Raw genomic sequence first — 144,179 nt, forward strand, 5'->3', positions numbered from 1 at the left:
TGTGAAGCTCGCTCTACCATTTAATACTCTTCAACAATCCGGGCTGTGTAAGTTGTGTTAGCTATAAAGCTTTTCCTCTGATGATCCCACTCTCATTGTATAACACTACCCGTGAAAGGAGGAGGAGTTTCTCTCGAGGCTGTGGGTGGAGACTAATCAGTTATTTAAATGCTACACATAACTTGCAAGCAACATTTATCTCCCTCACTAGGTTAACTATTAAACACAAGGCATTGCGATATTTATCCGATACGATTTGAGTACTGTTAAATCGGGAATAATAATCACATAGTATTTTAAAAGTGTCAGAGTTGCGGCCAAGTCAGCTCAGTAGCCTGATTTACATATCGGTATATAATCTGCATTATTCTTTACACATCATTTGTTTGTCGTTTTGCCGATGATGATAAACGATTTATGATTGCTAGATCGACCCAAAATCAGAGTAGGGCCGCAATACTTTAATCTGGTTTGAAAAAACAATGAATAATATTTTGTTTTGCTATTTAAATCCCCATGGCCTTCAAGTGACCATTAAACGAACTTCACTCGAACTAACATTTAGCGATAATTCAATTCAGTTTTATTTGTATAGTGCTTTTCCCAATGGACATTGTCACAAAGCAGCTTTACGTAAATATATGCGTTTCAGATTTCAATTTTAAATTGATGAATTTGTCCTGAATGAGCAAGCCGGAGACGACGGTGGCGAGGAAAAACTCCCTGAGATGATATTAGGAAGAAACCTTGAGAGGAACCAGACTCCGAAAGGGAGCCCATTGTCATCTGGGTGACAACGAATAGTGTAGTTATAAATAAATCTCTTCCATACCTGTGTGCTGTAATATTAAACAAAGAGTGCAACTGTGTAATCAGGAAATTCACCACGGTCTCAACATGAAGTCTGTTCCACCGAAATCATGAACTGTCCATCGATGGAGACGTGCCCACAACCACAGTCCCAAAACATTGTACCAAAACTGCCCGCATCAACCGTAGTCCAATGTCACCTCCACAGCTTCCAAGTGTCCCCAGGATGAACATATAGGGCCAACTTCAGCAAAAGTGACTGGGCTCCAAGTGACGAGAACTCCAGAAGCAGGACACCAGGATGGTCCAGGTCAGCCCAGAGAGCAGAACGTATCAGGCCCGCTGCTATCCCAGGAGCAACACGTGTATAGCTTGTGAGTGTGATGATTAGACGTTGGAATCATCTGGAATCTTCGCAGAGTCTGGTTCTGAGCTGGAGCTGGCACGTTCACTGATTACCTCAGGATGGGAATCCCGGGGTAGGAACAGGAAACAAACAGAGAAGGATTAGTGTGGCTGCTGTTCATTGAATTTCAGGCAGAGATGTCCATTTGTTATCGTTTTATCAAAGATGACTGGAGTACCAGTTTATGAGATGCGTTATGTGAATGCTAGGCTAAAGAAATGTGTTTTTATTCTGGATTTAAACTTAGAGAGTGTGTCTGAACCCCAAACATTATCAGGAAGGCTATTCCAGAGTTTAGAAGTCATGAAGTCATTACAGCTAAACTGTGTTGGACTATTCAGTTTGGGTATTGTATTGGATAAAAACCTAGGATTGTTTTGGTTACTTTCTGTGAGTTTACGTAGATACTCTGCCCTAGCAGCTTTTAGAGCCTGTCTATAGCTAGACATACTGTCCTTCCACGCAATTCGAAAAACCTCTAGATTAGATTTTTTCCATTTGCACTCAAGATTACGAGTTGCTGTCTTGAGAGCATGAGTATGACTGTTCTACCACGGTGAAGGATGTTTCTCTCTAACCTTTTTTAATTTGATTAGGGCAATATTATCCGGGGATAATGTTCTGGAACAGTTCTGAACTTGGCGAACAAACAAGCATGTGTTTTTAAAAAATAAATACTGGAACGTAAACTAGAGCCCTGTATCTCTTCTAATAATAATAATTTTCAAAAATGCTTTATTGAATATAACGTTCACTCTCTGGTTAAATGCATCCAGGAAGTCAATTTATCTAAATGATAACTTTGAAGGAAAAAAAACCCCTTCAACTCGTCTGTTCTTGCCTATACAATGGCATCTTCAGTTAAAGGAAATCATATGGGCAACTCCCACTTCCAAGCAGGAAAGAAAGCAGATTGTTTTTCTGCTTTATTTGATAAAGGAAGTGCTGTTGTTAGCACATGGTGCATATGTGAAGCATTAAAAAAAAAAGCTTTATTTGTAGAGGAATGCAAACTGACACCACCCCTCAGTACAAAGAAATAAATCAATTCAAAGCATTTTTACTTTCGGATTGCAACATTTACAAAGCACGAGATTTGGGATTCTGAATGTATTTTAATATGTTTTAATTCTTTAAAAAAATACGTTTCAGCTCTAGTAAGCAATGGCTTATAAGGTTTTATAAAGAAATGTATAGTATCATAATGGCACAGAAAGGCACGGTGGCTTAGAGGTTGGCACGTTCGCCTCACACCTCCAGGGTTGGGGTTTCGATTCCCATCGTGGCCCTGTGTGTGAGGAGTTTGTTTGTTCTCCCCGTGCTGCGGGGGTTTCCTCCGCGTACTCGCGTTTCTTCCCCCAGTCCAGAGACATGCATGGTAGGCTGATTGGCGTGTCCAAAGTGTCCATAGTGTATGAATGGATGTGAGAATGTGTGTGTGATTGTGCCCAGCGATGGATTGGCACCCTGTCCAGGGTGTACCCCGCCTTGCGCCTTGTTCCTGGGATGCGCTCCAGGTTTCCCTGTGACCCTGAAAAAGGATTAAGCAGTATAGAAGATGGATGATGGCACAGATAACAGACATATGGAGCACGAAACACAAGATTTTTTTGGTGAAGTGGGCGGAGCTTAAAGCCTTCTTCAAAGTTGCTAAGTTTCCAGCTGAGGTTGCTGAGGCTGTAAAAAATAGAGAGTAAACATAATTCTGCTGAGTTCTCACATTTTTATTACTGCAGTGTAAGAGATAATATAGATTCAATTCATCAAAAAATTGTAAACATTTTTTTACCAAAATCGTCATTTTTGCTGTACCCGTAGTGTCTCGTCATGCTCACTGCTGGTGTGTATATATATATATATATATATATATATATATATATATATATATATATATATATATATATATATATATATATATGTTGTATAAATGTATCAATCTATATAAATGTTAATTGTAAGCAATCTCGCGTTTGTAAGCTTTATAAATATGCATCCTTATTGTGGGCATGACCGAATTGAATTATCCACGTTTGTTCGGAAATAAAAGATCCTCACTATTATCACTTCCCTATTATAATGGGAGTGTTACTGTAGATTTGAGCAGATCACCATGAAGTTCAAGATCATAATAATCTCCATTCTTTGGAATTTGTATTGGTTACTTGGTATAATAAATCAGGATCTAAAGGCCTAAAAATCCAAACACTTGACTGCATGACTCAGATATGGCTCTATTCTAGGAAAAAGTGAGATCATGAGAAAACCCTAGAAGTGGCATTCTGTGAAGGAGAAAATTTAAAGAGAAGAAGATACTTGAAGACAGGGCTTGTGTAGTTCTTTAAAGGTCAGTTTTCCCACCACAGCACAGTTATATGTGGTGTCTTGGGTTCCATTTATGGTTCTTTAACAGTTCTAGTTCTAATTAGAAGGTTTTTTAAAATTATTTTTTTTGGAAAGGGAAGCCCTTTATAGTATGTAGAAGGTCGACAAAACAGGTTAGATCCTGTTCTCACTTACGTTTTAGCAGCTATAAGCAGTCGTTCCTTCATACTTTTTCCTTTCTCTCGAATAAGAATAAGGTGTAAAAAAAAAAAAAAACCCGCAACTTGTCATGTTACTGAGAAACCGAAAAGTGTCCTAAAGAAGTCAGAAAAGTTAAATCACCAGTTACAGTTACAGTTACTCCTTCCGAAAATGCTAAATAAACATCTCCTCATGGATCAGCCATGTGATTGTGATTGACTGAGCTATAGAAATGATAATGTACTAGAACAAGCTCATTAATATAAACCTGTGATTTGCAGTTGCACTACTGATAGGAAATTAATCAACACCTTCTGACCAATCAGAATCCATGACAGCATTTCATCATTAAATTGTGAGTTTAAAAAAGAAGGCTCACTGTGAAGTGCATTCCTGCTTGTATTATGGGAACGTGAAATCAATGACATTCCCATAAACCTCCTTCTTCGTGGTGAGATTTTATCTTTTCTACATACACAAACAACATGAGATGTTGACAGAATGTCTATCGTACAGTTTATGCGGTGACTGCAGGCTGATAAGAGGTCAGTGGTGTCATTTTCTGACGAACCCTCAGAATCTACGTCTTTTCTTTCCTTGTAATCGTCATGTTTTGCGACACGGATGTGTGACGTTCATTTCTGGTATGGAGCAAAACCTAAGAGAAATGAGAAACGTTCACGCAGAAACATCTTGTAACAAAATTATGTCCGTCACCACGTTGCACCAATTGTTTTTCTTAAATACATCATAAATTTTGAGTCTTGAAAGCAGATTCTGTAAATCTGCAAATTACAGAAATACATATGTAAGCTGAGCCTTTATTCTCACCTCAGTATTCTTTAGTAGGACTGGAGTCATAACCCACTTTGACAATTCTCATTGTATTAGAATGTTAGGGAACTTTCAAATCTATATATTAAAACTGGCGTCCTGTTCAGGGTGTATCCAGATTCACTGCCACCCTGACCAGGATTAAGCTCTTTCCTGAAGAAGAACTAACGCAAAAACTTTAACAGTACATCATAAATCAGACAAACAGTCAGGTTTTTATCTAGAAGAATCCAGACACTCATTAACTGCTGGACAATTGGATTGAGCAAAAAGTTAGACACTACAGCAAACACTTGATCCTCTGTGAAACAGGGCCTATTAATTAAGTTGATATACTTGAATAAAACCACAGGGGAAAATAGAATATTATATATATATATATATATATATATATATATAGTACGTTCAGGGCAAGATTTTAATTGTCATACAGTTGTGAGAACATTTATGGTTGTAATTATAAAAAAGTGGACTATTCATCATCATCATCCATGTCACAGTTATAATCTAACATGCAAACAGTAGTACTTTTCAAGTCTTTACTGAGCACACTAAGTGATCATTTACATTGCAGGCTGGAAAAAGTAAGTGAATTTAGGAGCAACACCCTCCACCAAACGTTCCCTGCAGCTTCTTATAAGTCTGGAACGAAGATGAGGAGGAATTTTTTGAACCATTCCTCTGTAAAAAAAAAACAAAAAACAAAACAACAACAACAACAAAAAAAACTGGCCTATCTGACCACAGCATATCAATTGGGTTAAGGTCGGGACTCTGACTTGGCCAATCCAAACCAAACATTCCTCTTTTTCAGTCATTCTTTATTTGCTTTCCTGTCGTTGCATCACCCGACCTCTATTAAGCTTGAGGTCATGGACTGACATTCTTCTGTAAAATGCCTTGATGCATTTTTGAAATCACTGTTCCCTCAAGACATCCAGGCCCTGAGCCTGGCTTGACAGTTGAGATCAGGTTTTAGTGTTTGTGTGCAGTGATTCCTGGTGTTCAAAACGGCTGCCTTTGTAACATTCACGCATGGTTTAGTTAGTGTTTATAGATAACAAGACGTCCCACTGACTCCTAATAAAACCAAATCGACATCTGTGTGACATCACTGAAGAAATAAAGTGGAGATCAAAAAGCCAACATCAGACACTCAGCAAGATTGGGTGATTTGAGGTCAATTTCACACGTTGGACTCTTTTTTTTTTTTTGTGGCTGAACTCTTAATTTCCTGTAGCAGATGTTTAACCCCTGCATGTCGTCGCTGTGTTTGTGTATGCGTTGTCAGAAAAAGAGTTCTTGCCACTTCCTGTCTCAGGCCTCATGCTCAAATCTAAGGGTTAAATATGATACCAGTGCATCATGTTTGCTAAAATGTGTGAAAAGTCTGAAAACCAGGTGCAGAGAAGACATGTCTGGGCATCGTCTGTAGCGCCGTCATCTTTTAAAAAATGACGTAACTGCATCCAGTCCCATCAGCGCATGGTCGTGAACATGCAGTGTCTTAGAGCCTACCGAGCCTACCGAGCCTACCTTCTGAAATCTTATTGTAGCTCCATTATTACTTTAATAAGAATGAAACCTGGTTGGTGAATGAAACAGAAGGGTGGTGGTATGTGTTGCCTTCCTGGCATTCACTCGTATGGTCTGAAATATAGTAGGGTGAAAAGTACTAATCCCGGAGGGGCTTCAGTTGTGGTTAGCACAAGTGGAGAAAAGAGGTTACAGTGTCGAAGTGTGAGTCAACTGGTGCAGTTTTGCATTTGTTCTGTGTGTGTGTATCTGTGTATGTATGTGTGGAAAATAAAGCTATTTAAATTTCAACTGGGTGTGAACTGACTGTTAAAAAGTTCCTTTAGAGCACAGAAATCATTCCGTAGAAGTGCTATAGGAACATCTTGTTTATTTTCTGAGTATTTACAGTAGAATTACGCAGGGGTGTGTATACAAGTTTTCAGTATGCACAAGGTGGCATGATGTATAGTAAAGTAAATAAGCTTGGGTTAAAGATCTTAACAAACTCTGCTTTGTTTGTGAGTGAAGCATCAAAGCTGGGCTATAAATGGCCTAAACGTTGGTGTAGTGCTCCTAAATGACTTTACAGATGTTAGGAGATCGGCGAAAAGGAAACGAAATGCACAGTAAAGTCACGTATAAATCCGAATTTGTGCGTTATATATGCTTCATGTGAACCTTCATGTCACATTCATAAGCATTGAGTAAATGTTTTATTAAGGAACATGCCAACGTTAAAGGAAATTCATAAGCGACACAGGGGTAGAGTTACTGCTGTCGCACCATTACCAAGGCGATGTGTTTTGTACGCAATTATAATTGTTTTATTTATTAACAGGATGTCATAGGGTTTATCCATTTCTAATTACATTTCATTTTGTTTAATGTTCTGAGAAACTAGTTAGTTAACGTAAGGTCGTTACGTTATGTTACAGCGGCGGTAAGCAGTCATTCCCTCCTCGGACTCTGTTTTTTCTCTCTGGATGTCAGCAAACAAACTCTTCCTTAAACATCTTTTCTTTGCTCCTCTGTCCTGAAGATGTGGGAAAACTTTGTTCTGTTATAAAGTGCTGACACTGGATACTTCTTCCATATGTGTTACATAAAGTCTCCTTCTTGGGAAAATAACTTCACTACATAAATGTTGATTAATCTTTTTAAAAAAATTTTTATTATTATTATTATTATTTTTTTTATCAGTGTTGCGTCCGTGAAATGACTTCCTGTGAACTGGCTGTTAGTATAGAAATGATAATGATAATATAAACCCAGTGATTTACAGCTGTCACAGCTGCTTTTATAGAGAATTAATCAACACCTTCTGACCAATCAGTGTCCGGAATAGCACTGTGGTATAACTAGTGATGACAGGTTTGTTAGATAGTGTATATATTTTAACTTCTTCACACCCACACTCAGCAAGAGATGGTGTGTGTGTGTGTGTGTGTGTGTGTGTGTGTGTGTGTAAGAGGTTCTTCAGGGAAACACAGAAGTCTCTTTTCCTGGAAGTGATTTTGCACTTTCATGTGTGTTCCTCATACTGAGCAGGTAGAGTGAAGCCTCGATCACACACACACACACACACACACACACACACACACCCCTACAAAGTGTATCTTGGGACTAAAGAAAAGCTATAAATTAATTTATGTATTAATCTAATGATTGTGATTTCATGTTTCTGCTTTACAAACTGAATAAAAACGTAGATTTTTTTAAAAATATATATATATATTTGCATTCATATTCAAACAGGTAGCTTGTTTCTCAGAAGGCCTCAGTTCCTTGAAGCAAAATCAGATTATATGTGGAAATAACATTAACCAGTGGAGTTCGCCAGAAATCATTTTTCCACTTACATAAAATGTGCCAGTGTGTTTAAAAGCATTTCTATAAAACACAAAACAAGCGGTGCTGTTGTGTAATATAATAATCTCAAACATTCTTCATTTTATTTCGTTAATTCTACTTTGACCTGACTTGCTTTTTTTTTTTGTCAACTGTGAAAAGCTTGCTGGTATCTGGAACTCGACACAGACTCCCATTCCACCTCCTTATCTGATTACACTCAGAAATAAAATCCAACCAGTGTTAAATTAAACACCAGTCACACAGCCTTTCATCTGAAGTCTCTCTTCGCCTGAAATCTTTCACCAGAACTCTCACATTCAGTCGAGTTCTTCGGAAGATACCCATCCAGGCCCTGAAAGATTCGAAAAAGATAACACACATCTGCTTTGTTCTCGAGCTGATTTCCGTCATGGGCCACCACACTCAGTTTCACCCCGGGGTGCTTCTCAGTAAGCACTTACGCTTTCAAGACAGTGTGGTGATTCAAAAAAAAGAAAAAAAAAGAAGAAGAACAAGCAGGAAGCTTTCAAGAACTCATTCATGAGTCACAAGAAATTCATAACACCGTCATTATGTGCAGAACCTGTAACTGAGACTGTCTCAGAGTGATATTACAGGGGGGAAAAATCAGGAAAGTATGCTGGATCCAACTTTATGATCTATTCTATAACTATTAAAAAAATTCTACAGCTATATATCAAAAATACAATTATGTACCTCTACAAATAAATTCTACATCTATAAAATGTATATATTTTAACACTTTAACCATTCAAACTTTAAACAATGGTGAAAAAAATCTGGCAAAGCAATCGTACGACTTCAAATATATTTCAAGAAAATCTTATATAAAAAGATTTCTACAACTTCAAATAAAATGATACGTTCTACAACCATTTAAAAATAATAACCTATTATTATTGTTATTAAAACTTCATAATCTATAACTACAGCTTCCCTTTCCTTTTTCTCTTCCAACCCCGGAAACACATTCAAGCTCCACGGACAAACCAAACATATCTCGGTAAAAGAAATCACTTCCTCCTGCGTCAAACACTATTACCATCGATAATCTACAGTTTACGGTACGGCAACACCCAAGACACAAGGCTTTATCTCGATCTTACTCACTTTCTGAGTAAAGCAATTTATTGGCACTGTGTGTGTGTATGTGTGTGTGTGTGTGTGTTTGTGTTCCTCAACAGGCTCCGCCCGCCCTCTGTTTCTTGTAAATGTGTCTATGAGCCATGAAGAGATTACGGTCACTGTAGCTCCGCCCCTCAACCTTGTATCTACCCAAATGAGTCAGTCTAGCACGTGTGTCATTTCAGGAATGCAGGTACATCAAGAGACGTAATCTGGATGACAAGGTTGATTTAAAAAAAAAAAAAAAAGCCACAAAGAACAAGGTAACAATGACATAGTGAGAACATTTCCCTGTTCTTGATCCACTTTCAGTTGAGTGACAAAATTATTAGGAAGGGCTTTAAATATAGACACAATACACTGGAAAGTTACTCAAAAGGAATTTTATAATTCCAGTTGAATTACTTCTCTGATTGAATCGGCGTACTGTGAGTGAGTAAGCAGCGTTGGACGGCCTCAGAGTGTCGAAATTTCTTTTACTTAATGAAATCCAACACTATAGGACTTATAATAGCTTAATAACTCGTAATATCTTTAAGAATCTATAAAAAGGTTACAGTTTCTTTTAGGAAGCTTCCTGAAATTCCTGACGGCACTCCTAGAAGATCTCCCAGAATACCTCTGTTTTCACAAAGTGAAAGTAAGACGTTCTGAAACACACTCTGTTTAAAACCACACAAATCTGAAGCGTGTTCTTTGTGTGCGCTTTGGCCGTGAGGCGAAATCGAACATTACAACCTCTTTTCTTTTTCTTTGTCTTTTCCCCTCCCAGTGTAGACAAGTGATGGAATAAAACAAGCAAAATAAAAAGCCAGATGTGTTTTTTCAAAGGTTTAAAAATACATTTTATTATTATTATTATTATTATTATAAAAATACTGATGGAGAAATATAGCTTTTTGCATAGCAAAAATATAATCACAGGAAGCAGTGTGACTCCCTGCATGATAGTGTAAACATTCAAAGATGACGTAAACTTCCAACTGTTCAAGTCTTTCCAAAATGTGCTACAAAGTGCGTGTTTGGTGCCGGCAAGTATGGCAAGCATATTTCCTTAGCGGTGTGTTAATGCGTCCGAGTCTTCAGAGCCGATACGGAAAAGAGCGGAGGAAGTCTTTGACGATGGGATTGACCGGAAGTTCTTCGATAGACTGCGCTCCAGACACTTCTATAATCCGTTTGCGGCACAGTTCCTGGAGCGAGCGTACCGGCTGCTTCCTGCATGGCCGCAGCAGGATCTTCTTAGCAGGGCTGGTGTAGTGTTCCAACAGCTGGAAGAGCGTCTCGAACGACACCTTGCTCCCCATGAGACTGAAGCGCAAGCCCTGGAAGTGTATGCGAACGCTGGCGGGACCTGAAGACGCCCTGTAGCTCAGTGTAAAGTAAAAGTTTGTCTGTTGACTGTCCCGGATCAGGAAAGTTCCCACGGGTTCATTCTTGAGCTTGTGATGGGCCTCCTCGACTTTCATGGCCCCCCAGTAGAATCCACTCTCCTCTAGCATAGATTTGGTCTCGTTGATGATCTTGTATTCGCTCTCATTCCTGAACAAGCGGAAGTGCGTGCGGTTTTCGGGGTGCAAGACCGGGGCTTGGTGATCCGCTGACGTGCCTGACGTGTCTTCCACGGCGCCGTGCGCTACCATCCTACAGGGAAGACCAGCTCCTGGCGCTGTCTTCCATAGCGTAGCGTCAGAAAGGTCATCTAGGCGAGGATCATGAGGTCTGATAGGAGGGAAAGAGAAAATATATATATATATATTATAGTTTGCACTACAAAAGTCAGAAGCACAAAACTCTGATTTCAGACACTAAACAGCGGTGTACCGGCGTGTTTTATATTCAAATATCCAGATGCAAATAACTCTACAGATCAGTTTCTGTTTCCCTGAGTTTCATATCAGGAGAAGGGGCTGTGCTGACACTGCTGTAGTTCCCATTACACTGGAAATGGAAAGGGTTTGATTCTGATTCGTAACTGATTTGAATTTTTATGACGGTTTGAACCTTTTGAATAAGTTCATCAGGAATTCGATATCTGACAGCTCTCTGGGGTTTGGATGCTAGCTGGAGGCCAATAACTATAATTAATCTGTCTGAGAAACTCTCAAATCCTCAACTCCCACCAGATGGTTGCCGTAACACTCATAAACTTGTTTGGAAACACTGAAAAATAGGGGGATTTTTTTTCGTTTTTTTTTTTTTTTTTTTATATACTAATTTAAACCGAGTTGAATTACTTTTATTAACAGAACAGAACAAAAACTGTAAGGGAAATAAAGCATTTGGTGCACAATTGACCTCACATTCTGGTACGGTTTCAAACACACCAGCCTGAATTTCCATAAAAGTTGGTGTTGGAACATCTCACTGTCTGAAATTTCATCTCCAGTGTTTACAGTCCAACCCTGTGGGAGCGGACAGGACTTAGTCCCTAGACGCATGTAAAGAAAGCTTAGCAACAATACTGTTTCTTTTCAGAAGTGAAGTTTCTGAGGTTCAGGTTTCACGTAATTCCAGGAGGCATCCTCACAGATTTTTCCAGGAACTTGCAGCAGAACATTGTGTTCACGCACTCTGCGTGAGAAATCCTCTGCAGTCAAACTTTAACTACTGAGTGTACTACTCGGTCACTACTAACTCTGACAGGAGCTCATTAAGGAATACAGTCAGAGATTAAGTTCAGACGCTGAAGTTGTGCTCAATCTTAGCTCTCTCTCTCTCTCTCTCACACACACACACACACAAACACACACACACACAAACACACACACAGCGGATATCTGGCTTTAATTGGCTCTGTATGCGCGGTTTGAAAATCCGGGTTTTGGTGTGAAAAAGTAGCACAGCGGTCTTACCGTTCAGCACAGCCTGTAACAGAGAGCAGGAGACCGGGGAAACATGGCGTCTGTTCGGGCTGTGTATGAACTCCACACCGCGCTGAGTTAAGTCCATTGGCCTAAAGCCTGAGCTCTGGTCTGCATTAGTTTCCACGCGAGCTCGCTAACTGCAGTGCGTTTTATTAAGCAGCCTAAAGCTCCACCCCCTCTCTCTCTCTCTCCCCCTCTCTCTCTCTCTCTCTCTCACACACACACACAGCGTTTCCCGGAAAGTTTGCTTTCGCTTTAGCTTCAAGCTCTTCTCTGAAATCGAGAGGTTGTACTTCAAACCACAGCCACACACAGTGTCAACACGCGAGCCATGGTTACCATGACGACCATATATATATATATATATATATATATATATATATATATATATATATATATATATAATATCTCTCTCTCATGTATGTATATATATATATATATATAAACACACACACCACACACACCACACACACACACGTACCCATAATAAAGAAAAGCTGCAGATGCATGTTGGAGGAAAAGATAAATAGGTTCCATGTTGCATGCGTGTGGATGGTTCCACTATGGCAGAAAAGAACCATAGAGGAATTGTATTTTATTTGTGCGTTTGTTTGTTTGTTTGTTTGTTTGTTTGCTTATTAGTTGTTGTTGTTTTTTTTTTTGCACATAGTTTTGAGCCTCTTATCATTTAGTTTTTATGTGCAAAGATGATCATCTATGCTATTTATTTATTTGTTTGTTTGGCTGTTTATTTATGCGTGCATGCATGTTGATATGTACATGCTCTATATGGCCAAAAGTATGTGGACACCCGATGATAACACCCATACAGACACCATAGAGCAGAGAGCCCGTGGACACGTTCATGCACACTTATGGAAAATGAATTAAAAGCTGCTTCCTTGCAGCACGTCTGTGGTGTATGTTTTATTTTTAAACCCCCCCCCCCCCCCCCACCTCCAAGATCAGCTGAATGATGCACCACCCCTAAACTGCAGCAAGAATATTGCTATATTTTGTTCCAAAATAATATTTCCTTATCACTGTGCACCTTAATGTTTTTTTTTTTTTCTCTTATTTATAAATACATTGGAATGTTATTTTTAGTTTTGGTGTAACATTTTATCCTAATCTGTTGACATAATAAAATACACTTTACTTTTAAAGTATGTGGACACCTGACCATCATTCATCCATATGTTGTTCTTCTTCAAAGTGTGACCACAATGTTGGGAAAACACACCGAGCGTATAGGACGTTTCTGTACACTGTATCATTAAAAATTCCCTTCACTGGAACTAAGAGGCCCAAACCTGTTCCAGCATGAAAGTGCACAGAGCGAGCTCCATGAACACATGCTGTGTTAAGGTTGGAAGAAGGTGGAAGAACTCGAGTGTCCTGCACAGCCTTGTTCAACAAGCACATATGGGTGTGATGGTCAGGTGTGCACAAACTTGTCGCTATATATGTGTGTATGTGTCTCTGTATATATGCATATCTATGATCCCATAGTTATTCATAATGGTAACAGTCTACAAAGCCAACATGCTGTTAAAAATAATCTAATGATATTAAAATATGAGACTTAATATGTAGAGCCTAATCTTCACAGTAAGTAGTCTTATATGCTTATTAGAAATCTTTACCATGGTTTATTATTCTTTCATTTCAACTTCTGTGTGACTGCAGGAGATTATAACACGTCACTGAATCGATTTCGAGTTTATTAGAGCAGATATTTTATGAGGAAGTCCTGTTCAGTTCACACTGTGTCATGTCGCCAGACTGTTGCGTTATAACACCTAAAAGTTCTGCAATGAGAACAGAGCTGCTGTTAGTTTTATTTCTGAACAGCAAAGATGTTTAGTGTTTATGTTCTCCTGTGTTGATGGACGTGCATTCAAACCTCTACCCAACACAGGTTAATTATGGACTTGGTGGGGCATGCAACAAGACAAGCCTTGAGGTATTCACTGGGACATGTAACTACGTGTAGTTAGTTCTCTTTAACAGCTGCTTCTAACAATGATTTCATTCTGAAACTGAAATGCCTTATACACACATGCGTGCACGCACAGTCAGTTTGAGTCAAGTTGCCTTTATGCATATGGCTGCTTTCATTTCTCTAGCGTTTCTCAGAAATGCTCATGTTTACCGCACGGTGGCATGGACGTTTTTTTTCCTCTTTCACATATGGCAGATTAGATAATATCATAGCATGCATCGCATGAGTAACTGCAGTTCCTCTGAGTATGTGGTTCACTTCTAAGCAACTGGGTTCTTTTGGGGAAATTGGGATTTTTGTTATTTATTGCATTATATTTTGTAATTTTTTTCTGAATAGATTGATGCAGATAGATTTAGACAACTGTGTGTTTTATTTATTCTGCATTTAAGCTAAAGATATTAAAGTCAGTATAGGATATTTTTTTCAGGTATTTTTGCTTAGCTGATTACACTAAGACAGGGCTTGTGCATGTTTGCTCTGACATACGATTAGTGTAAAGTTAACGTAATGTTGGAGTAAGGTTAATGTAATTTCTTTGTCCCCAAAGTACACATCCCTACTGAAAAAAGCAATAGAAGCCATCACAGAAATTCTAATGGTTCCTTCTACAAATACCATTACAAATCATCAGTTAGCCATTAAAACCATTACTATTACAATTATTGGTCCTTAATGGTATCCACTAGACATAATATGCCACCAATAGAAGGCAACAAATTACCAGTAGAGATCCAGGGGGACCATTGCAATTTCCATTAAAACCATTACAAATTCTATGAGGCTTACTATTGGTTTTTTTTTCAGCAGGGATGTAAAGTCTGTTTGATTTTCTTTTTATTTTGATTTGTTTCAAATGTTCTTTTTAGTAACACTTACTTTTCCAGCCTTTTATTGCCCCGTCCCAACTTTTTTGAGACATGCTGCAGCCATCAAATTGAAACTTATCTAGTTCTTTCCTTGATATGGCACGTGTCCTCAGTTTAAACATTTGATATGTTTTCTGTATTCTATGGGTTTATGATATTTGCAAATCATTGCATTCTGTTTTTATTTACATTTTACACAGCATCCCAACTTTTTTGGAATTGGGGTTTTAAAAAAGTGCAGCATAAATTATTGAAACAGTACATTTGTAGTCATAAACGTTTCTCATTCGTCCCTTTTACAGTCCCCTTAAACCTGATATGCCACAGTTGTGCCAAATATATGCAATAAACAATGCAAAATAAAAAATAGTTCATTTGACTCATTATAATAATAATTATTATTCTGCATGCATGCTTGACCCTGAACAGGTAATTAAACGAGGTTACTAGGTCACAGTGGGAAACACAGTTTGTGTGCGTACTTGAGTATGTGTATATAAAGCTATGTGTGGTCTCTGTTTCTCATATCATTTCACAGTGCTTTTACAGGAAAGTGAAAGTGAAAGTGCAGCTGGTGTTCGTCATCCTACCAGCAGATGCCACTGTTTCCTAAAACTAAAATTGCAGACATTTCTCAGGCTCTCTCTCTCTCTCTCTCTCTCTCTCTCTCTCTCTCTCTCTCTCTCGCTCTCTCTCTCGCTCTCTCTCTCGCTCTCTTTTTTATTTTTTTTTTTAAAAAAGAGATAAAAAAAAAGAATCACTGCAATTAAAAAAAAGAATCACTGCAATTAGTTGAAGGAGCTCATAGCATTTAGTTGTATCTTTTTAATGAGTCTTTATTGGTCACATATACATTACAGCACAGTGAAATTCTTTTCTTCACATATATTCTCCAGCATGTTAGGGTCAGAGTGCAGGGTCAGCCATGATACAGCCCCCCTGGAGCAGAGGGGGTTAGGGGCCTTGACAGTGGTAGCTTGGTAGTGCTGGGGCTTGAACCCCTGGCGCTTGAACCCCTTGAACCCCTTCTGATCAGTAACCCAGAGCCTTAACCACTAAGCCACCACTGCTCCAATGTTTATACAGTAATGTTATTAGTGCTTGTTAATATTTCTTGGAATTTCTTATCATTTTATGTAGATATGGTGCATGAAGTACACACAGTTATGTGCAGCTCATACCGTGCCATGTCACCAGACTGTGACACCAGAAAGTGCTGCCATGAGAACAGAACCGCTGTTAGTTTCATTTCTGGACAGCAGAGACGTTTAGTAAACACTCCTTTGTACTCTGCTTTTGTGGATGGACGTGCATTCAAACCTCTAGCCTAACCCCATTCAAACCACTAACCCTAACCCTACCCAAACGGAACTTTAATTATCATTACATGACTTTATTCTCAATAACAAATAACAAATCAGCGATTAAGATCTTACCCCACTATTCATTCTGGTTATCTGCCCTGCTGGATTCACTCCCGAGAGCAATCTTTATCAATATGTTTTCTTTTGAGTGAAAATTGGTCTAAAATCCAAGCTTTGAGGAGAGTATTTCTTTTATATCACACAGTCCATCAGGGAATTGCATCGAAGAATAAAGCTTTACTGTAAAAGCAAATTGAATGCAAGTGATAAAAGTTTATTTAATCCAGGTTTAAGCTTTTCTTTTGTTGGTGCAACCCAGAACTACAGCTTGAGCAAAACATCACTGTTAAAAGTGTTTAAACATAATTACTGTCTAGGTTTCCAAGAAATTCCGTGCAGACTTTCTGGGAGTTTCATTAAAGCAACACAAAAGGATGCTTCAGTTAGAATGCAGTGCTAAGAATTGGATTCAGTTCTTTGTTTCTGCTTTCGGTCACTTTCACATTCAACACAATTCCCACAAGTCACATGATCTACCTTCAACTCTTATACCATAAAAACCACGTCAACCCTCTCCCTGGTTATTTATCATAAACTCCTCCCTACTGTAAGTCTAGCGCATTACATAGGGACAATAAATTATTGCTAGGGGACATTTGTTATCTGACCTTAGTCTGCTCTTGTGCTGTGTTTCTTTGAACTTGACTCAATGTCTGTGAATTCATTTCCTAAGAATTCACTCCTGAGAGTGTCCTTATTTCACATCATGCCACATCTTAATGTGATGAGCTGCTTTTAGTTTTTATTTCTTTATATTCCAGATTTTAATCAAGGAGGAGCTATAGCACTTTTGTTCAGCTTAACAACAACTCGTGTGCAGCAGTATATAGTCTTGAAAAGTCCCACCAAAGCAACGAGCCCTTATGGGCTCCAGTTCTAAAGAGTATACACTTTTAAAAAGAATAACATAGAACATTTATTGGTTCCCCAGAGTAATACCCTTTAGAAAACATTTACGAGTTCTATTTTTTTATTTACAATCTTAGAAAATCTGATGATTAAAGAGCTTTTCACTTCCAATAACGGTTCTACTTAGAACCCTTTCTTATAGGATTTGTTTTACAATTTGTTCTAGGGTTTTACACAGAACCATTAATGGTTCCCCGGAGTAACAACCCTTAAGAACCCCTTAAGGGTTCTAATTTTGTATTTACAATCTTAGAAAAAAGTTTCTTTAAGGGCTCATTAATGATCAAAGCTGGTTTAACTTCCAAAAAGGGTTCTATTTACAACCTATTATGATAGGTAAGACTTTATTACATAGAATTCTTAAGGGCCTTTAAAGATTTCTCTCTCTCTCTCTCTCTCTCTCTCTCTCTCTCTCTCTCTCTCTCTCTCTCTCTCTCTCTCTCTCTCTCTCTTTTATTTTATTTATTTATTTTTTGCTATTTGGAACCCTTTCTGACAGTAAAACACTTTTTTTGTTGGCTTTTACATAGAACTCTCTACAGTTATTCCAAAGGGACTCATTTTTAAAGATTATAAACTCTAATGGTTCTTTAACTTACATTTACATTTATTCATTTAGCAGAAGCTTTTATCCAAAGCGACTTACAAATGAGAAAAATACAAGCAAAGCGATATATCAAGCGGAGAACAATACAAGTAGTGCTACCATACAGGATCTGTTAATTGAGTTCCAGAGGAAGCAAAGTGCACAGAGTAGAGGAGTAAGTGCAAAATTTATATATATATATATATATTATGGGATGGTTAGGTGTTCACGTAAGAGGTGGGTCTTTAGCTGTTTTTTGAAGATGGTGAGAGATTCTGTAGTCCGGATTGAGATTGGAAGTGCATTCCACCACTGAGGAACAGTTAGTGTGAAGGTTCTGGAAAGGGACCCTGCGCCACACTGAGTGGGAACTACTAAACGTTGGACGCTAATCGATCGCAGATTGTGTGAGGGAACGTAGGGCTTCAGGAGAGAGTTGTGGTAGGGGGGTGTTGTTCCTGACAAGGTCTTGTAGGTGAGCATCAAGGCCTTGAACTTGATGCGGGCAGCTACAGGAAGCCAGTGGAGGGAGATGAAGAGGGGTGTGACATGGGTTCTCTTGGGCTGGTTGAAGTAGAGGCATGCTGCAGCATTCTGAATCATTTGAAGGGGTTTGATGGAGCTGGCTGGGAGGCTTGAAAGCAGTGAGTTGCAGTAGTCCAGTTTAGAGATAACAAGAGCCTGGACTAGTATCTGTGTAGCCTGTTCGGTGATGTAGGGTCGGATTTTCTTGATGTTGTAAAGGATGAACCTACAGGACCTTGCAGTTGTTGAGATGTGGTCTGTAAAGGTCAAGCTGTCATCAAGAATCACCCCAAGGTTCCTGGCCGTCCTGGTTGGCTTGAGTGTGGTTGAGCTGAGCTGTACAGTGAGGTTGTGGTTGATTGAGGGATAGGCTGGGATGACGAGAAGCTCAGATTTTGCCAGGTTGAGCTTAAGATGGTGTTCCCTCATCCAGACCGAGATGTCCGAAAGGCAAACAGAGATGCGTGCAGAGACGGATGGATCGTCAGGCTGGAAGGACAAATGGAGCTGGGTGTCATCAGCATAGCAATGATATGAGAAGCCATGAGACACAATCACCTGCCCTAGAGATGTAGTGTAGATAGAAAAGAGGAGTGGACCGAGAACTAACCCCTGTGGAACACCAGTTGTGAGTTGCTGAGTTTCAGAAATACCTCCCCTCCAGGATACCTTGAAGGATCTGTCAGAGAGATAGGGATTCCACCCAGCGCAGAACCGTTCCAGTGATGCCCAGGCTGGAGAGAGTTGACAGGAGGATCTGATGGTTCACAGTGTCGAAAGCAGCAGACAGGTCAAGTAGGATGAGGACAGATGATCTAGAGGTTGCTCTTGCTAGTCGTAAGGCTTCAGTGATGGAAAGCAGAGCAGTCTCCGTGGAGTGATTGCTCTTGAATGCAGACTGTTTGGTGTTTAGGATGTTGTTCTGTGTGAGAAAATTGGAGAGTTGATTAAAAACGGCTCTTTCGAGAGTTATGGAAAGAAAAGGGAGGAAGAAAACAGGTCTGTAGTCAACTACAGCAGGGTTAAGTGATGTTTTTTTAAGCAGTGGGGTAGCCCGGGCCTGCTTAAATGAGGTTGGGTATGTGCTAGTAGAGAGGGACGTGTTAAAGATGTGTGTGAGTGCAGGTAATAGTGTGGGAGAGATGGCCTGAAGAAGGTGAAAAGGTCAAGAGGACAGGTTGTGGGACGGCTAGAGAGGAGGAGTTTAGAGACATCAGTCTCTGAGAGGGGAGAGAAGGAAGTCAGTTGGGAGTTACATGGAGGAGGAGTCGGTCTATGCATGTCTGGGGTTGAGAACTGGTTCCTGATTGATGTAATCTTGTTGGAAAAGAAAGTGGCAAAGTCATCTGCAGTGAGAGGGGTAGGGGAAGAGGGAGGAGGGGGCAGAGAAGAGAGGAAAAAACTTGATAATTACAGATTATTGGAATCCTTTCTGACATCAAAAAAACTTTGTCGTAGGGTTCTTTAAAGGGGACAACTGAAGAACTTAAGCGTCCTAAATTATAAGTGGTCTATTGTTCAAACTGCAGAAGTTAGAAAAATACAGAACGTCATATGCAAAGGCATGTGTATGCAAATGTGCAAACACTGAGAAGACCACCTTTGTTAGAGAAGATGCATCAATGGTCAAGGATGTGTGTGTGTGTGTGTGTGTGTGTGTGTGTGTGTGTGTGTGTGTGTTAGTTTGCAAAAAGACCTCCTTTATGCTCTTATCAGAACAGTTGGATGAGCTGTAGAGAGTCTTTCTTTTGGAGCGGTATAAAATAGTGTATCAAGATGGATTACGTAAGTCGCTTTGCAAACCGACTCGGCTCTTGTTGCTATGGTAATAAAAGTCTAATCTCTTTTTGCCACCAAAAACCTCGAGACTCAGAAGTTTTTTATTTTTGCTGAAGAAGATTCCATGACAAGAGTAGAAGAGAGGAGACTGAGTTTGTTCAGTGGTATATGATCATTTTATTTTACTATTTCTCCATCATTTTGGTTATTACATGTGAAAATACATTCTTAGAAAAAAAGATTTCCTTGGGGGTTTTTTGGAATAGCATTTAAGAGTTCTGTCCTTGAGAGGGAAACACTGTTGTAGAGTTACATTTGTAGAACCTTTAAGGACTCCCCTAGAGGTACAAATCAAAGAGGGTTTTTTTTTTTCACTCTGCTTTTCAGAGTGCTACAGGAAGTTCAGAGAAATACAGGTGTGTACAAATAAGTGCCTTTCCAGGAATGTAAACAGTTGAGGCCATTCTGCTGAAGGACAGTTACAGGAACTACAGGAAGTGCCTCAAAACCACATGACCATTTCTGCTAGTCACACAGAACACACCAAACTTCAAACTTAATCATGACATGACACACTGACCTTAGTGTGAGTTCTCTGACACTTTGTATATACAATGGAAGACAGGAAGCTGTGATGATTATGCTATTTTAATTTTTACAGAGAATCTGTTGTTTGCATGATGGCCCTTTAGTTCATTGTCATGGAATTATGACAGGGATGAGTCAGGGATAAACCCCTTGTGATGTGCTTTAATAGGTGGTGTGATGAAGCGTGATGCGTGTGATGAACTATTTACTAGTTAATTATTTATCTATAACAGCATGTCTGTGAGTGGTTTAGTCCTCTTTCACCACAGCAGTCTGCCAACAATTAAAATTTTTTATTTGTGATTGACACATCATAGTTTTTATCTGTTTATAGTTACATTTCAAATTCAAATTTTTATATGTCACACACACAACCGTACACTAATAGTAGTGAAAAGCTTTTAAGGACTGTCCATGACATAAAATAGAATTTACATAGAGTTAGAAAAAGTATTTTAAAAAAGTATGAAAATATAATGTGAGGATATAAAGATGGGTGGCAGCAACAGTCTGACTATAAATGGTATAAAGTGCAGCTATGTGCAGTTGTTTTGCTGTGCAACATTAAGCTGAGGTAAGTCCAAGCTCTAGTCCTTGGTGTTGTCCTGGTTCCGGGCCCGAATGGCTTGTGGGAAGAAGCTCATCCTGATTCTCTCTGTATTGGCCGTTCTCTGACCGCAACAGAAAGAAGAGTCCATTGTTCAGATGGCTGAGGTCCTTCACTATCTTCCTGGCCTTGGTCCTTGGCCTTGGTGTTTGCTGTAGCTGGATTGCGGATGGTGCACTCAGCTGATTGCACCACCCTCTGGAAATCCCACTTATCCTGCTTGGTTCTGTTCCCAAACCCAGGCTGTGATGCTTCCCGTCAGGATGCTCTTGATAATGTAGCTGTCAAACTTCCTTAGCACCTTAGAGTTCAGTTTACTGGGCCTTCTTCACCAGAGTGTTGACGTGACAGGACCTTGACAGGTCCTGCATGATGTGAACACTAAGGTACAGAAAACTGTCCACTGTTGATTATAATGTTGTGCTGGCTCCTCTCCTGCTTCATGCTGAAGTCCAGTATCAGTTACTGAAACACTTACATTATAGCGGCTATAAACAGTTGTTCCCTCACCAGCATCTCTTTTTTTCCTCTTTGTTGAAGATAGCAAGACAAAAATAAACATAGCTTGTCATTTTTTTGTTACTGAGAAACCATGAAGTATAAACTCCTCTGTCCTGAAGATTTCTGAAAACATAACCTTTCCCTCTGACACTGGAGACTCCTTCCAGGAACATTAAATTACCATCTCTGTACAGATTATTATCTGTGAATGAGCTGTTATTTTAGAAACTATGACGTTTTAGAATGAGTGCATTCATATAAACCTGTGATTTTTAGCTGTACTACTGCAGAGCTGCTGTTATAGAGAATTTACTCAATACCTTCTGACCAATCAGGATCCAGAATTCTACAGCACGTGGCGTAATGATCTACTGAAATCTTATTTTTACGCTCATTTATAAAATTATTTCTATGCTCTCAAAAAGAACCTTTGGGAACATAAAAAAATCTAGCCATTATTTTGTTGTTCCCATAATAAATGAAATATTTTCCATCATGACTTTTTCTTCAACATACTTCTGCAAAAATGGTTCCAGTCAAAAGGTTCCTGAGTGGGTTTTCTGTGGAATTACTCTGAAGAACTCTCTTTGGGCACTGTTGTTATTAACTTTCTCTAAATCACTTGGTCATCATCTTCCTGATTTCTAGTATATACAACAGTGTATTACAGAATATACCAATCATCATGACTTCTGGATTCTTTCTGCTTTTCCTGTTTTGAATGATCATTAATGAGAATAAACACACACACACATTGAGTGTGTACATTGAGTAAACACACACACACACACACACACACACACACACACACACACACCCATGTTCACACAGAGGACACAATGATGTGCTCATTTAGTGCTTTTATTGTGCAAGACATACCGCTTCTACCGCTTACTCCTTCTTCAGGGTCGCGGGGGAACCTGGAGCCAATCCCAGGGAGCATCAGGCACAAGACAGGGTGCCAGTCCATTGCAGGGCACAATCACATACACACTCACACACCCATTCACACACCCATTCACTCACAACATTCATACACTACGGACACTTTAGACACGCCAATCAGCCTACCATGCATGTCTTTGGACTGGGGGAGGAAACCAGAGTACCCGGAGGAAACCCCCGCACACACATGTGTGAGTGGGATTCCACATGTGGGAATCAAACCCCGGACCCTGAACCACTAAGCCACCATAAGATACGGTTAATAAGATAAGATAAGATAAACTTTATTGATGCCAGACTGGGGAAATTCATTAAGGATTTCTTAACAAGTCACTGAATTTTTTATGTTTTTTCTTCCTAAAAATGTGCTCATTGGAATATTTTCTCCAGAGGGACAAATGAAGAACCATTGAGGCTCTAAATAAAAACTGCACTTCAACAATTATTAGTATGGATACTTTATTTTTTAAAATACTTTTATCCCCTATCCATTAACTAGACATAACACACATTTGTAAATTGTGTATATATTTGGAAAGCACATTTCCTAAAAATTCAATGTTCTGTACATTCCCTAAGAAGGGAAATGCCTTTCGACATTTCCGCCATTTTCTGAGATTCTGTGGTTTTGTTCTATTGCAACTCTCCAAAGAAACTTTTTATTTATTTATTTAATTATTTATTTATTTATTTATTTATTAGATATTCCTCTTTCTAAAGACCTCTCTGGAAAGGTAACAGTTCTAGCTTTGTTAAGAACGAAAGAGATCACCATTAGAACACTTTACACTGTGATATCAACCCAAAATACCATTATGGACCACTGGAATCCATTACAACTCCATCAAGAATCCTGAAAAAGCCTGAAATAGCAGGGAGAGTTATGTTTTTGCTATGTTTTGTACAGTATCTGCCATCTTGATTAATTAGCAGTTAGTTTAATTTAAAGATTATCATCCTTAACATTTGCAGATGAACCCAACTGACACATCGCCATCTGCTGGTCACGTGGAGGTCTTTCCCCGAAATCCTGCAAAGTCAAGTACAAACGTTTAGATCCACATAGATTCTTGATGGAAATGGGAAAACTTTCCACTGTTTTATTTAGTTTACAGACCAATCGTTAGAATTCCATGGTGTTAAAAATGACATGTGGATGCATCCTTCAACGCAACAACAATACAAATACACAATACAAGTACAATAAGAACAAAGACAAGCCATCAAACACACACACACACACACACACACACATGGCTTAAAACATATTCCTAATCCTACATTTAATCCTACCTGCTTAACATTATACCTTCTATTTGGAGTGCCGTCATCAGTGTCATGATTATTTGATTACTTTATTTTTTTATCTTGTGTTCTTTTTTCAAAATATCTACATTTTTATTGGAAATTTGCATTTTACACATTATAACACCACACCCAACAACCCCAACAAAACAACCACAGCCAAAACCAAAAGAAAGGGGGAAACAAAAGACAATAACAAACAAACATTCAAAGAAAAACACACAAAAAACAACAAAACAAAAACAAACAAAAAAAACCCCACAAAACAAAACAAAACAAAAAACAAGAAAAAAAAGGTAAGATGATTAGTGTTTACCATCTACCGCTCCTCAATCCACCTCCAGGGTGCATACATCATTGACTAAATTTATTAATAAAGGAACACCAATGCTTATCTTAATTTCAAATGGATTGTAATTAAAAAAAATTAAACTGATATTTTTTCAGTTACACAAAATTATTTTCTATACATTCTTTAATGTATAATGTATATAACTGATACAAATCGTTGGCATGTTTGCCTCAAACCTCCAGGGTTGAGGGTTCGATTCTCCTCTTGCTTTGGGGGTTTCCTCCGGGTACTCCAGTTTCCTCCCCCAGTCATGTACGGTAGGCTGATTGGCATGACCAAAACTGTCTGTAGTGTATGAATGGGTGTGTGAATGTGTGTGTGATTGTGCCCTGTGATGGACTGGCACCCTGTCCAGGGTGTACCCTGCCTTGTGCCCCATTCTCCCTGGGATAGGCTCCAGATTCCCTGTGACCCAGTAGGATAAGTGGTATAGAAAATGGATGAATAGATGTATAGTGTAATCCATATATTTCTTAGGAGTGGTTCCATAATACTTGAAGTTTAATGAAGTAAAGAAATATCTTTATTGTTTTTTCTGAACCTCCACAGGAAGAGCTCTCTAACCCCCCAAAACAAAGTTCTACATTATAGGCTGCATGTGTCTTTAGTTCCCTCCCAAACTTCACTCTTATCTCCTGAAGGTTGTTATCACTGAAAGTAAGCTGGTTTTCAAAAAACGCGCTTTTTTCTTGCAGTATCATTTAGCTTTCTTTCACCAGTGTGACTGTTAGGGACTTGACTGGACTCACAGTAAGTAACTACTTCTAAAATACCAAAATATCCTTATTATAGTTTATACTACTACTACTGCTAATAACAACAACAACAACAACAACAACAACAACAACAATAATAATAATAATAATAATAATAATAATAATAATAATAATAATTATTATTATTATTATTATTATTATTATTATTATTAATCAGAGAGTGCAGTATTTTAGTGCAAGTATAACCTGATATACTGTACTGTCATGGTGAGGCTGTGTACTTTACTTTTTTCTAAAAACTTATATGGATTTACTTATGAACTCAAAACTAAGAAATTTGAAATTCTGAAATTTGTCTAAAATTAGATGAATAAATTTAAAGCTGAGGTGGTGGTGTATTAAAAAAGAGAGCGGAAAATATTTTAATTGAAAACTTTATTCGAGTTTTAGCTCACATTTATATTATTTATTTGCACATTTATACACTTTTATTTCACATTGTATTCAGTTAAAACTCTCGCCGGAACTGGAGTTTTGCAATCTTTTGTTTCATCCGGCGGCTTTTTTTAGAGGCACCCTTTAACAAAATGGTTGCGGGTTGTATCAAAAATGTCTTGTGTGTCCTCAGTAGGTGTACTATAAAGCGTAGAAGTAATATTTCTTACCGCGCTAGCTCTAGTGCACTCTATGTTGAATTTGGGATGCAGCCTAGCTAGCTTTTCTGAGCGTACACTCTGCACTGTGTTTTAAATTGTACCTTAGGTAGCATTTAAAGCTAATTCCTACTGAAAAGTTAGAAAGTTAGCTAACTAGTTAGCATGCCAGAGAGATACATTAGCGGTCTTAGCGTGAATGCGTATAATCTTCTCACCTTTTTATTGCGATGTATTTGTACTTAAGTGCAGATAACATTAGATAGTTAGCTCCACAGTTAGGACACAATCGATGACAGCTTTGCCGGAGGCTTGTGGTTTCTATAGAAACGGCTGCAGGATCCAATATGTGAAGGACAAAAAGAGGACATTTCTGTAAGCAAACTTTTTGCTTTTTATCTAGAAAAACAAAAAACACAATAAAGTGTTTTATTTTATTTGTTTGATTGCAAGTCAATAATCTCTCTTTAATTAGTGTTGTAATTATGTGACTCTTGTTACGTTACGTGAACAAATATCGCAGTATTAACAACTCGCTTAATTCATAGGTATAATAATTAATGTTAATGAATCCCTTGAACTGATATCTGATTATTCATACGTAGGTGTGAGGGTGAAACGTGGATTTAGTGTTAAATATTTCTCTTGGTTTGGAAATCTCATCTCAGTTGTACAGTATATCTGGAAAACTAATCCTTTCTGATTAATACTTCAGAAACTTTAAATCAGGTGATGGGGAAAAATAAACATGTGTAAATGATAATTCATGACAATCATTCACCATGACTCACTCTTGTAGCTTTTTGTGTGTGTGTGTTTCCTTGACAGGGTTTTGGTCAGTTTGAGATTTTAAAAATTATTTTAAAGCGCAATCATGGTGCTGAAGATTTTCTTCCCACGATGCTGCAACATGGCCGACAGCGGTCTGCTCGTGGGGCGCTGGATCCCGGGCCATGACTCGGCCGTGGTGCTCGCCGTCATTCACTACCCCTTCATACCTGGCCATGTGAAGAAGTACCTGAGCGAGCTGCGCAGCCAGATTCAGGTGGATCTGACCGTTCTGGGGTCATGGAGCTTATCCAAGGACGGCCAGAAGGAAATGGACGGCTTCTTGAAGGACCTCAGCACCATCTTCCCTCACTCGCGCTGGCTGCAGCTGAGCCGTGAACCCGGCAAGAAAGGCTTTGCTTGTGAGGTGGTGCGCAAAAACGGACACGCACCACCAAGCGGTGAGGAAGACAAAATCATCTTCGTTCATTACGATCAGAGGAAGGTCATGCTTTCACAGCTTCATCCTATCCATGAAAACGGTGCTGATGTGGAGTCTTCAGAGCTACGTGCGGTTTTCCACACGGTTTCCCAGAGCGAGCCGCTGTTCCTCCTCGACAAGTATGATGACGGGCCACTGAAGCTGACCCACTGGCAGTCGGACGGCAGGGAGGCGAGCATCATCGTGGAATTGATCAAGCAAGTCTCTGTCCCTGTCTGCATTCTCCTTACCTCGCTGGTGTGTTGGTGGAAATGGCTGTGGAGCTTCAGGTGAGCCGGGATTAGTGAACCTACACCGTGTGTGTGTGTGTGGCGCGCAAAGAGGTTCAGTCAAGTGTAGATGTTGTAAATAAAAAAATATATTCGAATACAACACACCATTTTAACAATATGTCTATACAATATTTAAAATTAACCTGTTTCTTCAAATGCAGTCTTAAAGCAGTAGTTTGTCATTTTAGAGCCCTCTGGTGTCTGTGAGTCGAACTGCCATAACAATAAAAATGTTGACAAACCTCCCTTTTTTTTTTTTTTTTTTTTTTTTTTTTTTTTTTAAATAAACACACCTCCAACTGACCCCAACGCTCTTTTTTTAAGTAATAATGTCTAGTTTGTGTTCCAGCTGGGGGTGGAGCTAATTTATGGACCATTACATTTTTTATAATGTTCTGAGATGAGAAAACTAGGCAGATCCTTTGCATGGAAATTTTTATACCTCTCAGATGTGATCTGTATCATTGAAGTGATTTGATTATTGTGGGTCTAGATATACTCTCAGAAGTTACAGACTACACCTTTAATTTGACAGGGTGAACAAAAGAAAGAAGTTTATCAAAACATCTGGCTAAAACTGGTAATGTCCAAAAGGACTAAGATCCAAATCACTTATTTGTTCATGAGCTGTTTTTGAGGAGTGGTTTGTAATTTTAGTGCCCTTTGCTGGCTGAGAGTTAAATTACACTTGCAATGAAAACACTCCCTTTTTTTTACTTCATCTATTTACTAACTATGTATTGTGTGTTGTTGTTATTATTATTATTATTATTATTATTATTATTATTATTATTATTTTGCTGAGTATCTCTCTTCCAGCTTGGAAAACCCTGAAATAGGAAAACTAGGCAGATTTTTTTTTGCATGGCAAATTTGCAGGTTTTTGTGGTGTCTTTGTAATTATATGATTAATTCAAGTCTAGTAGCACTTAGAAAAATTACAGACTGCACCTTTAATCTTATGTGTCTTACAGACAAATGTGAACTCCATTTTTTTCCCCCTTTTTTTCTTTTGCAGGGTCCTGAATATTTGGCCGGTTCCCTTCATTTCGAGCAAGTTGTCCACCTGTGTTCAGGCAGGATACAGGACGGATCATTTTCAAACCGTCTTCTCGACCAGGAAAGCCACGACTCACATGGACTTCATGAAGTACCAGATTTAAGCACTTTATTTTTTTAGTTTGTATATTTTTTTAATGTATTTTACACATGGTATAAACCGACCCTGGCGTGTTTGCAGTAGTGTGTTGTGCTTTTCTCTCTGTAGGAAGGCGAACATGTTTGTGTCCTTCTTTGTGGACATAGCTCTGGGACTGCTGCTGATCTCGTGGCTCTACAGAGAGAACCGTATCAGCCAGCTTGCTAACACCTTAGTGCCAGCTGCTGATGTGAGTACTGTTTACACTCGCAACACAAAAATAGTAGACCTCTTGTTGACACAGCCTTACACCTGATTGTTGTGTTTAACGGCTTGTTTTCTTGAATCAGAAACAGGTGGCTTGAATCATCAGACATGTAGAACTCTACCAATCAGAAATCCTGCCTTTATGATACACAACCGATTGTATGACTGGTGTCATAATGTGTCATATCACCTGTCAGTCATAGTCAAGAAGGCATGGTCTCTCACTGTATTTCAGTCTCAGTAAAGGAGGCGTGCCTCAGAGAAGTAGGCCTGGTCTGAATACTTATTACTCACAGTAAAGGATGTGTAGCCTCTCTAACTTTCACTCCTAGTGAAGGAGAGGCTGTGCTTGTACCTGTCAGTCACTGTAAAAGAGGTGTGGACTCACTACCTGTCTCTCACAATGAAGGGGGTGTGGCCCCTCAACACTGTTAGCCCTCTACTTGTAGCTAACAGTGAAAGAGGTGTGGCCTGTATTTGTCACTCAGAGTGAAGGTGTGGTTTCTATAGCTGTTATTCATGGCAGAGGAGGCATACCCATCACTGACATGTATATAAGTTACATTAAATTTATATGTACGTTAACGTCCCACACACTAATCTTCATGTGTCAGATTTTACTACGATCAAAATGTACAGGAGCAGAGTTGGGCTCTCCTGGAGATCTGAATGAACTCTGTAGATGATATAAACATGACTGTTTACAGTAGAAACAGTATGTTTTAGGTATTAAGCTGTATGCTGTATGTAATATAAACAGATAAAGTTGTTTGGTTTGTTTTCCAGCACGTAGCAAAGGAGCTGCAGGAGCTGCTGGAGTGGCTCATGGGCGCCCCCGCAGGACTGAAGATGAATCGTGCTCTAGATGAGGTTCTGGGGAGATTCTTCCTCTACCACATCCATCTGTGGATCAGTGAGTGATGGCTGTTATTTCACAGAGACTAGCTGACTTAAAGTAAACAGATTCTGTTTTACTATTACTGGCTCCATATTCAAACAGATACTGGGCACTGGAGCTGGAAAGATTGTCTTAAATTGATTTCATTTATTCAAATTTTTAAATAAAGTCAATCCTGTTCAGTCATCATATCTTATGTGCTTTTTTTCTTTGCACCCTCAGGCTACATCCGTCTGATGTCTCCCTTTATTGAAATGATCCTGTGGTACGTTGGACTATCCGCCTGCCTGGGCTTGACCTTTGCACTTTCCGTGCTGTCGGACATTGTGGCGCTTCTGACCTTCCACATCTACTGCTTTTATGTGTATGGAGCCAGGTAAGGCACAGCACGATGACGTCTGCATAATCGATCTGCATTACAGAAACAATATCAGTGGAGAATGTACAGGATGTCCCGTCTTGAAGGTCGAAAAACAAAAACCTCTCAGAAAATAATTAGGATTTGGTCTACGTTCTCTAAAAGCTTATTAACCACAGGTCTAATGATCATCATTACTATAGAAACTGCAGTAAGGACTGTTGATATCCTCGAACCTTTGTGCTTCCTTAGTAAGGATCATGAACATGAGTAGTAACATGAAAATCTGTTAGTGTTATTTTAGCAATAAATTAGTGGAAAATTCAAGACTTTTTATCATGTCAGATTAGAATTTAGACTGTGTTCCTGTTTCAAGAAGATTAAAGCCTGATTGCTAGCCTATTGCTAGAAATAAGTGTTTGTGGGCTTGACCAAAATATCGGGGGAAATATCGGGATTATTGGTCAATCTCTAGTATTTACATTAGGATTGAAGAAATTAAGTGAATCAAAATGATCACTATTTGATATCATGAGCATGATCACTAGGTTGTATTCCAGTTGATTTCTAGTTTTATAATATGGCATATAAAAGACATAGACTTTTGTAACAGGTCTGAAACATCAGAATCTGAATTCCTAATCTTCTCCAGATTATACTTCACACTATTGCTGGTGTTTATCATGCATGTTAAATGTTGAGGACGGTTATCTGACGTTTTATACCAGTGTTATAATCTCTCGGTCTATCTTGTAACCTATGTGTGAAAACTTTTGGAAATGTTTAATTCTGGTATTCCACCAGCAGAGGGCAGCGTCTGTTCTTTCCTTTCAAGCTACTTTGAAAATAATCTTAAATATTAAACATAGGGAATACTGTTTACCCAAAAGATAGTTTAGATGGTATTCCTGGTGGATGCTTAAAAAATGATTTTGGCAGGTGAGGAAATATTCTAATTAAAATTCACCACATGATCTGTATAATTATAATGTTAAGAGTGACGTGCTCATGCATTTTGGGTGGATGTCAGACAGCCGTAGGAGTGGTGGTGACACTAATTTTCTGTTTAATCATTTAAGGCATGATCGACCATCAGCCAGTCGTGGAATATTAATAATAAAAGACTTTTCTGATGGTTTTACTGAAATGATTACGATAAGATGCTAATGATAGAAGGGAAATGACATTTAAAAAAAAAAAAAAAACCCCAGATCTCTGCTTGTTTTTCTCCTCCTGCGATAAACTTCCAGTGCTTCACCGGTTGTCACGTCGATATCCCTGAGCTCAGTGTGTAAAACAGAAATGTGGTAAATGCATGATTCTGTTTGGTTAATCCTGTTTCTTGCCTTAGCAGCTGGTAGCCAATAAAAATATAATTAAACAGGTGGTTAAATACAGAATCATAACAACGTCATTGACCACTTATGAACCTCATTCAATAACAAAGAACTTTGTGCTATAATAACATTTTTGTGCAGTAATTCCTCTGTAATGATGTTCGTAAAAGGAATATATAATGAGCTGCGCAGTTTGATATGCCATGAATAAGTATTTGAAGCTGGAAAATATTTAAGGGGGTTCAAACCCAAAATCCACCCCCAAGTACGCCACTGAGAGAACCTACATTAATGTCAAAGGTTCTACTTGTAATGCAAAGCTTCTGTATGAATCAATACAGCCCTATTATAATATAACATTATTAACAGTTATTACCTCTGCTGCAGGAAAAATGAAAGATTTTATTTAGGTCTATTATTAACTGGATTAATTAAAATCATAATGTCTGGCTAAATACTGTGCTCACAAGCCATGCTGTAATCCTACACAGATTAATCTTTATATATGATCTTTAATGCTTTATTGTGATTATTATTGATCATTAATCTTAATTCATCATAATCGTAGTGATCATTAGCATTCTATCAAGTTTCAATTTATAAACACTTTGGAGTATTGTTTTTAATTTAGGTATAATGTTTTATCCTAATCCATTGACAGTAAAACACTATATGGCCAAAAGTATGTGCACCCCTGACCACCCTCTTCCCCAAACTGTTACAGCAAAATCTGAAGCACACGATTATAAAGAACGTCTCTGTACGCTGTAGCATTACAGTTTCCCTTCACTGGAACTAAGAAGCCCAAAGTGCACAGAGCGAGCTCCATGAAGGTCTGCTGTGTTAAGGTTGGAAGAAGGTGGAAGAACTCGAGAGTCCAGTACAGAACCCTGACCTCAACCCTACTGAACACCTTTGGGATGAACTGGAACTGGAGCCTCCTCGACACCCTGACATCAGTGTCTGATCTCAACCTCACTGATGCTCTTGTAGCTGAATGATCACAAATCCCCACAGCCACGCGCTAAAATCTAGTGGAAAGCCTTCCCAGAAGAGTGGAGCTTATTACAGTGTTTGTACAAGGTGCTTGAAATTTAAGTACTGGAAAACCTTGAAAATGGCCATTTTTTAAAATCTAGTGGTGCTTGAATGATAAAAAAAAAGTATAAATAGGAAATGTGTATTAACTTTAAAGTGTTTATTTTCGATAGAACACGAATACAACGAATACATCCTTTCACTCAAAATATGACTCCTCCTAATCCTCCCGCTATTCACTCTCTCATCGTGGCAGAGAGAGTTCTAGTCCACTTTTCACACCCCTTTAGCGACTCTTGTTTTTTGGTGTGTTTTTTTTTTTTTTCTTTCAAAAAAGCACATGTCGACAGATCTCTCAACTTTCTGGGCAAACCTTGACAACTTTCCATGGAAGAGAGTGGCCAGTACTGCCCCGTGATCATTTTACATATAAATATAGCGGACAGCACAGCTGTTGTCGTTAACTTACGTGCATTATAAATCAGGATTTTGTCAGTGCAGAGCAGCAGCTTGGAAGTGACTTCTGTTTAACAGGTAGCCTTAATGGCCCGCGTTTCAGTCGCCATTTCATACTCGTTCCGTGTGACACCAGAAAAATATGTAAATGAGAATCGCTTCATTGGGAATGCAAATACGACGCAATGGTGTAATGAACATGCTAATTAGCGCATGATATCAGCTAGTGACATTTAGAGACTTTCCACTGAAAGTTGTGGGCAACAGTGCTCCTGTGACTCACCTGGAGTATACTAACGTTATGGTGAAGACGAAGCAATGCCTGAGAAATGCACAATTAGTCCAGCGTGGCTGGAAAAGGCACCATATAAAAATTGGTTGTGTTTTATTATTATTATTATTATTGTTATTATAAATTTTTTCTGGAATTTAAAAATAATTCAAAATTCATAAATAAAGAATGTTTGAATGAGATCTCTTGTGTGGGGCACAGTGTCTTATTGGTTATCACGTTTGCCTCACACCTCCAGGATTGGGGGTTCGATTTCCGCTGCCGTCCTGTGTGTGCGGAGCTTGTCTGGTCTCCTCATGCTTCGGGGGTTTCCTCCGGGTACTCTGGTTTCCTTCCCCAGTCCAAAAACATGTCTTGTAGGCTGAGTGGCATCTCTAAATTGTCTGTAGTGTGTGAATGGGTATGTGATTGTGCTCTGTGGTGGGTTGGCACCCCATCCAGGGTGTCCCCCCACCTCCTGCCCTGAGTCCCCTGGGATAAGCTCCAGGCTCCCCATGATCCTGTGCAGGATAAGCGGTATAGAAAATGGATGGATGGATGGACACCTCTTGTATAGTCTTTCAAATAAAATAAAAATAATGCTTGAAAAGTCTTTGAATGTCCTGGAATTTCATTATGGAGAATCTGTATAAACCCTCTTGTTATAACAGCAAAGCAGGGAATAAATCTGGAATGAGATGTTCAACAAGCAGGTGTGGTTGTGATTGTCAGGTGTGCACATACTTTTGGGCTTACTGTATAGTGTAAGTGCTATGAAGAAGGATTTGAAGATATATATGCTGTGAGCTGTCTGTCTCTCTGCAGGCTCTACTGTCTGAAGATCTACGGCCTGTCGTCCCTCTGGAGGCTTTTCCGTGGAAAAAAGTGGAACGTCCTGAGACAACGTGTGGACTCTTGCTCCTATGACCTGGACCAGGTAACCTGCACCCAGTCCAAAAGAAGTGTAAGGGATAGACACTTTTCATGCACCATGGAAGAGAAAGGGACGGGGCTTGTAGTTTACTTCATGTAATATTTATGGAAGGAGTCTCCATTGTCAGTGGTACAGCTGTTACTTTTAATTTTTAATCTTCAGGACAGAGGAGTTTTTTTGTCTACTATAAAGTTTCATGGACATTCCACAGCAATAAATATAACTATAAATGTTACATGATGTTAGAAGAAAATAATCAACTTATAATAATGAATTGTTTGTCTTTTATTCTGTTTGTGATTGTGTAGTTGTTTCTCGGGACTCTGCTCTTCACCATCCTGTTGTTTCTGCTCCCCACCACTGCTCTGTATTACCTGGTCTTCACCCTGGTGAGTGAAACCGATCGATGCAGGATGAAACATATGTTTTATTTATAAAGTGCTGATGTGGATGGTGGAGTCAGTTGGCCTTATGAGCGCTGCTGTTGTTTTGATGTGCTTGTAGCTGCGGTTGGTGGTGGTGATGTTTCAAGGTCTGATCCACCTCAGTGTAGACTTCATCAACTCCTTCCCTCTGTTCGCCATGGGGCTGCGCATCTGCAGGCCATACAGACTGTCTGGTGGGTCTCACTACTGTCTACACACCTGCACAACATCACACAATTTAGTATCATGCAAAATATTTTTGTAAGTGACCATTGTTTACCCACAATAGTGCAATATTTACACTCATTTACACTCCTCAATCAGCTAGGATTTAAAAAAAGACATCTAACATACAGTACATATGCAAGTAAAGCTGTCTAGCAATTTGCAGTAGAGTTGCTAGCGACATAAAGCAGTGATTTAGCCAAAAATGGAATTTACAGTGTTTGCTTCATTAGTTTATTGCATTATTTCTGGTTACTGGAGCTTTGAGGCTAGTATTGTCATAGAATAATAATAATATTGTTATTAACAACAACAACAACAACAACAATAATAATAAATCTCACCAACTGTTTTTATATTTTATCATTAATATTCTTTATACACTCATTCATTTTGATTATAAATTTATTATCCTCACATTAATATTCTTCGCATACTTGCAAGTGTTCATTGTGGACTCATTAATATTCATTAGATGCTCGATAATATTAATTATACACTCATGATTATTGATTACACACTCGTTAATGTTCAATATACATATTAATATTCATTATAAACTACTTACATTTATAGATATTCATTATACATTGACTGTTATCCATTATACATCCATTAATGTTCAGTATACATTTATTAATATTCATTATACACTCATTAATATGCAATCCGATGCATTTGAATGCTAAATGTTTTAACTGGGATTTAGATTCAAATGCATCAGGTGCACTTTTTAAAAGTATCTGTTTTCTGAAACAGATGTGAACTATTGTACACTGCTGTGTGTGTGTGTGTGTGTTTCAGAGGGAGTGAAATTCTGCGTGCTGCATGAAGAACCCGGTGCTCCACTTCACCTACTGATGGAGGTAACACATTTATAGCATACACACTGATTTATATTTACCTGTGTGTGCTATCTGTATGTTCATCTTAGTTTGTCTCTATCTATCTATTTACAGTATCTATCTATTGGTAATGTGTGTGTGCAGATTAACCCTCTGCAGTGCAGTTCGGTGCTGCAGTGTTACCGCACCGAGACATCCGGCTGCTCGTCCAGAGACTCGTGGCTCGCTTTGTGTAAGAAGCTTTTTGTAGGAGAGCTCATTTACCCCTGGAGGCAGAAAACCACCAAGACTGACTGAAACACACCTGAAACTCTCATGAGGTCTACTACAACTCCCCACAACCCCACAACCCTATGACCAGCCTGATGACACATCAACTTCCTGCACTCGCTGTGTAAGATGGAATCGAAGGTGTCTCTGTTTTTTGTTTTTTTGTTTTTTTTTGTTTGGTTTACTGAACTGAATTAACTTTCTCTCATGGTCCGGGATTTCTCACTACTGGTTAATATTTTACAGGCACTACTGATTAGTATCTTAATCCTAGTCTTAATAAATACTAAGAAAAATCAAGAACTTGATTATTTTTATTAACTTATTGATTAGTTGTTGATTATACACAATTTTGTTACATTTCATGATGTTTTATTTTTCAGAATATTAAAGGTGCCATTTTTAGTGATCAGCAGTTCTGATAGACATTTTCACATCTACACCAAGAAATGAATAAAAATTCTCAGCCTCTTCATTGTACGGATCAAAATCTGAAATAATAAGGTAGTGATTTAGTGATTATGAGGCTTGTCTGTATCAGCTGAACAAAGAATAGACCTGTACTGATTCGTTCATTTTAGTGATTCATTCAAACAGAACGAATCATTTATAAATGAATCATTTATACTTCAGGTGCAGTTTACACTGAACATCGCACACTGCCATACATAAACATCCTCCTTTATAGTTCACGACTTGTGCCAAGTTGTTTAATTGTCTCTGTAGCTGTGTTAATCAGAGATGCATTAGCATATTAATTGAGCTGGATGAATCAGATTGTACATTTCTGTCGTCTCAAATTTAATTCCCTTGTGATTTATGTTTGCAATAAAAAAAAACTCTCTTTGTAAAGTGGTTACGCAACGAGAATGTGTTTATTTTACAGTTAGTGTTTTCCATTGGAGAGGGGTGTGTGTGTCTGTGTGTTCGTTTAACCATTCTGCATCTGTTAGAGATTTTAATTCCTGCAAGATTTTTGCTGTTTGTCCCATCTATCGGTCTGTCAAAACGCCTGTCTGTCTGTCTGTTTTTATCTATCTATCTATCTATCTATCTATCTATCTATCTATCTATCTATCTATCTATCTATCTATCTATTTATCTATCTATCTTTGTTTTTTTCTAGTTCTATTTGAGTTGCTGATTCCTTTCTTTCCCTTGTTCTTTCTTGCCTTCCACCCAGAACCCAAAGCACCCACTCTTATCTGTCTGTCTGTCTGTTGACCTATCTATCTATCTATCTATCTATCTATCTATCTATCTATTTCTATGTAGCTGTCTGTCTGTCTGTCTGTCTCTATCTATCTATTTGTCTGTCTCTCTGTATGTATACCTGTCAGTCTCTCCAGCTATATAAATGTGTGTGTGTTTATATGTCTGTCTGTCTGTATCTCTGTCTGAGTATTATTGAGTGATTTTCATTGGGGACACATTATTTGCCTCCCCTTTGTGTGTGTGCTGTGTCTGTTAGAGCTTTTTGTAATTCCTGCGTTGTATGGCTGTGATCCTTGGCTCAGCTAATGGCTCATAACTCACAGTTTCCACTCACATTATTGAATTATATAAAAACTCGTATTTCATAATAATGATGATTAGGAGGTGGTGAGACTCTTTTTAAATGCGTTTTTAAAGGAAGCCATTAGAGCCTCATTGCTTGGTGTGTGTGTGTGTGTGTGTGTGTGTGTGTGTGTGTGTGTGTGTGTGTGTGTGTGTGTGTGTGTGTGTGTGTGTGTGTGTGTGTGTGTTTCATTGCACTCCAGATGTCCTCCCGTGTCCCATGAGATGCTCACGTTTCTCTAATCCAGACACGTTCCATGCACAAAGACTTCATGCAGCAATTTGCATTTTTAATCACTTCTCTCGAAAGTGGGGGTGTGTTTGTGCTTTAATGTTCGCAGTGACCTTTAACCTCTCATTGGCCTCTTAACCCTCTCCAGCTGTCATGCAAAAAGTGCCCGGAGACCGACAGTAACGAACTCCTCTCTGTTTGTGATTTATTTTTTTTGTTTTTGTTTTTCTGTGTGCTTATCACAGAACAGTCTTACTATAATTATGAAATCTGTACTGGAAACTCGGACTTACTGTTCCTGTTCTTTTATTTATTTATTTAGGATTTAATTTTAATTGCTAACATTACTGGATCTGCGCTTTGTTTTTACGCTACTCTGTAATCTTCTAGCTCTAGTAGATGTAAATCTTCCTGTCTGTCTGTCTAATGCTGTGAATGTGGCAAATTTAATTTCAGGAATGTGTGTTTAGAGAATAAGAAGTACATGACATGGAAAAAAACAGAGGATGAGACTGAATGTGTGTCTGCTTCATTTTATTGTGTTTAATTTTTCAATACAAACAGTACATGTGTATACTAGCTCTATCTATCTATCTATCTATCTATCTATCTATCTAGTGGTTTCTCTGTCTTTATCTATCTATCTATCTATCTATCTGGCTGGCTGGCTGTCTTATCTATCTATGTATATATGTCTGTCTCTCAGTCTATCTGTCTGTATATCTATCTGATGATCTCTGTGTGTCTGTCTTGCTTCCCGTACCTAGCTATATGTGTCTGTCTCTATCAGTCTACCTGTGTGTGTATATATCTATCTATCAGGCTGTCTGTCTATGTCTGTTTCTATGAGTCTGTCTGTTTGCCAGCCTCTCTATGTCCGTCTAAATGAGATTTAATATACGTGTGTCTGCTTTGTTGGATTTTAATTTTATTTTTCAGGTTGTGATTGGAATGCCGACTCTTTTCATTAAGAGTCGACTCTTTAAGGTTCCAAATATTTTTCCGCCCAATCCTGACAGATTTATAGCCCTGTGATTATTTTTTTTTTAAATTATGGCTGTAAATGTTTCAGAAAATCTTTTTGATAAACCTTTTAATAAACAAGATAACAATATTGTGCGATGTAGACGGATCCTCCTTGATTCATACACACGGCTCCCCTCTCACGCATTCACAACTATGATTAGAAAACAGGTAGGTTGCCATGCAAACGTAAAAAAAAATCAATTAGACAGTAACTACACCATAACTACATAATTACATAATAACTACTGCATTAACTGCGTAATTCTACACACAGAAAAAAACGACTCATATGCGAGTCGGCTCTCACCGTAAAAGACTCGGCTCACAAAGTCGACTCTTGAGAATCGATACATAACAAACTGACAGTGCAGGCGAAGGGACAGACACGCAGAACAGAGCGATGGATGTTTTCGTTATTAAATCGGACATTTCAGAAATTTAATAACAGAAATATAAGTGCGGATATTTTGGAACGACTTGCGGGATTTTTTCCCCATATATTCCGAGGAGAAATGTGTGGACATATTCCTTGAAAAACACCGACTTTTCCATGTTTGTTCACTGATTTGTATCTTGTTCGCAGTGATTTCCATTAACGCTAGCAATATTAGCCGGCTAAGCTAGTTTATGCTAACCTTATATACCTTAATCCTCACAGGATGTGAATGAGCAAATGTAGCTAACTGTTCGCGTTGTCTTTCTTCGAATAATACTTCTTTTTTATATATATAAAAAAAATTCACGAGTTCGTCATCGACTGGACAGAGGTACGCTATAAATGTCTCGCGCATTTATTAATTTTGACAGTTAGTTAGCAAATTAATGCAAGCTTATCATCACCATAGTACACCAGTTAACTGAACATATATATATTTTTTTTAAATGTCATTTCTTGTCGTTGCTTACGGTTTGTTATATTTCGTTATTATCCGTGTAAAAATATAAACGAGCCATGGTTTTTGTGAAATGCGTTTGGGAGCTAGCTAACAATGCTTAACGAGTTATGCTAGCATATTAGCAAGTAAACAAATTGTTGGATTTTTAAGCGCTTAAACGTTAAAACCACCTGCATAATTTTGCATGCGTGTGTTGGTGGATTAAAAATATTGAATAATATTATTATAATACCGTAGCGTTATTTTGCTAGTCAGTTAGCTAGTATGTGTGCAGGCTAGCTAACGCTAATACACACCGCTAGCATAAAGGAGGTTGTAACGTTACTAATAAAACTTGCAGGGTTTTCTTTCTTCAGTTGGGTAAAGTGATTTTAACCTGCAGATATCATTCCGCGAACAAAGATTTATACGCGTTGTGCTTTGTTATTTCTCTAAACTTCAAAGTAATAAGTAAAGAAAAGACCGACAGGAAGAGCGAAGCTCATGTAAGCTAGCTCAAGTAGCTAGCTTGGACGCTGTTGGTCCTGGATGACTTTAGTCGGGTTTATGACACACGGTGAACACCTGGGCGCTCGCGGAGGTTTTCTGGACCTTGTGGCTCTGATGTGAGCAGGATGGGATCTCAGGGCAGCCCGGTGAAGAGCTACGACTACCTGCTGAAGTTCCTGCTGGTGGGAGACAGTGATGTGGGGAAAGGGGAGATCTTGGACAGCCTGCAGGACGGATCTGCCGAGAGTCCATACGCCTACAGCAGCGGTGAGTCCAGCACCACTCTCAGGGGTTATTCATACACCAAAAACATTCTCCACAAGGCTGTGGGTTCAAGTCCAGCACCACTCTCAGGGTTTATTTATACACAAAAAACATGCACAGGTGCTTTATTTCTCCACAAAGTTGTGGGTTCAACTCCTGCACCAATGTCGGGGTTTATACACAAAGTGCACACTGCAAGAGTCCAGCACCACCGTCCGGGTTTATTCATACATAAATAACGTTCTCGAAAAGGCTGTGGGTTCATGCCAAGCACCACTGTCAGGGTTTATTCATACACCAGAAACATTCTTCACAAGGTTGTGGGTTCACGTCCAGCACCACTATCAGGGTTTATGCACAAATCATTCTCTCCACATGGTTGTGGGTTCAAGTCCAGCTTCACAGTCAGGGTCTATTCACGTATGATGTTTTGTCAACGGGACTCCAGGTGAATGTGATTGGTCGGCAGGGAAGTGGTTGATTACACATATAAACAATTATTTTTAGACAAACATTGTTGTGTCTCATAAAACCCAGGGTTAGTCTTAGCAACTACAGCAAAATGCTGTTAAAAAAAAGCAAGTGGTTTTTATTGCTAGATTTTTTTTTCTGGAAACCAATAGAACTGAACCTCAACAAATGTTATGATTCACATGATATTATATTCCATTGTTCCTATCAGAGACAACTTGATTTTGCAAATGTTTTTTTTTATTAAGAAAAAGAAAAATAATTAAAATTCAACAACTTTAACAATTGTTTGTGTAATCACGTTTAAAAATGTATATCATTAATAATTAATAAAATATATGCTATAAAATCTATACTGTATTCATACTGTATCATAATACTGTAATATGTTAGATACCCCGTGAAGTACATGACTATAATCTTGGTAGAATCGTTCACAGTTGTCCAGGTCATGCAATTTTTAGGTGGTCCTTTATTGACTTTATTACTATAAAGTGCTGGTGAGCAGCGTTTCTGAGAGATTGGCATAAGGGGGATTTAATGGGAGAAAAAATAAAGATATATTCAGTTGCATTTGGTTCTTGCTTCACTCCAGAGTAAGACAATCCACTCATATTTCATGAGGAATAGAAAAGAGACTCTCGATTATGCAGTGAATCTCCGGTGACCGTGAGGCAGTCGAACATGCGGTCGACTGTGAGTGATGTCACTTCCAAACACAAACACGCCCTGTAGTATTCTCCCACCCCCAACACTGACTGGCAGGGTTCTGTACAAGGCATGGGGAATGCAAATGTAAAGAGATTTGCGATTCCATTTGAATATCGTCAGGCTCCAGACGCCACACTGAGGAAATGAAATATCAGACTATGTAACTGCTATTGCCATTTCAATATGGCTGGGTCATAACGCGTAAGACACCGGAAATGCAATTGCAAATGGGCTTTATGTTTCCATTAGAAATTTGGCAGACATGGTACGTTTGTGTAAATGAAAATGCAAACGATAATACACAATTTGCATTTTCATTTGAATTATGTCACAATTTATGCGCCCACAAATAGGAAATGCAAATACAGTTTGCAATTGCTTTTGAATATTGTCTGCTAAACACTCCCATACTTGGACATGCTCGCAAGTACGCAGTTAAAGCCGCGTAAAGAGACAACGCGGCGGTGCTTTAGTCTTTTAGTCTAGCCGAGTAGAGTCGACGCAGTAACTCATCGTGGACTAGCTGCATTCCATTCTGGGTCTCTTCAGAGTTTGCTCCAGCATCTCGACTGTTTCTACATTTGATTTCTCAGTGATATGACGATAGAAAAATGATGCGTGAACTGTGCTTCGCCACGAGAATCACTAAAAACTTCATAAATATTCCAGTATAAACATATTTATTGTGTTTCAGGGTGGAGTTTTATTCATTACGTTTATAATATCGCTTTAACTTCACAACTTTAACGGCTGTCCTTACACTTAGAAGTCAGTTTGGAGTAAATGTTTTGTTTTTATTTTTTTCCAATTCCAAATTTATGTCTGTGGTCATGTTGGAAAAATGCCGGATGGAGTTTTCTTTCAGACAGTGGTCACATTTTCCAAATCTCAGTCTGCAGAGCGGTGACGGAGAAAACGTTGTGGCTTTGACACTGATATTAAACCCAATGTGGTTATTTATTTTATTTATTTATTTATTTTAAATGTGTTGAGTCACTTCTCCGAGAAAACGTCCAGCCGCATGTTCTGAGCTCTGATTTCTCCACTGAGACTTTGTGTTCCTGTGAGAATAAAGAGTTTCACCTGCTCCGTAGAAGTCTTACTTATAAGAGTTAGTGTGCTTTAATGTTTTTGTGTGAAAGTGTTTTGGACGAATCTCAGGTTCAGGACGTCATCTGCTCGGGTAATGAGCAATGAGTTGAGCATTTCGGAGAGTTATCTAATCTGATGAGGGTTTGTTTTGAACGTGCCTGTGGCTGTGTTGCGTAACACACTTCAGTGCGCTGCCCTTTTGTGGGTTTCCTTCATATGCAAATGTTTTTTATTTAGCAATTAAAGGAAAACGAACTCAGAATTAGAGGAGGGTGATGTGACCAAAATATCATATCACGATACTTTCACGAAACATTATCATGAAACATTTCTACTGCACGTGATGGATGATGTGTATCACAAGATATAGGTTTGCCAGCAAAAAAAAAAAACACAAACATTTTATCTCTACAAAAATTAATTGGTTTAAAATAATTTTTTTTTTATAATTGTAAATAATAAATTGTAATAATAAATTTAAGGTTTAATATACATTTTTAATATCAAATTAGCTGCTGCTAATTGCAAAAAAAGAAAAAGGTTTCATGATATCTGTGATTTCTCAGAAAAGATCGCTGTGACAGAATTGATCACGATATCAGTCAGAATCCGTGTCTCTGCTTTAGGTCTGGGATCTGAACTTATAAATGAACTGTGTGTATTTTGCATTTTGACAACTCGAGAACTCAAATTCACGCGAACTTAAGACTAAAAATAAAGGAATGAAACATCTGGCTCGCAGGGCTCGGTGATACGATGATGTAATATCGATATTGTGATCAATTACATTACGATACACTTTTCTGAAATGTTTGAGGTACAGTGCCTTGTGAAAGTATTCACCTCTCTTGGCGTTTTTCCTATTTTGTTGCCTTAAAACCTGGAATTAAATTGGAGTTTTTTGGGTGTTTGTATCATTTGATTTATACAAGATGCCTACCAATTTGAAGATGCAAAATATTTTTTTGGTGGGCGGTCCTCTCTTGGCAGATTTGTTGGCAATCTTTCAATTTTTTAATAATTGATTTAATCTGACCTGCTTGGAGAGCTCCTTGGTCTTCATGGTGCTGCTTGCTTGGTGGTGTTACATCTTCAGAACAGGTGTGGGTGTGTGTGTGTGTGTGTGTGTGTGTGTTATATATATATATATATATATATATATATATATATATATATATACACACACACACACACACATACATACATACATACATTTGCATGTACCACTTTTCCTTTTTTATTTTTATTTTTTTTAGAATTTTTAAAAACATTTTTTTTTTCATTTCACTTCACCAATTTGGACTATTGTGTCCATTACACGAAATCCAAATAAAAATGAATTTAAATTACAGGTTGTAATGCAACAAAATAGGAAAAATGCAAAGGGGGTGAATACTTTTGCAATGAACTGTATAATAATCAGTCCGTACAGGTTTTCTTTCTTTTTGTTTTGGGTGAATGTTGTGGCTAAAGATGTTTGATTACGCAGCCTTTTTCCAAAATTGATGCAGCTTGTGGAGTTTTTTTGCGCAAAAGTACGTAAATTGGCGAAATCGCAGTTGCACAAAATAGTTTTGTTTGTTGGTAAATGAGACCTTTTGGCTGAATGTGCGTCGTGATGATGTCACATGACCCATCTTGGCCCAAATTTGAGATAATTATGAAAACTTACACGCTCTTCCAAGTGTAGTGGCGTTTGATTGATTTTGCATTAATTTCTGCCATGGCGAACTCCTGGAGAGACTGCTGTATAACTTGCCGTATTACATTAACATCCAGTTAATCTAATACGTCCAGAGAGGCAGAGTTCAGGTAACTCATACTAGAGCGAAAGTTAAATTGCATTAAACTCCGATGTGAAGCGCTCCTGTGCAAAATGCGTCAGTGACTACGTTTACATGGACAGAAGTAATCTAATTATTGACATTAGTCTGAGTAAGATAATAATGTGATTAAGGTGTTTACATGAGTCGCTTTTAGGATACTCCTTTCATGTACCCGTTTTACATGTTATAAAACATAATTAGACTAACGGCACGCGTCATTACGTCACCACGCCATCCGACGTCCCTCCAGAATTTCACATATTAACATACAGTTCGTCTTCGTTAATGTACTGTATACAGTTTTGGGTGTTTTTATTTATTTAATTTTTTTACGAACGCTTTAAGTGCGGTTAATTATTTGTCATGCTGTACGTGCAAATAGACGACTGCCTGAAGCTGTGGGCTGCCTCCCAACCCGCATACTTACCGTCTATATGGTAGCCGAGATACATGTATTTTTCCCCACTACAGGCCTATAGTAGGCAAGTACGTGGCTTGGGATGCAGCCGTACTCTCTTGTTCACCGTAAAACGGTTGAGCACTGCCGTGTGTGATTGTGTCCTGTCGCAAAATACAGTGAAAACTCTCACACGACGTTAATAATGTGATTAAGGTTTTCACATGTCTGTAATACACGTTGATAATGCGACTAAAACAGGAGTTATCCACATGTCTTAATTCAATTTGTGTTTACTTTGAGTATGATCTTAATCAGATTAAGGTAATTAAAAATTGCTGTTTACATGGTAGTTTCTTAATCACAGTATTGTCTTAATCGGGTTAATATTGGATTATTGTTGTCCATGTAAATGCACTGACTGTCACTGGATTAAATGTTTATTTCGGACAAGTCTATCCAGTCGTATAGAAAACCGTCCGGGAAAATATCAGTGGGAATTTGGACAGCACTATAAAATCTCGCCGGTATTGCGATGCAGGAGAAGCGTGGTACTTGCACAGGAAGTACCTGTGCACATTCACTTCCTCCAAAATCTCAGCACCGCACTCTGCCTCGTTTTTCAACGCTTCTGATTTTCAGCCTTTTGATAAAATGTTGGAAGAGGAAATGTACTGCATGTGGTTGTATTTACTAAATTCCCTCAGATGTTTTTAGGGAGTGGGATGTTAGAAAGTGTCTTTCTGATCCACCACGTCTGTTTCAAAACCAGAGAAAAACACACAGAGACAGAGAGAGAGAGAGAGAGAGAGAGAGAGAGAGAGAGATCTGATCCATACCCCAGAGTCTTCATTAAAATCTGCACCCAGTGGTGTATCGGTGGCATGTTTACACTCCGAGTCTTTCTCAGCACTGACCTGTGTTACTCTGTGGCTGAAAGAGCACGACTGTAAATATTTAAAGAGCTGAGCTTCTGTGGGGAACGTGGATATATTTTAGTCAGCTACCGACCGAGTGAAAGGTCATGCTGTGGAATTCTGGATTGTGATTGGTCAGATGTTGGTTAATTTTCTATAACTGCAGCTCGGACAGTAGCGCAGCTGCAAATCACAGGTTTACATTAATGCGCTCGTTCTAATGATCACACACTATCGTTTCTATAGTAACACCACGTTCACAGGGACTTACATTTGGTTTTCTGTAAGGAGACGTGTAGGTCACATTAGTGGAAGGAGTCTCTGGTGTCAGCATCAAAGCAGCAAAGTTTTTCGAGGTCTTCAGGACAGAGTTTGTGCTTTTGTGGTTTCTCTGTAATGTGACAAGCTGTGTCTTTTTTTTTTTTTTTTGGACTTATTAACTTCAGAATTAATTAATTAATTAACACCTTCTGACCAATCAGGATGCAGGATTCAGCTGGATTCAGTAGTATATATGGGTAGTATAAACATGGCTCAGATTTCTGCTGCTCGTTTTGTCTCGAGGCGTCTGGAGGAGCCGAGACTGAGCCGGTAATTATAGCGTGCCATCCTCACTTACTCCGTAGCAGGGAGGGGAGCTGAGACGAGCCAGAGTGACCCACAGCTCCAAACTAACCCTTGGTTTTCTTTAGGCCCCAAAACATAGAACAGCAAAAGTGGTTTCCATGACAACGGCCATCATACAAGCAATCGCTCTTGAGTAACCCTTTGTGTTAAAGCGTTATATATGTATAGTAAAATCTACTTGGTTCTACGTGGAACCCTTTCTGGGAGAGAAACATTCTGTTTAAGTTTCTACATGGAACCTTTGAGTTCCTGCAGATGGGGGAATGAACATGTCTATAGATTTACCCTCAATGTAGGAATAAACATGAATTTGCACATTTGGAAGTGCCTCCATCTCCTAATAAATTATCAATAACTTCATCTAGCTTAACTAAACGTTTAGTTTAATGAACTTCTAGCAAATCTGATCGTTTGCATATTTCACATAGATGTTCAGTGACATCATAAACTTTATTTTTATTGCTGTTATTTAGAATAAGAACAAGCACACGAAAAGTTCAGAGAGACCTTAAGTGTAAGTCTGAGCCACCGTGACTCGAGGGCGAGTAGAACACATCCAAGCTTTTTCAAAGTCCCTCAAGAACCATCTGATCTCTTTTTTTTTTTTTTTTTCTTTCTCAGACTGGTTCTGCTTTAAAGCATGACACTTCCTTGCTGGACATAAACAAATCCCAGCGCAGTCTGAGGGTACGTTTACACTACAATGGTGTTCCAAAAAACGGAGAAGTTTTTCCTTTGCGTTTTTTAAGTTTCAAGTACAGACGACAACGTCTTCAAAACGATCGCCATTCGCACGGATCCGTGAAAGCGACTAAAAGCGCTGTATTGTGCATGCCAGGCCTGTAGTTGGTGATGTCACTTTGTAAAGAAACACAATGCGCATGTGCACATAAGCATTCACAGCATTTGACACCTGAACTGAAGCTAGGAAACGCCAGGGGAAAAAATTGTATGTAGAATTTTATGTAGAACGTTCTGACAAGGTACATCAAGAGTTTCAGAATTTCTGGCATTTATGTTCAACTTTCATTATTTTAAAATGTAAAATTAACAGAAAAACAGTAGAATGGATATCATTAGCCATTCCAAACCTCTCATCAGACACTCTGCCTCACGATGTCAAGCTTTTCCTCAATCCAAAGAATCTGTCCGCCATATTGATCCGAGACTGATTGAGACTGCCCGATAAACAAATCCAAGTAAACTGGGAGCTGTGGTTTTTCTGGATGAAAAGCACAATAACGTTTACATTTCTCAAATGATTTCAATGGTTTATGATCTACATGGAGTACAAAAAAAAGTTCTGTCTCCAGTTACTTACAATCTCGATACGTAGACTTGGAAAATTATTCATAGTCCTAAGGAAATGTGAAAACACTTGTCAAGCATAGATTTGGCTTATTTTTCTTGGTTAATAAATGCTGAGACGTCTCTAATGTAATAGAATTTAATGTACGTGAAATGTGCATAAAGGTTTCTTCAAATGGATTTTTCTGTCTTCAACCCCCCTTTTTGAACTTTTCTTGTGCTCCAGGTCAGAATTCTGTTAACAAAGCTCGTTCATTTTAAAATACTGAAAAAAAACACAGACAGTCAGTCTGCTTTCTATATTCGTCGCTGTAGATGTGGGTTAATAATGTAGCGTATGTAACAAATGCGTCTCTGTTGGTCATAGTAGTGATGCAGTAAATCTAGACTTTGCTGGAGAAGTGTCAATAAACTCCAAATCTTGAGCAGCACAAACACAGTCCTGTAGTTGTGAAGTACTCGTGTGCATGCCTATAGACTGAACACGTAATACACGCGCTCATGACATTATCGTTTTCACAGATTCTCGTTTTTGTACGTTTACACTGAGACGATAACGGCATCGTTTCGAAAACTTGCAAACTTTGAAATCCGTTTTCAAATGTTTACATTTTCAGGCCCCAAAACGCCGAACAGACAAACCGCATCAAAAGTTTTCAGTTTTTAGTTGAAAACCTTGTCGTGTAAACGGACCCTGACTTGGGAGTATATAAACTCTGTAGATGTCAGCCAGGAGATGGGACATGGAGAACTCTGTGTGTGTGTGTGTGTGTGTGTGTGTGTGTGTGTGTGTGTGTGTGTGTGTGTGTGTGTGTGTGTGTGTGTGGTGGTCTGGAAATAAGATGCTGTTACAGTCCTGTTCTGTTTAAAAAATTAAATAAAAAAAAAGACGGAACATGGTGGTCCTTAGTGAGCAGCTGTTTGTTTCAAGTCCCGCTGTGTGACTGAGCGTCCTGTAAATCATTTTAATCCCTCGTATTTATAGCAAGTCCCATTAGTGTCATAAAAAGATTAGATTATACAGCAACTTCATCCAGATCCAAAATGGCCGATTTCGGCTCGAGTCACAGGAAGCATTTAAGACTTATAAAATTAGCAGTGAGTACTGGAGGAAGCGGAGGCTTTAGCATCACGCTCCCAGGACTCCACAGCACTTAACATCAATATTTAGTGACTCAGCTGAAAAAAATCCCTCCAAAAAAATTCTGACACTTCATTTTTTTTTCCTCATCTTTTTATTTTTGTCCAGGAATCGATTATAAGACCACCACAATCCTGCTGGACGGACGGAGAGTGAAGCTGGAGTTGTGGTAAGTATGTTAACGGAACACAGTGCTCTCAACACACACACACACACACACACACACACACACACACACACACACACACACACACACACACACACACACACACACAAAATCGCTCACTCACTCTCTCACTCAAAAACAGTAGTGTTCTACAGCAACAAGAGGCTACAAACTGTAGTGGGCGTGGCCGGTGAGGAAATGGTGTCACTTTGGAGAAGTATTTAGTACTTCTGTAAACGATAACAAGGTGTTCACTCGCAGTGAGAAGTCATTTGTTTCTCTGTGTGATGTGTTTTTTTAGCAACAGTCACTAAACCAGTTTAAATCCAATTGGAGGTGCTTCTCCAATAAACATTATTTAATTTTAGATTCAGAAATCAGCAGCAGCGAGCATTTTCTCACCTCAAGATGAATGTCAGAGAGGAACGGTAACAAAATGGACGAAGTTTCAAAATGGCCAAAAATGAAGCATCACAAATTCTAATTCCACTGATCATCCTCACGTCTCAACTATTGTGCATCACTCAGCCCCACCCACCATGCACCATGACCAGTCTCCACCCACCATGCTCAATCTCCACCCACCATGCACCATGCCCGGTTTCCACCCACCATGCTCAATCTCCACCCACCATGCACCATGCCCGGTTTCCACCCACCATGCACCACGCCTGGTCTCCACCCACCATGCTCAATCTCCACCCACCCTGCACCACGCCCAATGTACACCCACCATGCACCACGCCCGGTCTCCAACCCCCTTCCCTGCCCCCATGCACCACGCTCAGTCTTAACTCTCTGCACCCTGTCTCCACGCCCCATGTATCACCCCCAGTCTCCACCCACCCCATTTTCCAGTCACTGTGAATCAAAAGTTCTAATTAAAAATGACTTGGATGGGAACATAAAATAACTATTATTAAATTGTTAAATCAAGATTAATTTTTAGGTAAGTTTCAGTTTTAAGTTGGTAGTAATTTTAGTTCATTACTGAGAGGTCTGAAAGCCCACACAATAAATAGTTTGTCTCAAGTGTTGAAAGATGTATTAAATCTTAGGTGTGTGTACGTATGTGTGTGTATATATACGTTTGTGTGTGTGTGGTGTTTTTTTATATATATATATATATATATATCCACATACTCTTGTCAGAGCTCTGTAGCGTCTTTGCACATCTCCTCCTTTTCTTTTTTGCGCATGCTAAATGTCAGTTCAGGTAAAAGTCAAAATGTCAGCGCCTGCTAAATGTCTGTTCTTTAAAGAGATTCAGAGAGTGATGAGTGTAATATTTTCGAGCTTTTAGTTGTGATACAGAGACGATATGGACCTCCTGTCAGACTGCAGCTGGAATTAGACCTCCACATCATGGAGAGGAGGGGGTGGGGCTTCAGGACTGTGGCGGCTTTATAATACAAAACAGGATGATGAGTAAGGCTCTGTGGAAAAGCGATGATGAATCTCAGTCAGGAAGGCAGTGTGTGTGCGTGTAGTGCACTGTAAGTGTGTGTGTTGCACTGTAAGCCATTAGAGCTGTGCGTTACAGAGTCAGCGTTAGTGTTAATGTGCTGCAGAGACGCCATAACGTTAAATCTCCATCACTCAGCATCACCCTGGGGAACATATCAGAATCTGTTCATCAAAATTTTCTCTTTCTAAAGTTAGTAATGCAAAGGTTTGCAGGCCCATAGGACAAAGATTTATAAATTAAATTTATATCAGCCTTTAAAAAAAATATATGTAATTTTACAGAAATATACAAATGATATCCATGTCCACTCTTTTATATTCAGAACAGTCTAAAAACTCCAAATGTCCCTGATACCTGTTCTGTTGTAACTCACTGTTTACCTGTGTGTGTGTGTGTGTGTGTGTGTGAGCGAGTGAGAGAGAGACAGAGAGAGAAGACAAGCTCTCAGGTGTGTCAGGCCCTCAGTTTCACAGTCAACACAGCGAGAATTTTATGTGCACACAGTTCACATCAGTACTCTGTGTGTGTGTGTGATGAGTCCCAGCGTGATCTAGAAGGCCGTTAGACCGGTTTTTCCTGGCCATGTTGTGAGTCGCAGAGTCCCAAACAAACCTCTTCTTTCCCAAACAAACCTCACAGCTGTGTGCAGGATCCAGAACATTCTGTCAATATCATGAAGGTGAACAGAAGGAGAAAAGGTTGTGGGAGTATTTCATGCCCTAACGTGTGTGTGTGTGTGTGTGTGTTTTTTCAGGGACACTTCAGGCCAAGGCCGCTTCTGTACCATTTTCCGTTCCTACTCCAGAGGTGCACAGGTGAGTGTGATCCCGTCCGAAATGTCATAGTGGGGAAAAAACAACAAACCAAGTGCTTCTAAAATGCTTCTGAATGACATTAGATTTAGCAGAAGTAATCCATCTCTGTCTATACAAATGAACTGTATTCAGTAGAAAGGGCCAAAAATGTAGCGACTTCTCTCACTTACTGTGTTTAATTTGTTTACTAATGTATTTGTCAGACAGCGGCCATCGACCAAAAACCTATCAACAGCCAGAATGAAAACATTTATTTTGGTTTATTTTACTTCCATCCTTATAAAATTTAACTTGATATCATTTGACAAATGGGTAAAAATGGCACTTTTGTGATCAAAACCTGTTTCCATTTTTTAGGCTTGAATTGTACAATAAATCACCAGCGTCATGCTTTATTCATCATTCGATTTTCAGACATCCACAACGTGTTCACCGACTATGTTTACATGGACAGCAGTGAGCTAATTATTGACCTTATTCTGAATAAGACAATATTGTGATTAAGGTGTTTACATGAGTCGCTTTTAGAATACTCCTTTCATGTTCCTGTTTTACATGTATAGAACATATTTCCATTAACAGCACACGTCATTACGTCACCGCGCCACGCCATTCGACGTCCCTCCAGAATTTTACGTATCGACATACAGTTCCGGATGAAAAGTAGAAATGACTTCCGGTCTGAATATGTGCCGTTTTGAAACCTGTGATATGTGGAACACTATTCCAACTCAGATTACTGTTTGTTTGTTTGTTTGTTTTGGTCTGCTGCAGGGGATCCTGTTGGTGTATGATATCACTAACCGCTGGTCCTTTGACGGGATCGACCGCTGGATTCGAGAGATCGATGAGGTAAGAAACTGAAGGGGGGAGGGGCTTGCCGCATGTTTTCCCCAAATAAATGCACACAACAAAAACGTTGTGTTTTCCTGTTCCTTAAAGGGGCCATACTATGATTTTCAAAGTTCATTATTTTATTTATTAGGTGTAATAGAATAGGTTAACATGCTTTAATGTTCAAGAAGCACATTATTTTTCACTGTACATTATTGCAGTGCCTTGATTCCCAGTCTGTCTGAAACACTCTGAGTTTCGGTTTCTTCAAAGCCCCTCCTTCCGAAAACCCCAGAGTGCTGTGATTGGCCAGCTGACCCGTTAAGTTGTGATTTGAACAAAAACTTCAAGTGTGTGTCGGAAATGTAACGGCGAGTACCATAATCACGAGCATCAGCTTCCAAGGCTTCTAAAGCAATTATAAACACAGTTAATAATGTCGTGGGTTTTACCAAATCAGTTCGAGCCTGATGGATCGGAACCAACTTTATAAGCACAACTTGAGCAGAAGGTTTCACAGTGGTAAGTTTTTATTTGATAACTCTCTTACGTTCAGATGCGATGTCATAACGGTTTAATTTGTCTTCTTCGCTGTAACAACTTTATGTCCCGAAGTGACGACATAAAATTCAGTTTAAAAAAATGTTAAATTAATTAAAAATGTAAACATGATTGCGGCATTATGCTGGTATTTTAAATCGTGACGTAGACGTTTCCGGAAGTAATATCTGGACTTGGATGGAGACGTTTTGTTCAGGTCTGTAGCAGTGTCCTCTGTTTGATGGAATAAATCCCTTTGTGGGAGACTACAAGCTTTTAACTTTGCAGATCTTCTACATGCACAAACAGATCCACTGCACACTAAAGGAAAACATTAAAAAGCCTCACATGACCCCTCTAAAAGATTCGATTCACTGAAGATAGCTTGTGCTTCCACTGACCAGCGTTACTGAAGATTTGTTCCAGTTGTAGTTATGTTAGAAAAAGGTGGAGCATCATGGCCGAGTTTACACAAGCCGTTTCATGCATTAACTGATCTCTCTTAGACCTCAACTATTTTAATGTTGGCACCCTTTGTGTCACCCAAATTCGCTTTGTATCACGTCCAGGAAAACAAAAACAACTAGAGTAGAATTTTATTCATGTGCAGGTAATGAGTTCTCTGCTTACTCATGCCCATCACGTGTGTGTTTTTGCGCTGCTCCTAAGTAGAACTGATACCACACACGTACACATTCCTGATCTTTCACCCTTTCCTGTCACAGTATTGTGTGTATGTGTGAGTATTTCTCCACAGGGACACCACAGGGAGTTTCTCTTTCCTGCCCCACCTCACCAAAACACACACACACACACACACACACACACACACACACACACACACACACACACACACACACACACACACACACACACTTTCTTTCCTTCTTCCATTTCAGTGTAAGAGTTTTATTTGCATGACACGTTCTAACAGTTATGACCGTGAGTATGTGGTGCAGTGTGTTATTCTCTGTCCGTCTCTTGTGCATATGCAGCATGCTCCTGGGGTTCCTCGGATCCTGGTCGGGAACCGCCTGCACTTGGCGTTCAAACGTCAGGTTCCCACAGAGCAGGCTCGCTCCTACGCGGAGAAGAACGCTATGACCTTCTTCGAAGTGAGTCCGCTCTGTAACTTCAATGTCATCGAGTCGTTCACAGAGCTGTCTCGCATCGTGCTCATGAGACACGGCATGGAGAAGTTCTGGAGGCCCAACCGAGGTTAGTCACTGCTCGACTGTCTGTGTGTGTGTTAGAGAGGCACAGGTTTGTATTATGTCTCTCAAGGTCACGCCCCTAAAATTTAACAGCAATCTTATACACTCACTGCCCACTTTATTAGGACACCTGCACATTTATGCAGTTATCTAATCAGCCAATCACGTGGCAGCAGCACAATGCATAAAATTATGCATAGATAGGTCAAGAACTTCAGTTAATGTTTGCATCACACATCAGAATGGGGGAAAAGTCAGAGGTCTGTGACTTTAACTGTTGGTACCAGATGGGCTGGTGTGAGTCTTTCAGGAACTGCTGATCTCCTGGGATTTGCTAAACTTTCTGCTAAACTGTAGGGGGCATGAAGTCGAGGAACATAATACGAAACTGTGTAGCAAATGGAAGAAACTTACTTGCTCAAATTTTTTTCATTGCTACCCAAAAAAAAAAAAAGTTTGTGGTGCTGTTCTGCTGTTCTAGGTGGTGTGAAGTAGCTGAGTGACTGTTACCATACCGAAGTTGATCATGTTCCTGTAACAGCACCTTCCCAAGTGTTTTATTCCTCTTATACCACAGACATTTTCACCGCATCAACATCCCTGTGAATGAGCTGTTACTATAGAAACGATAACATGAGAATTGTCATTTCTGCAGCAACAGCTCATGCACAGGGATGTCCATACGATGAAGTTTTCTGTAAGGAGATTCTAAATTTATTTAGCATTTATAGAAAGGAGTCTCCAGTGTCGGCAGTTTGTAACAATCAGAGGTAAAGCTGTAACTTTTGGAAAAGTTTTCTGCCATCTTCAGGACAGGAGTTTACACTTTGCGATTTCTCACTAACAAATAATGCCAAGCTGCTTTTTTTTTTTTTTTTTTTTTTTTTTTTTTTTTTTTTTTTTTTTTTTTGTCTTATTAATTAATGTCGAGAGAGAATAAAGAGAGGCTGGTGAGGAAGGACTGTTTACAGCTGCTATAAAATAAGTGAGAACAGGAACTAACTTGTTCCACTGACGTTCCACAACTTTAATTGTAGCTATAAACAGTTTTAAAAAGGTATGAGGTGTTCTTTAAATAATACAAATTGTAGTTGTTTCTGTGGTATAAGAGGAATAAAATATGTGTGGACGGGCTGTCACAGGAACTTCGGTGTGGTAACAGTCACTCGACTACATCACACCACCCTGTCACTCAGTATTTTATTACTTACTTGTCTAAGACGTGAGGCCATTAATCTGTGAATCCTCAGAAATGATTTGTACAGTTGTACAAATTTGTTTCATGAGTACAGATTGTTTCCAGGAATTCACAGATTAACAGTGTTAAAATGGCCTCATAACTCAAGTTAGTAATAAAATGAATTATCCGCTTAGCTTCAGCTCCTGACTTCTTATGTGAAATCTTCATCGCTGCATCTGTGAAGACATTAAAATACAGAACAGCTGACCCTTAGCTAAGCCCCTCCCCTTTCTGACCTCCAGTGGAAATCAGAGACTTGTCATTTTTGACTAGTGTAATGGTAACAGTGGGCGGGGCTTGGTGAAGGGTTAGATATGTGTGTGTTTTGTTTGTTTTGTTAAAACCCGTGTTGCCACTAGCATGACTCTGTCCCTGTGTTTATCTTTCCAGTGTTCAGCCTGCAGGACCTGTGCTGTCGCGCCATTGTGTCGTGCACGCCGGTGCACCTGATCGACAAGCTGCCGCTCCCCGTCGCCATCAAGAGTCACCTGAAGTCCTTCTCCATGGCCAACGGGATGAACGCCGTCATGATGCACGGACGCTCCTACTCGCTGGCCAACAGTGGTGGCAGCAAAGGCAACAGCCTGAAACGCTCCAAATCCATCCGGCCGCCGCAGAGCCCGCCTCAGAACTGCACCCGCAACAACTGTAAGATCTCCTAGCCTGGACCAGGCGGGGGGGAAAGGATCCAAACCCCGCCCCTAAACGCTTCCTTAGAACTGTTAGGAGGATACGGATCACATCTGCTGCAGTCAGTCAGTCAGTCATACCTACTACAACACACACACCGTCCTCCGTCTGTCTGGTGGAGAATCTGCACAGAGCGATCAGACGACCCTGAGATGGTCTTCACTCAGTTCATTAAGCTTCGGTTAGTTAACAGCATGTGTTTTTTAGTTCATCCAAGTTCGGATAAACTCACCACAGATACCGCATCTCTCGGACCATGGACGGCTTTTAATAAACACGCGTGCTACACCGTGCCACAGCACACGACTGTTTAGAAGTGCTAGCATAGCGGTGAGGTGGTGGTTCGCGCACACACTATGATGAACGTCGATAGTGTGACTGCATTTCGTTTGACTTTCTTCTTCTTCTTCTTCCGTCAGTCATTTCTGGATCATTTCACGCATCACGTCGAGCGCCTCCTCAGGGGACTGTTTTTGCTTTGAGTCCAGTCGAGATCTCCTGCACTCATGGTTCATTTTGCCTAACTTCTTTTTGGTTTGTTTATTGAAAGAAGCAACGTCATCGCCCATCATCCCCCCCAACACCCCCTGAAGAACAGCCCTTGTGCCAAACCATCTAGAATCTAATCTGGGGTTGTTCAAATTTTTCGCTCGAGTTTAAAGAACTACTCTGGTCCTTTTGAGTCTAATCTGTGCACTGTATCCATCCACAGTGTTTGTGTGATTAGCACGCAGAACAAGTTTCAACATGTTCCCCTGTACTAAAACACTCGTTCACAATGGAAGGCAGTTCTGCATTCTTGCTGTTGAATAAACATTACCAGTACGCAATTATAGAACCGGAAACTCTTACCAGTGCTGCTGCTGTTAATCAGCTGCAACAATACAGTAAAAAGTAGTTCCAGTTATTTCACACTTCAGTCGTATCCATACGCCACCAGAGCGACGCACCTATTCTATTCGTAAATATCTCCTTCTGAAAAACAAGGAATAATTCCACAAAGTCAAAGCTTCGCTTACAAACATCTTTGTTTTGCTAGACTCCTAAATTAATTAAACTTTCCCCTCCCCTCAGTGCAGGGATCCTTATCTGTAATAATCACACACAATACAGATGTGGTAGAAAAAGCGCTGGAATATTTCCTTAAATGCACCGGATCAGTTCGACACATTTTCTCTACATGTCGTCGTCCTGTTATTTCAGTGTTTTTGTAGCAGTGTTGCTCTTAAAATCTTCACAAGGCATGGTTCGCGTTCGGATTCTGAACACGCGATTGCTCGGTTGATTTAAAAATCTCAGAGTGAAGAACCTATAAATATTAAGCACAAACCATATATCAATACCATTAGTAATATTTTTTTGTTTTTTTCCCCCCGAGAACCGGACCCCCATTCCGACCGTGCTCCTGATTATTTTGATGAATTATTTAGAACCCCAGTGAAAGGAGCAGCGACTTCTTTTTAATCCTGATGAATAATGAATTCCCCTTTTTGCAGATCTGCAGAGCATCTAGTCAGCCTTGAAAACGCCACATGGAGTGTCTGGTGTGCGCGCTCTCTCTCTCTCTCTATTTATCTATAATCTATCTCAGGGATTTTGCTCAAAACCCCCCCAATCGATAAACGTGCCACGCTATAAATAAAACCTCTGCTTCACCCTTAAGCTAAATGCACCTTCCTGTGCTTGTGTTCGGGGAACAACAAAGCACCTGCACGTGATCCGTCCGCTTTGGCCGTTTGGAGACGTAACTTCTGTTATCATTTAGTAAAGTTAAACTCCGTCTACAGTCAAGTTTTAGTCTGGAGGGCTGTGACTTAGTTAGGAAAAGTCCTCGGGTTTTGTATTGTAAGGTGGGTCTTTGTTTTGTTTTGATGCATCTCGTTTTAATCTGTCTTTTTCTGAACCTCTTTTACATGGTTGCTTTTAAAATTACAGGGATCATCTTCCAGAAGCAGATTAAACCTATTAATGAATAAATCCGTTCACAGTCGATACGTTTTGATTTATTTATCTCCAGGTTTAATCTGCGTGTGGAAAACGTGTCCTGCGGATTTGGATATAGAAAAGAAAAGGGAAGAACAATGTGAATGCGATTAGCACACAGTTGTAAACACTATTCTTTTTTTTCCTCCTTGGGTGTAAGCTAAAAGCTGCTGAGTAATTTAAGTAATCATCGAAATGTTCTTGGAACGATGAACCGAACCATTTTTAAATTATTGTCTGTACAGTGTATGAAAAAAATGATGACTTTTTCACAATAAAAATCAACAGTATCGTTTCACTGTTTTATTCCTTGGTTATTTTTCATACATGTGCTACAACGACTTGTAAACATTTTAATATTTCAAAACTAAAACTCTAACAGCTTTACATAAAGTGACATGATTAGGTGCATGAGCTGTGTAATGAAACACTGCCGTCTACTGAACTGAATTCTGTATTACGATACGAGTCTCCACCATGAACCACAGCCTGTTGTTGTTGTTGTTTTCTCTGTAGAAGAGTGGCATTAATGCAGAAAACATTAAGCCGAACAGTGTGTTGTCACTGGAATGCAGAAACCACTAATATCAGACTTCTGTTGGGCAGAAAAACAGTCCGAGCCCTGGTGCATGGGAACTTTGTAATTACTCGCCGGCAGGAGGCCAAAAGTCTTTAATAATGTGTCTCACATTTCCAACGGTAGCGTGTTCATCCAGTTTTGATTGAAGTATGTCCTCTCAGAGAATTCCTGAAGGAGGAAAAACAATCCCACCATCGCTTATGTGACCATATATACTCAACACTAATAACAGCCTGAAACATCTCTAGAATATATTAAAGATCTGCAATTACGATATTTAACGGTACCAATTCTACAAACCCCCAGAATATGATTCATATGTTAGTAAAAATATCAACATGATTCAATACTCAAGTGTATCAAAACAATCGGAATATTGTTAATGCTTGAGTGGATCAAACCTATCGTGGCAGCTGATTGGATGATAAATGTTATCTGTGCACCTGGACTCGAGAATATATTTAGGAGCTTTTCGAAGGAAAAAACATCAGTTCTTAAAATGTAAAATTCTCATTTTATAGCACTGTAACCCAATACAATTCAGTAATCCCTGTAAGATTGAACAGAACAGGAAAAAATATCTGTCGTAAGTAGGGCTGTGATGGTTGCCATGACAACTGTACCACCGCGGTGGTAGTTTGCTTTCTGTGGTGGTGTCACCTCACACGTGGCACTATGACGAGTGCAAAGTACAATGTTTTGTATACATGTGTAATAATAACTGGCCATATAAATTTGCATTTATAAACTAGCATATAGCGGGAGAATTTACATTAATACACGAATTATGTAATATGGTGGTGTCTGTTAGTTTGAGTGGTGAAATCCAGTCAGGCGAATTTCTGTGGTTTCACTCCGGGCTCTGCCACTGCGATGGATCTTATTAGGAAATCAGATGTTACATTGGCGATCTGGGAACAATTTGGATTTGTGCCTAACGAGAGAGAAACTCTATTTCATGCCATCTTTTTATTATCCACTTCTCTCCCCTTGCGGGTTAATCACAATACCGTATCCCACAGCGCCCTCAGGCGGTTTCTCATGGAAACTACATGACACAACAAGGCTGTATTGAGTTGTTTCACTGACTGATGTGCTAAAATAAAGCCACATCAAATTTTTGTATATTTAGGTTTGTATTTAATTTAAGCCTATTAAAAATATTTTTATAATGTAATATATTTTATTTTTATTATTATTAAATAATAATATATAGTGATATAAATTTCATTCCCCTGGCGGTGGTTTGGTCAAGGCTGCTTAGTCACAGTCCTAGTCATAAGTGTACACTTTTCTAACGCTCCATGTAACAGATGTGCGTTAATAACAAACGCTTCCCTGTCTCCTTCTCAGCAGGGCTGCGTGTCCTACGGCCCTCTCCGTATCACTGTGTATTATTCATGACCGACCCGTCTTTCTAATTTGCCCAGATTGTGTTGTGGGGATGCACACAAGGCCATCAGCGCCATCCACTGCAAAGTCTAGAACAGCACTGGAGGTGTGTGGTGGTGATGGAGGATAACAGTGTCTCACCTGGGGACCGAAGGCTGCGGCGGCTCTCCTCTGTTTCTGGATGCTCTGTAATCTGTTCAGCAGGAAGGTCTTGTCCTTACCCTCCTAATAAAAATGCAGAAGGTAAAGGTTTTACAAGGATAAGAGAAAGATCCTATCAGGAAATCAAAGTAGCTTTTTTGTGCTTGAGTTTTGTTTTTTAAAAAGAACTCACATTGACGATCTGCTCACGTAGAGTGCGGATGAGCTGCTTCCTGCCCTGAGTGATTTGCCACAGGAAGTACGTCAGAATGCTGGAACGGGGGAGGAAAACATCAGAGAGTAATGAGAAATGAGCGGCTGTGGTTTAGTTTTGGTTTTAGAGCAGGAATGTCTTTGGCTTTGAAACTCATCCTTGGCTAGTGTACGTTACAAATTCACATAATCAAACTGCTCTTAAGCATCATAAAGCCTCTTTCTTCAGGTTTCCATTAAGGAAGATTATTTTAACAGACTGGTGTGAAACATTAGATCGGCATCTGGTCAATCCGTTCCAGCTGTAACAGCAGCATGCTGTTAGCGTATGTGATGAATGTAAATGGTCAATTTGGAAGGAAAAAATAGCCAAGGTTTATATCTTCGAGCTGATCAATGGATTAAATGAAATAAGGTCAAAGCAGCAACTTTCAGCATGGTGAGCTTTGGATGTATATTTGGTGCTGAACAACACCCAAAGCACTGATTTACTTTAAACAGTAAGGAAGATACTGAAAAAAAACTATTTTAGACATTTGACCATGGCGTCATCACAGCACAGTAACCAGCAGGTGAACTGATTACATTCAGGAAACGATTCCATCCGGGTCAAGGCACAATTTCTTTAATTGATTTATAATTTCTTAAACTTGTGTAAAAAGGAGTCTCTAAATTTGTCCGAAACCCTATTTTTGTTTTCAATCTAGTTGTTTGATGCATTTCTGGGAAACAAAATCCAGTTACCGCACAGATCAATAGGTTTTTTTGGCTGAATAATTACCCATGATAATTATTCCGTAATTAACTGTGGGGACTCATATGACTGATGCTCATCTGAGAGTATTTAGAGTGAAATAAATAACACAGGAATGTTTTGGGTAATATTTTATAACATTCATGAACAAACTGTGGCTCATCCGTCGATCCAGGAGCCACTGTATTCGATCCCAATCCTAATATTTTCATTCATATTGTCTACAACGTACTTAGGGTTAGGGGTCTAGGACACCTGCTTCCTGCCAAGTTGCTCTTGAGGTACTTTGCAAGCTTTTGGGATTTCTTTCAGTTTGCAATTTGAACACACGTTCCTCTCTCAAACGTTGCCAGTTTATGTCTGAAGCTTTAGATTGTTATTAAAGATTGTACTCGCATCCTACATCCTGCTGAGTTTATGACACATACCAAACAAAACGTTTTTGTGTCTACACCAGTTCACAACACAAAGTAGCAACTAGACAAAACTCACAGTGATTTTCTTCTCCAAGGTTTAAATATATGCACTCGTCATCCACTGTATTAGTACACCTGCTGTTACCTAATCACAATGCAGCAGAGCAGTGATGCAGGTCAAGAGCTTCAGTTAACGCTCATGTCAAACATCAGAACGGGGGAGAAATGTCATCTTTGAGTGTGACATGGTTGTTGGTCTGAGTCTGAGGATTTCAGTAACTGCTGATCTTCTGGGATTTTCACATAACAGTCACAAACATTCACCGAGTGCCAGTCTTGGGATCTGAATCTGAGGCAACAATGAAGCTGACTGAGACCGAAGATGGTGCGGTAACCACCAACGCCGACGTCATGAACGACACGTTTAAACATTTCTGTCGGGAATTATACAAGTCATATTCACCGTTTGATAAAGAGATGTGCAGCTCATTTCATCCCTCTCTAGATTTACCTGAGACCTTATTAAGAAAGACAACAGGACAAGCGCTGGCCTCAAAGCAGCAGTGTAATCCTAACAGCTGAGCTGATTCCAGGAGGCACAGGGTGGGACTGAACTGATGACCTTAAAGTTGTGAGACTCTGATCCTAGCCACTACTCCACCGGGCCTCTGTGAGAGTGCTATATTTTTCACTATTTTTTTGGGTGATAAGAGTGTTTCTTAACCCTGTTAGACTTAACCCTGTCCCTGTTAAACCTGTGTGTGTGTGAGAGAGAGAGAGAGAGGAAGTGAGAGTGAGAGAGCGAGCGAGAGAGACAGAGAGAGTGAGAGCGAGCGTGAGAGGATAACAGTTTGAGCCTTGTCTCTGGGCCTCCAGCAACTAAAAGGCAAGATTTGATTTTGTTAGCACGACTTTGCGTGTCTGATATGAAAAAAAAAGTACAAAAAAAGCTTATTAAGTCACAGGTAGCTCAGTGAGTAATGTTTGTGTGTTCATGTAGCTGTGTTTGAACTCTGTGGTTTGAACCCACACTCAGGTACTTTGTCCTTTACATGATCTTAAGCTCCAAGGGACAATTCCCACACACACTCCTTTCACGCTACATTATTATGTACATTTTTATATACTTTATTTATATCACTACATTTTACTAATGACTTTGCTATACATCGTACTTTACTACATTATCCAATGCTTTACTATATATCAACATTTTACTAAACTACAATAAAAAGTATATTTGAATCCAGATTAGTATAAGCCCTCACTCTTTCCTAGCAGAGGCTCAAATCACACACTTCCGCCCCAAAGGGGATTTGAACTCTGAGCAGTAGCACCATAAAATAATCACACCACTAACCTGCTGAGCCTCCTGCTTTTAATTTTCCCCTATGTATGTTATTTATACTTTATTATTATTACTTATATATAACTGTTGCACGATGATTCAGTCTGTTTGAATGAGGTTTAGGACAAAACCAGAAACGGTGGCCTGATGTCATCATTAAAGAACAGCTAGCTAGCTAACCAACATTAATTAAATATAACATATTTAGAGTGGATTGGACCGAATTACAGAATTGTTTCATTCTTCGAAATGTTCACACAAAGGTAACACACAACAATGAACATTTTCCTTTGACCTATTTGCTTTGTATTTCCAAAATATGTAGACGTAAACACTACAGCATATTCGAAAACAGTGAGCTGTGTGCTAAAGACCTTACAGGACGATGAGAGTGATGAGGTAGAAGAACAGCTCGTTCCTCAGCACATGCTCGAAAAACCACCAGGCCCACTCAGATCCCGGGATGTAGTGCACCGCGTTCATCCACTGGTGGATGGCCTGGAAGGGTGTGTCCAGACCCTGGAAAGGTCCACACTGCTCGGAAGGCTTCAGGCTACAACACATACACAAGGGCTGTTCTCAATTGTATACACTATATACTATAAACTATAAACTGGACCTGTGTTCTACACACTATCGCTTATACACTACTTTCTTCTTCTGCCTTAAGACACAATGCAAAAATCGTTTTAGGAAATATACTAATATTAAATGTGTTCATTTGCTACTATTATTATTATTATTCCACATCACAGCTGGATTCTCAAATCTGGCTGGTGAGATGATGTGCATTATTCCCGTATAACGGGACAGCTCGGACAGTAGTTCCTCCTGTACCATGAATGACAGGTTTACATTTTAATGCGCTGGTTTTTAATACGTTAATGTTTCTATAGTAACAACCCATTTATAGGGACTTGTACCGCGGACGCGCCACCGGATCTATGACTGACTAATGGTGTGGTGACGTTTCTTGTTAAGAGACATTCATTTAACATTTCAGGAAGGAGTCTCCAGTGTCCGCGGATTGTAACAGTCCCTGTGCTTTGCAAAGTTTTTACACATCAGGAAAGACTACAGTTTCCGGTTTCTCAGTAAAATGACAAGCTGGGTTTTTTAAGAGAGAAAGAGAGAGAGAAAACAGAGAGGCTGGTGAGGGAACAGCCAGCTTTGTCACAGCTGTAACGTAAGTGAGAACAGGAACTAACTTGTCTCTCTAAAGTTACACAACATTAAATCCAACTATAAACTGTTCAAATGTGCGACATGTTGTACACACTGACAAATGAAACACTGTAATCATTGGCAAATCGCTGTGGTATAAGCGGAATAACACACTCCAGACCTCATGGTTCTATGAAAATTATCCACACCCGCATTATTTTCCAACAGGCACTACAAGTCACAGATTAATAAAATAGTTATCTACTGATAATTGTCATTTAGCTCGTTTACATAGACAATAATTGATCTAAGGTGCTTTTTCTCAAATTTCTCGATTGCCTGGAACATTTAGATGAAACACGCTGCGGTAAAAGCATGTTCTTTACATGGTTAAAAAATCTGCTCCAGTAGTATGTCTATCTTTGCCTTCTCCAAATATTAGAGTTCACATACGTTGTACTGGATACTGCTTTGGGGCGGGGTTTTACATGAGCAATGGAGTAGTGTGCATAGTATGCTATTCATAATACAGCTCGGTGATTTCTGACTCCTATTTTAACTTTTCCCTTTATTGATCTGTTTGTTTGTTTAAATCCTGGGCAGCACACAGACGAGGCATGCTGTCATTTACTGTTGTAACAGGAGGCAAATCAAAACAAGATGCCCTTTCATGCTTAAACAATAGATTCAGGGTTAAATTAAATATTTAAAACGGTTGAGTGGAATAACAGTACTCTGTTTCAAGGTCGAGAAGTTTATCTCAGGTGTACTGTATCTAAAAGGGGAAGGAACCCAAGGTACATACGGGCCATAGCGATAAGGACGAGGCTCGTTCTTGTTTTTATTGAGTTAACAAACACTGGAACTTTAAGGGCCTAGTAAAGATTCCACTAGTAAAAATGAGTGGGTCATTATTACGGTGTGTTTGGCACCACTGCTAAGTTCAACATGGCCAGCTCATATGTTAGCGGCAACCATTTTTTAAAAAACAAACAAACAAATAAACAAACAAACGGTGGTTAACAATGCACTCGTTAATTTGACCGTTCAATTCAATTCAATTCAATTTTATTTGTATAGCGCTTTTTACAATAGACATTGTCTCAAAGCAGCTTTACAGAAATATCAACATGGTATACAGATATTAAAGGTGCGAATTTATCCCAACTGAGCAAGCCACTGCCAATTAGAAACACAAAAGTATCTGTTTTTTCCTGCTCTGTAAAATTCTTTTATTTGATAAATAATGAAAAATAAATAAATGAATGAATGAATACTAAAGCATTTCTGTTGTTTTCATGCTCCGTTTTTTTAGCAACTGTACCATCCGCCCCAAGTTCTACTGGATCCTGTTGAAGCAGGTACCCAAAACCATACAAATGAAATATTTAGCACTAGGCCACTGATGGAAAATGAACAGCTCCAGTTTTCTGTTACCAAAAGTTCTGGCACTTTGCATTGAAAAAAAAAAAAACAGCATTTGGAAATCCTCCTACCTCCACACAGTGTAGGCCACCAGGGAGAGCGCTCCGATGAACGAGGTGAAAAACAGAAGCGCTAGGTACACCGTCTGCATCTGAGCGGCTCTGCCGGTGTGCTTTGGTGGCTGGCAGTTCATACTCAAACTGACCTGCGTATCAGAGCCGGGAACACAGGGTCAAAGTTCACACACATACACACACCCACTCACACACGGAATGCTGAAATTATGATGACATCATCAGGTAACATACCTTTTTCAGGTAAAAGATGATAAACAGTTTAATGACTTGGATGATGGGAAGCAGTGGGGAGAAGTAGATCCCAATCCTGCAATGAGGAAACAGAATTTCTGAAATATTTAAAATATACAAGGTCTGGTGAACACTTGGACTCAACAATGATGATTATAACGTACCATGCTAGCGTCTGAGCGTAGATCAGATTGAGTACGTTTGTGGCGATATCAAACTCGGGAACGCCGAGGCTCGGGATACATTTTGTTCCAATTATGCTGTGACAATAAAATAAATTAAATGAATTGTATGATGTATATTTTTAATAACTCGAAATAAACATAGTTAAATTTTGAAGGACAGGACATACTTGCGGAGGAACTCTCCAAAGAATGAGCCGAGGAGGCAGAAGATGAAATCGACTAGAACCAGACGATACACACTCTGACCCACGAACGATTCCCAACACTAAAAAATAAACCAATAATAAAACAACCGAAAAATGTAATTAGCACAGAAAACAGTCCACTCTAATTGTGTATAATAAAATGTCTGAATAGAAGAAAACATCAGATGATCAGGCAAAAGAAATTAGACTGGGGCCCTAATGTTGTTAAAGATCACCACATTAATTAAAAAGATGGAGGAGAGGCATGAGAGCAAGATCAAAACACAGCTCATGGCCGACAGTAGCATGAAACCAATCAGACCAGACCATTCCAACCAATCAGAGAGGTGTATTTTCCGTAGCTGTGGTATAATGATGCTTATTACACTTACTGGGATAGTACTGGGAACGTCCTTGAGCCAGTAGTAACACAGTATTCCCAGGATGGATATCTTCAGCAGGACATTTCTGAGAGGTTAGATTAGAAGGGAATTAAGTCTAGATTCTATAGATCCCTTTGCCTGTTGAAAAAATTAAGGCTAACTTAAAAATTACTGTAATTATCTACAGGTATTATGTATAGGTCACTCATTTACTGCAAATATGCCATTCTAACTAACGCATATTAATCAAATGGATAAATATATAATAAGACTAGCCATAGTAAATGGATCATTACAGAGCTGTCAGTGTGTCTCACTTATCCAGCGTGTAATTATAGAGCCGAACTGCCTTTGATCCCATTTACAGTAAAGTGAAATCATTCACGTTTTGTTTTGCTTTAGTAGTGTTATAGAGCCGACCTCATGATGCCGATGTAGATGTTGGTGCGGGGGTTGGTGTAGTGCTCCATTTTATTAACGAGGGAGAAGATGAGCGGGACAATCAGGTTGATGAGGGACACGACGACAGGCAGGATCAGCGTGGACGCCTCCGTGCCTAAATCATCTGAGGACCAGGGAACAGGTAGCACCTGTGGAACAAAATCAGTGCTTATTCATATTTCAAAATATTTAATGCGTATCTGCATTCTTATTTTTACTTGCTGCTAACACACATGGAAACTTGGTGAGTAACTGTCTCTATAATTCACTGTATGGGGCGATTAGGTCACCTACATTCTGATTTGTTTCTTAAAGAAATTATTTGTATTATTTGTCAAATTATTATACGTATTACTATATTATAGATGGCAAGATATCACTTTTTATTTTCTGATACTCATACTAAAACCTTGAGTATCAAGTGACATCGATATCAATCACATGATTTTATCTTTGAAACTACAGCGCTTTAAACTCCAATATCTAATCTTCCATCGAAGAAAATCGAACCTGGGTATCAGATCGGTGCCAAATCTACAGTATATTACACTATTATAGATTAATACAGATATTACAGCACGGGCTGGTTATGATTGACAGGTGAGTAGGGACACTATGCTTACAATTTCCAACTATATATAGTATGTACTGTATCATTTGTTACAGATACAGCTAAATAGACTTCATCATCATTTACATTCATGAGTACACTGGCACTGGTCTAGTATTGACAGAACTCGGCAACATGCTTGCGAATTATTGTCTTTAAATCTAACCTCGTTGATTATATACATGAATACGCCAATTATATGTTGATATTAATTAAGGACCTTCCTCTGTAAAATATATACTTGTCACATACACTGATAGTGTTTTTCAATGGTGAAGTAAATGTAAAATAAGTGTAAAAGCGCACCAGTTTACTCTGGTGTGACTGCAGGAAGTAGATGGCTGTGCAGGAGGCGACGGCGAGTCCGACACACAGCGTCCATGCCAGGAGATAAAGCGAGAGCCGTTTCACAAATGTGGATGTCGACACCGTGGCTTTTCTCTGCAGCCGCTCGGATAAAGTCTCCTGCGGAATACAGATGAGAATGACATGTGGACGTGAGTTCAAATCCCAAGACTGACACAGAGCCATTGAGAACCCTTTTTCTATCTTGTTTCACATTTAGGTTGCTTTGGATTAAAAATAAAAAAATTGGTACAATAGGACACTTTTATCATCTTCTTGTTAGAGAGCTTATTTATGTAAACATTTTTAAAGCTGTTTTACAGTACATTTTTGCTCATGTGTTAAAGCCTTTACAATAAAATGCTGTGTATCATAAAATGTGTCCAAATGATATTTCCACCATATCTCTGACCTGTGCTACTCATTCAGCATAGTTATTTATAAACGTGACGTGAACAGGATAACAACAGGTAATATAAGAGGGAATGTTTATAGCACATGATGCCGTGCCTCTCCTTGTTTGCACTAGTTAGTTTGTTCTGACCTGTTTCTTGTTACCTGAAACCTTTTTGTTTGATCTGCATAACTCTGGTTTTTACAGTCCTATGTGAAGATGATTTTAGGACCTGCCTCGTTAAACTTCATGTACAACTATGACCCTGACACCTCGTTAGATTCTAAGATTTATACGACCCTATATGATCAGACCTTTAACTGGATTCCTAGGTTGTTCTTGAGGTTCTGGATGGCCTTCTCATTAACCATGCTGAAGTCCCAGCTGCTCAAAAGACGCCATGCGCCGCCGTAGGTGGGGCCAGATACCAACACAAAGTTCTTCTGGAAGGATCTGGCCATGCTGAGGAGACAGGGAATACAGCCAGGCGTCACCACACACTGCTAACAGTCAGTGCGTTTACATGGACAACAATAATCCAATATTAACCCGATTAAGACAATACTGTGATTAAGAAACTATCATGTAAACAGCAATTTTTAATTACCTTAATCTGATTAAGATCACACTCAAAGTAAACACAAATCGAATTAAGACATGTGGAGTACTCCTGTTTTAGTCGCATTATCAACGTGTATTACAGACATGTACACACCTTAATCACATTATGAACGTCATGTGAGAGTTTTGCGACAGGACACAATCACACACAGCAGTGCTCAACATTTTACGGCGAACAAGAGTGCACGGCTGCATCCCAAACCGCGTACTTGCCTACTATAGGCCTGTAGTGTGGAAAAATACATGTATCTCGGCTACCATATAGACGGTAAGTACGCGGTTTCGGACGCAGCCCATGGCTTCAAGCGGTTGTCTATTTGCACGTACAGCGTGACAAAAAATTAACCGCACTTAAAGCGTTCGTAAAAGAATTAAATAAAAACGCCCAAAACTGTATACGGTACCATAACAAAGACGAACTGTATGTTAATATGTGAAATTCTGGAGGGACGTCGGACGGCGTGGCGCGGTGACGTAATGACGCGTGCTGTTAATCTAATTATGTTTTATAACATGTAAAACGGGTACATGAAAGGAGTATTCTAAAAGAAAGTCATGTAAACACCTTAATCACATTATTATCTTACTCTGTGTAAGGTCCGTAATTAGATTACTGCTGTTCATGTAAACGTAGTCAGTGAATCAACACTTCCCCATCTGGAGGGAGCGCACTATAAAATGTTCAGCATGTGCCGAGTGGTTTATTTGCTACCAGTGTTGCAGCACTGCTAATAATTTAGTGCTCCTGGTCATTTTCATCATAATATATAATTAGGGATGTCATGCTACATTACCTGTAAATAAGCGACACTCCACAAAGCACCAAGTAAGCCGCTATGGTGAAGAAATAAGCCAGCTGCATATTGTAAGGAGGCTGACTCACAATAACTTCACCGTTATAGCCACCATAAAAGAAGACCGTCTGGTTGAAGTATCCCTGTCAACACGCACAAACACGCACCTCTGTAATTCTACTGTTTAAATATCAATAAACATTTTAACAAAAATAGTAACATCTAAGCATGTTATCTCTGTATCGCCACAGATATAGGGGGAAACATGTTCCGTGACACACATCATACATTTTCTGCACAGTGAAGGCTGAGTAAGTATATATGCACTGAAAATAAATGCAGTGTAGAACAGAAATGATCACACACCAAGGTGATGGTGCGTTCAAGTCATGTCGGAAAGGTTGTGTTTAAGAGTTGAAACGAACTTGAACGCCACAACAAAGTCGTAAATACGAGTGGGGAAACTCGAGATTTTCTTTGAGTTCAGCGTTTCCGAGTTGGAGCGTGTCAGTAAGAAAATATGGCGGAATCAATAAATACAGCGTTGGTAGTTGACAGTAAATTTGTCGAATGAAATTGAATGTTTACTCGCCTCAGAACCTGATTTCAGTTATTATGTGTTTGGTTTTATGCAGCAAGTCAATGCCAGGCTTTTTCATTTACAACAGGACAAGTTCATTTCCTGCACAAAATAAGAGAGCATTGCACAATTATGATATAATATGTAACGATAACGTTTACAGCAGATTCATAAATTAATTAAAGGCATAAAAAAGCAAAACACACCTGATGTGGATTCTTCCTCACTTTTACAAGCAGAGTTTTTTTTTTTTTTTTAAACATCCTTGCTGCATTTTTTGCACTTAATTAAGAAAAGGTACACACTATCTTGCGTCGACCAAAGTGGACCCGAACACACCTGACATCATAGTTACGAGTTCCCAACTTGTAAATACGAACTTCCCAGGAGGACTCGAACGTGCAGCTCATTAAGACCTGCCTCAGTGCACTTTACTGCTCCTGACAAATTTAAATCACTTTATAAATTAACTATAAAAGACTAATGATAGCAAATCAGATTAGAGAGTCCTTGGCAAATCTTTTAAAATATGATAAATACCACTAAAATAAAAATAAAACTAGCAGTAATAAGATTGTAGATGTGACTGACATCAAATCAGTATGAATTAGTGTAGGGATTTAGGTGGGGTTATGTAAAAAAAAAATCACTGCTATTGGAGGTGGACAAGTCATTAGACTGGAACCTCAGGCTGGCAGATGAACTCACAGCTCCTGTGAGCAGCTCCAGGCCTCTGAAGTTCACCGTGTGTGTAATGTTGGGGCTGTGGATAATCTGTGGGATGGCAATGAAGCAGAAGTTGATGAGTAGCGAGATGATGTTGAACATGAGCAGCCATTTCAGGAAGCGGAAGTACGAGAGGACGGAGGTGCCAAAGCGGCCGCCGATCTCCTTCAGCGCGTCCTGCCATATCACCAAACGCTTCCGGGCCGTGGCCACACTAGCACTGAACCTGCGGAAAAACTGACAAGAGAAAGAGACAGAGAGAGAGAGAGAGAGTGAGAAACAGAGAGAGTGAGAAACAGAGAGAGAGACAGAGAAACAGAGAGAGAGAGAAAGGACACTTAAGGGAATTTTCTTTTACTTGTGCAAAATCTTTTTAGGTGTTATAGGTCTAGGGTTAGGCCTAATCCTGAAACAAGATCATTTCCTGGTTAAATTCTAGACATTGATCTTAACCGGAAGCTAGGAAGTCAAATAATTTAAAAAATGCATTCAACCGGAAGTCAAATAATTAAAAAAATGCATTCAAAATATTTCACTGACAAAACATTTTCACTGTCATTCCCTGAAATGTCTACTCTCTCATCTACACTATCTTTATTATAATAAATATAATCTAATATATTTATTGTAACACAACTGGTTTCACATTTAGAGATGGAACTACTTTTTCAGAAGGAGCAATCTGTGAGGTTTACGAGAGAGGTTACATGGCTTTGATGGCGTATGGATAACATTGCCTTCAGGACAGAACTCTACTTTTTTAATCTTTCTCTCATGTCTGTTTCGTCCTCACAGTTTTACTGTTCCTGCATAACCCTGTTCTTATTTATCAGTGAGTCTCTGAGTACAAGGAAATGTGTTGAAATGAAAAAAGTTGAAGTCGATCACGAGGAAGTGTGATGAGCTCAGGTCTTCATTACCAGAGAGGTTTGTTGATGGCAATCGGTGCAACACATCGGGAGCATGTCGGTCTTCTTCGAGTGTTTCACTGACATCACTCTGCCCCTGAAAATGAGCGGCAAATGTGTGAGTGTCACTGTAAATAAATAAAAAATAATAATAAAAAGTGAGTGCTTTGTGATTAGATGGCGTCTCACAGCAGAACTGGCTTGGTTATTCACACACAGTGAATTCTTGAGTGAATAGAGAGAAGTGTTATTACCTGACATATCTCCGCTCATGGAAAGTCATGGGCAGAGCTCGTATCGCCTGGATTCTGGCTCTGGTTGGGAGATTGACGAGCTCAGACACCAGCTCATGTGTGTCTGACAAAACACAAGTGATGTTAGTGAGTGACTACACCTATTTCTACATGGGGTTCTCAAATTGTCTGTAGACCACTTTCATCAATCAATCAGCAAAGAATTTAATGAATACAATTATTGATTGATTAATTAATCACACAATTTAAAAAAAGTAAGCATTCAATTTAATATTAATTATTAGTTTTCAATGTTATTTACTATATATTAAAGGTTGACCGATTGATCGGTTTTGCCGAATAATCAGCACTGATTGCTGGAACTATCGTTTATCAGCAAAAATCCACACCGTTAGTTTTCCCCAGTTGCGTCCATTGTGAGAGCGGCTGAGAAAGGTCCGCCGTCATTATACAGTATGAGAGCGGCCTCTAGATGCCAAATAAAAACTGTCGCTGACAAATTTTGTCCTGTTATTTGAAGTGTTTTTTGATTCATTTTGGATATCTCTATTTTTATTTGTTATTTGGAGCATTATTTTTTGGTTCAGTTTGGATCTATATCTTTTATTTACTTTATATTTATATATTCAGTGCATTAAAAAAATACAGTACATTTTCATGGTACAGTCAGTACTGTTTATTTTTGTAATACAGCAATATTTTACTTTGAGTGCTATGTTTTCATTCAGTATCAATGTATCAATCTATCAGTTGATTCATCAGTTATCGGCGGGTACTGTCCAACTTAGTTATCAATATCATTAAAATCCACTATTGGTTGACCTCTAATATATATTTTTTGGAATTGGATTTTGTAAAAGAATTTCATTGTTGGAACTGCAAATGTTTACCAGTAAAGAGACATGGCTGTTTCTTCTTTTATTGAGATTGATTATTATATTTATACTTTATACTTGATTATAATAACCATGCACTGTATGTGATTTTGAGTGAAAGAGTTTATCTGGGAGAAACGTTGTTGGTTTTAAGAAGAACAATGCTGGTATTCGCTGATACTCGAGGTTTCAGTATTGTTATTGGAAAAGAAAAAGCGGTATCATGCCATGTATAATTTATATCATATTTACTTATATATTTAGTCTATATTAAAAATATTATTTATTACATGCTGGTGTTAATTTTATTTTCTTTAATTGGTATTATATACATTATTTGTTTATTAGATTGCTTTATTATATTTATTCATTTTATTTCTTGGACCAATGAGAGGTTTTTTATGACGCTTTTCCTATTTTTATTAATAATGAACTTAAATTAACATTATTTATTAATTAGTCATTAAGCTACAATATAGTAAATGAGTAATTCCTATAAGAAAGACAAGTGACCAAGTGAATCAGTTAATTCTGAATAAAATTAAATTAGAATGAAATAACTTCAGCAACTTTACTCATTAGTAATAACTGTTTTTCTTGATTTCCTGTGTAATAAAATGTCACTTCCTCTGCTCACACACCCAAACATGTCAGACAAAATTAAATAATTAATAACTATCAGACTAACACACACAGCTCACCGTTCTCAACCTCCTGCTGGATCTCGTCACGGGTCAACTCAAGGTTCCCCAGAGTGCTCCGGTGGGGGAACAAACTCATCCTCCTCATCATCCTTTTCTTTTTATAAGTACGTCTTGACAAAGAGAAACAAATCAGCCTTGGTTAGACTCAGCATTGGAGGACTGGTTGAAAGAGAGAGAGAGAAGGCAGTTATTGCTTTGTTGGAACAAGGAAATGCTGGTTTAATTATTGAGTAGGAGACAAAGTACACACGGGGCGTATCTTATCCTTAAATCTTTGTATACAGTTGTCTAGGTGACGGTCTTTCACTAGCCAATGGTATGCAGGGGGGATTTTACAGACGGGTATCAAATAACAGAGAGAGAGAGAGAGAGAGAGAGAGAACTCATTGGTTGGGCTTTAAATGTGTTTAACACACAGCACTAAGACTGTTATGGAATGTAAATGAGGAATGTAAACCAAACACTGAACTCATCCTTGCATATTTTAATATGATAGTGATCACTTTTCTGTACATCGCTACATCTCTGTAATGTCCATCATCAACCTGAGAGGACTGCACACTGTCCTTTCATAAACTACGTCAATATCAGGAAACAAGCTTAGGGCAATTAAAAACAAATGTCAACCTAACTGAGGGGAGAAAAAAAAACAACCCCCTATCAGTTCTATATTTAACTACTCTGGTGGAAGTTTTCTGAAAAATCTCAAAACTGTCATCAGGAGATCGATTTTTTAAACTTAGTGATATTTCTCAGTTGAGTTGCAAGTCTTTACTACAAAGTTCCTAACAGAAAATAACCGCTGACAAGTTATGTGATGCATCAGAGGTGTGGGGAAAAAAGCGTCATGTGTTTAAAAATATTAGATGCTATTAAAATTAAAATGGTGTCAACCAATCACAATTCAAGGTGCCAATGAAGAGAAAGTCTTCAGGACAGAGTAGTTTACGCTTTTGCGGTAACATGACAAGCTGCGTTTTTTTGTTTTTTTCGTCTCATCAGTTCCTCCAGGATTTCGCGATTTTGTGATTGCAGAAATTAACGATAAATCAAGCAAACTTTTTTCAAAAACATTTTCAAAATTACTGCAGATTTTCTGTAGATTTGGGACAAGACATGTCATGTGATGTCATCACAATGCACAAAAAGCAATTCATGTGTGCCTAACACGAGTACAGCTAAAAGGTCTCATTTACCAAACACAACTGCGAAACATTGTGCAAAACAATTTTGTGCAATTGCAGTTTCGCCAATTTAAGTCATTTTCTGAAAAAAGCACAAAAACTCTGCAAGTCACATGACAAATTTTGAAAAAAGCCGCAGCAAAATCAAGCAATTTTGTCCACAACAATCACAAAAAAACAAAACCCAAACTCTGTGAAAACCTGTACGGACCGATTTATTATTTTACTGTAACTGCATGGTTCTGTTCACTCACGAGTGATGTTACATGTCATAAATATTTACTAAATAAAACCCCAGGAATAAATAATGATTTTGAAACATGTCCATTTGTTTGTTCAACTTGCTCCCCTTTTAACTGCAATATGTATACAGTAGCACCTGTTATATATTTAAAATGCAGCTTTACAGTGTGAAAAAAAAACAGCAGGAGGTAGTCAAAAATAAATAAATAGATAAAATAATAAAATAGGCAAATAATAAAACAATAAATATTATCAGTGACACACAGTAAAATCCCTAGTGTTGAATTAACACCCAGAGTGTTTATTTGAATCCGATGGACTAATATAAACATTGTAGGGTGTTAAATCAACACTGGTGAGTTTGCTGTGCAGAAAGAAATTATATATATATATATATATATATATATATATATATATATATATATATATATATATATATATATATACACACACACACAGACATTTATATAAGTACAATAACAGTACAATATATATGTTTAATCTGATATAGATGGAGTATAAATTTAATACTAACTCATTTCTATACATGAGTTTGAAAAGTAATGGCCCCCTACAGTCTATACAAATACAGTAAATATTAGTAAACTCTACATAAATTACTGGTTATATATGATTCATTTTCCCAGAAGGTCCTGCCACTTTCTTAAACATTCCATTACATTTAGCCCTGACAAAACAACTTTTAAAAGAACTAATGTATGGGTTTAGTGTCGAAATAATATAGTTCTGACCCCCATAGTTTCCAAACCTTACAGCGTTTAAACGCGATTTTTCTGACACCTAAATAATAGTAAACACTTCCCCAATTTACTTTAATGTTATTCCGAAATGAGTGCGGCACAAATTTGCGCAAGTATGCTAAAATATTAACTGTAATTAAAAGTTAGCTAGCGAGCTAACAAAAGCTCTAACACCTCAGGAACAACCACCATGTCCGTTCTTTAGGCACGTGCAGTACAAAACAAGTGGTTAATCCCAAATCTATCGCTATTTTATATAAAGTGCACTATAAAGTGTGCAAAAGTCATTATTATTATTATTATTATTATTATTATTATTATTATTATTATTATTATTATTATACTACCGCATTATAGCCGCAGAACACATTAGTGCACTACTTTATAGGGAACAGAGAGTTTTCAGATTGAACCCAATTCACTTCAAGGTGATTCAGAGCTGATGTGCATACTTTAGCTCAGTGGTTTTCAAAATGGGGGCCGCCAGGGGGCGCCAGGTGGCCTCAACAATTTGGTGTGAAAAATAAATAAATACATGATTTTCACACACACACACACACACACACACACACACACACACACACACACACACACACACACACACACACACACACACACAATCAATTTCTAATGTAATGTCATGTAAAGATGTAAGATGTAATTATTAATAAAAAAAAGGGGGATATATTCAGAAGTCTGTATTTTTAATGTGTTTTAAAGTCATCTTGTAAAAGTGGGGCCTCGGTCAAACGTTAATGCCATTTGGGGGGCCTTGCCCTGAAAAAGTTTGGGAACCACTGCTTTAGCTGAGTGCTAATTACTGAAAATTATAGGATTTAAAAAACAAACTAACACATATTTGATTACTTAATTAATGACTAAATATTGTTGCATATACTTGTATATATAAAAACAAACAACGAATAAACACAGTTGTAACACGAATACTGAATAAAATTATAATTTGGAGTTAAAAATCTCTAAAGTCTCTAAAGTTTGCACACTTTGTACAAAATGTAGACAACAAAGTAATGTATGTTATCAAATATTTATCAATGTTACAAGTGAAAAAAATACTATATTACTATAAACGTTTGCAACAGATGTCATACACTGCCTTAAATACATGTCTTGAGATTGAGACAGTCATAGCTGACCTCTTTATTTGGATTTCTGTTTTTATTTATCTTTATTTTTTAAAACCTTTTTAAAAAATAAATAAATAAATAAATAAATAAAAAATAATGTTTACTTGTATTTTTCTGTTGATCCCCGCCCTCCACCACCACTTTTATTATTATTATTTTTTATTTCCATTGTCCTCTTGATGCAAGGCAGACCCACATTTTATTTTTTAACTTTATTGATTTACTTACCCCTCCCTCACCCAGAACTAACTAACCATCCCATCCACATGAATTTTTGTGATTTTGTAAGTAAATTTTTGTGTGTGTGTGTGTGTGTGTGTGTGTGTGTGTGTGTGTGTGTGTGTGTGTGTGTGTGTGTGTGTGTATTGTGTCACATCCCCTGCCTGAAGGTGGCAGTGTTGCTACATGATTCACAGGTCTTCAGAACATCAGCAGGATGCTGAATAAGATCTCTAACACTATCCTACCCTGCAGAATCCTACTCCTGAATTACAGAACACATTTTATTGTCATCCTGTTACATAAAGCAATGTTCATTCATTTTTAAAAAAGGAAATGTTTCATAAGATTTGATGTTACATCACCGATGCGGGCAGAATTGCAGGCATATTTGCTGCACTAGAGCTGAGAGACTAACAGGTAATGAAAGCATATAGCTACCAGTTTAGCATCATGATCCACTAAATCATGACACACTGTTAGCTATAGACATGTACAAAAGAACGTCGCAGAATTAAAAACAATGTTATGTAGGCGGCATGGCCAAAAGATCAAAGAGTATCAATACCTGTCTGAATATTTCGCACCGTGATATCGAGGCTTTTTAGTGTTAATGTGTGTTTAATCCAGACTGACCTGTCACCTCTTCCGCCGCTGCAGGTCCCCGACTCTGACAGCTCGGTTCTGACCTCAGATGCTGGGCTAATTAGAGGGTGAGAACCTCTCCACACTCACAGCCTGAGGACTAGAGCTCTGACCCAACCACTGACGGCTTTTCATGCCAATGCATGCCAGCCATCTACAAATACCAGCAGCCTTGAAGGTCACTATTCAGAGCTACTATTTTGGGGCTTTGTGTCCAGCATCATCTGAATCTGTGATTGCATTGTACATCAACGAGTGGCTCAGACGATTCTTCGGGCTAATCCTATGACACGTGTGGTATGACGTTTCTTCTTTAGTTTAGTTTTTACCTGCAAAAAGTTTCCATTTAATGTTTGATCTTATCCTGTAATACACGATCTCTCATTAACCGTGTATAGAGACATTACAAAGAAAAATGAAGCTTGGAAGGAAGTAGCAGAGATCGTTGGTATCTCTGTTGAGTGTACGTAGCTAGCACAGTTAGCTTGCTTTGCTAATCAAACACGAGAACGAAGCTAGTACAAAACTGAACACATAACATATAAATCAAGTAACCGATTTCCACACCGGTTAGCTTGTTATTTAATATGTCTTTAATTAGTTCTCTTTAGAAGCTGAATATAGCTACTACTATTTCCAAAATATGCTGGATGGGCCACGTGCACAAGAAACAAATTACAGAGACACAGTTTTTTTCACTTGCTAGTGCGAACATAGGGTCTGGTATCAAGTAGGAGGCGTGGCCTAATGTTTACGTTCAGATGATAATATAGTTCATTTACATATTTATGCAGATTTTCTTTTTATTCTGAGGTTTAATGAGGGTGTGAGAATGTGAGATGATGAGAATTCTCCATTACATGTTAGAATCTCCAGTGAAATACAAAAGAAGCAACAAAGTAAGAAGTGAATAAGTGTGAATGCTGACTACAATAGAAATGTTGTGGAAATGTTCTGCGAATGCCCCGGCTATGACACGAGGTCCTGACTGACAGAAGCAACACGAGAGGAGAGCGGGAGCGGTAAAATAAAACACTGGCGCATAGATGTACGGCCTCGGTGACTCTGTCAAAAATGACTCATGAAATATTTATGGCTGTAATGGGGAGGATTATTCTAGTGCGGCGAAACCCGATCGGAACGGGTAATCATATCTACTGCGGAGGGAGAGCTGCTGATACGTCTGTGGGGGGTGAGGAGAGGAGGGAGAGAATGGAGACGAGCATCTAAATCAGGCATCAGTCTGAATAAAGGCCAGGAGAACACACACACACACACACACACACACACACACATACACACACACACACACACACACACACACACCGCAATGAAATGCAGAGTCAGGGATGGACGACATCTGGGTGTAATTAAATGATGTGGCAGACTGTTTCGGTTCCCTGTTTTGTTCCCGTGAATTGTGTTTCTCTCTGTATTTGCCTGCGTAGAACTGTAAAATGCATCATGCGCTACTTATCAAACGGGAAAAAATGCAAATCGTTGAATTTTTTCCTTTTTTATTTCATTATCTTGCACACACCCACACGACCCTAAAGGCTGAATAAATGCACTTTCACATCAACAGAAATGGTTTTTGAAAAAAAAACCCACGCGTGCATTAGCATTCAATCTAGTACAGTTACGCACTGGGGTTTGGTAAATATGTGACAAAAAATATCATGTCACAATAATTGAAGACATTTCTGTGATACTGGATATATAATCCGATATTTCGGTTTGTTTAACTGCCAGCAAAACAATAGTAACAGTAAAAAAAAAAAAGAAAAAAGAAATGAAGAGAAAAATATTTATCTTATAGAAAATGCTATTTAAAAAAGATAACATGATACTTTAACATGAAAATTATACTGTGACCTACTTCATCACGATAATGATATCATATCGTCATATTACCCAATCCTAAGAATCAGGATGATGATTTATGAAATATTATGATCTGCTAGGGTTTAGAATTTTCCGTAGGTTCTGTTTTCAGCATTTAACTAGTGAGAAGTTTGTCAGCACTGAGGAAAAGTCTTACCATGACCACGGTTTGATTGGGACCCTATCTGTTAGGAAAATACTTTCTTGTATGGTTCTAAGGGTTCTGCTACATCTCAGTTAACATATACACCCTTAAAAAGAAAGGGATGCAGGTTCTTAGGGTTTATTGAATTGTTCTTAGTTTCGAGAAAAAGGAGTTCTACTATGATTGGGACTGTTTTTTGATAGGTGAACACAGTGTAAAGTTCTACATAGAAAGATAATCGTTCAGTTAACACATACTCTTAGAATAGAAGGGTTCATCAAGGGTTCTTTTAAGGGATCATTTGATAAGTAAAGGCTCTTGGCTCCTTTCTGATAGGAAAACACTTTCTTGTAGGGATCAACATAGAACCTTTAAAGATCCCACCAGAGGAACCAGTGCTAACTCTAACCAATTGTTCTATTCAGATCAGAACCTTTTCTGATTACAAAAAGGGCTGTAGGTTTCTATATAGAGTTCCCTCACACAAACACACTTAATGTACAAAACTACACTCATGAAAAAAAATAGCCTCTTCATGGATTTTTATAGATCGAATACTTGGATAACTAAGGGTTCTAGTTGGATTGGACCTTTAAGAGTTCCACATTGGGTAATTAAGGTTTCTTAGCTTCAAAATAAGAGTTTCATGTATGTAGCCATACAAATATGTAGCCATATTTGTGAGCCAGGTCCTTGAGGGCCACCAGTATGTTTTTCAGGTGAATTCCATGAATAAAGTGAATTCCAACTCCAAGATGAATTCCATGCTGGAGATATTTCATGAAGACATTTGAATTCCAGGATGATGAATCAAGAGCTGCAGCCATCTTCCGTTAAACAAGCGTTTGCTGAAATAGTTCAGAATCCACATGCTTAGTAAGTCATGATGTCTTGGTTAATAGAGAAGGCTTCACCCTACTTCCTTATCTCAGCTTCAGCTAACCTGATCCTGTCTGCCGAGCCTCTGATCCCTGATCCCAGGATCATGTCCGTCACGGAGCTTAAGCACAAACGTGCTCGCTGTGGTGTGAAGCAGAACGCCCTCTAAAGCCGTGGAGGTAATTCCACAGATACGTGTAAAAGTGAATCCAGCTCAGAAGTCCAGCGCTGACTGCTGATCAGTTAATGACCAGGTGAGTGTCAGAGAGATGATCACATGGTGCTGGACTCCAGAACGGCATGGCTGGAATCTTGACTAAAGCTGTGACTCACCAGTCAGCCATAACATTAAAACCTCTGACAGGTGAAGAGATAATACGGATTATCTTGTTTCAGTGTCACTTGTCAAGGGGTAGGATATATTTATTAGGCAGCAAGTGAACAGTCAGGTCTCGAAGTTGACGTGCTGGAAGCAGGAAAAATGGGGAAGCATAAGGATCTGAGTGATTTAATGTGTTTGTAACTTAAAGGATCTGTTGCTAATGTCTTGGTGCCAGATACCATATTTTGTGGTGTTCATGTCTCGACGGGTTAGAGCTGCTTTCGCGGTGCTATGCAAGATTACGCAAGATTTGTAGCATTTACAGAAAAAAATACGTAAGAGCAGAAAGAAACTCACTGCTACTGTGACGGATTTACCAGAGTAACAAACACATCTAACCCCGGTGGCTTCAGTGCTCGAGTGGACGTGTGAAAAATAAATTGATGAATGAAAATGTACTATTTTGGCCCGTGGACACGCCAGTCCGTATGCCAGTGACTCCATTCCGTGATCAGTCACTATATCGAGTCCTGGGGCTGAGCCCTGCGCTGGTGTGATGAATGTTTGTTGGGAGGGTTTTTGTGGTGTCGGTTACCTCGTGGACGGCATCAAACGAACCGTGTCAAGGTTAAAGACTCGGCCCATGATGCAGCTCTGGAGGCCATTTGGAGTCCATTTGGCAGTGACACGTTCTTTCATGATGACAGAAGTGCCCGTTTGCTTTGTTAGCATCGCGACATCACGGATCGCATAGGAAATATGGAGCGCTGCTGGGGGATTGGTGTGGGATTTGATGATAGTGAGCGAAAATAGAAAAAGGTGTGTGTGTGGGGGTGGGGGAGGAATTCAAAAATAAAGGTGCTTGAGAAACATTTGAGATATAAAAGGCTTAGAGGGAAAAAAAGCAGCTCGAGGTGTCACCACTGACAGGTCATTATCATAACGACCTACAGTCGCATGCCACATTAGCTTCTCCAAAGCGTAACATCTAGCTGCTGTGAAGCGTGGAGCGTTCAGGTTTTTATTTTGGCAGCCATTAGTTCCTCTTTTTCAGAAGGAGGAAGAATCAGGGAGTATAAATGTGCTCTGTGTGTGTGTGTGTGTGTGTGTGTGGGTGTGTGTGTGTTTGGGTGTGTGTGAGACAGAGTGTGAGATTCTGTCATATTTTTTAAACCCTATAAGATAAACAGTGGGCCTGTTACACATAACATCAGATAGAAAATCATTCCAGTAGGTTCTGATGATTAGATTACTTGTGCAAGAAAACAAAAAAGGTTTTAAAAGATGCAAATGTTACCAGAACCTTTAGATATCCAAAGAACCCCAGAAGAACACTAAAGAAAATAAAGAGCTCTTAGAAGAAAAAAAAAAAGGTTCTTTGAATCGTGAACACACTAGGGAGCTCTTAAGGTTCTATGTTCTGTGTAGAACCTCATTAGAAATTTACGAATGCTTAACCGTCTAAATAACCCCTAATGAACCACTCCCCCCCTCCCCCACCTAAGGGAGTACTCATACAAATCTTCTGTGTTACAAGGAGAACCTCACTAGGAAGTTAAGAACACTTAAGCATAGAAGAACCCTTGATTACCTTTTTTTTTCCTAAGTGAGTATACTCTTAGAAATCTAAAATCATGTCTGGTTTGCTATGTTCCTTTGGAGGAACCTTAATGTTCTGTGTTCTATGTACTAAGTAGAACTTTATTAATAAGCTAGGAACTGTTTAAACATGATAAACTTTTCTTTTCCCTAGAAAAGAATACGCTCTAAAAGTGAACATGGTTTGTCTCTTTGTGTGGAACCCTGCTGTAGAAGGTGTCTGTCAGACATGGTTCTTAGTAGAGCCCATTTAGGAAGCTAAAGACCATTAAACACCTAAATAACCACTGAGAAATCCTTTTTTTTATTTAAAAAAAAAAAAAAAAGTATATATTTAAATACATAAAATGAGGTTAAATATTGATCCCTAAAGATTTTTTTTCACTTTGTTCTTCTAAGGTAACTCTTAAATGTAGAACCCTCCAACAGAAGGTATCTTTATTAGAGTTGGTTCAGAGTATAATCCCTTAGAAAGCTACAAGGCATGAACTCTACAAAGAACCTTATTTCTAAAAAATGTCTCACAGGGGGAACACTTAAAATGTCTGTTTAAAACCTTAGAACAGATTCCCTCTCAAAAGGTTCCAAATACAACCCATTTATGAAGCTAAACATTGAAAGAACCTTTAATAAACCTTTCGATGAGTGCCCTCTGAGAAATATGGGTTAAATCTTGAAGCCTAAGGGGTTCTCTGGACTGTTTCACTGAGGAAACATCTAAAGGCGTAACAAAAGGTTGCCCTAGCAGTAGGTCTATGAAGTGAGACACCCTTAATTATTCAAAGAACCTGATGGGAAACCTGTTTTGAAAAGCATACACTGTTAAAAAATACTAATAAGTTGCAAATTTCCAGGATTTCCAAATTTGACAGGATTCCAAATAAAAAGAAAGTTTCTGGGGTACAAAGTTTGAAGTTTGTTAATAAAGAGAGTGGAGAAAGATTGAACAGTAGGCTTGGGCTCTAAGGTTTAAATAAATATGTAGCATCGAGTGGAACTTTATTAATTCACCTTATTACAGACTTTTATATTAGTTTTGGATGGACAGACACACACACACACACACACACACACACACACACACACACACACACACACACACACACAGTGGTGTAGAGCTCCTGTAATGCTCTGAGACTCTATGTTTAATATAAGAAGAGATCCACAGAGCACAGAGGTTCTTCATGTCCTCAGCTCCTTTACTCATCTCCCAAAGCAGAAGTGACAGACGCTCTGACGTTCCATTTATTATTGAAGGCAGAGAATAAATATTTGCTCGACCCGACACAGTGAGTAATGATGAAGCACCAGACGAACAGGTTCTACTGCTCACGAATTTCAAATTACACTTCATGATGGACGTTTGAGAGCAGAACTGTCCTCACCTTCTGACCCCCAGCATCGATGCCAGCTGTGGAAAGCAGAGGATGCTGGGATGGCAAGAGAATGTCACTGAACCTGAACTGTTCATCAGCACTTCTTCTCTACAGTCAAACTTTCTCCAGTAAAGTACTAAACTACAAAAATAACGTCAATACCTTTAAACGACGTGCAAATAAAAATTGTCCTCTGTTCAAGCTCTTCTTCATAAATCATAAAGAAACTTGTGTCCTTCAGGTGTTGAGTTTAGAAACCAAATGAATATCAGCTCCTAAAAGCTTCTCAGCAGCAGTCTCATTTATCCAAGGATATTCAAAGAATGAATTCTAATTCTGTGCATGAGAACCGAACTAGAAAATTACCATGTAGCGTGTTCTGCTGTACACGATGGACGCTGATCAATGCTCTGCCTGTACACACTCATTTACGTAAGACACGCCCCTAAATCGACAGATTTACTCACACAAAATGGAGGAAAAACTTACAACAGTGGTTTCACCTTATCCTGTCATTTACATGTGTACAGAGACATTAGCAAGAAAAATAAAGTTTGGAAGGAAGTAGCAGAGATCTTTGCTGCCTCTGGTAAGTGTACGTCATTAGCATAGTTAGCTCTCTTTGCTTATCTATTCGAACGAAAACAACCGAATTTTCACTCTGATTAGTGTATTATTTAATTTATGTTTAATTAGTTAGATTTAGAAGTGATCTATAACTAATAGCAATAGCATCATAACTTATTTAAAAAAACCATAAAAAGGCCACGTCACCAGGCAACGACAGTAGTAGTTGCCAAACACCCACAACAAATGTAAAGGTTACTAATTTCACAAATCTATGAACTGCATTTGTAATGGGGTTCAGCTGGACTAGATGCAACCAGGCCTGATTACTGCAAACCCTGTTCAATCAAATCTACACTTAAATAGAACTTTTTCAACAGCGTGACATTGGTTAAAAGGTCTTACCCAATAACACACTATGCCAAAGTTGAAAGAAATTCCAGAAATGATGAGGAAGAAGGTGATTGAAATCAATCAGTATAGGAAGGGTTACAAAGCTATTTCAAAGGCTCTGGGACTCCAAAGAGCCACAGTGAGAGCCAATGTCTCCAAATGGAAAAACTAGGCACAGTAGTGAACCTTCCAAAATTCCTCCAAGAGCACAGCAGCTGCTCATCCAGGAATTCAAAAAAGAGCCAAGGACAACATCAAAGGACCTCCAGGCCTCTCTTGCATCAATAAAGGTCACTGTTCATGACTCCACTATCAGAAAGACACTGGGCAAAAATGGCATCCATGGAAGAGTGGCGAGGTGAAAACCACTGCTAACCCAGAAGAACATTAAGGCTCGCCTGAATTTTTCCAAAACACACCTTGATGATCCTCAAACATTTCAGGAGAATGTTCTGTGGACTGATGAATCGAAAGTGGAACTGTTTGGAAAACTGGGGTCCCGTTACATCTGGCGTAAACCAAAACAGAATTCCACAAAAAGAACATCATACCTACGGTCAAGCATGGTGGTGGAAATGTGATGGTGTGAGGATGCTTTGCTGCTATAGGGCCTGGGCAACTTGCAATAATTGAGGGAAACATGAATTCTGCTCTCTAGCAGAAAATCCTAAATGAGAATGTCCAGTCTTCAGTCCGTATGTTGAAACTCAAGCGCAACTGGATTATGCAGCAAGACAGTGATCCAAAGCATAGGAGGAAGTCCTAGTCTTAGAAGTAAGTGAAAGACAGATCTTCATTTATCAGAAGTGTTTGGTTGCAGTTATTGCTGCTAAAGGTGGCACAACCAGATTTTAAGTTTAAGGGGTCAACTGGTTTTTTACATTAGTGATTTTTTTTTTTTTACTTCAATAATAAAAAAATACATAAAAACTGTATTGTGTGTTTACTCAGGATGCGTTTGTTTTATGTTGCATTTCGTTTGAAGATCTGAAACTATTTAGTATGAGATATACACAAAAACAGAAGAAATCAGGATGGGGCAAATACTTTTTCACAGCACTGTATAAATATATACATGTACGTTTATGTAACATTTATGTAAGCAGTCTCCAGTGTCAGCACTTTGTAACAGTCAGAAGTAAAGCTGTAACTTTAAGTTTTACGAGATCTTCAGTACAGAGGAGTTTACGCTTTGCGGTTTCTCGGTAACAAACAACGACAAGCTGCATTTTTTTCATCTTATTAACTTCACAAGAGAGAAAAAAGAGAGGCACCACTCGTTGATTATTTATTCATAACAGCAGACTATAGTGTTTTACTCCTTACTTAAACAGTAAATATCGTGTACGCTGACTTTCTTTACGACAAGCTAAAAACCTCGTTTATGAAACACTAGTTTTTCATCTCCGTCGTTATTTGGATTATAGCTGAATCACACACACACACACACACACACACACACACACACACACACACACACACACACACACACACACACAGGAGCCCCGCTCGTTATTCTGCTCTCTCGGCTTTCAACTACGTAATTCTCCCACAAGTACGTCCTTGAGTGTGTGCCCGCCATCACACAGGCATCTGTTCTGCTGTCTGTTGGTGCGTCGAGTGCAGAACGGAGACAAGGGCCTCCAGATAGCACAGCACTCAGGAGAACACGTACAGATCTCTCGCTCACGTCTTTTCATGATACTGATTAGCATTAAGTGGTTTAAAGGCAGAGCCGCGAGGCACTTCGGCGGCGTGTTGGATCTGCGACGTTCCTCAAAAAAACAACACCATGGCTCAGCCACGTTTCTCTTGTTGTGGCGACTTCAGCACTTTCAGCTTAATTGAATCTCTGCTCATTTATCCACCGCAGCTGGAGCTGAAATTTAACCGGACTGACATGTTTATAGCTAAAGAAAAATGTTTCACTCGTAAATTTTATAACTCTTGAAGGAGTGTGGCTTTGGGTACAGATGTGGAATAGCAATCACATTTAGCAGGTAGCACGAACCACTGCCTCTTTACGAACGCTCGCTTAACTGACGCTTGACACAAAACATAGACGACATGTTTAGGGTCTGAATTTTATCTCTTTAGTTTTGTGCTAAAACCAGCAGTGATCATCACACTCTCTCTTCAACACCTCAACACTAGCTTTACACAAACATCTTCAAAAACGACAGAATAATCCTCATAAAAATATATAACAAATTCAATTGTGACTGCGTTACAATCCAAATCCACTTATGACATAGGTAACTCCGCCTTCAGATATTAAGCCACACCCCCACCCTAGTCTGATAGGGTGATAGAGGAAGAAAGTCATTCAGTTACGACTATTTTTACCTTTGTGACCCCAAGTGTTTTATTCCACATATATACCAGAGCAATTTGGCAATGATTACAATGTTTTATTTCTTAAAGAACCTTTAACCGTTTATAGTTACATTTAGTGTTGTAGAACGTCCATAAAGCAAGTTAGAGCAGTGATAAACAGCCGTTCCTTCACCAGCCTCTCTTTTATCTCTGTCGAAGTTAATAAGACAAAAAAAAAAAGCAGCTTGTTGTTGTTTGTTACCGAGAAACCGAAAAGAAGCTGAATTCTCTGAAAACTTAAAGTTACAGCTTTACCTCTGACACTGGAGACTCCTTCCATAAACACCTCCACACAGATCAACGATTACACCCAGTTTTTTAATATGTTTGTTATTAGTGGAGTATCTGCTATACAAGTCCCTGTGAATGAGCTGTTACCATGGAAACGATAAAGAAAGGACCAATCAGAATCCAGAACTCAGCAGCGCTGTGGTATATAACTGGTAGCTATACACTTCTTACTTTTACTCCTACATTAAAAAGCCGAACTTCTGGCACCAGGCATGTCCTGGACGATCGACTAAATCCGACTGAGCGAATAATTGCGTCGATTAATTATCAGCTGAATGATTTCTTTAAACTCTGGCGCTGTTTGAGCGCTGACAGGAAAACGCAGCATGTGTGTGTTAGTTTGGAGGATTTTCATCTCCACTCAGCTCATTAATCTATTAATCTAATTTCTTTTCCAGTCCAGATCCTCATCAACGATATCCCTGCTGGCAGTTTCAATCAGATTAGCACATCATTTGCAAAATGTGAAGATTAAATAAATCGGAAGGTTCCTTTCTGAATGATCGCGCTCACACACACACACACACACACACACAGGTTTCATCAGCTCATGGTCAGCTGTGTGTGTGATATTGACTCAGTCCCTATGAATTATTCATCCACCTAATTATAGAGATATGCATATCAGATCCTGTGTTTTTTATGGCTCCTGGCACCTCGGTAAACCTGATGGATGTGGCCTGTCATTTTTAAAGATCGTCCCTTTCTACACCACCCCATCACCCCTCCACCCACACCCCCCACGTCATCGCTGTCACTCCACTGAACGATAACGGTAGCAGGACAACGATGCTCCTGACAAGAGAAGGATATTCAAGATCAAAGCAGGTCTCCAGTCGATGCGTAACGCTCCATGTCCTGCTTTTTATTTTTAAAAATTATAAGCAGATTTTTGTCCTTGATGCAAATCGATGCGCATTTCTGTCAACAATCCCGAAAGAGACATAACGCAGCATGGCAGATTAGCACTGTTTATCCTTTGCTAAATGTCAAGATGTCGAGATGATGCCATCAAAATGCCATCCGTACACAAAGTTCATGATAACGTAGATATGCAAAAATAAATAAATAACTAACTAACTAACTAACTAACTAAATAAATAAATAATAATAAAAAAGCACTCATGAAAAAATATTAATGTATTATTTAGCTGTGCAACTTGAATCCTTTTTGAAGAGTACTTCAGTTGTCCCTCTAGGGAACCCTGAAAGGTTCTATGTAATATACTAAAACCATGTAATACCCTATTAGAAAGGGTTCTAAGTAGAACCCCTCTACAAAGGTAAGATTCCTTAATTCTTAATTAATACCTGGCTGCGCTGGGCACCTACCAGCTTCAGTCATGTTTTTCTTTCTAAACAAAATAAAATGGGGCGGAGTGAAAGGCTGGTGGGGGTGTGGCTATAAAAAGAGGCCCATGTAAACCCTAGTGATGTGTCGTTCATGAACGATTCGTTCATTTTGAAGGAATCTTTAATATGACTCGGGAACAATGAGTTGTCTCAGAGAGTGATTTGTTCATTTTTGACTGCGCATAGGTTCTGTACTGGAAACAGAAATGATTAGCTCAGCCCTCGAGTCTTTGAGTTAGAGTCGTTCGTTCTTCCGGTGACCGCTTATTAGGCAATGGACCATGCAGTACCGGAAGCAGATGATTAGTTCAGCTCTCAAGTCTTCGGGTTCAAGTCATTCATTCCCATTCAACCTATGGGGCGGTCACGTGATTAACGAACGACTCGAACCTGAAGACTCGAGAGGTGAACTAATCATTTCTGTTTCCGGGGAACAGATGTGACAAATGTGATGTGAGAAAAGAAAAAAAAACTCAGATCAGTTGGTGAGGTGAACTAACAGACTGCATGGCATGTGTTGGGGAATTTAACATGTAACATTTTAATTATATTCTGCTGAAATGAACGAAATGACTCGAAAAATATTAGTTCATTTTGCTGATCGAGATTTAAAGATCCGAACTTCCCATCAATAGTAAACACAAACTAGCACTCTGGGCTATAATGCAGTTTCCCAAACGTATTTTCTCAACCCAATAATAGTACTTTTGTGCTGAGATCACAGCTTAAACCATTATTGTTTAACATGTTGTATATATTTTACAGGTTATTTAAACTAATAAGAAGTTTCTCACACAGAACAACCTCCTGGACACCAAGCAGTCTGGCTTCAAGAGCAACCACTCCACGGAGACTGCTCTGCTTTCCGTCACTGAAGCCTTACGACTAGCAAGAGCAACCTCTAGATCATCTGTCCTCATCCTACTTGACCTGTCTGCTGATGAAGGAACACCATCTTAAGCTCAACCTGGCAAAATCTGAGCTTTTCGTGATCCCAGCCTATCCCTCAATCAACCACAACCTCACTGTACAGCTCGGCTCACTCACACTCATGCCAACCAGGACGGCCAGGAACCTTGGGGTGATTCTTGATGACAGCTTGACCTTTACAGACCACATCTCAACAACTGCAAGGTCCTGTAGGTTCATCCTTTACAACATCAAGAAAATCTGACCCTACATCACCGAACAGGCTACACAGATACTAGTCCAGGCTCTTGTTATCTCTAAACTGGACTACTGCAACTCACTGCTTTCAGGCCTCCCAGCCAGCTCCATCAAACCCCTTCAAATGATTCAGAATGCTGCAGCACGCCTCGTCAACCAGCCCAAGAGAACCCATGTCACACCCCTCTTCATCTCCCTCCACTGGCTTCCTGTAGCTGCCCGCATCAAGTTCAAGGCCTTGATGCTCACCTACAAGACCTTGTCAGGAACAACACCCTCCTACCTCAACTCTCTCCTGAAGCCCTACGTTCCCTCACACAATCTGCGATCGATTAGCGTCCAACGTTTAGTAGTTCCCACTCAGTGTGGCGCAGGGTCCCTTTCCAGAACCTTCACACTAACTGTTCCTCAGTGGTGGAATGCACTTCCAATCTCAATCCGGACCGCTGAATCTCTCACCATCTTCAAAAAACAGCTAAAGACCCACCTCTTCCATGAACACCTAACCAACTCATAATAAACAAACAAACAAACAAAAAAAAAAACAAAAAAAACAATTGCACTTACACCTCTACTCTGTGCACTTTGCTTCTTCTGGAATTCAATTAATGGATCTTGTATGGTAGCACTACTTGTATTGTTCTCTGCTTGATATATCGCTCTGCTTGTATTTTTCTCATTTGTAAGTCGCTTTGGATAAAAGCGTCTGCTAAGCGAATAAATGTAAATGTAAATGTAAATAAAAACAAATCAACTACTGCACCTTTAAATGCCTTAAAACAGAAGCATGACGTGTTGTTTACTCATCACCTCCACTAAACTTCTCCCTACTTTTTTTTTTTTCCAAACCAGGGCAGCTAAGTAAGTAAGTAAGTAAGTAAATAAATAAATAAATTGCGCAAGCTATGTCTGTGCGAATTAAAGCACTGAAAGCAGCCGTGGCTCATCCTCACAGAGCGAACAGATCATTTTCCTCATTTCTCACGCGCTCATCTGTCTTCTTTTCCTATTAGGCGGCTAATGTTGGCTCACTAATGGGAGTGGATCTGTCCACATCAGCGAGCCTAATGGAAGGTTTTCCTTTTATTTAATACGACTGGCGAGGCGACATCATCGATTCCACATTCTACGTGAAAACGCAAACAGCCAAATTGTTCGTAGACTCGCAGACTGATGTCCTATATCTCTCGGCAATTAGTCCGACGCCGCTATAATAACGTGGCACACCGGAGTTATTTATTTCAGTTAGTGTTTACTTTCTCTCTGAGCTGCACTAGAGCCCAGGGAAGTGGGAGGAGCATACAGGACTGAGGTGTTTCTAATTAGCATATTAGTAATTGAGCTCACTAATAATGTATTATGGAATGACCACATCGAGAAATGTATTAATCAATATTTAACTCTCTCTCTCTCTCTCTCTCGCTCTCTCTCTCTCTCTCTCTCTCTCTCTCTCTCTCTCTCTCTCTCACACACACACACACACACACACACACACACATTTATATATAAAAATGTGTATATGTGCTGTGTGTGTGTGTGTGTGTGTGTGTGTGTGTGAGAGAGAGAGAGAGAGAGAGAGAGAGAGAGAGAGATAAAAACCGTTTATATATAAAAATGTGTATATGTGCTGTGTGTGTGTGTGTGTGTGTGTGTGTGTGTGTGTGTGTGGACAGTGGCTCTCTGACAGATGTTCAATAGAACCTGATGCTCTATGCCTCTGATGGAACATTTATCTTAGGCAGCATCTTATCAGCACCACCGGGGAAACATCCGGCATTAATCACTCACATCAGGTTTTAAAGCTTCACATGTATCACATGGCCCCGACTGACCACACACACACACACACACACACACACACACACAGATCAAATATATTTTTTATTAATTATTGATACATTTCTCAACATGGTGGATCCATAAAAAAATCATTATTGAGAAAAATCACTACATACACCTCCCACTACCCTGGTAAACTGGTGTGTCCAAGGCTTGCATTTGCATATTGGGCTCTGATTGGCTGTTCTATTTTATGACACAAGTTCAAGTCTAATTTTATTAAAAACAAACAAACAAACGAAGGGAATCATTAATAAGAAAACAAAACACCCATAAACAGTCACATTTTCTTAAAAAAGGAAGAAGAAGCAGAAGAAGAAGACGAAAAAGAAAAAGAGCTAAAAGAAGAAGAAAACCAAAGAACCAAAAACAACAGGCACATTTTCATGTCTTCCAATAAGAAGAAGAGGAAGAGGAAGAAGAAGAAGAAGAAATGATGAAGAAAAAGAGGAGGCAGAAGAAGAAGACAAAGATGAAGAAGAAGAATAATAAGAAGAAGATGATGATGAAGATGATGAAGATGATGATGAATAGAAAAAAGAAGAAGATGAAAAACCCCAACGAACCAAAAACAACTCTGTAACATTTTCTTACAAAGAATAAGAAGAAGAAGAAAAAGAAGAGAATATGAGAAAGAAGACAATGATAAAGAAGACGAAGCAGAAGAAAACAAAACTAAAAACCAACATGGTCATATTTTTAAATCTAATTTTTAAATTTTTTTTTAAATAAATGAATATATTTTTTAAATCATTGTGTTCTATCCACCCTGTGTTATCCTGGTCAAGGTTGTGGTGGATCTCAGGAACACTAATCCCACTAATCGGGAACACTAAACACTGTGCATGAATTCCCACTTGGGGGCAGATGTAGCACAGCTGTGTGTAACTAGGTGAAGAAGCTGTGAATGTTCTGGTGTCTTCTCCTTCCTCTCTGTGATGTTAATCATGATTTGGGTCGGGCCGTACCATTTTTAACTGGGCGTGTGAGGTACATGGAGACAGAGATGGAGCACCTCTGTCCGGCGTTCTGCAACTCATAATCCTTTATACAGGCTGCACGAGCGCCTGTGCTGCGCTGCAGATTAATAACTCCACCTGCGTGTGAAATGTGTTCGTCTGAATTATTCATTCCAATTCCCTCCTTTCTTCCTCACTTCCTTTATTCCCTACTTTTTTTAGATGCAGAATTAGAGGCACTCTCTCTCTCACTCTCTCTCTCTAACACACACACACACACAATCCTACTTTTGGAGGAAGTTGAACGGCTTTTTCATCCCTTGTAGTGCGCTATAGACTTTTGTTCCTAACTTCAATTGATCATGAGTCGTGACTCCACCACGGTACTAACATCTCCCTCAATCCCTCAATCCCTCCATTGTTTTCAGCCAGGATCAGCGGCTATGCCATGTAAGCATGCACAGATATAAATTTTTTTTTATATGAGTCTCAAAGCTTCATCTCAAAGCTCACACAGCTGCTAAAACTTTCGTTGCTGGTTTAGCGATCATTAAATAAATAAAGTACATTTACATTTATTTACATTTATTCACTTAGCAGACGCTTTTATCCAAAGCGACTTACAAATGAGAAAAATACATGCAAATATATAATATATCAAGCAGCGAACAATAAAGGACTAAAGTAGTGCAACCATACAAGATCCATTAATTGAGTTCCAGAAGAAATAATAAATAATAAATGTATTGCTCTGAACAGCTTCTGTATAACAAATACTGAGATTGATATATATATATATATATATATATATATATATATATATATATATATATATATATATATATATATATATATAGCATATCACAGTACAGTCAAATGCTAAAATTATTGATAACCCTTACAAAATGCTGAAAAAATATTATATAATGTATGTATCTCCTAAACTGAAAAATGAATTCTAATAAATACTAAAAGCTGGTTGCCTCTGCCAGGAGGTTAAGAGTTGGCTGTTGACTGTAAGCATGCAACCAGTTCAGTGTTTGTTTGTGTTCTAAGGGAGACGTCACCCAATACTATGAAGGTGGGGGTGCCAATAATTTGAAACCAGTGTTTTGCAGTAGAAAAAAGCACTAGCCTAATTTTTTTTATATTAGAATTGTAAAGCAGGTCATTAATTTAAAAAGTGTAATATAATTTTACCAGGGGCTGCTTTTTCATTCATTATTTTTTATAATTTAATATATGTTTAAAAGTATAATGCTATTACCATTTATTTATTTATTTAGTTGTCTGTCTGTCTGTCTGTCTATCTATCTGTCTGTGTATCTATTCATTTATTAAGTTTATCTATCTATCTATCCATCGATATATATATTTATTTGTCGGTCTGTCTATCTATCTACAGTGGCCTCCACTAATATTGGCACCCTTGGTAAATATGAGCAAAGAATGCTGTGAAAAATGGTCTTTATTGTTTAACCTTTTTATTTTTTGTTAAAAAAAAATCACAAAAATACTCTGCTGTCATGGATATCAAACAATTGCAAACACAACACTGATTTATCCAAAAAAATATATCTTTGTTAAATATAGGTTTGCAACAATTATTGGCACCCCTTTGAATTCATATGAGAAAAATATATTTGAAGTATATTCCCATTGATATTTAACATTTTTTTTGTAGTACACCTGGGTGACTAGGAACAGTAAATTGTTCAACCATGACTTCCTGTTTCACAGGGGTATAAATATGAGGTAACACTTAGGCCAAATTCCCTTAGTCATTCATAACAATGGATAAGACCAAGGAATATATCTGTGATGTGTGGCAAAAGGTTGTTGAGCTTCACAAAATGGGAAGTGGCTATAAGAAAATAGCACAAGCATTGAAAATGCCCATTTCCACCATCAGGGTGATAATTAAGAAGTTCCAGTCAACTGGGAATGTTATGAAAAACCTGGAATTGGACGTGTGTTTATATTGTCTAAATATCGCACTGTGAAGAGGATGGTTCGAGTGACCAAAAAATCTCCAAGGATCACAGCTGGAGAATTGCAGAAGTTAGTTGTGTCTTGGGGTAAGAAAGTCTTCAAACCTACAATCCGAAGTCATCTACATCACCACAAGTTGTTTGGAAGGGTTTCAAGAAAAAAAAAAAACCTCTACTCTCATCCAAAAACAAACTCAAGCATCTTCAGTTTGCCAGACACTACTGGAACTTCAAATGGGATCGGGTTCTATGGTCAGATGAAACCAAAATAGAGCTTTTTGGAAATAAACACCAGAGGTGGTTTTGGCACACACAGAGAGGTAGCTATATGGAAAAGTACCTAATGCCCACGGTTAAATATGGTGGTGGCTCTTTAATGTTTTGGGGCTGTTTTTTTTTTTGCCAGAGGACCTGGACATTTTGTTAGGATACATGACAACATGGACGCTATCAAATATCAACAGATATTAAATGAAAACCTGACTGCCTCTACCAGAAAGCTTAAAATGGGCCATGGTTGGATCTTCCAGCAGGACAATGATCCAAAATCAAAACAAAAATGGTTTACTGACCACAAAATCAAGGTCCTACCATGGCCACCCCAGACCCCTGACTTGAAACCCATTGAAAACCTGTGGGGTGAACTGAAGAGGATAGTCCACCAGTGTGGACGTCGAAATTTGAAGGAACTTTAGAGAATCTGTATGGAGGAATGGTCTCAGATCCCTTGCCATGTATAGGAGAAGACTCAGAGCTGTTATCTTAAAGGGAGGTAGCACAAATTATTGACTAAACGGGTGCCAATAACTGTTGCACACCTATATTTAACAAAAATATATATTTTTTGATAAATCAGTATTGTGTTTGCAATTGCTTGATATCCATGAGAGCAGAATATTTTTGTGAATTTTTTTTTTAAACAAAACACAATTTTATTTTGCTCATATTTACCAAGGGTGACAATATTAGTGGAGGGCATCTATCTATCTATCTATCTATCTATCTATCCATCTATCTATCTATGTATTAAGTTTATTTATTTATTTGTTTATCTATTCTGTTATTTATTGAGTTTATTTATTTGATTATTTATTTATTTATAATTCATTAATCAAACAGGGCACAAAAACATTTGCCCACTTTTATGCCCAATAAACATCTCATATGAGACGTCACAGCCGTGATGGTTTTCTGTGATATTTATGGATTTTATTAATTTCCTGTGAAATAATCTTCAGATGTGTTTCATCTTTGATCCACGTTTTAAAGAAACAGAACATTAATGGTGTGTAACTGCTTCTACATCATTGGAGAATGTTGTTGTGTTTGGTCTCAGGCCTGTGAACACGTTAGCGGTGCTGCTGCTGCGTAACGGACCTGCTGAATAAAAGCCAGCTTAGCATCGACCTGTGTTCTCCAGAATGAGAGAAGAGAAAAGCGGAGTTCCTGCTGTGAAACAGGTTCAGAAACATAGAGGAAAAACATCCTGGAGGGACAAGATTGCCTTCCTAATGCACCGTGTCCCTACAGGGAGCAGTGACACAACGAGTGAGTCACAGCCGGTGTGTGTGTGTGTGTTACAGTGCTACAGGTCGTATATAATACACAGTGTGTCATAATGCTACAGGTAGCGCATGAGGAAAAGCAGCAGGTTTTTTTTTTTCATGTCCTTGGCTTGTCGAAAAGTTGAGCCTTCTGAATAACATGGCACGTTTAGCCATTATAAAGCGTAAGCCCTGGATTAAATGTCTATGAATGAAAAATTTCACAAAAAAAATCTATTAAAATATCAATCAATCAATCAATCTTCATATCATACAGTAAGTAGTGTATGTAATAAAATTTCTATAAACTGCAAAAAAACCCCAAAAAATCCATTTTGACAATCTCAGTTCTGAAAATTTTCTACGGCCTTCTGTAAATATACGATGTGGGCGGAGCTATATCAGAAGATGTACCAATCAGAATCTCTTCCCTGTTAGCTACCGGCTTTACCTCACAACAGAAATGAAAACTTTTATTTTCTCAACATAAGCAATTTGTACACACCATTTCCTCATTTCTTTTCCACCGCTGCTGAGACTTTTTACTGTTGCCAAGGATACAAAACTGCCAGTCATTATGTGACCTGACACGCCCACACACTTCTGTTCTGATTAAGTGGAAAACGCGAGGATTTGTAGTGTTTAACTATAATAAGATTGTAGTTGAGGATATGTACAGTTGATGTAATTATTACTGGCAATCTGGTGATTATGTAAACATAAACATTTACTACACTGGATACGAACTAATTTATTCGTAATTCATTCACACGAGCATTTACACATGAAATGGGGTGTTCATGAAAATCCAGTTAGCTTGGAAAAAACTCGGCTTTGAATTGTTGAATTGTAGATGAGTTACTGCGAATTCATTTACGGATTATGCCATGGGTGTAGGAGCTGTTATATATGGGGGGACATGTCCCCACATTTCAAAATCTAGGGTTTGCCCCCCCCCATTTTTCATAAGCTCAAATGTTTGCAAGCTAGCTAGCACACTAAAATTGTGTGTATATGCCATTGCTATGTGTCCATAAATGATTTAATGGTAATGTTAGTCAAAATGTATAAAAATATAATATGTTAAAATATTATATTTTAAGAGGAAGAGGACAGAGGAGGATGAACAGCAGGTCATAGGAGTAGAAAAGACTGAGGAGGATGAGCTTTTAAGCTGTATGGATAGCTACCAGTTAGCCAGCTAGTTCATGTCACACTGTATTGGATGTTTGGGATGGGGATGCCATCGTGTGAGGATCGTTCCCACTGTTGGTGAATTGGAGCTATGAGTTGGAGACTGTGTGTTTTCATTTTCTGTCGTGATTCTGGAAAACGTCGCCATGGTAGGGCAGTACTGCTGCATCAAGAACTGCCACAGTAGCTCACACTGTCATCCAGAGAGAAAACTGGACAATGGAATGTTTTTATTTATCGCAAAATATCCTCTAACTCATAGTTTCAACTCACCAACAGAAACAGCAATCCTCACAGGATTCTCAACATGTACTGTGGCTAGCATTAACTAGCAGCTGTTCTTAATGATTATAATAGCTAGTGTTTTAAATGAACAATTCTCTGTTTGGATTAATATTAATAAATAAATTGAGCTTCATTCAGTGAAATACATCTGAACTCGTATCTCCATATTCCATCGTTTTTATTTTTTTCATAAAGCAATGCTATTGGTCAACCTTTACGTCTGCCTGTGTGTTTTGCAAATACTTAAGCAATGAAAAGTCATTAGAAACGAGCACTGAAGTGCTTTATTTAAAAAAAAAATATTTTCGGAGGACATGCCCCCGAACCCTCCTAGCATTTCAGCATCCCCCTCAGGTTCAAAAACACTCATAATGCCCCTGGATTACGCTGTCAAGATTAAATCACATTACACACCAATTTAAAGAACATTTAATCTTAGAAAAGTAATGGCGCCCTATAACAGGATGAAGATTTAGTGTGTAGATTTATCCGATGCAACGGATGATTTACTGCATGCCATGCTTAGGAGTGGCTCCTTTACAGTTTATTTGGTCATTTTTAGCTCTACTATGGAGTCTTGCGGTTGTGGTTAAATGTAAATGTGCCGTGAACAAGCTTAGGAATTTAGGGCCGAGTGTTAAGAATATTTAGTTTAGTTTGGCTTTGAAAACACTGACACACAACTTGATGAAAAGATTGATGAATGTGGCCCAGCGTTTTAAAATTTCCACTTAAACAATTGCTGTTATAGTCTCTAGGGCAGGCTTCAGCATATATATGTTACAGGGTGCCAATAATTTTGAAAGTGGAAAAGTAAATCACAAAAGAAAAGTTTCTGTGTTTAAATAAAGCTATAATAAAGTAAAATAAAGTATCACTTATTGCATATGTGATTAGTTTTATAACAATTTTCACAGTAACTATAATAACTATAGTAACTGTAATAATGTAGTAGTTAAGGATATACAGTCATTTCCAGAAATATTGGCACCCTTCAAGATGATTGTAAAAAAATGACTGTATAAACATAAATATTATACACAATGATTTTCAATTTTACACCTAAACAGATGGAAAAAAAACGACTTCCTCATTAAAAAAAAAAAATTGAAAGGTTTTACATCCTTTAAAAATAAAAGTCTTGGCTTTTATCCAGGATGTGCTGAGTTACTCATCGCACTGCTTAGTTTGCTCCTTTCAAAGACATAAAATACATTATACAAGACTCATTATAAAAATAAACCCTCGCATTTAAGGCGGTACGATCGATTTATGAATTCATGCAGGTTATTGATCACAGCAAATGTAGGTAATTAGTTTTTATTATTATTTTTTTTATTCATAGATGATACTCGTAAGGTTTATATGTTTGTTGCGTCCTTCTAGCTGTAAAGACTAAAGCTGTTTAAACAGTTTAAAGTCCACAGCGCTCACAGGAAAGCCATTTAAACGCCGTACGCCTGCTCAGCACACAGCTATTACAACAGACCGATGATTTAAATTTACGGTTGCGAAACAGCTCACTTTTGCTTGTTTTCCTCTGAACAGAAAGGTCATTAGCTATTTCAGAGATTACCCTGTCAGGCTGGAGATTGGTAATACCTCCGACTCTGCCGCCGCAGCGTCCGATATAAGTTGTGACAAACTCAGAGGTCACTGGAGGAAAATATCTCGGACCTTAAATCATAAATCAAAGGTGTGGAATTTAAAATTAAGGCTGTGGCTCGGCTTCTGATTCGCTCACGATATATAAAGCCGTAAATAAGAGTACAGCTGTGAATAAACGTGTCCTGGCTCGTAATCTCTTTGGAAAAGCAAAAAAAAAAGAAAAAAGAAAAAAGAAAGACCTTTATTTCCTGTATTTTCGGCTCTAAAAAGGGCGTAAGAGCCGAAACACACACAGAGTGAAATTGTAATAGCTCCTGATTGGGGCTTTGAATAGACCTGCAGCTAATATTACAGGAATGCTCCAGCATTTTTCAACCTAATCACCATCCACTGTATGTGTAATGTGTGTGTGTGTGTGTGGGGGGGGGGTGTGTGTGGGGGTGGGGGTGGTGGTGGTGGTGTTATTTACCATGGATAAAAATTCCATCCCGTCAGGGTTAAGGTTAGACGCTGAACTTTAGCACTTTTGTGAATTCTTTTGTTAAAATTGTTTATATCTAAACAAATTTCTAAATGTAAAATTTCTAAATGTGAAATTGTCGTTGCAGAGATGATGCTGTATTTCTGTGGGGAAGAATGTGCGGACATGCGAAAATGATCAGCATGGTCATGTGGTAGGGTGTGAACCTCCAAGTGATACGACACAAAAGCGATTCTTAAAGCAACGATTTGAGATTTTTCGATCGATATGTGACTTCCTTTCCTTCACAATCTGGAGCAGGCCTGTTATTAACAATTTTACAAATTGTTAACATAAAATATTAAATCCCAATGTACGCTGATTCTGATTATATACAGTTTGGAGTTTAGATAAAATTTTGCTAACATCACATTTTTTTCTAAAATCATATTATTCTATTTTTAAAGCAGACTTTCTGAGTACTTCCATATAAACCTGATTCGGGGCGGAGCTACATGCAAGCTCCATTTGTGATTCAGTAAATAAGCTAATGTTAATGATGGAAAAACTGGCTGTTGTCATGGTAACACTGAAATATTTTAACAGATTTGGGCTAATGTAAAAAAAAAAAAATCACTGTGGAAATAAAGATGTAAACTGAGACTCTGATATTGACATCCCACTGATTGATGTGAGCTAGTTCGCTAGCAGTTAGCTAACCAGCTAAATATTAGCATTAGCAGTGTTAGGTTTTTTTTGGGATAGCAGGAGAACGTGGGGGTGTATCTAAATTTTTATAGTAATAAATGCATATTCATACATCCTGGAATTTGACGTAATAGGGGTAGAGTTGTTCGTAACACGTTTTGGTCGTTTCATAAAAACAAAAAATTGAATGTAATAATCTGCATGAATTCTGGTTGAAACTTACTAACGTTCATGTTCAGGTTGATATTTTCCCCACCTGGCCACTTTCACTTTTAAAATTTCCACAGAGGAATGCAGATGTCTTTTTTTTTCTTTTGAAACGCGAATCATTGGAAGACCGTCCCTCCCGCTGCGTTCAGTTTCCATCCTATTTAGCACAATTCTGGGCCTGAAAATGACTGCCAGGTGTGTTGATTAAAGCTGGAGCACATCCTGAAAACCTTTTGCAGCAAACCTTTTGGTTTTTTATCTATTTATTTTTTCATAAAAGAATTTTTTTCCCTACAGATTTTCTGGGGGGGATCAAACCCGGCACATGCTTAGTTTAAGTAACACGGGCAATTGTGGAGGAAATGAATTTTCCGTGGTGAGCTTGTCTAATAAAGTGAGGTTGATTGAAATTGACTGGGCTGTAAGAGCACCGGCAGAAACGTTCTTTATCAATATCCAGAGAGAACTCTATCAGTAATATCTTCCTCTGCTGAATTCTGACAAACCTTTATGCTAGCGTGCGTGCTTGAATAGTGCTTTCAGCATTTCTCCTGGGATGTGTGATTTATTTATTTATTTATTTCCTCTGTTGTCTGTGTTTGAAAGCTGAAATGCTGAGAAGCTGAAATGTTAATGTGGGAGGGTTAACCACCACCTGCTGCTCTGAACTGACGAAAAACTCAAAACTCAACAGAAGTATGAATCACACAACACCTGTTTATTATTTTGTTTATATCTATAAAATCACTCAGAGACGGTCTGACTTGTCAGATAGTCAGATCTCAGGGATTAGGCGCATGGCTGATCAGGTCAGTCAAGGCAGCAGGCTTTTACTTTTGTGCTTGCTTGTGTACAAAAAAAAATGCTGTATAGCTCTGGTATGACGTTGAAAACATTAAAACGTTAAAAAGCAGCTCAGCTCCACTGTGGGTAAAACATCATCCCTTATAAATATCCAGGACTCTCAGTTATCAGTCTTTAAGCGTAAGAAGGAACCTTTAACGTTGAACTCGACTCTGAAATACATTAAATATGTTTATGCTGAAATATCTGTCACATGTTTAGCAATTCTGGTCAAAATTTCTTGGTTGGTGCTGTATTTCTGAAAAATTATTCCTGTGAGAAGTTTCGCTCATGAAGTTTTCAGTGATGTTCAACCTCATACTATTGAGAAATCCAGTGTAGACGTTGTGCAGACATTGGTGCAAACACTGAACTCAAAGTCCCATGATGCAATGCAGCTATAGATGCTAAGTTGTGGCTCGGGTAGTTAGTGATCTACTAGATGAAGAGCGGTGGCGATGGCGTTGAAGGTTGATGACATCAGTGTGAAAGTTGAAGCTTTGGAGGCTGATCTGTTTGAGCAGAGTGTACAGGTGAGATGGTGAGAGACACTGGATGGACTACAGCACTAAAGTGCCGCTGCATCGCTCTCTGTAGGTAGAGATGAAGCGAAGGCCAAATCCCACTGCACTACTGTCAGTAAGGCATTGTAGGTAATGTTGGAAACCATTCACCAAAGTGAAAACAGAGCAACCTGTCAATAAAAGTTTAAATGAAAATTTAAGCTAAAAAACAAAAAATAAAGTTAATTATGAAGATTAACACATGAACTTGTTAAGACATATCAGTTAACTACTATTAAAAGTTATGACTGAAATGTTAAACTAAGCAACTTGGTGTTAAAATAAATAGTCGTATTTGCTCAGTAGGGCTTAAGTAAGAGGTCAGTTGTGATGTTACAACTTGATCCCATCACATTTAGTATGCAAATTAATTCATAAATTATGTCTAATGACATGAGAACGTTTTAGCTGGAGAGCCTGCATGCTATGCTAGCTTATGCTAGTACCAACTTGCCTAATGTTAATGATGAATAAAAGTGTTGCTGCTACGGTAACATAATACATTGAAAAGTTTTGCTTTTGTTTAATAAATTGTGATGTAAATTGATATAAAAATCCCAAATGCTAGCTATGTAATTAATATTACTGTTTCTAATATTTACAGGGTGTTGATTTGCATAATTGATCAGATTTGCATACTCATGCATATTCATAGATCTTATCTTTTTTTGATTGTTTCTTAGACTTTATAAACCAATGACACAAGCGATTTTTGAAATGTTTAAAATAACACGTACTTTAGAGGTAATTTATTGTACGTAACACAGATCAATCACTTCCGCTCCTCAGAGAAAGCGAGAAACTGGCGTGAAGTAGTTTTGCGCCTCACGCAGCCTTGATCGCGCAAAACCAGTGTGACTCAGTATAAATTCTGTGTCGCCTCAACTCGAGCATGAATAAGCGCTGACATTTCCGCATCTGTGCCGAGAGTTGCTCTTTTTCTTCCCTTCTGTTATCACATCGTCAGCGGAGGTCTGGAGAGGAGAAGCGAGGCGAGGCAAGGAGAGACGAGATCACACTCGTGTCCGATGTCCCTCTGTGTGTTCCGGGCAGCAGTGCGACTCGGATCTCTCTCCCCGTGGGCTCGGCTAAGGCTCAGCAGGCCCTATTATCCTCTTTTTCTCCTCTTATTTATCTGACACCATCATTAGTGGTGGCTTAATGATGGGGAACAGGCGCAGCTTCTCATCGGAACGCTCATCACTCCCTCAACACTGATGGGCTTCTGTAATTAACACTGTGGAATTAGACGAGCACAGCCCCTGGAGTTCAAAAGCTGGAGCCTTACACACATTACATGTGTGTGATGTTCAATTTAGGCCTAGTTAGCACTCAAAAGATTGGAGCTGAATTTTTTTGTGCTACAATGCAACAATCCATTCACTTCGTGTTAATAATAACTGGATGCACATTGAATTTTATGCAGATGGGCTACAGCAGCGGAAGACAACATAGGGTCCACTCTGTAGAGCAAGAAGCTGAAGCTACAGCAGCCCACTGAAACCAGACAGCTGATGACTGCAGAAACATTGTCTGGACTTTTTCCAATGCTTTTTTGAACAAAAATGCTGCCACAAGATACTATAGATACTACAGTATATAGATACTATAGTATATACAGTAGTTAGACCGTGGTTTTGATGGGGGGTTGGGTTGGGTTACTATAAACTAAGTGTTTCAAATAATTGCTCTTAATATATATATTTTTTGAACTCATCCTTAAACCACTCAGCTCTCGACTCATATTTCCGAGTTTTACAGAAGGACAGCAACAGCGATTTTTATATTCTGCTCCAAAACGAACTCACTGTGGGATCTGCCGTCTCATTGCGTCATTTTAGATTGCATCAAGTCTCTCAGGTTTCCACGTTCTCACTCTGATAAGTAAGGGATAACACGCTGTGTGTTGTGCAGTTATAGCAAAATAATAATAACAGCATGTCTGCACGTGATTTGTTCCACTTACACCACATCAATTCTCCAATGATTACAATTTTTTTAAAAACACAACGATACATAATACTTTTTATCCATTTATAGTAACATTTGATATTGTGGGACACAAAGCGTCGTTACCAGGAAACCGTGAACTGTGAATAAGCTATAGAAACGATAATGTGTGATAACTAGAACGAGCACATAAACATAAGGCTGCACTACTCTCAGAGCTGCTGTTATAGAACATTAATCAACACCTTCTCACAAATAAGAATCCAGAATTCAACAGTGTTTACTTATGACCATTATTCGATCAGCACATCAGGTTCAGTGCCAGGACAACATGCTGGCTACATCTTTAAGGGTTCTTTGGTTATTCCTCTGTGGGAACCGTTAAAAGTACGGGTTGCAAGTTTGGAAGTTATTTTGGAACCTCCTAGAGTGTACCTAGTTCCAAGTGCTAAAAAGTAAACTCCTGACAGCTTCTAGGTATTTGGTAATTTGGAGTTTGACCCGCACACGTTTCAACAGTTCTTTAAGGGTTTCTCTGGGACAAAAAACTTCTTCCAAACCAAATGTTTCACCCCTTCTTCCTGATTTCACTTCACACTGGTAATTAGCCGCATTAATGTCCGATTGAAGTGGATTTCACATCTGCGCCGGGAGCAAATGGACCAACTCAACGGACGATCATCACCATTATCACCGAGACACTGCTTTGTAGATTAAATATGGTGCAATTATTCAAAGGTTTGTGGTTTTTTCTTGGTTTCTTTGTTTTTCATTTTGTGTGGTGGAAGTTCTCACTGCAGCTCTCTCACTTCTGAAATTCAGACACTAATGACAGCATTAATCCAGAAAAAAAACCCCCAGAAGAAACACTTCCGCCTACACAAGTGAATTCTCCACTGCTTCATTTGGAGAAGAAGAAAAATGCCCGGCGGTCCAGACTTCTGCTCTTTTCCGCTTGCTTATTTTTAGACGTTTATGCACCATTGGTCAGTGGAACTGCCTGCTTCTGGCTGTAGAAGAATCCACTTCCATCTACAAGCGCATAAATGTGTATGTTCTTTATTTATCACACTTCAGAAGCTGTGAATATCCTGCAGGTTGGGGTGAATATTTCCTGACCCGCAGCCTGCACCACGGCACTCGGAAATAAACATGAAGGATAACCTTGCTGGCCTTGAGCACGGAGGCCATTTTCATATTTTCACTTTAAAAAAATCTGAGAAATAATCTTGACACGTTCCAGCTGCTCATTTCAAGCTATTATTTTACGCTTTGTACCTCTCTGATAATAAATTCATGCAGTGACACTTTAAATATAAAGCACTTTCTCATTTATTGTAAAAATTCACGTCAGTGCAGTTAAGCACTGAGAAACAAGTTTACATACAGTGGAAAGGTCATTTTGCGTGATTGATTACTCCACCTGCTCCTTGAAAATGTCAGGGTTAAGAACCGGGACTAAGAGAAACAAAGGTCACGAACTTATCCACTAAACAGGTCAGGTAATGTATTATAACTATGAACACCCGACTCTCTTGTGGTTCTTTTTTCTCATTTTCTCATCAAACTGCTTTTAGTTTTAGCCTGTAAATCACTCTCAAATTTAGCAAACTAAAGATGATTCACAAGGGGGAATTACACAAATTCAAAACACTCTTACACAAACAGCTTATTTGTTGCTATACAGTGTTGTTGGAAAGGAGGGATCTGGCATGAACTAAGAGCAGAGGGGTCAGACAAACACGCATGTTTGTATATGTGGACGTCTATAATAAAATACCTGAAACACGTGTATGATGTACACATATGATGATAGGAATTTCGGTTACTATGTAACGCATTAGGAGGGGTTTTGATTATGATGTAAAGCAATAGGAGGAGTTTCGGTTATGATGTAACACATTAGGAGGGGTTTCAGTTACGATGTAAAGCATTAGGAGGGGTTTCGGTTACGATGTAACGCATTAGGAGGGGTTTCGGTTATGATGTAATGCATTAGGAGGGGTTTCGGTTATGATGTAACGCATTAGGAGGGGTTTCAGTTACGATGTAACGCATTAGGAGGGGTTTCGGTTATGATGTAACACATTAGGAGGGGTTTCGGTTATGATGTAACGCATTAGGAGGGGTTTCAGTTACGATGTAACGCATTAGGAGGGGTTTCAGTTACGATGTAATGCATTAGGAGGGGTTTCGGTTATGATGTAACGCATTAGGAGGGGTTTCAGTTACGATGTAACGCATTAGGAGGGGTTTCGGTTATGATGTAATGCATTAGGAGGGGTTTCGGTTATGATGTAACGCATTAGGAGGGGTTTCGGTTATGATGTAACGCATTAGGAGGGGTTTCGGTTATGATGTAACGCATTAGGAGGGGTTTCAGTTATGATGTAACACATTAGGAGGGGTTTCAGTTCTGATGTAACACATTAGGAGGGGTTTCGGTTCTGATGTAACACATTAGGAGGGGTTTCGGTTCTGATGTAACACATTAGGAGGGGTTTCGGTTCTGATGTAACACATTAGGAGGGGTTTTGATTATGATGTAACGCATTAGGAGGGGTTTCGGTTATGATGTAACACATTAGGAGGGGTTTCGGTTCTGATGTAACACATTAGGAGGGGTTTCAGTTACGATGTAACGCATTAGGAGGGGTTTCAGTTACGATGTAATGCATTAGGAGGGGTTTTGATTATGATGTAACACATTAGGAGGGGTTTCGGTTATGATGTAACGCATTAGGAGGGGTTTCGGTTCTGATGTAACACATTAGGAGGGGTTTCGGTTATGATGTAATGCATTAGGAGGGGTTTCGGTTATGATGTAAAGCATTAGGAGGGGTTTCAGTTACGATGTAATGCATTAGGAGGGGTTTTTATTTATGATGTAACACATTAGGAGGGGTTTCGGTTATGATGTAACGCATTAGGAGGGGTTTCAGTTACGATGTAATGCATTAGGAGGGGTTTCGGTTACGATGTAACGCATTAGGAGGGGTTTCAGTTATGATGTAACACATTAGGAGGGGTTTCGGTTATGATGTAACGCATTAGGAGGGGTTTCGGTTACGATGTAATGCATTAGGAGGGGTTTCGGTTACGATGTAACGCATTAGGAGGGGTTTCAGTTATGATGTAACACATTAGGAGAGGTTTTGGTTATGATGTAACGCATTAGGAGGGGTTTTGGTTATAATGTAACGCATTAGGAGGAGTGCGTGATATAGAATGAAATATGAGATTAATCACAGAAAGTGTGCAGTTGATCGTAGATGAAATTAGGTGAGTATTAGAGGAGTTTTGTTTATGACATCATGTATTGATGTACATGATGTCATAAGGGTTTGTCATAAGGGTTTTATGGAGATGATCCCTACTGGCATATTATTTTCATTTAATTAAATTATTATATTATAATAGCATAAACAGTGACAAAAGGTTAGACAGTTATTGTAATGAAAATTCAATATCAGCACAGCTTAAAATGCAGACATGCTCATTTTATATGCCTAGGCTGTGTGTGTGTGTGTGTGTATGTGTGCGTGTGTGTGTCAGGGCTTTTAGCCCCTCGTGACAGGGAGGAGGTGCAGTTGTCGAGGTGTGAGATGAGATGCTGTGCCCACCACTTCAGCTGCAGGGGTGATGACACTTGGCGCTGAATAATTGCCCGCGGCTCGGCTGTGCCAGCTCCCGCAAACTTTCCTTAATTAGGACCAGTGCCAGGCATGACAGGCGCGTGGGAGCAGGAGATAGAGAGGCTAAGGAGAGGAAGACCAAATATATTTTCACAATTAGACTCTTGGATGGAGGATTCAGCTTTTGGAGGAAAAAAAAGAAGCAAAATTGCAAATTACAAATTAGAGCTGTTTTGTGGAGGGGTGGAGCAGGTCACTGCTCTCAGAGTGATGTTTTCACGCTACGATCCCACACTACATGTACGTCTGTAGGAAAGGTCATCATGGAATATGGAACAGCTACAAACACTAACCACGCCCACTTGTCCTTATATTAAAGAGACATCATTTACAAAAATATTAAAATGCCAATCTCGCTCGAAAACAAGCAGTCTATAAGCCGAGACAAATCACACACTCTGTGCAAAAAAGACATCACTTGTACATAAGCTACTTTATAACAAGACAGAATAAGGCTTATTTAATATATTCATATGCAAATATGCAAACGAATTTTATTATCATCTGTAAATGTAACAAATGTTAAGCCACGCCTCCAACCTGATACCTTTACCCTACGTTCACAATAGCATGTCTCTTGCATCACTTGTAATCTCTTGCGGCCATGTAGCATGACGCATGTGGGCGTGGCCTATCCAACATGTTTAAGAAATGCTAATAGCGATATACTGCTTCTAAAGAGAACTAATTAAACACGAATTGAATCATGCATTAGTGTTTGTTTTACATGTTACGCGTTCGGCTTCGTTCTCAGATTAGATTCACAAAGTGTGCTAGCTACATACATTCACTACTTCCTTCCAAGCTTTATATTTTTTTCTAATGTCTCTATACACATGTTCTATGACAGGATAAAATGAAACCACAAGATTTGTCTGAGGAATCTTTCGAGACGATCATTTGGATTTGGATTCGTCGCTTTATAGTATCATCATAGCTAGAACTGAGGAAATCTCAGCACGGTGTCGAACATGAACGTAGAAGAGAAATGATCGCCGCTTGTTAGCGTGAACGCAGGATGAGTCTGACACTAAACTGTGCTGAGGAAAAAGCTTCTAGATGAACCCGAGACCGTTTTACACTCTTCTCTCCATGTTTACAGATAGCAGCGTGTCAGAAACCACATCATAAATAAAGTGCATTTGTAAGTTTTGGCTGATTTTTTGTGTGTGGCTGAATTATCATTTTAACCATTTACTTTTTAACTGCCTAATAAATTAGGAATCATCTGGCAGTGCTAATGTTTTAGAGAAAGTGAATTTCTCATATTAATTGCATTTCTCGTGAAAGCAACACCATCTGGGAGTTGTTTGCGCAGAATTTATTTCTTCAGCGTATCTATTAATTCTAGAGTTAATGTTTCATTATAAATGCTCACACATGAACGATCATTTACATCTTAAAGCTCAGACTGTACATTTCTCTCATCCGTTTGCCCGAGATTACGCTAACACCATCTACACTTTATTTATTTATTTATATTTTTAATTTAAACAGACAAGTCATTAGGACCAGATTCTTAATTATGCTGGCGGCTCAGGGGGGAAAAAAAGGAAAAGGGAAAAATATGAAAAAAACAAAACAAAACAAATTACTATAAATAAAGGAGACAAAAATAAACTACAACAAACACAATAATAAAATCACCACAACACAGTAGAGACTTATAGTGATAAATGAATAAGTACACATACTAATCCCCCAGCACACCAGAAAATAACGAAGCGTTCACCTTAATGACCAGATGAATAGGCATTAATAATGCTAATCATTAAGTATTTGACATCCTGTTAACTCGTTCTATTAATTAATAAATAATGTCACTTGCACCGTTAATTAAGATCAATTATGCACTACAGCGTAAGTTCAGGTTCAGCACAAGTTCAGGTAAGCTTGTCATGTTACTGAGAAACCACCCAAATAGTAAACTTCTCTGTCCTGAAGATTAAAGCTTTATAGCTTTAAGCTCCTTCTGTAACATGGAAATATTCTAGTGATATGGCCTGCCCAAAGTTTCATGCTAAATCCGAAAAGTTCTTTTATAGCAAGCAAGTCATGAGCTGCGCTATTTTCTTTGTTTATTTATTTAACAAATTCATTTATTTATATTTGTATAATTTTGAGGTCTGGAACATGGCTGTGAAAAATAAAAGCTTTCTCTCTCTGTTCTGAAGAGTAAGGAGAGTGTTTCGAACATATTTTCAGATACACATTAGTCAATATGAATTTTTTTGACTTTCTCACCACCACCCTTTCTGGAGAATAATAAAGACTTTGTTAGTAATAAGTAGAGGTCAACCGATTGATCGGTTTTGCTGATTAATCGGCACTGATAACTGATTGCTGGAACTATTGTTTATCTGCACAAATCCACACAAATAATTTTCCCCGATTGCGTCCGTTGCCAGAGTGGCTGAGAAGGGTCTGCTGTCATTATACAGTACGAGAGAGGCCTCTAGAGGCGAAATAAAAACTATCGCTGACAAATTTTGTTGTGTTATTTGAAGTGTTTTTGATTCATTTTGCATGTCTCTATTTTTATTTGTTATTTGGAGCGTTACTTTTTGGTTCAGTTTGGATCTATATCTTTTATTTACTTTAATATTTTTTAAATATTTATTAATATTTATTTAATTTCATTCTTTCAAGTACAGTATCCTACATTTCATGGTGCAGTCAGTACTGTTTATTTTTGTAATAAAGTTCAGCAATATTTTCATTCAGTATCAATTTTAAAAACTATTGTTTGATTCATCGGTTATCGGCAGGTACTGCCCAACTTAGTTATCTTATCGGTTAAATCCACTATCGGCCGACGTCTAGTAATATATAAAGCTACTTTTATTTTGGACTACAATATTAAAGCAATTCCGAAGAGACGGACAGAGAAAATGTAAATTAACAATAAAACAAAACTATGGGAAAAAAGGAGAAAAATATATTATATAATGCATGTGTATAATTGCCCATAAATAATTTAAATGCAACTTACAACAAAACAGGAATGAGAATACGAGAATGCTTTTTACTCACGGATCTTTATCACACAACGATAAAACACCATGTTTGTAAAGGACACGACCACTTCCATTTCTAACATTGTCTTGTTTCCTGAGTGATGAAATCGAGATGAGCAACCCCCGCAAGTTGTGTTCATTAGGCTTTAACGGTTTCATTTAATAATAAAATAACAAGATAATCGTGTGCTGCTATGTGTGTGACTCTAAATGAGGTCTTTAGATTTCCCTTTTTAGCATTATAACTCTTAACTTAGCATTACAAAGCACAATCATCATCACCATCAGGGTGGGCGATATCCTGTCACAATACTTGAAAGCATTTCAACAGTATGCAATATGTGTCCTGCAAACATTTACATTTCAGAGTCTGAAAAATAAGAGTCTGTAATAAAAATATTAATGATACAAAGCTCATGATATCTCAGAAAAGAATATTATGACATAACTGATCACAATATGGATATTGTATTGTCATATTTCCCAGCCTTACATCATCATCATCATCATCATCAACATCACGGCATGAATTAAAGTATTAAAATACTGTTTGCTTATTTATCTATAGTACTGTATCAGACTTCCGAACGCAGCCGAATATCAGCTTCCACCTTCTAAACAAATCCTGTCTCTCCACTCATCTGAACACCAGTCCTGACCCCGCCCTTGACCCTTACCTGCGCTGAGTAGCCTCCTCAAAGCCCTGAGTTCCACTGTTCATGGCCCAGCATCAGCAGCACACCTCATTAGTACTCTGACAGACCGATGCCTCTAAGGCCCTGAACCCGACACACTGTCTGCATCTGACATTTTCCATTTTGTGTCATGTGGCGGAGTAAATAAGCAGTTAGCCTGTGCATTATAAGTAATTTTGCTATACGGGGAGTAAAAGTGGCTAGCTAGTGCGCTGTGATAACAATGAGGCGATGAACAAAGCGCAGACAGCCTCATTTATCCGCTGGAGCTCCATTGTGTCGAGTCTATAGAGAGGTGGAAATGTACCGGCTCTTCTGTTTCCCCGACAACAAGCCGTGAACTTGACTTGACATCAGTGAGTGCGCTTATTTTTTTCCTGCCTCCTGTTTTCTTTCTTTCTTTCTTTATTTCTTTATATCTGTGTGCTGACTCTGCAGTGCTGCTAAAAACCCTGGTATACAGCGCTCCAAACACTTCATATTTCATTTTTGAGAAAAAAAATTTTTATACATGAACTATTTTTAATAGTTTTTTAATAAACAGTTATTTAGGAGAAGTGTGTTTCTCCTTTTGATTCAGTGCAATACATGATGTGAGAGTGACAGGCCACGCCTACTTCACTAAGTAGGATGGGCACACAGGCCACGCCTCCTTCAATGAGACTGTAGCAAAGTATGTTCGGAAGACAGGCCACACCTCCTTTACTGAGACTAAGGCACAGAGGCAACTCCTCCTTCATTGGCACTGAGACACACACAGGACACACCTTCACTGGGACTGAGACACACACAGCACGCCTCATTTTTGATGTCAAAACTTGACAAACAAATAAAAAGAACATTTTTAAATGGCTGCCCAGCTGTATCACGGTAAATTAAGCCTTTAGGGCAAAAAGAGAAATATTAAAATCATGTTAATAAAACAATAAGAAAGAAACTGTACAGTGCTGAGCCTTGTGAAAGATTCAGAGCGCTAAAATAAATCCTAAATTCCAGTTAAACCCTGATTAAAACTTTCAAGTCAAATGAGATCCTTGTCTCTCCTCAATCTCACATTCTGTTCGATTTTATCATAATAAACATGTACATACTTTGTGCTTTAAGTGCTTTGAAATGGCTGTAAATCTCCGTTAAAATCTGAACGAACAGAGTCGTTTTCGCAGCGGATAAAACCGAGGAAACCACGAAAAGACGAAGGGACGAGCTGTTAGTGATATTTGACGAACATTTCAGCAGGAATGAATGTTAATAGTTGAACACAAAGAGACCTGGAGCGCTCTTAGCAAGAATCCATTATTGGTATGAACAATTACATTTGGGCAAATACGGACTAATTAACGACGTGCCGCTGGTGGAATGGTAATGAGAGGAGAACGAAGAGGCCCGGATGTGGAGCGTTTTGCCACAATTACACCATGCTGGCATTTTAATGCTGTTTTTTTGCGGTCGTCCTTGATCCTGTGCCCTCTCTCTGAAATGACGTTATGGGCAGTGCGTGCCAGCGACTGCGGGTTAATGCGACCCATCTGTTTGGACGAGCAGAAAGCAGGCTTTCGCTAATGGCCGGGCGCGCGCGCGCGCACACGCACACACACACACACACACACACACACACACACCCTGTGTCCTGCCTTAATTGCCTCCGATAAAGAGCTGGTGTGTGTCAGGTGATCAGTGGTCCGGAAAATCAGCCTCGACTGTCAAAGTTAGCTCTGCGTTTTAGTTTCTAACACACTCTCGTCCACATCAGCAGCGTGACGCCTGGTTCACACACACTCCGTTTGCAGAATGTATGCGGTGCGTATTGCAGTATGTATGCGGTGCAGAAGCAGCACGCACCATTGTGCTTTCACATAAGACGCGTTTGCAGTGCGCTACTGATCCGTGGCCGAACACATTCAGAAAAGGACAGGAAGGTGGAGGGTGACAGGACTTTGAATGAAGTTTAGAGCAACATAGTAAAGTAATACAATCTTTCATAGACGTATGCATGTTTAAACACAATAAATAATAAAGAACTTTTAATATTAAAAATCACAATAAATATAAACATCGTTATATATATATATATATATATATATATATATATATATATATATATATATATATATATATATAAGTTAATATAAGCAAGTAATTAATCAAGTGGCAAAACATTTAAACATGGTACTTCTCTTATGTGAAAAGGTAGCACCACAAACATTTTAAATGAAATCTTACCATCCACACAAACAGCCGAGGAAAATACCTCCCTTGTGTTTACTTTCACATTTAAATCTTTATAAAAGAAATCCTGCGGGTCATTCACAACGTTCTCCGACCACCAGCCTGTCACGTGATTGCCGCTTTTTAATTTCGACCGCAGTAGTTATTTTTGCCACTCCTGGTAAGTGTTTTTGGCTTTCTTTTGTTTATCCCGGGCTTAAAATAATAGGATGACTGTGAAAAGCAGTTGTATACTTTAATTATATGGATTTATAGTGAAATTACTACATTTTTTGTAGTCAATCCGTGTTCATTTTGACCACAAACTATACGCCATCACTTTAATTCAGCGCGTGCAGCTCAGCAAAAATAGACTTGTGAAAACGATCGGTGCACTGCTGCACCACACCGCTCCTGCAACGCACTGGCCATCCGCGTGCAGTGTGAATGCTCTAAACTGTTAACATAGGCACGAATAAAAAAAAAAAACAAAAAAAACCGCATACACACTGCAAACGGAGTATGTGTGAACCTGGCCTAAGAGACATTACAAGGTGCTTCATAGTTTCACATGACGTCACATTCTGATAGGAACGCCGACTTTGAGGGCAAACATGGCTTTCTTACGCTGCCTGCCAGTTAGTTGTACCAGATTTGTTTAGCCAAAATACCAGATAGTTGTTGTTCTATCTGATGCACTAACCGATGAGGAGACAAGCCTGGGTTGTGCCTTTACAGAATCCCATCCAAGAAAGAAAGCCCAGAGAGGAGGAGATTGTGGATTTGTGCTATTAGTGCCTTTGTCCCTGGGGAGGGCAAAGGATGGCAACCCATCAAAGCACACATGTCTTTGCAGCAAGCATTTCATCAACAATATGCTCAAGTAAACCTGAGTATTTTAATTGTGGTATTGTTAGTAATTATATCTTTACATAATCGTTCCGACATCGTTCATTTTCGTGGAGTGACACAACCAACTTCAGTGTCTTTGACAATAGTTAGCTGAACTATTTCCTGAGTCAGGACACTAGCTAAATAATATGATATCTAATTAAGGGGAAGTTTCATTTTCAGTCTGAAGAGTTAACAGTTGTTGGAAGGGAGAGAGGGTTTTACTAGTCGGCTGTGGCTCAGCTGGTAGAGCGGGTTGCCCACTAATTATAGGGATAGCGTTTTGATTCCCGGCCCACATGACTCCACATTCTGAAGTGTCCTTGGGCAAGTCACTGAACCCCAAGTTGCTCCCGATGGCAGCTCTGCGACCACTGGTGTGTAAGTGTGTGTGTGAATGGGTTTATGAGAACCAGTGTAAAGCGCTTTGGAAACACTAAGGTTAAAAAAAGGTGCTATATAAGTGCAGACCATTTACCATTTAGTCTACAGGAATGATCTCACAAACATTATTAACATTACTTGTAACTTTCTAGCATATGTTGGACATAAACCCTCTGGTATCATTAAAGGTGCCAAATCTGATGACCCGTTGTCCCCGACTGGGTTCCATCCGTCTTCTCGTTCACACCAGCCATCAAGAAGAGAAAAAGGGGGAAAGACATGGAAAGGTATGAGCAGCACAGAAGAATGCAGAAAAAGAGGGTGGAGGAGAAAAAGCAGCAAGATGCAGTAGATGTCCTCCTAGAACTGTCATCAGTACCAGATGCTGAACCTGCGCCACCTGCTGAGGATGAACAACAGTGTGACAACAAACTATGCAAGGAAAAGATTGCAAGATTACAAAAGGAATGTAATGACCTCAGAGAGGAAAATATTAAATCAGGAACATTTGATGAACTGGTTTTTCGCCACATATTCCAAGTTACAATTAGTTTTAATGTTTGTGATTTTATTTCTGCTACAGAACCTTGTGCAAATCTCTGGTACAAACCTCTCTCCTTTCCAACAACAGTTGTTAACTCTTATGAGGCTGAAAATGAATTTTCCTCTTTCAATGCTTGGTTGTATCTTTATGATCTCAATTCCAACTGCCAGCAGAACATTTGGAAGCACCACTGAAGTGTTGAATGCAAAGCTTGTTCCAGCACTTGTGTTTTGGCCAAATTGAGAAGAGCTTCAGCTGTCAATGCCAATGATACAGTTGCAGTCAAAATTATTCAACCCCCATTGCAAATCAGGTTTATTGTCAAAATTTACAGACTTTCAGCTGTTTGCAATGAACAAATCAACGCAATGAATGCTTCAAGTGGTTTCCCCAAATTCAACTGAAAATGCAACTTATAATGACTTCAAATTTCAAAATGATTCAACCCCTTCATGGAATACATATTTAGTACTTAGTAGAGCACCCGTTTGCTGTTATGACCTGCTGAAAATAAGATGCATAACTTCTGGCAGCATTCCTGAGCAATCATAGCCCATTCCTCATGAGCATTGGCCTCCAGTTCAGTAATATTCTTGGGTTTGCGTACTGCAACCACCTTCTTCAAATCCCACCAAAGATTTTCTATGGGGTTCAAGTCAGGTGACTGTGATGGCCCTGTGGAATCTTCCAGGATTTCTTCTGCAACCAAGCCTTGGTGGAATTTGAGGTATGCTTGGGATAATTGTCCTGTTAGAAGGTCCCAAGCTTCAGCTTCCTCACAGATGGCATGACGTTTTCTCCTAGGATTTCCTGATACTACAATGAATCAATCTTGCCTTCCACATGCTGCAGGTTTCCAGTGCCAGAGGATGCAAAGCAGCCCCAGAGCATCATCGAGCCACCACCATGACTGTAAACAGAGTGTTCTTTCTTCATTCTTCTTCCTCCAGACATACCGCTGATCCATCATGCCGAAAAGTTCCACTTTATTGTGCTCACTGAAACCTCAGTGCCTGTTGCCACCTTGTTGCAGGTCTTTTGCAGTCACTCAAAGGTTTTTCACAGCCTGCCTTCTCATCTGGTTGCAGCCATTGATAGCTTCCTTTTTCTGTCCCGTCCAGGTATTTCATCATTTTCTGCCCCTAGCCAGTTCAGGTATTTCATGTGTTCCAGCTCAAGCACACCTGGTGCAACTAATGAAGCCCTTGATTAGTTTCATCAGGTGTGCTTGAGACAACACCTGTTTTGCATATTTGTGCTGTTGTGTGGGATTCTATTCAGTGGGTTGAATAATTTTTAAACTGGAGAAATCATTATAAGTTGCATTTTCAGTTGAATTTGGGGAAAACACTTGAAGCCTTCTTTGTGTTTCAAATGCGTTTCAACGATTTCAATAGCTTTTGTTTGATTTGTTCATTGCATACAGCTGAAAGTCTGTCAATTTTGACAATAAACCTGATTTGCAATGGGGGTTGAATAATTTTGATTGCAACTGTATTCAGATAGGTCTTTCGAAAATTTGCCTGTATTATTGACTTCTTTGATATTTTCATTGAAAAGCCTAGAGGCCTAAGAGCAAGAGCACAGACATACTCAAAATACAAACATCACCATACCATGAAATATCTAATTGACAACACCACAAGAAACAGTTTCTTTTATATCAAAAAGATGGAGTAGCAGAACATCTGACAAACACTTGAGTGAAAGAAGTGGATTTTAGGATCACCTCCGCCCAGATGATGTGATTCTAGCTGATAGAGGGTTTGATGTGGCAGATTCAGTTGGTCTGTACAATGCTGAACTTAAGATCCAAGCTTTTACAAAAAGCAACTGGGTCAATGTTAAGAGAGTTATTGGTGAGGCATACTTCAAATGACAATTGGAATTCAAATGTGTGAAGCTGAATCCTAAAGTTCTTACACCTCTAGAAAAAATAGTCAATGTGTGCTGTGCACTGACAAATTTGGCTCCCTCAATTGTCCCTTTGGGTTAAACATGAGAAAAAAGTGTGCTATTGCACTATTTCCATCAATGAAATAATGACAATGATGAATTCATACTTTTAATCATAAATAACTATATACATCTTTATAACCATACACATCTACATACAAAAACTATATACACTAACTAAACAATTTTCCTATTCCTGCCATACAAGTGCAGTCTCCAAATCGCACCAGTCCCTCCTTCTCTACAACAACCCAAGCTGTCAATTGTGGGTCATTTAAACAGTAGGAATGGTTTACCTAACATTGAAAAAAAGTTTTGATTAGATTTATGCCATTAGACATTGTGTTAAACTGACCAAAATATTACTGCCCTAGAATGCAGACTACAATGGACCTGAAACTAACCATAGCTTATTAGCACTCACTTTTGCTCTGTCAATGAAGAATTTCTTGTCCTTCATGTCCCAAACAGCAGCATTATTAACTCATCCAGAAGGAAAATACAAATAACTGTCTGTACTTTTGTACGATTTCATTCTGGCAGCAGTGTAAGGACATGGATTCTCCACAAGATATATGTATACATCACCAAAGTGGAGCTCTAGTGGGGACTTTGCTGTTTTCAGTGATTGAAATACTGTGGCTGGTGCTGTATATGGACTGCAAATGCCCAAAACTTGCAGTTTATTCAAATACCTTTCCTTTTCTTCTTTTGAGAGGTGATCAAAATATTTGTGGCTTGAAACAAATGGAAAATTGATAGGCCTGTGCTGCAGTTCCATGGAGCGTCCAGTGTTGGCTGCCATTTTGGAACGATGTTGTGCCCTCCAGGTCTCCCGGTCAGTCACGTGACTGAGAACTGTGAATAGTGATACCGGTAACGCAGATCGGGCTGACATCGTACTCATTTACTCGTAAAAAATCTCCAACACCAGGTAGGAATCCTAGGATACTTTGTCATGAGCAAGGCTAATTTCTGCAGCTACCTAAATTTCTTAAATTGCAGTTTAACTTTAGTAAAGCATTTGAAGCTGTGAGTCATTTTTTTTTAAAAAAATATATACTTTTATCACCTCTGCAAGCTTTTAATATGTAACTCTTCAGTTGTCTTTTTGCCCTCTATCTTTCTCTCTCGTTCTCGCTCTCATCAGGTTCTTCTCTTCACTCAACCTGTTTTTTCCCCTCGTCACCCACCACTTGTCGCTGCCCCAAACGTTTAAGCCTCTTTCCAGCTTAAATTGGCTCGGCAATTAAACTCCACCTTTCCAAATGAAATGAGAGAGAGAGAGAGCACGGCAGCCTGAGCTCTCTACAAAAAGCTCCACCGAAATCGTGGCACTGGGTCATTACCAAAAAATGCAAACCAAAAACAGAAGAAAGAAAAAACGAAAGAAAGATAGAATAAAATAATCTTTGGCTGGTCATCCAACATCTTCCACAGAACCCTGGAGTTTGGAGTCTGATTTATCTGAGCAGCTTGATCTAGAACACGATCATTTCCATTTACATTTATGGCATTTGCTAGTTGCCCTTATCCAGAGTGACTTACATTTATCAAATTTTTTTATACAGCCGAGCAGTTGAAGATTAAGGGCCTTGCTCAAGGGCCCAGAAGTGGCAGCTTGGTGGTGCTGGGATGAGCTACCACTGCCCTTTCTGCCCTGTGTCATATTGCCAAATCAGACACCAGATTTTCCCTCAGAATGGATTCTTCTTCACTATAAATGCTCACTACACAGTGTACAGTCCCCTCCAAAAATAGGGGAATATCAAGGCTAATTCTTTATTTTCACTATACACTGAAACATTTGGTTTTGAAATTGAAAGATGAATATGAGACGATAGATCAAGAATTTCAGGTTTCATCTCCTCATAATTACCTCTAGATATGTTAAACAACTTTGAACATGGCACCTCTTGTATAAGCAAAACACCACTAGTATAGTAACAGCCAGACATGGAACAGTTTTGAAATTCAGAAACTCTCACAATGTTTCAGTTCAGAAACTCACCCAATGTTTCTGGTGACAGAAACATTGTGAGAGTTGTGAAGAAAAACCCAAAACCACAGTCAGTGACATCACCAACAACCTCCACAGGGTCAGAATAAAAGTACCACAATCCACCATTCAGAAATAATGCAGAATATCCATCCATCCATCCATCTTCTACTGCTTTATACTTTGAAGGCTCACGGGGAAACCTGGAGTGTATCCCAGGAAGCACTGGGCACAAGGCGGGGTACACCCTGGACAGGGTGCCAATCCATCACAGGGCACACAATCACACACCCATTCATACACTACGGACACTTTGGACACGCCAATCAGCCTACCATGCATGTCTTTGGACTGGGGGAGAAAACCGGAGTACCTGGAAACCCCTGCAGCGTGGGGAAAACATGCAAACTCTGCACACACAGGGCCACGGTGGGAATCGAACCCCCACCCCTGGAGGTGTGAGGCGAACGTGCTAACCTCTAAGTCACCGTGTGCCAAATGCAGAATATATAAACCACTCATTAGCAGTAAGAATCAGAAAGACAGTTTGGAATTTGCAAAGAAATACAGAGACGAACCACAAAAGATCTGGAAACAAGATGAACATCTACCAAAGTGATGGAAAGGCCAAAGTGTGTAGAAAGAAAGGATCTGCTCATGATACAAAACATAGAAGCTCATCTATAAAACATGGTGGAGGTAGTGTCATGGCTTTGGCTTGCATGGCTGCTTCTGGAACAGGCTCGCTAATCTTTATTTATGATGGAACTCATGATGGTAGCAGAAGAATGAATGCAGATGTTTACAGGAACAATCTGTCTGACAATCTACAGAGAAATGCATCCAATCTAATCAGGAGGAACTTCATCATGCAGAAAGACAATGATCCAAAACACACTGCCAAATCAACAAAGGACTTAATCAGGGGGGGAAAGTGGAAGGATTTAGACCTGCCAAGGTTTTAATTCTCCTGAAATGGAGACTGAAGAGACCCCCCCCCCCCCCCCCCCCCCCCCCCCCGAAACAAACACCAACTGAAAGAGGCTGTGGTAAAAGCCTGGAAAAACAACACAAAAGAAAAATGCAACAGTTTGGTGATGTCACTGGGTCAGTGGGTGTTATTTACTTCAACACTGTCTGTTCCAATACTTTTGCTCTCCTAAAACTTGGGTGGTCTGCCACCAAAAGTGCCATGTTCTGAGTTGTTTAACACATCTAAATGCAAATATCAGGAAATAAAAGCTGAAAATCTATCATCTCATGTCATGTCAACCATCAAACTCACTCTTGGGCAGAAATAAATAATTAATAAGTAACTAATTAAAGCAGATAGATGTACAAGTAGAGCATGGAGTCATAAAGCCTGATCATTAACAAAACTGAGGATAAAATACATAAAATACAAAATTGTGTGTGTGTGTATTTGTAAACCTGAATCACACAGCAGTATTAGAGGTTAAATCTGATTTGTTTTTAGAGAGAGATGTAAATATTTGCTGATGTATCAAAAAGAAGAACTCCTTTCTGTTTGCAGGAGGAGTTGCAGCGAACAGTGATGGGGTTTTCTTAGAGATCATCATCTCAAAGGTCAAAACTGTGATCCTGACTAAGATGCGATACATTCTAACACAACGTGGTACAAAGTGTGCAGCCCACGCAGTCGTCTCGCTCGTCTATGTCTCTTCGTCTCACACAAATCAGACCTTCGGCGTTCTCAGCCGCGATAATAAGCAGATCCGTTTACTGAAGATCCTCACCGTCGTCCTGGCAACATCTCAGGAGGAACGAGAAATGAGAAACGAAGACAAGTTAACCCTGAAACCCTCCTCAGGGTATAAAGGAGGTATCTGATCGAAATGACAGCATTATAAACATTGAGATAATCTACGGCTGGAGAAAAAAATACGGAAAAATACTTCCACGCCCGTTAAGATTTACAGGTCACCCTACAGGAGTGCTGCTGCTGGTGTATTTTTGCTCACAGTGGACCTTAACAAGTTAAAAAAAATATATCAGAGAAGTGCAGAGTAACATTGACCACCTTTTTTACCTCCTGACCAATCAGGTCGCAGCTCAGGGGGCAGGAGAAAAAACATTATTCTTACCTTTCTATTAAATATGTAAGTAATAAATACAGTGTGTGTGTGTGTGTGTGTGTGTGTGTGTGTGTGTGTGTGTGTGTGTGTGTTACTGCACACCCAACTGTTTTATTCCTCTTACACCACATCAATTTTCCAACCATTACAGTTTATTATTTATTAAACAGTGACACATCATATTTTTATCCGTTTAATGTTACAGATCATTCTTGAAACAAGTTGGTTCCTGTTCTCCCTCATCAAGGTCTCTTTTAATCTCTCTTGAAGTTAATAAGACAAAAACAACAAAAAACAAAAACGCAGCTTTTCATGTTACCGAGAAACAAACAAACAAACAAAAAAAGATGTCAGAAAATTTACAGCCTTTCCTCTGACACTAGAGACTCATTCCTTCCATAAATGCTATGTATGAATACAAAAGTCTTTCCAATCTATTTATTATTAGTGGAGCGTCCATTGTACTATACAAAGTTCCTACCAATGATCTGTTGCTATAGAAACGATTACGTATTGTAATTAGAACGAGTGCAAACATATAAACTTGTGATTCGCAGCTGCACTACTGTCAGAATATTAATCAAGACCCTCTGACCAATCAGAAACCAGAATTTAACTTCGGAAAACGGAAGACTGTGATACAGGCGCATCGTAGCGATGACGCTGTAAATTTTCCCAGATGTTCATCTTCATCAGCTCATAAACTGTTTGTCTTTATTAATTTATTTTTCAATCGTAATCAAATGCATTGTAATTGTAGTTGTAGCTGTAGCTCGGTAGGCAAGACTACTGTCTTTGCTGTTCTCCGATAAAAAACCCACACATTTCTATTTTATTTTCCATTTTGTTTTTCCATCAGCACACCCAGTTCTGTCTTCCTGACGTCCCTGACTGTAACTCCGTCTCCGCAGATGAAATATGTCTCCCATTTCCCATGCCAAGTAACTGACACGCTGCTGTCATGTAGGACCCGTGATAAACTACAGTGTTAGTGTGTCTGTGTGTGTTTGTGAGTGTGCTGTAGATATTTTGATTAATCTTGTTTTGTTTCCCAGCGACTATTCAGAGGTGATAATTGATCACGAGGACGGAATTGTCGATTTAAAATAGAGCACAAGGTACAGAAACGACTCCATCCACCTCCACCATCCATGCTAATTTATTAAATTATTCATTTTTATATAATTATTTATTTGTTGCAAGATTGGACTTGGGTTTTCATGATTGTTTCCCCCCTCTTTGCACACCCTGTAAGCTGAGAACATTTCCCCGGCTGTCATGGAAACTGGGACACCATGTTGTCTGAGATTAATGTTTCTGAATTACATTCGATAGGTTTTTATTTTCTTTGAATGCACCACCTTAATTGCAGGGATGGATGTCCTCGCAGGGGCATTGCACAGGTTGTTTTTCTAACGCTGACATTTAAACAGAACATAATATTTCACTGTGTCGTCATTGTTGTTTTGCTTTTTGTTAAATCCCACCTATCGGCATTCCTGCTCTCCGTCTCCATCTCTGCTTCGGTGTAAATTCTGCTGCCAGTAAAATACTTTCCCATAAAAGTGAGCCGGTGATAATGAAAGCTCGGAGCCGTGTTAATAGCCTTGCTGGTCATTTTCTCTGTCTCAGTCGGCCTCTCTAAATCATGCTAGTGTAATGACTCTGCTCCCACCTCCCATGTCTTTAATTATGATGCTCTAGGAAATGTTTTTTTTTTGTGTGTGTACTTAGTTTTTTTGGCCAAGTGTACATGCCTCAGAATTTGGGAGAATTTCCAAACCAAGGCAGAGAATTCTCAGCAAATAATAATAATAATAATAATAATAATAATAAAGGCTATGTTAACTCAAATAACCAATGTTTACAAACGTGCGCTGAAAAGCATGTCAGAACCCACAACTTTGAAGTGGATGGGCTACAACAAGTGACGTTATTCCCCAGAAAAAAAAAAGTGAAAAACGAACTATAAGAACATTATGAGGAAGCACAAACACAGACCCGGGCATTCAGTCCTTTGCGTTTGACGTCAACGTGGTTCCTGAGAAAGTTTTTAATGTCGCACCTCGGCACTTTGCTTTCGTGCATGATTGATATTGAAATAAAGAAACTCTGCTTTCATCTTTTTTATTTTGCTTTGGTAACCTGTCAGAACAGCTGGCGATGGGACCAAGCACTGATGTGTGTGCGTTACCACAGCAACTGCTTTCCGTCTATGTGTACGTCGTTGGCTAGTTTTTGTCTGTAACATGTGGCTGAAAATATCTTAACGCTAATTAGCGCAACATCCACCATATGGGAGAGAGAATGATGGATAAACCTCCGAGCTCCGTGACGGATAGACAGACGGATAATTGTCATGTTTTGATTACACTTGAAGTAAATTTTAATTAGCATTCCAGCTGATACAGGTAACAGCTAATAATACTAGCAAGGCTCAGATTGCTAATCTGTAATGCTGTAATGTTAACTAGCCCTTAAACTACACACGCAATAAAGCTCTGACGTACATGTTTACTGACGCTAAGTAATGTTTCTCTGAGACCCTGAGGTGTCTGCTTAAAGACAAAAAAAGAGGCAGAAGTAAACAAAAAGAGTCCTGAAAGAGGTTTATCCGTGAGGTCTGAGGCCTACATCTAGGAGCGCTGACACACTTGGGTACGGCCATGATGGATGGGTGTTTACACTCCACTCTGGCTGTGATATCATAATAGATGTGCGTCTCTCCAGGCCCTGCTTTCTGTCCGACAACCGGATGAATTTATGACCTGTCGGGTTCTGTGGCCGAGCGTGAACCATGATGAGCTCAGCTTGCACACCGAGCAGAAGGTTTACGCACAGCACGTACTTGTTCACAAGCGACATCTTAAAAAATAGAACGGAGCAACACCACAGAGAGAGATACGCACTTTCTCCACACGCACCATCACAGTAGTGATGTGTCGTTCATGAACGATTCGTTCATTTTGAATGGATCTTTAATGTGACTCGGGAACAGAGTTGTCTCAGAGAGTAATGAACGTAATGAATAGTTAATTTTTGACTGTGTATGTGCTGCAACATCCCCATAGGTTCTGTACAGGAAACAGAAAAGATTAGTTCACCTCTCGAATCTTCGGGTTCGAGTCGTTCGTTCTTCCGGTGACCGCCCCATTCTGTTTATCATATTTCAGCCTCGGCTGAATTAACCTATAGTTTATTTTTTATTCCTGCTATGATCAACGTCTGCGTAAGTACTAGATGTGTTGTGGAATTTAACATGTAACATTTTAATTATATTCTGCTGAAATGAGCGGAATGACTCCGCTGAATGACAAAAGATTTCATTTATTTTCCTGAACGAGATTCAAAGATCCGAGTCAGTAAAATGATCCGAACTTCCCATCACTACATCACAGCTAATAATATGAGGTTTAGCAAAAACGTCTTCTCAAATATTAGTTCATAAAGATGTTGAATTAAAGCTTCCTGGGTTTGTTCCTCTGTAACATTTAGAGAAGTTCCTACAATGCTGCTGCAACATTTTTTTTTGCAGTTGTAGGAACATTAACCCTTTTCCATACGGTCACTTTCTGTCTAAATGGGAAGTTCATGTTAACAGTGTGTTAATAACACTGTAATTACAGTAATGTAGACTGTTTTTTTTTCCTGAAATGTTACAACCCAAGCTTTGTAGAAACTGGAATATTTCCTGAAGTTTCTAACACGACTCGGATGAAAATCAGGATGATATGGAAAAATATGGGAAAATCTTAAAAAGTAGCATTTTTTTTTTACGGTTTGAATTGTGCTTGATTTATACACTATACTGCATGTGCAATTTTACAGACAAGCTCTTTGTTATCCCAGTGGACTCCCCGTGTGTGTGTTTGCAGCAGTGTGTGCATCCTCACTTTTCAGAGTTTACAGGTACATCTGTTCTGTCCATCCTTCACAGCGTCTCCGCCCCCTCCTCCCAGCCTGCAAACGCAGGGAATCTAATGAGAATGAGTGTGTGTTCGTGTCGAAGCCTCTCCAGGCTGTACTGCTGTACACACCACACACAAATACCAGTAACCAGTTTCCAGGATTTTTTTCTGCTGTAATGATGTCATGTGTACACAATATGCCTTATGTATGTCCGGCCACACCCCCTTCTTTTCCCTCTCAGAGCCATTGGATGAAGGAATATTACCAATGATCTCACAAGAATATCATGAATATTAAAGTTATTGCTCATAACATTATTGTCAATGACTATGTTTACATGGACAGCAGTAATCTAATTACTGAACTTATTCTGAATAAGACAATATTGTGATTAAAGTGTTTTCATGAGTTGCTTTTCGACTATTCCTTTCATGTTCCCGTTTTACATGTTATAGAACACAGATCGGTTAACGGCACACATCATTATGTCACCGCGCCACGCCATCCGACGTCCCTCCAGAGTTTCACGTATCAACATACAGTTCGTCTTCGTTATGGTACCGTATACAGTTTTGGGTGTTTTTATTTTTAATTTCACGAAAGCTTCAAGTGCAGTTAATTATTTGTCATGCTGTACGTGCAAATAGACGACTGCTTGAAGCCGTGGGCTGCGTCCCAAACCGCATACTTACCTACTATATAGTGGCTGAGATACATGTATTTCGCCTACTATATAGTAGGTAAGTACGTGATTTCAGACGCAGCCGTGATCTCTTGTTTGCCGTCAAACGGTTGAGCACTGCCGTGTGTGTACGTGTCCTGTCGCAAAATGTGGTGAAACTCGCACACGACGTTAATAGTGTGATTAAGGTGTGTACATGTCTGTAATGCACTTCGATAAAGCAACTAAAATAGGATTACTCCACATGTCTTAATACGATTTGTGTTTACTTCGAATATGACTTTAGTCGGTTTAAGGTGATCGATAATCGCTGTTTACGTAGTAGATCCTTAATCAGAATATCATTTTAATCGGGTTGATATCGGATTATTGTTGTCCATGTAAACGTGGAATACAGCATTAGTTTTAGTGAAGGAGGTGTGACCTGTCAGTCTTGAAACAGGAGGCATGGCTTCTCTCTTATGCTCCATTCTGACCTGGTTCTGAAACAAGGAACTTTTGTTATTCTGACTCAGGGTGTCAGGACGGTGTCTTTGACGTTGTAGTTACTAGTTCATGATCTTTTGGTGCTCCGATAAACGAACCAAAATGACGTAATTCTGAGCTCTGTCTTCCTGCAGCTGTCAGTACCCGTGATGGATGAGAAATCCGTGTCGAGACGGGACTCTGTGACAGATTGATGATGCGTTCACGGTGCCGTCCCGCTGTCAGTGATGTGTTTAATATCACGTCCCTGCTTGTTTACAAGCTGTTTATCAACCTGTAAACGCAGGTTTTCATTTCCGCAGCACGACCAGCGTGAGCACGTTACGCACCGGTGTCAATAAGCCTGCCTTAAACACACACACACACACACACACACACACACACACACTGTAATTAAAACTAACCCGGCAGCCCTTTCATCGTCTACTCTGTTGTTCTCTCCTGCAGAAACGTGCAGATATTTACTGAGATATCGACAGTGAGATCAATTTGTCCTCGATAATAAAAGCTGCTTGGTTTCAGACGTTATAAGAGACAGAGCGACTCTACATCATAAATCAGGTCAGGAGGAATATGAGCAAGTGTATTTACAAGCAAGGGACACAGTAAAGCGTAATTACCACTCACTATGGCTGATCCTGGACCTGCTTACTGATTACTCTGTGTGTGTGTGTGTGTGTGTGTGTGTGTGTGTGTGTGTGTGTGTGTGTGTGTGTGTGTGTGTGTGTGTGTACATCCACACTGCAGTCATGAAGCAGTAATATTTTATCACTGCAGATCCTGAGCTCGGGTTTCTGTCCATGTGGAGTTTCAGGTTCCTCTTGGTTCTCCGCAGGTTCTCCAGTTTCCTCGTGCAGTTACTGAAGAGGAGTGAATTACTGAACAAATTGATTCCTTGATGAATTCTTAATTAGCAGTTAATTATTTAGACAGTTTATAATTTAACAAAGAAATTTCAATATCACTCACTTTCTTCATGGGTGCCAAAAATGGGCCTTTTATTAATGTCAATTAGTTAATATTTGTTTGTTTATTTGTTTGTTTGTTTGTTATACAGAAGACTAAGATTTTAAGAACGTATTGACATTATTAGCACTGTAACCTTTGTGAGTGGGTTATTTTGAAAAAATTATTTATTCATTTTATTCTAAGCTAATTTATTTTATTGTAAATGAATCTTATATTTGTTTATCTAATCAGGGTTTTTTTTTTTTTTTTTTTAAATCTCATTGTCTCAATACAACAGTGGTAATTAGAGATGCACGCATGTATCGGCCAATAATAGGTATCGGCCGATATAGGCAATTTTCCAAAAACATCCGATGATCAGGGCCGATTATATCCTGTCAATCAAAAGAGGGTGGGAAAACACATTGAATTTGTGCTGAGTGTAAAGATGATGTCTCTTGTGTGGAATTACTTTAAATTGGGTGACAATGACGACAAAACTGTAGTTTGTAAGCTCTGTACTGCTAAAATTATGTGAGGTGGAACTTCCGTTAAATCTTTTAACACAACTAATTTGATTATACACCTTAGAAGGAATATGACGAGTTCGTCAAAGCTAAAGCAGAGACTGCTTCAGACTGCTCTTATATAGCGCTTTTATCCAAAGCGCTATACACTGTGTCTCATTCATCCATTCACACACACACTCACGGTAGCAGAGTTGCCATGCAAGGTGCTAACTTGCCATCGGGAGCAACTTAGGGTTCAGTGTCTTGCCCAAGGACACTTCGGCATGTGGAGTCATGTGGGCTGGGAATCAAACCGCCTACACTATAATTAGTGGACAACCCGCTCTACCACCTGAACCACAGCCGCCCTATGCCAAACAAAGGCTAGCGTGACTCCCTCTATTGCGCAAGCATTTGACAGCACCAGAAAATTTAAATCTGAAGCACAAAAGCTTAGAAAATACTCAGAAAGTAACGGAGTTTATGATCAACCATTCTCCGTAGTGGAGAGACACGGGATTTCAGCGACTGGTAAGACACCTTGGGCCTCGCTACACTTTACCGAGTCGGCGTTATTTCTCAGACGTCTGCTTACCGGAGATATACGACCGTGTGGCAGATCATATTCACAATCTGCTTCATAACGACTCTTAGATGAGCTTCACCACAGATGTTTGGTCTTCAGATGTAAGCCCGATGACTAAGCTTAGCCTCACTGTTCAGTGGATCGATTGTGATTTTAAAGTTAAAGTCTTGCGTCACGCACAAGAATTTACTGGTTCTCACACTTCATTGGCAATCTCACAAGCATTCACTGACATGTTAGATAGATGGAAAATTGACAGATCAAGAGTATAAGAGGAATATGGCTAAAGCCATGACGGACAGAGATATTATGAGTTTGCCCTGCATGGCTCATTCCCTCCAGCTCGCTGTCAACGAAGGCATATTTATCCAGAGAAGAGTGGCAGAACTGGTCAGTATGTGCCGGAAGATGTAGGCCACTTTAAACACTCGCGACTTGCTTCGTCACGTCCACAGTCTATTCAGACACAGATGGATCTTCCACTAAAGAGATTAAAGCAGGATGTAACTACGAGGTGGAATAGCACCTTCTATATGACGGACAGTCTTTTGGAATAAAAAAGAGCGCTTGCTGCGTATGCTGCAGATTACGAGCTACCTGTCACACTTAATGTGCAGCAGTGGGCACTGATGGAAAGCGTAACCACACTTCTCTCACCGTTTGAACAAATAACCAGAGAGATTAGCAAAGAAGATACGTCCGCTGCTGACATTATCCCCCTGATCTAGACTCTAAATAGCTTACTCAGCAAAGAGGCCGACAGTAAAAACATTACTGGAGGCAGTACAAAAACACTTCAGGAACACCCATTCCAACCATATGCACTGTATTGTATCGCAACGGGCCTTGATCTGCAATATAGAGACAAGTTTTTTGATACAGACACCAAACGGCAAACGCACAAAATGCTAGTTGCGCAGTTTCTATCTAAAGAAATATAATATTCAATATAATGGACTATTCAATAATTCAGAAGTCTGCTTTTAGTCGTTATAAAAACACAACAGGCCTAATAGTTCTTACATTATGCTTTATTTTTAGATATCGTACAACAAAAGTAAGCTCGCATAGACACAAGTGAATCAACAGCAGCATCTTTCTCTGCCATGTTCAACAGAATTGTTCAAAAAATCAAACTGTGACAGAGACTGTAAGTGTGTCAACGCAAGTTGCTAGTCATCTAGCAGTGCCGTGATTCCCAGGCACGAGAGCACACTCACTTACTGGGCTGCTAATCAAAGCCGTCGGCCTGTGCTTGTGCAAGTGGCGAGAAAATACTTGTACGAGCATAGATAGCGAAAGGACCTTTAGCTCTGCATCTAAGAAAAGAAAAATCGACTAAGCTGCGATAAAGCAGAGATGCTTTTGTTTGTGAAGAAGAATTTACCCTTTACTCTTAAATAAGGGAATTGAGTGATGAGTGGTTGTAAGCCTAGGTGTTCAGATATGCTAATGTTTGATGTTCAGTGATAAAGCAGAAATGTTTTTGAAGAAAGATTTACCCCACACACTTATTTGAGGGAAATGGTGATTGATTGTGAGCAGAACAGATGCTTTTCATATCCAGTTAATGTTAATGAGCTAATATCATGAAAAAAAGTTGATATTATATATTACCAGTTTGATGTTCAGTGATGAAGTAGAAATGTTTTTGTCTGTGGTGAGTGAATGTGAGACTGACAGGAGGTTTTTTTTAGAATTCAGTCAATGTTAATATGAATTAATAACATTCAATAAGTTAAGAAATCTTAATTTAATCTTCAGAATTGAGTTCATGTGTTAATGTTAATGTGAGTGATGTGTTTTCTGTTTATGAGACCGGTTACTGTGAAACAACTTGTTGAAATGGAGAGAATACGGTTTTTATTTGCATTTCTTTCAGAATTGTGGGATTAATTATTATTCATTTAAAAGAAGGCAGAAAAGGCAGAACCACCAAACTATCGGCATCGGCCGATATCACTCTGGATAATCGGATATCGGTATCGGCTGAGAAATTTAGTATTGATGCATCTCTAGTGGTAATATAAACCTAGTAAACTATTTATTTATTTATTTGTTTCTTTGTTTGTTGGTGATTAAAAAGACAATGACTACAATACGACTGTAATTTTTTTTTAAAACCGTTCTCAGAGTAATGGTAGCTCTGTAATACCTGTAGTAGAAACCAGACAGATGTTATAGATTATTCTATAATGTGGATTAAATGACGTTAACATGGAGCATGTGAAAGAAAAAAGCTCTCGCTCGGTTGCTCTGAGATCAGTGAGATGCGCTGGCTGAGCCGTGGTCAGAGGCGTGATTGATGATGGCAGAGCAAGCCTTCACAGGCTGTAAGTCAGAGAGAATCCATTACAGCGTATTGCACTGTCTCAGCATTCTGTAAACGCTCAGTGTGAATATGAACAACATCCAATCTGTAGACGAGGCTCACTAAAACACCCGCTACGGTGACGACTTGCCTCACGCGTACATTCACTTTTTATTCAAAGTGACTTCAATTAAAGCCAGTTCAGGGTTAAAACTCAGTTCAGGTTCAAGCCAGTTCAGGGTTAAAACCAGTTCAAGGATAAAGCCAGTTCGAGGATAAAGCCAGTTCAGGGTGAAAACCAGTTCAGGCTTAAAGCCAGTTCAGGGATAAAACCAGTTCAGGGTTAAAGCCAGTTCAGGGTTAAAACCAGTTCAGGTTAAAGCCAGTTCAGGGTTAAAACCAGTTCAAGGATAAAGCCAGTTCATGGTTAAAACTCAGTTCATGGTTAAACTCAGTTCAGGGTTAAAGTCAGTTCAAGGCTAAAGTCAGTTCAAGGTTAAAGTCAGTTAAGGGATGAAGTCAGTTCAGGTTAAAACCAGTTCAAGGTTAAAGCCAGTAGTTATGGTTAACAAATGGATCATGTCACATCATTACGTCAAGTGATACATTGTTGACTATCTAATGCAGAATTCTCCCTCTCTCACATGATCTTTCTCCTTCTCTCTCACCCTCTTTCTCCTCCTCTCTCCCTCTCTCACCCTCTTTCTCCCTCTCTCACCCTCTTTCTCCTTCTCTCTCCCTCTCTCACCCTGTTTCTCCTTCTCTCTCCCTCTCTCTTCCTCTCTCTCACCCTCTTTCTCCCTCTGTCACCCTCTCTCTCACCCTCTTTCTCCTTCTCTCTCCCTCTCTCACCCTGTTTCTCCTTCTCTCTCCCTCTCTCTTCCTCTCTCTCACCCTCTTTCTCCCTCTGTCACCCTCTCTCTCACCCTCTTTCTCCTTCTCTCTCCCTCTCTCACCCTGTTTCTCCTTCTCTCTCCCTCTCTCACCCTCTTTCTCCTTCTCTCTCTCCCTCTCCCTCTTTTGCTCCCTAGCTCTCTCTCTCGCCCTCTCTCTCACTCTCTCATCTGTTCTATATTCAGATGCTTTTGACAAATGAAGAGCACAGGAATTCTGTATCACTGCTCTGTCCTTCTTCTGTCTCTCTGCCTTCCACCTTATTCAGAGGTGTGTGTGTGTGTGTGTGTGTGTGATGGAGATTCATCTCTGCTCCGTGCTTCACTGAGTCACGCTGCGTCATCAACATTCGCACACGTGTCGAGCAACAGGGAGAGGGTTGTATTCCCACAGTTGTTCACGCCCTCTCACACACACTCACAAACACGTACACACACACACCTCACTCACAAGAGCATCACACACACACACACACACACACACTCATTACACCAACCAGACATGCACACACGTTGAATAAATCTGATACTGAAACACACACACACACACACACACACACACACACACACACACACACACACACACACACAAACAACTTTAAAATCATCAACCAGCAGCGGTGCTGAGACACAGGGTAAACAAGACAGCAGCCAGGGAGTTAATTGAGTTTAGGGAGTTAACAGTGTACATTTGCTGTCCCCTCAAAATAACTCAACACACAGCCATTAATGTCTAAACCGCTGACAACAAAATTGATTACACCCCTAAGTGAAAATGTCCAAATTGGGCCCAAAGTGTCAATATTTTGTGTGTCCACCATTATTTTCCAGCACTGCCTTAACCCTCTTGGGCATGGAGTTCACCAGAGTGTCACAGGTTGCCACTGGATCCTCTTCCACTCCTCCATGACGACATCACGGAGCTGGTGGACACTCACTACTTTACATTGTAGCAAAGTGTGCAAAATATGACAGGTGTACTCACTTTTGTGAGATACTGTATGTGTGTATGTATATGTATGTATGTGGTGAACTGGTATAATGCCTGTTACATGTTTCATTTAATCCTGGTGTTGGTGTAGCAGCTACTGAGCAAAAAAAAGAAGAAAGAAATAAAGAGAGAAAAAAAGGAAGTAAAATTACCTCATGGCAGCCATGTTTTTCCTGACTTGACACACATATTTCTGACACTCGAGCAAACTGTAATTTTCCAAATGCAACCTCATTTTCCCTCCCCGGTGTCATGTGACTTGTTAGTGTTACAAGGTCTCAGGTGTGAATGGGGAGCAGGTGTGTTAAATTTGGTGTCATCGCTCTCACACTCACTCATACTGGTCACTGGAAGTTCAACATGGCACCTCATGGCAAAGAACTCTGAGGATCTGAAGGATCTGTATATTGTATAGAAGTTATTGTGTTAGCATTTTTTGTATAATGGTGTTCTGTCATATCGATACCATATCATCTCACCCTTTATATATATATATATATATATATATATATATATATATATATATATATATATATATATATATATATATATATTTACTCGAGGAATCCAAAATGGTATCGATCCTGTTTGAACCGACTCGTCCTGGAGATCTGCACATCTCAGGCCAGCTCCAAAGTAATTATTTACTCGGGTTTCAATGTCCGATTTTCCCCCCGACGATCCTTTTCAGATGGGAAAACCATTCCAGCAGCCGGCTTCATGGGAGCACAACAGATTCTGCGTTCCTGTTCTTCTCCTTTCGTCCCTAATAAATGATAGATGAGTCGAAGGAGGTGGGGGTATTTATCTATTTATTAGTTCCAGTGTGTTTCTTTTGGCCGGTGAATGTCAGATTGTAGTCTCTGGCGAGGGTGATGGGTGATTTTCATCCCGGTAGCCATTAGCGTTAAACCATGCACAACACAGAAGCCAAACTCAGTTAGATGATACAAGGTTGTCAGCTGAAGCCTGATCCCTGTCTGACCCCCACACGTTTCAATCCTGTTTACTCCGCAAGGCCAGAGTGTGTGCACGAGAAGGAGAGTGTCATTTTTAATGAGAGCCGCAGCAATGAATTTATTTTGCAAGCCTGCTCCCAGAGGCCTGAACCATGGCCTGAGTGGAATATCTAATTCTGAACGTGCTAAAAGCCTGGAGGGGGAAAACTCGAAACGCTGCAACAATGATAAAACAGAGCCTGAAACATACAGGTTTATCTGCAGAGTCCCTGACCGATATTAGTCCTAATCCGTCCGTGTACAGGGTTAATAAGTCCCTAAATTCATTAGTGTGATAGATTACACCAAGAACCAAGAGCAAAGCTCGTCCCTGCTGCACGCGCCCTGATTGTATAAGTACCGAGGATGTTAAAGTGGTTCTCCCATGAGTAGGAGTGTTATTTACAAAGCCAAGATGAGTCTCATTAATCCTCGATACATAATCATATACGGCCATATGCTAATACCATACAGCGAAAACACACACATTATGCTCAGTGTGTGAATTACCTGAGCAGCAAAACACACACACACACACACACTGAAATCCTGCTCCTTCTCCATATCTCCAATTCTAAATGCATATGCAGTATAGAGATTTAAACACACCATGGGCGTAGGAGTCATTATATACCCCACATTTCAAAACCTAGGTTTTGTCCCCCACACTTTTTCCTAATCTCATATATTATTTCGCATTGCCTGCCTGTCTCAGAGGATTTCTGAGTTGGACAGTGTCCAAATTAATCCATTCCGCAACTTTTAGAAACATAATTCAATTAAAAAATGAGCTTTCGTTATAATAAGCACAGGGGTCAGACTCAAATAGATAGGGATCACTGAACCGTTTACCTGTTGCCAAGCTTGACGAGAGCAAAGTGTCTGTCACTGGAAGGTAACAAGCAAAACCCTGGTATGTATTTTCAGAGAGGTGGTTAGTTCACACAATGAAAGCGGAATTGATTCATTTGGAGACGACTCGAATATTGCGTGAGCATCCGTGGAAAAAATCTCGTGAGGGTGGTTACGGCACAGCATTCAGATGCTCTTGAGCACACGAATGTATAGATGAAAGATTTATCAGTCCATGAAATTGCTGATTCATTGCTGGGTTTGATCGACAGTTTGGTCGTTGAAATAATTATTTAGCCTATGAAACTGTCAAATATGCAAAAGTTTGCAAGCTAGCTAGCACAATAAAATTGTATGTATGTGCCATTGCTACGTGTCCATTAATGATTTAATGGTAACATTAGTCAAAATGTTCACACAGAGATGAGCATCCTATAGTATTTTAAGAGGAAGAGGACAGAGGAGGATGAACAGCATCATAGGAGTGGAAAAGATTGAGGAGGACGAGATTGTAAGTTTTATGGATTGCTACCAGTTAGCCAGCTAGTTCATGTCACACTGTATTGGATGTTTGGGATGGGGATGCCATCGTGTGAGGATCGTTCCCACTGTTGGTGAATTGGAGCTATGAGTTGGAGACTGTGTGTTTTCATTTTCTGTCGTGATTCTGGAAAACGTCGCCATGGTAGGGCAGTACTGCTGCATCAAGAACTGCCACAGTAGCTCACACTGCCATCCAGAGAGAAAACTGGACAATGGAATGTTTTTATCTATTGCAAAATACCCTCCAACTCCCACTGGTGAGCTCCAGCTCCAGCTCCAACTCCAATTGGTGAGCTTCAACTAACCAACAGAAACAGCAATCCTAACAGGATTCTCAACATGTGCTGTGGCTAGCTACATTAACTAGCAGCTGTTCTTAATTGTTATAGTAGCTAGTGTTTTAAATGAACAATTCTCTGTTTGGAGTAATATTAATGAATAAATTGAGCTTCATTCAGTGAAATACATCTGAACTCATCTCTCCATATTTCAGTTGTTTTTATTTTTTTCATAAATCAATGCTATTTGTCAACCTTTACATCTGCCCGTGTTTTACAAATACTTAACCAATGAAAAATTATTAGAAACGAGCATTGATGTGCTTTATTTAAAAAAAATTATTTAAAAAAATATTTGACCATTTCAGCATCCCCCCAGGATCAAAATCACTCCTATGCCCCTGGAACACACGCACACACACTCTCACACACACACACACAGATTCTGTACACATGTTTAAATCGCTCGATCTCATTGAGATGCTTGTGAGCCCTCGCGATGTGTTTCTCTGTGAATAGCAGATGACGGACAGTGAAACCCTGCTCCACCGACGTGACTCACACACGTTTCAGCTGAGATGTCACGTCTGAAGGCTGAGCAGCTCCGAGGGGAAAAAACACAGCAGATGAAAAAATATTCCAGGAAATGCTTTGTTACTGCTTTTCACGAGACGGTCACAACAAACCATGCACAAAAACACAATGAGCATCACGCATTTTTATATAAATCTGTCAGTGCCAGTGAAGGAGGTGTGGCCTGTACACTTGTTTGTAACAAGGAAAAAGGTGTAGCCCATAGCCTGTACACTTGTCTGTAACAAGGTAGAAGGTGTGGCCTGTGGCCTGTACACTTGTTTGTAACAAGGAAGGAGGCGTGGCCTGTACACTTATCTGTAACAAAGGAGGTGTGGCCTGTACACTTATCTGTAACAAAGGAGGTGTGGCCTGTACACTTGTCTGTAAAAAGGAAAAAGACATTGCCTGTGGTCTGTACACTTGTTTGTAACAAGGGAGAAGGAGTGGCCTGTACACTTGTCTGTAACCAGGAAAGAGGCATGGCCTGTACACTTGTCCGTAAAAAAGAAGGAGTTGTGGCCTCTATAAATATCAGTCACGTTAAAGGAGGCATGGCCTACAATCAGAGCAGAAATCTCTTCATCAGCTCGTATCTGAAAAAGCGACACACACTCCTAATCCCTCGGTTTTACATTTCATTGCTGTTATTTTGTAGCCCGTTACCCATCTGTTAGCATCTCAGTTTAACATATCACACACAAACATTTGCCAAGTTTTCTCATTCCGGCTGCAATGCTGATTTTATTCGAGCACATTGCCCGGAGCACACATGTTCTAATCAGATTTTCAAAATAACACCTGATTAAATTACACGCTAAACCTGTTAAAGTTTCTCAGGAGTTCAAAAAATCCATCTGCCTTTAATTAAATCGGATTGCGCTGCAAAGAAAAACAGGCGAGCTGATAACATTCTTCATTTATTTCACAGTTCTTTCATAGCTCCCGAGGCTCTGCTGGACGAAAAACCAGCACCAACACCTGCCCCACCCCCATACAGGTCATTAGCGTCACTTCATTAGGACGAAGTGTTTAATACGACTGAGTCTCAGAGCCGGTCCTGACTGTCTCACTCTGAGATTGCGTTTCATGAACAATCTCTGTTCTCTGAAGACTTGTAGTAGGACATGTGGATGGAGAGAGAGAGAGAGAGAGAGAGAGAAAGAGAGAGAGAGAAAGCACTTCCTGAGTGTGGTTACATCAGCCTGGGATCTTGCCATGCTGTCTGAGAGGCAGACCGCTGGATAATGAAGACCCTCCGGCTGTAGTGCACTTTCCCTGCCCTGTGCACACATTTCAGTCTTTAAACCTGCACACTGTGAAATTTTTTTTTAGGTTTTTGCTGATTAAAAAAAAATTCTCCTCAATTTTGTCAGAAACCAGCGAGCTCTCCACTATCATACCACACCTACCAGTCGGGGAGGATGAAGACTAACACGTGCTTCCACCAAGACACATGAGGCCAAACAACAGCATCTTTTCAAACTGCTGCATCAAAGGCACTGTAACACACTAAGAAGAAAATGCTATTTATCCTCTTCCACATACATACAGGAGCTCACAGATGCCCCTGACTGGCTGGTGATTGACAAGGGGGAGAGAGTAAGCCCCTCTCACCCAGAGAGCACGAAGAATTTTGTGACCTTAACGTAGAGCCATGGATGGCATCATCATCAGTATTTGAGCTGATGTTTTTCTGTTGCAAAAAGGTTCAATCCACAACCCTAAAGGGTTCTGAGGGTTTCACATTCAGAAAGATTCCCAATTAGAACCACTTTAAGAAGCTAAGCAACTTTCAGGAGCTGTTTTTGTTTTATCTAAAAAATTTGTATGCCAAAAATTCATAAGTACACTTCATTTGTACATACCCTCTACGGAACCCGCATCTAGTTAACAGAATTCTATTTTATTATTATTATAATTTTACATTTTCAGAAAACTTTCAGAAACCCAAAAAAATGTTTGTTAAAACTTCCATTTAGAGGTGTTTTTTTTTTTTTTTTTGGGGGGGGGGGGGGGGGGGGGGGGGGTTGAACTTTAAAGGTTCTTAGTAGAGTTCTATAAAAAATCATTTCTGTAGTAACAACTCATTCACAGGGATGGGTACGGCAGACGCCCCACTAATAATAGACGGATTGAAACGAAAACGGTGATACGGTGAATTTTTCTAAAGTAAGATGTTTATGTAACATTTATGTAAGGGATCTCCAGTTTTTATCTACCTCCTTGTTTGATTTACAGCTAAGGTCCTCCTACTTCATACTTGTTTCTGAATGTCTATAAGCACTCGAATCTTTCTGAAGTTTGTTTCAGTCACCTCTCAGAAGCCGCTACAATGCGTACAGTAGCTGTAATGATTCTGTCAGCGGATCGTTGCTGAGGCGTTTAGTATGATTCCCTGACCTTTGCAATCTCGTTCCTGCTGCTTTCGAGAATGAAGTTAATCATTATGACAGGTAGAACACCGAATTATGCTTCACCCATTATATGCACTTTCTAACCCTTGTTGTTTGTCCCTTTGTTGCGTTCCTCCTCTCGGCTCCTCTATAATCTTCCTCTGCTGTCTCATTTAAAATGTCGCGCCGTAACCATGGCAACTGCGCAGCGGGCTAAACACTTGAGAGAATTCTAGGTTTCCTGAACTGAGAGTGGTGCTGAAGATGCGTGCATCGCGGTATTGAATGCCTGTGTTTACGTGATTACTGACTCAAAGAGGTTGCGTTTGGAAAATTACAGTTTGCTCGAGTGTCAGAAATATGTGTGTCAAGTCAGGAAAAACATGGCTGCCATGAGGTAATTTTACTTCCTTTTTTTCTCTCTTTAATTCTTTCTTCTTTTTTCTGCTCAGTAGCTGCTACACCAACACCAGGATTAAATGAAACATGTAACAGGCATTATACCAGTTCACCACATACATACATATACATACACACATACAGTATCTCACAAAAGTGAGTACACCCGTCATATAGTGTAAAGTAGTGAGTGTCCACCAGCTCCGTGATGTCATCATGGAGAAGTGGAAGAGGATCCACTGGCAACCTGAGAAGCTCTGGTGAACTCCATGCCCAAGAGGGTTAAGGCAGTGCTGGAAAATAATGGTGGCCACACAAAATATTGACACTTTGGGCCCAATTTGGACATTTTCACTTAGGGGTGTACTCACTTTTGTTGCCAGCGGTTTAGACATTAATGACTGTTTGTTGAGTTACTTTGAGGGGACAGCAAATTTACCTGTTACACAAGCTGTACACTCACTACTTTACATTGTAGCAAAGTGTCATTTCTTCAGTGTTGTCACATGAAAAGATATAATCAAATATTTACAATAAAGTGAGGGGTGTACTGACTTCTTTGAGATACTGTGTTATATATATATATATATATATATATATATATATATATATATATATATATTATAGGACCAGTACTAGATTGGGAGGGAGGTGTATTGATAAATAACCAAATGGATTGAGACCAGTGGACAAGGTAAGTACATAAGTACACTTAAGTAGCCGGCTTTACTTATGAACTATTGATTAAAGTAAAATACAGAGTAGCAATAAAATGTAAATGAATTAATGACATAAATGGAATAAATTGATTTACAGTTTTCTGTGTTTCTTACAAAAGGGTTCTTTCTGTTTCAAATCCTACCCACAAGTTATATCAGTCCTGCCGCATAGGTGGGTATCCTGAGGGAGATGTTCAATTATTCTGCATGCAATTGTTTAGGTGGCTCGCCATTCCCTGATTAGGGAAATCTTGATCAAGTGAGTCAAGGAAGAGGGGTTCCAGGAGCACTGCTGGTGTCTCTTCTGTTTGGTGTCAATCCTCTGCAGTAGACTGTTCATCCACACAAAAAAACTATTCACTTATTAAAAGAAACAGGACATTGCTTACATTCTATTAATCTCAACACTATAACGGTCATTACACTGTTCTTCTTAAAGAACTAAAACATCAGCATAGGATTATTCACAAAAAAATAGATTATTAATCATTAAGCCTAATCATGTTGTAAAGTCTATATTTCTAAATGTTGTACAACTGTTTATTACCCATTTCAGTTTCACAAATACATTTACTCCTAATCTGAGTAATAACCACAAAGTATAAAAAACTGCAATGAGTATTAATTGCATTACCCTGAACAAATATAAAATACCATACAATTCTTAGTATAACGTGTTGCAAACATCCTTCACAATAAAGTAGAAAAATAAAATGGCACATATCTCTTTGTGTTCTTTCTTAGCACGAGTGCCGCCATTCCAACATTCAATTAACTAAAATGTTATGAGGTAGCTAGCTATTTTGACTGAATCGTGACTACAAAACATGTCTCTCTTGAAATATGAATTAAACTGCATACAATACATTTACATTTATTCACTTAGCAGACACTTTTATCCAAAGCGACTTACAAATGAGAAAGATACAAGCAGAAAGTACAATACAAAAGTAATTTCTGTGCTATCAATATTTCTAGGACAGGTAAACATATCAATTATCTGCAACAGCAAAGCTATGCAGAAACTACGCTAGCTAGCTAGCTGAACTTACTACATTACAAGTTCTAAAAAAAAAACAACAAAATATATAACTCACCAAAATCCGTTCTTGCTACACAAAATAAAAATATTATGCAGCAGTATATACTGGGAAGCGTCAATGCAAAATTTCAGTTTGATATATAAGAAATATATAGTTCTCCAACATTGCAACAGCTATGTAGCTCAGTTGAAAAAGAAAAAAAAAAAAAAGCAGGCATCTGCCGAATGAAATATTACATGGAGGCGGGATTTCCACTCCCCCATGCCTTCCTATTGGCTCAAATCTCAATCAACAGCATCAAGACCATAATAACGAAAATTACAAATAAACCAAAATGCAATAAGAAAGAATAATAATAAAATAATCATAATAATTGCCCTACATGTCAAACTGAATAATTTCCAGAATAATTCTATAATTGTATAACCTTGGTTGGGTTACAAACAGAATTTGACCTAAAGTATAATTTCACCTAAATGTCTAATTAAACCTGACTAACCTTAAACTTGAGCTGGGATTAATCCCTAATGGATTCAGCAAAAAGAGTAGAAAAATATAAAGTAAAATGTTACTGCTGAGATCACTGTTAATGCCCATTTTCCTCCTTAATGTTTTTTTTTTAGTAATAACTAGCATAGAAACTTTCTTTTGAGGAAAGCTCATCTCAGCTGTGAGTTTAGAGTCCCCATGAAATCAAAAGTTTTTGTTACGATTCCATCTTTAGATGGTGCTGCGGCATGTGACATGAGCCAGAGTATGCGAGCGCTCAACGAGCGCACGCTCTTCGATTGTATATGGAGGACTGTGTTTACTATGGACACATGCGTTTGTTTTGGTTTCTGTTCTGTCTCCTCCCTGTTTAGATATTGGTTGGTGTTTGAGGGTGTGTCTACATTTGTTTCCAGCTGTCTGTGTTCAACCTTGATTATGTTAATGATTTAAACCCCTTGTATTTCTGTGCATTTCACGCAGTATTGTGTATATATATATATATATATATATATATATATATATATATATATATATATATATATATATATAAGCTACCTTCATGCTAAGCGGTCGTGTTCTCGCGTCATGTTTAGACCGCGATTCTCGTTTCATGTTTAGACCTCGTTTCATGTACTGACCTTGTTTGAGTAAATAAAGATTTTGATCTGCACTTGCTTCTGCGTCCAAGTCCTGTTTTGTAACAGTTTTGAGGCTTTTAGCATGAATATATTAACATTAAGTTTCTATATAAACTTGTGCGCTCCAAAACAGTGACAAAACTCACATTTAGAAGATATACGCATTCAAAAATTACAGTCTCTCTCTACCACTGATACGGATCAACAATTTTGATGACATCATTCTGCACTCTCATCAGATTTTCTTTCCAATCAAAGAAAATTGAAGATTTTCTCTAGAATCTGAAGTGTCCCGTCCCCAACATGATAAAAATCCATGGTACTAACTGTCAAGTATGGCGTAGCCCGAGCAGTGAAGTATGTTAAACACTAGAGGCTATTTAAAAAGCGGAGGAGCCACTCTGACTTCCTGTTTCAGTGGAAATTATGTCAACATATCGAATAACGCTGCGCTTTTCAAGGCACTACATTGGGTACTTTAAAATTTCATCTGAGGTTAAAATAATTGAGCAACACGATTCAAAAGTTACACTTTATTTTAGACTTAAATCAGGTTCAAACTTTGTATTTAAATTCTGTTTATTATTATTATTATTATTATTATTATTATTATTATTATTATTATTATTATTATTATCATTATTACTACTACATTACAGCAGCATAATGCTAATGCACTTTAGGAAGTATATTGCTTCTTAAATATAAATATAGTGTTTTATCAGTGATAAATAAATCCACGTATTGATTATTTTACACTAATTTAAATCTGTTTTAATCCTTTCAGTTCCCTGCTAATTAGTCGCACCTTGTTGTTTTTTATCCCGAGTGCTGTGCTGCGAGGTTGCTGGATAATAATGGCCTTTAGCTTTTGTGCTGATTGGGTTTTACTTTCGAATTGAACTCCGTGGTGCTGTTTTTTTCCTATTATGATAATTGGCTCCTTTTCTCCACGCTACGTTTGTCATTAAGCAACAAATAAGACACGGGTCAGAGTGGTTTATTTCAGCTTGTAATTGAGTCCTGATATGGAGAAGAAACGATGGAGAGAGAGAGAGAGAGAGACAGAGAGAGAGAGAGAGAGAGAGAGAGAGAGAGAGATGGATTATTGTGTGTTGTTTTGTACAGTTACAGTCTGAATGTACATCCTGTGTGTTGAATAATCTCACTCTGAGCTCCAGACGTGTACAGTTCTGTTGTGTTGCTGGTTCTAGTACACTTTCTATGCTGTGTATTGAGTGTAATTACATTCTGGTTGGATTTAGGAGCTGTGAGATGGAGGTCAGGGAGTGTGAGAAGTACACGGACACACACTAAAGAGATTTGCATTGGATTTGTGGTTTTTCTGCTCTTCTATTGACTTCTGGCCTTCTTCTATCTGTATTTTTTTTTTACTGTCTCAGCTTTTCTGGCCTTCAACCCTTTGTGCATTTTACAGTCCAACACCAAGAACTGCTTTTATAATATAAGTAATATATTAGTTCCTGTTCTCACTTAACAGCTATAAAACTCGTCGGTCGTTCCCTTACCAGCATCGTATTTTTTTTCGACTTTATTAAACTCAGCTTGTCGTTGTTTCCTACCCAGAAACCGCAAAGAAGCGCAAACTCTGTCCTGCGCAAATTCTGTCCTGAAGATGTCGGGAAAGTTGCAGCTTTACCTCTGACTATTACAAACTCTCCTTACATATATGTTCAATAAATATCTCCTCACAGGTCGACAATTGCACACCTGATTTTTAAAATCTGTTTATTATTAGTGACATATCTGCCCTACATGTCCCTGTGAATCAGCCATTACTATAGAAACGATTATGTATTAGAATACATACACTGACACAATACATGTTGCTTTCCAACATGGAACACTTTCTTTGCTGTTATGTTCTACATAGACCCTTTAATGGCTCCACCAGTGGGACAACCAAAGACCATGCAAGGATTCTAATTTATTAATTTTTTAATTTGACATTTTCTTTGAGTATTCACTGGATAATTAAGGGTTCTTAGCTTCCAAAGCCCTTTCTGTTGGGAAAAAAACTTTTTGTTATTTGGTGCTACGTAGAACATTTAAGGGTATTAAGGGTTCTCTTACTTGAAAAAAAGAGAGAGAGAATACAATTAGGGGGAAAAAATGTGTTCTTCGATGGTTTTTGATGGGTTCGTTGGAAAATTAGAGGTTCTTAGCTTTCTAAATAGGGTTGTACATTTGAACCCTTTTTGATAGAAAAACACGTTGTAGTTTTACATGGAATCTTAGAGATTTCTCAAGAGGAAAAAGAACCTTAAGGGTTCCTATTATTATAAGCATACACGTTTTACAGAAACAACAACATGGTTCAGTAGTTAAGTAAGACTTTGTGGGATAATTAA

At 39.1% G+C, this 144,179-nt stretch overlaps 4 protein-coding genes and 1 long non-coding RNA gene across 7 annotated transcripts; 2 read left to right on the forward strand and 3 right to left on the reverse strand.

The window, feature by feature from the left end:
- Nucleotides 1-9,908: 9,908 nt before the first annotated feature.
- Nucleotides 9,909-12,103, reverse strand: socs1a (suppressor of cytokine signaling 1a). Its single transcript, XM_017488873.3, has 2 exons — nt 11,944-12,103; nt 9,909-10,810 (listed from the first exon to the last, which is right to left on the reverse strand). Exon 2 carries the CDS (start codon nt 10,729-10,731, stop codon nt 10,171-10,173), a length of 561 nt encoding a protein of 186 aa, XP_017344362.1. The 5' UTR covers nt 10,732-10,810; nt 11,944-12,103; the 3' UTR covers nt 9,909-10,170.
- A 12,897-nt stretch (nt 12,104-25,000) lies between these two features.
- pigq (phosphatidylinositol glycan anchor biosynthesis, class Q) lies at nt 25,001-36,578 on the forward strand. 2 transcript variants are annotated; one of them, XM_017492765.1, is made up of 11 exons: nt 25,001-25,100; nt 26,548-27,258; nt 28,280-28,411; nt 28,529-28,649; nt 29,453-29,579; nt 29,787-29,940; nt 33,850-33,961; nt 34,267-34,347; nt 34,463-34,577; nt 35,413-35,474; nt 35,598-36,578. In XM_017492765.1, the coding sequence occupies exons 2-11, from the start codon at nt 26,594-26,596 to the stop codon at nt 35,748-35,750; spliced, it is 1,722 nt and encodes a 573-aa protein (XP_017348254.1). In that variant the 5' UTR covers nt 25,001-25,100; nt 26,548-26,593; the 3' UTR covers nt 35,751-36,578. The 2 variants fall into 2 exon arrangements, with proteins under 2 accessions (XP_017348254.1, XP_017348245.1); XM_017492756.3 differs by lacking the exon at nt 25,001-25,100 and adding an exon at nt 25,645-26,094.
- Nucleotides 36,579-38,893: 2,315 nt separating this feature from the next.
- Nucleotides 38,894-57,922, forward strand: rab40c (RAB40c, member RAS oncogene family). Its single transcript, XM_017492740.3, has 6 exons — nt 38,894-40,190; nt 48,786-48,846; nt 51,066-51,126; nt 51,901-51,978; nt 53,496-53,718; nt 55,345-57,922. The coding sequence occupies exons 1-6, from the start codon at nt 40,049-40,051 to the stop codon at nt 55,614-55,616; spliced, it is 837 nt and encodes a 278-aa protein (XP_017348229.1). The 5' UTR covers nt 38,894-40,048; the 3' UTR covers nt 55,617-57,922.
- tmc5 (transmembrane channel like 5) lies at nt 57,251-75,941 on the reverse strand. 2 transcript variants are annotated; one of them, XM_017492699.2, is made up of 18 exons: nt 75,909-75,941; nt 73,371-73,483; nt 71,795-71,897; nt 71,553-71,637; nt 70,615-70,869; nt 69,327-69,469; nt 68,226-68,373; nt 67,479-67,637; nt 66,542-66,711; nt 66,131-66,206; nt 65,721-65,818; nt 65,533-65,628; nt 65,369-65,444; nt 65,132-65,265; nt 62,851-63,024; nt 59,934-60,012; nt 59,741-59,824; nt 57,251-58,375 (listed from the first exon to the last, which is right to left on the reverse strand). In XM_017492699.2, the coding sequence occupies exons 1-18, from the start codon at nt 75,929-75,931 to the stop codon at nt 58,313-58,315; spliced, it is 2,079 nt and encodes a 692-aa protein (XP_017348188.1). In that variant the 5' UTR covers nt 75,932-75,941; the 3' UTR covers nt 57,251-58,312. The 2 variants fall into 2 exon arrangements, 1 of the variants encoding a protein (XP_017348188.1); XR_008393068.1 differs by lacking the exon at nt 57,251-58,375 and having other exon boundaries at nt 59,809-59,824; nt 62,846-63,024.
- Nucleotides 75,942-139,614: 63,673 nt separating this feature from the next.
- LOC108275876 (uncharacterized) lies at nt 139,615-140,965 on the reverse strand. The gene is made up of 2 exons (XR_001814774.3): nt 140,732-140,965; nt 139,615-139,966 (listed from the first exon to the last, which is right to left on the reverse strand). It is a non-coding gene; the product is annotated as an uncharacterized LOC108275876 (long non-coding RNA).
- Between the last annotated feature and the right edge of the window lie 3,214 nt (nt 140,966-144,179).

The sequence above is a fragment of the Ictalurus punctatus genome, chromosome 2 (genome assembly GCF_001660625.3).
Source record: "Ictalurus punctatus breed USDA103 chromosome 2, Coco_2.0, whole genome shotgun sequence".
NCBI classification, from domain to species: domain Eukaryota; kingdom Metazoa; phylum Chordata; class Actinopteri; order Siluriformes; family Ictaluridae; genus Ictalurus; species Ictalurus punctatus.

Coding starts and splice junctions, on each gene's coding strand:
- tmc5 (XM_017492699.2), bottom strand. CDS start 75,931: ATGTGTTCTGCGGCTATAATGCG. Junction 71,898..73,370: donor CCAGCAGGAGGTTGAGAACG/GTGAGCTGTGTG, acceptor GTGTTTTGTCAG/ACACACATGAGCTGGTGTCT. Junction 65,819..66,130: donor ACGTTCCCAGTACTATCCCA/GTAAGTGTAATA, acceptor TTTATTTTTTAG/TGTTGGGAATCGTTCGTGGG.
- socs1a (XM_017488873.3), bottom strand. CDS start 10,731: ATGGTAGCGCACGGCGCCGTGGAAGACACGTCAGGCACGTCAGCGGAT.
- rab40c (XM_017492740.3), top strand. CDS start 40,049: ATGGGATCTCAGGGCAGCCCGGTGAAGAGCTACGACTACCTGCTGAAG. Junction 48,847..51,065: donor AGAGTGAAGCTGGAGTTGTG/GTAAGTATGTTA, acceptor GTGTTTTTTCAG/GGACACTTCAGGCCAAGGCC. Junction 51,127..51,900: donor CCTACTCCAGAGGTGCACAG/GTGAGTGTGATC, acceptor GGTCTGCTGCAG/GGGATCCTGTTGGTGTATGA.
- pigq (XM_017492765.1), top strand. CDS start 26,594: ATGGTGCTGAAGATTTTCTTCCCACGATGCTGCAACATGGCCGACAGC. Junction 27,259..28,279: donor AAATGGCTGTGGAGCTTCAG/GTGAGCCGGGAT, acceptor TTTCTTTTGCAG/GGTCCTGAATATTTGGCCGG. Junction 29,941..33,849: donor TTTTATGTGTATGGAGCCAG/GTAAGGCACAGC, acceptor GTCTCTCTGCAG/GCTCTACTGTCTGAAGATCT.